This window comes from Antechinus flavipes, chromosome 1, assembly GCF_016432865.1.
Source record: "Antechinus flavipes isolate AdamAnt ecotype Samford, QLD, Australia chromosome 1, AdamAnt_v2, whole genome shotgun sequence".
NCBI lineage: Eukaryota > Metazoa > Chordata > Mammalia > Dasyuromorphia > Dasyuridae > Antechinus > Antechinus flavipes.
The window spans coordinates 233,297,949-233,442,127 of NC_067398.1; the positions used below are offsets into that span (position 1 = coordinate 233,297,949).

At 34.2% G+C, this 144,179-nt stretch overlaps 1 protein-coding gene across 2 annotated transcripts; it reads left to right on the forward strand.

Moving 5' to 3' along the window:
• Window positions 1-480: 480 nt before the first annotated feature.
• Window positions 481-82,187, forward strand: LOC127562302 (zinc finger protein 474-like). 2 transcript variants are annotated; one of them, XM_051997913.1, is made up of 7 exons: window positions 481-598; window positions 9,416-9,572; window positions 35,826-35,956; window positions 39,573-40,761; window positions 58,824-58,892; window positions 78,348-78,528; window positions 82,016-82,187. In XM_051997913.1, the coding sequence occupies exons 4-7, from the start codon at window positions 39,763-39,765 to the stop codon at window positions 82,165-82,167; spliced, it is 1,401 nt and encodes a 466-aa protein (XP_051853873.1). In that variant the 5' UTR covers window positions 481-598; window positions 9,416-9,572; window positions 35,826-35,956; window positions 39,573-39,762; the 3' UTR covers window positions 82,168-82,187. The 2 variants fall into 2 exon arrangements, with proteins under 2 accessions (XP_051853873.1, XP_051853876.1); XM_051997916.1 differs by lacking the exon at window positions 82,016-82,187 and adding an exon at window positions 70,516-70,694 and having other exon boundaries at window positions 78,348-78,512.
• Window positions 82,188-144,179: the final 61,992 nt, after the last annotated feature.

Consider the following 144,179-nt stretch of genomic DNA (forward strand, 5'->3'; position numbering starts at 1 on the left):
AAAAGGAAAAAAAACAATGAACTTATGTATCACTTTGTGGATATTTTTAAAAATATTCTTTTGCTTAACAGATTCAGATTTATAATTAAAATATACATTTTCAAAAACCCTCTATTTTGGTGTGACAAGTTCTTGACAAAGGAGAATTTTTAATGATTTTTTTCTAGAGATAAGGAGATTCAGTAAACAATAGAAACAACACAAAAGAAATCAATTGATTAAAGGAGCATGGCCTATCTGTTCTTTTCCCCCACTAAATAAAGAGCCTCTAGTATTTTATTTTCCTTCTATTCCTTTTGGGCAGAAAATTGCTGCCTCTACCTATTTTCACTGCCTGTTGGTGAGTTTCTTCATTTTTGTTTTAAACCTGTCCAATCAGCTACTGCAAAACCCAGTCACCTTCTGTTTGTTGCCAGGTTGCCAGGTTACATCCAGAGGACAAAGAGCTTAAATTCCTGTTACTCAGGCAGTATCAAATGCTAATATTCTAAAATCTTTAGGGAGAGGAGACTTCAACCTGGGTAGTTTTGTTCCTATCTCTCACCAACTCTACCCAGGGCTTGGTGTGTATATTATGGCAAAGGGCTAAAACTAAAAGGTAAGAGAGAGAATGCCACAAGCCAAAATTGTCAGAATGTTATTTTTGTGTAGTTTTTTTTTTTTTTTTCAGTCTTAATTTTTCCTTTTAACTTAAAGAGAGACTAGTTTTCTTTCTAGTCAAGGCTTGGACCTCATCTTGTCATTTGATAACAATTAATCTTCAATATTCTTTGCTATAGTCAAGAAAACCAAAGTAAAGTAATAAACTATATAAGATGATATTTTAAAATTCCAATAACTTCATTGTTTGAAGCTGGTAATGTGAGCCATTATTAAATTACACTAATGCATAAAATGGAAAATCAATTTTTATGTTGAAAGAGAAATTTTTATCATGTTCCTGGGCTGGGGGAAGATTGTAAATTGAGAATGTTTTTGACAGATGTTTATAAATTGTTATCTGTAAAAGAAAAAGGACTATTAGGGCAAAATGTACTTATTTAAAAATTTTTTAGATGATTTGATAGTCTTCATTTATGAATTTTCAATAATTTATATCATTGTTTTTAGTATTTATATCTGGGATAAGCATTAAAAACAGATGTATAGAATGATACCTCTTTTTATTCTGTTCTTGTGGAGCTGTAAAGGACTAAATCAGGCAGTACAGATTTTCTCCACATATTGCGTACTTACATTTACTTTTCCCTGTATTCTGATGCCAAAAAGATTCTGGGGTTAGCCAGAGTCAAAGACATAAAAGGTTTAAAATTTTCTTTCAAGCAAGATAATATTATAATAGAGAATTATTTTCAAATATGCTATATATGATCAAGTTAAGACCTCAAATTTGTTAGACAAGAGATGTTTTATATGCAGCATATATATGTGAATATACATTTTATGTATGAACATGCATGTATAGTGTTGCTTATTAACAAGTTAGTTTCTCTAAATAAGAACAAATAAATAAATCCTTTTTTAAAAAAATTGGAGGAAAATAAAATATATCATATTTTTACAGCCAATTTACAAATCAACAAAAAATTGAAACTTTTGCTAACCTGTTATTATAATAAAGCAACATATTTCTTTATATTTCATAAGTTTAAGAAAATAGTCTTATATTTCTATAGTATTCTACACCAAAATGCTTGTAGTATTTCATTTTATCCTACCACAAACCTATGAGGTAAGGAAATAGATTTTACTGTACTATACAATATTGTTTCTATGAATCATATTTTCTAACTTCTTGATAGAAAGTATGACTCTTCCAGAATGTCTTTCTGAGGGACTGACTATTGAAATCACCTCTCTGAAAGTTTTTTTTAAAGCTATATATTCATGAAAATACATTAAAAAGCATTTTCTCAATCATACACAAATAGAAATTCAAAAGTGTGTGTATATATACACATATATATATATATAAATACAAACATTTTATTGTAAAATTTATATCTTTGTACATATTGGTAAATGAATTAAGTTGATATTTAATGGAATACAAATCAAATTTTTTTTTCCAGAGGACTTTCTCTCCTAAAGTACATTAAAAAAGCAACTTCAGAGTGAGCAGTCATACAGTCTCAAACAACTTTCCTGTCTGGATACAATTCCTTTCACAAGTTCTGTAATTCCACTATTTTATTAATCCCTAAAATTTCAGTAAATTACACAAGCTGTTAGAAAAAGTTGAGTTGCTTCTTCATAAGAGAAGGGATAACAATAGCTATTTTGCAGTATGGCCAAATCATCCATGTCATAGAACCCAGCTTCAAAGGAAGATTATGTTACAAATAGTGAAAGAAAGTTTAAGAGTGATACAGGAAAAAGCTCTAAAAATTGTTTGATTCTCAGTTTTGATGTTTGAAAATACATATGGAGCTTAATCAAAGACTTGGGCCATTTAATATGAAATAGTTAGTTTTACCATTTTTATACATGACAAAAAGGCTCTTTGGTTTAATTATGGAAAGCAGAGTCATTGAAGGAAGAATACCAGGGCAGTGTTTATACTCCAACCTAGGGCATCATCCAAGATGTCCAATAAAACCATGAAGTTGCCAAAATCTTTGAACCATGATAGAAGAGGACAATAGGGATACTGCCAGAACTTTGATCATAATGGTCTTCAGGCAATATAGGAGGAGAAAGTCCATCATTGTCCAGTAAAAGACTGACCTCTTTTAGTATAATTAGTATAATTTAGTATAAATAATTTTAGTATAATTACCACAAACTATAACTATTTTACTTAGATTTATTATACTTAACAAAAGTGAGGTAATGCTCTGAAAACACCATCTTCTCTTTTCCTCCTCGTCTCACATTACTTCTCACATCTTCTCTCACTAGCTCTTTTCCTCTATTCCTTTTTTGAATGAAGAGAGGTACTCTTTCTCCTTAACAAGACAAATCTCTCTGCATTCACTCATTATCCCATTCCCTAACATATCCATCAGATTACCTCCACTCTTCAATATTTTTTGAAATATCTTCAAATATTTTTTCAAATATTTGAATATTATTCAAATATTCAAAATATCTTCAATATTTTCTTCTCTGTTGTCTTCTCTGTTTCTTACAAACACATCATGTCTCATCTATCCTTAATAAAACTTTCTCTTTATCACAATTAGTTTCCATTTTCTATCTCTCTTCTTCTAGCAAAAATTACATAAAGTCATCTATATCTGGTGACTTCTTCCTCCCTCACTCAGTTCTAAACTCTCTGAAAGCTAGATTCCAACCTTATTCAACTGACAAGACTCTCTCCAAATTTACCATAAAGTCTCTTATTTCTCTAATGGTCTTTTCTTAATTCTCTTTCTTGACTCTCAGTAGCCTTCCACCATTCTTTCCCCTCTAGGTTTCTATGCCTCTGCTCTCTCTCCTGCTGCTTCCATCTGTTGTTCCTTCTCAGGATTCTTATAAATTCTGTTCTTTTCCCTGCATATCTCTCAATTCTAATTTCATTATATTAAAGCGTTTGCTTCATTTTAATCACTCTTAGAGATTGTACTATAAAGTCATTTTTCTTTTCCTTTGAGAGATTGCTTCTTATATCTCCTCAACTTCTTTCAACACATGGAAATTCTTGCTTATTCATATTTTCAACTTCAATACTTGTAGTTTGACTTTTACAACAGGTCTAGTGTCTGATACTTTAGGATTTGATCCTGCTCCCATGTACTCTTGATATGCCATCTGCCTTGTTCCCTTTATTCTGACTCAATATCCTGATGGCACAATACAGATGCTGACCTCAGCCCATCTCTTTCTCTTTCCCAATCCCCCAATAACTAGCTGGTTCTATCCACTGCTCTTCCACTAAAAAGTCCTAATTAGTAGTTGAATATTGCACTGATCCCTGATCTCTTGTAAACAACATTCTCCTTCCCTAATAAAATAACATATGAGTGATGAAAAATTGAATTGGTCCCACTATGACTCCCATTGCTCCAAGGAGTGCATAGGAAGGCCCTATCTCCCTGAACAGTGATTTTTGGGGACAATTTTTATCTTCCACTCATGTTTTAACAAGCCAATGCTGGAATCTGGTTTCAGATCTCAATGTACATATAACAAGTACAACAATATCAAGGAAAAACCATAAAAAATGGAATTCAGTCCAAGGGAATAGTCCCCAAAGAAGAGATTTGGGTATTCATCACTTTATATATTTATATACACATATATAAACATATATGTTTATATTTAGATATGCATACATATATATATAGAGAGAGAGAGAGAGAGACAGAGAGACAGAGGAGAGAGAGAGAGAGGAAGAGAGAGGAGAGAGAGGAGAAGCTCAAACTGACTTTTGGCCCCTTCCAGTCCTGATCCTGAGCAAGTTCTTTTTTAGAAGGCCTGCTGATTTCAGTACTTTTTTGCAGTTTTCTGCTAAATAACCCAACACAGAAAGAGAGAGGAACATTATTATCAATTTCATAGGAAGCTATAGTTATTATTCACAAATACTCAGGAAAGGAAGTGTCTGATTATATCTAAAGTTTCTGGGTGAGCTGAAAGGATTCTGTTCAACAATGGGATGGATAAGATTAAAATAAATACAATTAAAAATTTATGGGAAAGATACCATGATGCCCAAATGTTTGTTTCTTTAACTATTTCTCTAAATAGATATCATATTTTGATAATGCTTATGAATATTCATAACTACTTTAAAAATAATAAAGTAGAAAAGCAGGTCAATAAAGTTCTTAATCATTACAAATGACTTTTCATTCTGTTTAGCTATATACATTACATTACAGTTTAATAATCTAGGCTTTAGCAGAGAATCCAAAGAAATTATGAATTTCTCAAGCACTAAGTCTGTAAAACCTAACTTTACAAAGTGATAGCAGTGTTACAGAGAAACTCTTCTAAATTAAGAGAGTAAAATAAGTGCAGGAGGGAATTATATAGTAGATAGATTTCATTTAGTACCAAAAAAACCATAACTGAGGAGAAGCTCCAAAAGAAGCATGAAGGGGAAATCATTGAAGACTTCAGAATAACGATAACACTGACTATTCTCCCATACTTGGAATATTTCCACCTTTTTCTCCATCTCTCAGAATCCTTTGTTTCCTTTAAGGAGCAATTTTTTGAAATTGAAAGAAAAAAGAAAGCCATTTTTTAAAACTTTACAAAATCTGAGACAATAAACTAAAGACCTAAAGACCCACAGGTGGTATTTTCATCACTACTAACCCATCAGATATTAAAAAGATTTTAAAAAGAAAGACAGATTTGTTGTGTTCAAAGTGTTGATGAATTTTAAGAATGAGATTTAGATTTCTAGACTTTTACAGCATAGGAATAAATGACTCCTGACTATGAATGAAGTGCATCTACTCCTGCCTGATAAGAATATATTTTCCTGGATTCTTGCAAATATAATTAGAAAGATTTTAACTGAAAAGGGCAAAGGACAAACTGTCTAGAAGTTGAAAAAATAGCAATTAAGAAATCCAGAGATTCATATAAGACAAAATGATACTAATTTTACTAATGATACTAATGATAAAATTAATGGCGTTAAATGCACAAAGTCTGAGTAACAAAGAAAACAGAGATAATAAGAAAACACCTACCAAATAATAAATCCTTAATCAGTTTCCTTCTCTAATCATTGTGAATAAAGTTGTGTATAATCCAATAATCCAATTCAACAATTAATTACTCTTGGTATTACTTAAATAAAGTTGGGTGATCTCTTATTTTACTGAAATGTTGCAGGACATCCACTATGAATGTCTTCATCATCTTTTCTCCATACATAAATTTTCCATACATTTGGCTTTACCGATTTTTTACTTTCTTTTTTTTTTTTTTTTTTTTGCTTAAAGTAGAAATGCCTCTCCTTTCCAGGGTTAATTTCTACTATTTTATCCTTGATTCTATCCCATCTCCTAAGAATTCAGCTCCATAAATCATTTTCTCTTAAAAATCCAGATATAATTGTTCTCTACTGACTCTTTCCTCTCCAAGAGCAAAAATGCTCTGATCTTCTCTAATCTCAACTTTCTATCTTAATCTAGGTATTGTTTTATTTCAGGTCCTTCCATTTACCACCAAATTTCTAGCAAGATAAGTCTAAACTAGATGGCATACTACCCATTCAGTAAATTAACTAAGTTGAGCAACAATTAAAAGTACGTATTTATTAAATGTGTACTATATATCAGAAATTCTGCTTGTTGTTTTCTATACAAATACTAAAATGAGACATTCCATTTAAGAATCTTTTAAAAAATTTTTTATCCATTTTAAACTTTAAATACAAAATGAGAAAATAAAAAAGAGAATATTTCCATGTATACAATAAAACATAGAAGATTCAACATAAAAGCCACAAATTTCTATTTAAGACGATGTTTTTTGAAAAACTATGTAATTAGTACTATACATTGTTTTCAAAGCTATCAAGCTTCTTTGTGCTTTCTTCTATGCTTTATTTTCTGATGTGCAGTTTTTTTTTCTCTTATCCCACCTCAGGCTAATATTAAACACATACACACATATTTATGTATTTACATAAATTTACATACTTCTATATGTACACACATACACACATGCACACACATACATATATATGTGTGTGTGTGTGTGTGTGTGTGTGTATATATAAAAAACCATATGATATATACTTCTATTTATTAGTTCTTTGTCAGGAGATGTGTAATATTTTCTTAGGTTCCAAGTCTTTCCATGTTTTTGTAAAATCCACTAGCTTATCATTTCTTATAAGCAGTTCTATCACAAATTCCATCACAATTTGTTTAGCTATTCTTCAATTAAAAGGCATTTATCATTTTAACCAATAGGATAAGTGTAAAATGATATCTCATTGTTGTTTTCATTAGCATTTCTCTCATAAATAATAATTTAGAGCATTTTTTTTCATATAACCAAATATAATTTTGATTTCTTCATTGAAAACTGCTTGTTCATATCCTTGACTATTTATCAATTTGGGGGAATAACTCACATTTTTATAAATTTGACAAAGTTCTTTATAATTTGAGAAATGAGACCTCTATTTGAGAGACTATGAAAATTTTCCCCCTAATTTTCTGCTTTCTTTCTAATATTGATTACATTGGTTTTATTTGTTCAAGAATAATACATTTTGCTCTAGTCCTTTATTTTGATTCTGTGTGTATCTCTCATTTTTAATTGTGGGGTCTTGTAAACAACATACCATCAGGTTCTGATTTTTAACTCATTCTGCTATCCATTTCCATTTTGTGGTTAAATTCATCCCATTCACGTTCAAAATTATAATTACTATTACTATATTACCTTCCATCCTATTTTCCCCCACTTTTCTTCTTACCCTATTTATCCAATCCCTCCTCATATATCTAAGTTACTTATTACCTGTACCCTTCTATTCCTTAATCTATCAATCCTTCTAAGAGTTCTTTTCTTGTCTTTTCCTCTGAAACTCCTAAGTTTTAATCTACATGCATTTCTATAAGTCTATTCTTATAAATTTAGAAAACTTCTATACCTTTCTAGCTGTATATGTTGTTTCCTCTTTAACCCAGTATTGATGAGGGTAAGGTTCCAGCATTACTAGTTCTATCCCAACTTGCTTCTTCTGTATCATCTTCCTTTCAAGCCTCATTTGTATGAGATAATTGCTTCTTTACCACTCCCTACTCAGTTTTATTAATTTTTTTTAGGATCAACCTATTATACTTAGCTTGGGCCCAAAGCTTTCTTTCAAACTACCCAAGTAATAATGATAGTCATAAGATTTTATTAAGATTTATAATAATTTATGTGTTATATGACATAGCATAATATAATTTATAAAAATATAATAAAATAAATATTTTATTATTAAAATAATTTCACATATTAAAAGTAAACAGTTTGACCTTATTTAGTCACTTATTATTTGTCTTTAATGTTTACCTTATGTTTCTCCTGAATCTTATATGTTGAATTTTTCCACTGAGTTCTGGGGTGGGCTTTTTTGGTTTGTTTTGAATTTTTTTGGTTACAAATAGTTGAAAGTCTTTCATTTCATTAAAAATATATTTTCCCATTTATAATCAACTTTGCTAGGTAAGAGCTCTTTTGCTCTTTGAAGTATTATGTTCCAAGATCTTTGGTTTTTGATGCTGCTAGGTGTTGTGTGATCCTGATTTTACTCCACACCATTTAAATTGTAGCTTTTGTAGTATTTTTATTTTCTTGTAGCTTTTGTAGTATTTTCACCTTAAATCTTGGGAGCTTTGAAACTTGACTATGATAATCCTATAATTTTCAATCCTGGGATCACTTTCAGGTGATAACTGGTAGATTTTTTCTATTACTACTTTACCTTCTCATTCTCAATCTTCAGGGCAATTTTCCTGAAAAAAATTTTGCAATATTTTATCAAGATTTTTTTGATCTTAACTTTCAGATAGAACAACAATTTTTAATGCATATAATATCATATATATATATTTGTATACATAAGTATTTATATTTTCTCCTCAATCTGTTAATTTTCCAGATAAGTTCTTTTTCTAATTTATTTTTCTAATAAGATGTTTCACATTTTATATTCTATTTTTTTCATTATTTTATTTAATTTTATTTATGTGTGTGTATATTCTCTTCTCAATCTGTTAATTTTCCAAATGTTATTTTTCTAATAAGATATTTCACATTTTCTTCTATTTTTTCTTTATTATTTTTTGGTGTTTTATAACATTAGCTTCCCCTTGCCCAATTTTAATTTTCAAAGTGTATTTTCTTGTTTTTGGATTTTTTCCAGTTGGTTGATTTTTTTCATATTTTCTTGACTTCTTGTATTGCTCCTCCCTCCCCAATTTTTCCTCAGTTTCTCTTATTTGATTTTTCATTCCTCTTTTTGGGCTTGTGACAATTTGATATTTCTTTTTGGATTGGGAGTGGCTTTAAAAAAAAATTACTATTTCACTCTTAAATGTGAATCCAGATTTCTATCCCCACAGTACCTATTTATGGTTTGATTCTTTTCAATTAGCTTACTCATTCTTACTTTTGTTTTGTTTTTTAGTAATTTATTTTTGTTATCAAATCTAGTCCCAGGATATGGGAAAGGGTGCCCCAGATTTTAGGGCATTCTTTAGTGTTATTTTCTGAGTTCTGTCCAGGGGAACCCATCTTGGCTCTCCACCCCCAAGCAGCAACTAGGGGCCCCAGCCAATGCCATTCAGTATAGATCTTCCACCACTGCCAACCTGCCTCCTGTGACCAACTGACTTCTGGAAATGAAACCAGGACCTTCACTCTCCTACAAATGCCCACAGCTAGTAGGGTCCCTGCTCCTTTTCTATAACCACACGTTGTAATCTTTTGTTCTCTCCCACAGCTGCAGTCCTGGGACCATGTTTGGTCAACGCAGCTGAGCCTGGTGTCCTATGACAGTGGAGGACCCTTCAATCTTTGCCTGCTCTGTTGTCTGACCATCACACTGTCCCGGAAGTAGAAGTACCCGAGAAGCTGTTTTCCATCTCAGCTGGCAACAGGTTTTTGTTTGTTTATTCTACAAAATAGTGTTTGCACTTCATGCAGGCAGAATCTCTGCCCCTGGAAAATAGATCTTTCTTGAGGTCCTCTCAAGTTGTCTTAAAAGAACAACTGATTTACTTTCACTTTCATGTTTCCTGCGATTTTGCATTTAGTTTGTTTTTTTAGGGGGGAATTTGAAGAGTCTGGAATTTTTTGATCTACTCTTCCATCTTCCCAGAATCCTCACACCCTAAAAAATCTTACATTTTGCCTATTAGAAGCAACATAATTTAGAGAGCTGGATTTGTATTCTCAGAACCCCGTGTTCAAATATTGCTTTTCACTTAATTTGTCGTGATCCCAGGCAAATCACTTCCATTTCTACATATCTTTCACGTCTCTCAGTATACTCCTTTGCAAAATGAGGATTGCAAAATTTATTTCATAAGTAGGATCAGATATTTAGAGTTGGAAGGGACCTTAGTTAAACTGCCTTATTTTATAGGTAGCATAAGGCATGGTGCTATCTTATCTCCCTTTTCCTAACTTTTTCTCTCTTTCTCTTGGGGGTCAGACCCATTTATTTCACATATGCTCATTCTGGTCAAAGTTAGTTTCCCTGATGGGGTTATAACACATTGCTACAACTCACTTTTAGAGTTTTAAGGGTAACACTGTTGTAATGAGGGAGGAACAATGCATCTCTAACTCATAAGTATAGATTCTAAACCTGAACCAGTGTTTTTTACATTTAAAAAAAAGTAGTCATTATGACACTTTCAACTCTCTTTTGTTTGTTTATTTGAGGCAAATGGGGTTAAGTGACTTGTCAGGGTCTCACAGCTAGTAAGAGTTAAGTGTCTGAGGCTGTATTTGAACTCAGGTCTACTTGACTTCAGCACCAATACTCTTATCTAGTACACCATCTAGTTGCTCTAACACCTAAATTAAGAAATTACTTGATAAACCAAAGGCAAAAATATTAATCATAACATGTCAAGTCATAAACTTGGGTCCTACTCTTCTATTGATGTATGGGAGATGTATGGAATAAGCACAAACATGCATACATCCAGAGTAGGTAAGGTACATGAATTTAAAAAAAAATCTGCCTGCAGTAACACTTATACCTTAATATCTTATTTCCTTAGAGAATAGTCTGTATTATGTGTCACCTCATGATCTGTGAGACTGATCCTTTTTTTAGGATCTTATTTCCTCTCTTGCTGGACAAAACACTTTCTCTGCCAGGAGCTAATATTGGGACACCCAAATCATTATGCTTTTACTCTCTTAAAATAAGAGATTCAAAACAGAACTATTGGAGTCTGTTCCTTTGCTTGGGAAACAGAAACAGTTTTCCTAAGTCTGGAATTTGGAGAGTTAATTAAGTCAGTTCATTGGAATTGGGGAGGGAGGATTCTCCATCTTAAGCTTTGACAGTAAAGGTAACCAAACCTCTGAGGGATTTCCACCTTTCAAACTGCAGGTAGCAGTAAAGAGTAAAGTCATGCCTTTCCTTTCTCCAACCAGCTCTTCACACAATAGAGGATTCTCCTAATCAGCTTTTTCAAATAGCATGGTTTTTGTCCAATCAGATTAGATCCTGGAGGCATCCAGAAGTGTCCTATCTTTTTTAAATCTCATAATAGCAATAATAACTTGAATCTATATGACATTTTAAAGTTTGCAAATTGTTTTGCAAATATTTCATTTTTCCCCTTATAGTAATCTTTACATGCTGCTATTATACCCATTTTACAGATGAGGAAACAGAGGTCTTGTAGTTAAATGACTTGTGTTGAATCACAAGGCTATTAAATGTCTAAAATCAGGAGCTTCAAAAATTGTCTTCTTCAGTTCAACAGATCTCAGCTGGGTTTGGGTTAAACTTTTCAGGAAAACTCCCTGGTATTAAGTGACTCACTTCTATCTCAGAATGAGAAAAAAAATAACAATTCTATCAGAAACCACAAAATAGGCCATATACAATTTTCACAGTGATTACAAAGATCCTAGGGTTTTTCCTAGCCTAGGTTATGTTAGCTTCCTCAAAATTCTTTATAGTTATGTAAATTTGCTGCTCATACTTAGGCCATCTGTGCTGAAAAGTAAATGTTTCCTTCTGAGGAGCTATCAAGTACCCATTTATCTGAGTTGTTACTTTCTTTCAGCTCTAACCGTTGTAACAATTGCTTTTCTGCTTATTTCTCAAATGTACCTTTTCCTTTCACCTTTTCAATAAAAAAAAATGTCCAAATGAAGATGATGCACTTCTCATACAGAGAAGAAAATCCATGGTTTATGTAGCTAAAGTGATGTGCTAGATCTGGAAATTTGAATGCTTTTTTTCTCTAATTTCAAATCCAATCTCCTTTCCATGTTGTTTTGTGAAAATCAAGAATATTTTAAAAGTTGTTCAAAGATATTATGCCTGTGTTTGTCGAATTGAATTTTGAGGAATGGGGAGAATCTAGCTGCTGTAGTTCCTGCCCTTCTTTGAAAGCTACTCTTTTTTATGATTATCAGTTTATGGGTATATATCAATTCATTGCTTGAGGCAATTGTTAAATTTTCACTGTGAGAATTTATACCTCAAAAGTCAGCAAATGCTATAAATCAGATCTTAATATGTTGATGGTCTAGATTTAAGAAGACAATATAGTGTTAATAGTGCAGATGAAACTTAAAAGTGAGTCAGATAATACTTTTTTTCCCCAGAGTGCCTCAGAAACTTAACTTGCTGTGTGATTACTGTCTAAACAACAACAAAATGGCCTGCTCCTGGTCTTCACCATTTTCGATCTTTCTATTATTTTTGGTGATAAACCACCTCTTTCTCCTTGATAACCTTCTCCTATTTTGGCTTGCATGATAAGATACTCTTCCTAATTCACTTTCATAGTGGTCAATTAGCTCCTTATCTACTTTATTTGTTCACCTTCATCTATGGATTCCATAAATGTTGGCATTCTATTTGCCTGGTTGGGTTATGAATGTCAGTGGGCTAATGACAAGAAATAGCACAAATAGGAACTCTGCTTTCTTTGTTTGGCAGGAATATTTATTCAATAATATAATGGAAAGATATACATTTCTTTTAAGAACATTCTATACCATAGTTCATTTAGGTTTATGTGATACATACTAAAAGTTAATTTATATCTCAAGTAAATGTATTGTCTCAAAAGACAACAAAAAAGTGTAACACAACTGGATAAATTAATTTTAGGATAATTTTAGTGCTCACTTCTTGGTGACTCTTATATGTGAACATGAAATTTCATTTAGCTTAAAGTAAAAATAAAGTTGTCAATAAATAGTTTTCTTTAAAAGTGCAGTTACTAGAGTATAATTCTCAGGTAAAATTGCAAGATGATAGGGAGATTCCAGATAAAAGTTTCTTCTAGAGATTCCTGGAATAATTTATCATACTGACAAATGGGAAATGGATCCCAATCTTTCTAAAAGTTTTTGGAGTGACCCCAACCCTTGTTTTCCTATATGAAATTAATTTATTAGTGATTCATTAATGATGAAATAATATTTAATAAAAATTTAATAAAATATTTAATAAAATTTAATAAAAATAAAATCAACTTTATTGCATCCTTAGTTTTTTCATTTAAACTGGCACCTTTAATTTATTATGACATTTGAGATTCATAAATCTTTTGATTTATCTATCCAGGCAAAACCTTGAAGATTTTATATGTCCAGAATGGATTGATCTTAGGTATATGTATTTTAAAAGCATATTGATTGCACAGTGTCTAGAGAGATTTCTTCCTGTCCTGTATACTTTTTCCATACAATCATAAAACTTAATAAAATCCTGGTATTTGAAGAATTATAAATAAGACTTGGAACAAGATGGTGTAAACAAATAAATGAAAACCAGTTCCCAATACTTAAAAGGAAGTTAAAAGAAAACTGGAAGGAAGATCAGTAACTAATGGAAAGTAACAAATTGTGAAATCACCAAAGTACAGCGAGAGCAAATAAGAACTTGATTTCTTATATATCATCCGTGGTTTCCCACACTGTGGAATGCTATAAATCTTGATCTCAAGAGGATACCCAAATTGACCCAAACAGACTTCTTCTTTTTCTTCCCTGAGGCAATGGGGTTAAGTGACTTGCCTAGGGTCATACAGCTACGAAGTGTTAAGTGTCTGAGACCATATTTTGAACTCGGGTCCTCCTGACTTCAGTGCTGGTGCTCTATCCACTGCACCACCTAGCTACCCCTATACTGACAAAATTCTAAATATTTGAAGTCTGAATGTCTCTTGAACTGTGTTAGTCTTACCTATAAGAGACTGCATATTCTCCAAGGTCCTTTCTAGATGTAAGACTCTATGCTGTCTAATAAGCTATAAACAAGCTAGGTGAATTTTTCAGAGAAGAAATTAAAAGTCAGAGAAAATAATAATAGGATTTATATAGTGCCTTAATGTTTACAAAATGCTTTGCTTATATTTTCTAATTTAATTCTCACATCCCTATGAGGTAGATATTATTGTCCCCACTTTATAGAAAAGAAAATTAAAACTGAAAGAAATTAAATTCTACTTAATTTCTACTAAGAATGAGGCAAGATTAAAACTCCAATTGTCCTGACATGAGATCTAATATCCCATTTACTATAACACTCAGTTGCTTTTTTTGCTGATGAGATTTGAAATAGACTCATCTAAGAGTAGGATTGTTATCTTTGTTGATAAAATTTCTAGACTTAGATAAATTGAAAAAGAGAAAGGAATAAAAAGAAGAGAGAAAATTAATAAAATATATTTCTGGAATCTCCTCTACCTTAAGTTTTATGGAACTCCATAGTAAAAAAAAATCTAGGAACTCCTTTTATTCAAAGACCAGAAAAACAGGAGGAGCTCCTAAAGAAATCTTAGGACAGAACCTGATTGTACAACATTGGAATTCCATTCTAGACATAAGAGATTGAGGTGCAGGTCATTTGACATAAACTGGAAAATGGCAAAGCCTTAAAATTAGCTGGGCCTAGGGACATCAGTATATAGGACAGTGGGTAGAACTGAGGTGGCTATTAGTAAAACCATCAGAAGTGATCCTCATGACTTGGATTCCATACTTCTTTCACCAAACTATTACATAATTCTTCTTCTTCTTCTAGAATCAGTTTAGCTGTGTTTAAGAGGTTTATCACTTGGTTAATTACAGGATACCAAATAAAGATTATCTACTCAATTATAGAGAGGAGGTTTTCACCTGTAGTGGAGAGGATACACAAACTGACAAAATTCTAAATATTTGAAGACTTCTAAATGTCTCTTGACTCGTCTTACCTATAAGGGACTGGATTTCTCTAACATCCTATGTAGCCCTTAGGACTCTATGATACCTAGGCAACCATACAACAACCAAATGTGCCCTAGATATTTTTTAAATGAATTCCTGCTTAAGCCAGAGTCTGGTAAACCCAACATCAGAGAGTGACACTTTTAGGCTCACAGAAATTCCAGTGATGTCTTGCAAAATTGCTACTAGGCAAAACCTATCTTTTTTTCTATGGCACTCTCCCATTTACTGTTGTCATCCATTTCATTCCTCCATTTTATTCTATTCAACACTAAATTCTCCAGATCTAGTCTTGTAACCCAAGCTCATGAATCTCTGCTAAATTATCATGATAATTTAGATGATAATAATAATCCAGCATTTATATATTGCTTTAGGGGCAGCTAGATTGATTGCTAGGCTTGGAGTAAGGAGGACTCAATCTTCCTGAATTCAGATCTGACTTACTATGTGATCTTTAGCAAGCCTCTTAACCCTGTTTCCCTCAATTTCCTCACCTGTAAAATAAGCTAGAGAAGGAAATGGCAAACTATTCCAATATCTTTGCAAAGAAAACCCCAAATGGGGTCCCATAGGATTAGACAAGACTGAAAAGTGATTGAACAATAAATGTATTGCTTTAAGTTTTAATAAGTGCTTTAAACATATTACCAAGTTTGATCTTGGCAGCAACCCTATTTTCCCTGTTTTAGAGATGAGGAGACCATAGGATTAAAATCCTTGTCCAGTGATATACAGCTAGGAAAAGTCTAAGGCACTTTTTGACACCCTAATCCAACTCTCCATCTATTGTCACATAGCTACCCCAAAGTACTAGCATTTTTTCCTGAAAGTTAATTTAATTTCATTTTAAAATTAATTTTTAATCAACAAATTCTGCCTATCCTCTCATCCACCATCCTTCCCTATTAATTTGAGAAGGAAAGTAAAACAAAATTCCTCTTACAAACTTGTTCATATTTCTACATTAATTATATCTTTCTGCACCCTGACTCTTCACCTCTCAACAGGTGCCTTCTAAGTATAACTTTTGGGAAAAAATTGTAGTAGAAATATTAATCATGCTTCATATTTTTAATAGATTTCATTTGAAAATCCATATGCTCCATTATTTTATGGTCCCCTTCCCTTTGTCAATTTATTTATGGCTTACTGATTTTTCTTCAAGATTGAGTTAAGATACTTATTTTTTGTTAGATTGAGTGCCTTATATTTTTATAGATACTTGAACTACTTCTTAGAATTTTGTTTTACCTATGTATAAAGTAAAAAGGAAAGGCAAAGTAGTTTCATATTATCATTTTATTTTTCAATTGCTCTGAACTCACTTTATTTATTTTTATAATTGAGTTTTCCTCTTTTTCTTTACCTGAGTTTCCTAATAGTTTGTTTTATTATTCTTTTAAAAATCTCTTAATTTTGCTTATCAGTCTGTTAAGTCAGTATTTTCAAGTTTCTCTATTTCTACTCTAATTTGGAGACATCTGTACATTTTTTAAGATCGATAGTTTATATTTCTCAATCTTCTTGCATCCTCAACATAATTTTCATTGTTTTAATTTTGTTCTTTGTCTCATTTATTCATGATGTTGTTATTTTGTTTCCATTTAAGTCTATATCTATTGCAAATATTTCATCTATTAATTGTAATTTTGTATTATAGTCTGAAAATAATGTTCATTTTCTCTTTTAAAGTTTTTTCATGATTTATCTCTTATAACTTGATTTTTTTGTAAAAGAACCATAATATATTAACAATTAATTGTATTCTTTGATTTTTCCCATTCAGAAGTCTCTAATTTAATCTGTTAAATTTGTTTTCTGACATTTTCTTTAGCTCTATACTACTTTTCTTCATCATCTTTCTTAGATCTTTCCAGCTTTGAGAACATCTTTTTCTATTATTAATGTTATTATTGTAATTCATTTTCTTTTAAGAATAATATTATCACTTTATATATATGCCACAATTTTTAAAAGTTATTTCATGTGCAATGGGCATCTACTTTGTTTCTAATTCTTTGTTATTTTTATGATAGGTTCTTTCACTTTTTCTCTTCTAGTCATCATTGTTTTTTTCCATTTGGGTGTTTTTCTATTTGATTTGGTGTGGTGAAGGGGAAAAGGATTTCCAAGTACAGTCAGTTCTGTTATGTGTTTCAAAAATGTGAATTCATTCAAACATGATTGATGTATTAAGCAACAATTTGATCATATTTCAAGTTTGCTTCTGCTCAATTTCTTTCTCAAAAACAAGAGCATTCAGAAAACTGCTCCACTACATAATAAGTCACAAACTTCAACTCAAACACTCATTCCCACATATGCAGTCTTTATGTCTTTGTCAAGATGTGTGTTATAGTTATTGTATATTTTTGGTGCAGTCAGAAGTGTGAGCAGAGGATGACTAGTACACCCTATTTCCTTTATTACATCTACAACCCATATTTGCAGCAGACTACCCGATTTGCTTGAGAAGCCAAGGGTATATACTGGGAAATATCAGAGGCCACTATTTATTATGCTATTTATGTATTTCTTAACCATTTAACATATATAAAACTGTTACTGATTTTATTAGGTTCCTATCTTTTTTATGTGTCTGACAAAGTTCTTGAGTGTTGTACCCCTAACGCTCAAAAGCTCTTTATTTTTACCGTGCAGTTTTGTGTAGAAGGTGGTTTGGGGGAATGATTATGTCTCATAACAGAATGCTTGGAAGTTTCTAGCCTGCAATAGAATTCAGTAAGAAGGCATCAAAAGAAAATAAGTTGACCAGAGTAGTGTTAGAAGAAAAATTTAATATGGAAGTTGGGAGGGTGAGGGTTAATGATAGGAGAAATCATGATTTATAGAGAACTGCTTTTAAATTGAATGCTTTCAGTGGAAGGTTACAGTCTTCAAATCTTATGAATGTTTTAAAATAAAAATATTGAATTGCTTTCTTGTTTACCAAAAGCAAAAATGAAAAGGGCAGCTGATAATACTCTTCTTATTTGTTGCCTCAAATTCACAGATGTTCTTTTTTTTGATAGCTAAGGGCATACCAAGAATTTTCAATAAACATTTAACAACCACAAAATTTTGGCTAGAAATAGTCAGGGTTAAGAGGTTACAAAGAGCTGTCACCATGGTTCACATTTTGTCTGGGGGACACTAAGAACCAACATGTTCCTTCTAGTTGGCAGGAGACCAACACTATTCTTTTATGACTCTACAAGATAAACACTTAGATTAATTTTTGCATCACAGGATTTTCTAAAAGGGATCTTGAAAAAAAATGAAAAGACTGTATGATAGAAGCTTCAGAATTGTCAGCCAATTTCAACTTTTAGCCAATGAAAAAATATCCTTTTGCATAGGATTCCAAAGTATCAGAGCAACAATAACTTTTTGAGGAGTTATTTACTTAGGAGGACCCAGAAAAATGGAAAGATATAAAGACTCTTTGTTCAGGAAAAAAATTGGATTAATTAGGAAGGTATGCTTCCAATGCACCAGCAAAGAAGTCATGATGAACATGCCAAAACAATTAGCATCAATTAAAGGAAGGTCTAAAACATATATATTAGCACCACACCTATGGGTTCTACTCTATTTGAACCTCCCTCTTAGCATTATGCTGGTGAAACAGCTTAGGGTAGAAAGTGTTATTAAGAGTGTTAATATCATTGCAATAAATTGTGATGAAGATCCATTGAAACCATTTCCAGGCTCCAGGTGGCCTTGACATAAGTAAAAAGCTCAAAAAGACTTTGGGACCAATATACCATGGAGTTGGTAGTAATTCAAAATGCACTCCCAGTGTACAGAGGCTCCTTTTCTGCTGTGCCAGTCCAGCCTTGGCAACACAATCCTTCTGAGACATGTGTGTTAACCACTGTGTTCCATTTGCTATAACCTGGCCTCTCCCCTTCTCCTGATTTTAGATCTCTGTCTGCCAGGCTGTGGTTTAGAAATTAATACTGTTATATATCACTATTGTGGTAAGATAAGCAGTAACAGCTAGGATTCTAGACAGTGAGAGCTTAACGGATGTATATCATGAAACTGGACCTATTTAAAAAAAAAAACCCTCATTCAGCTGAATTTTTTCCAATTTAAGAAAAATACATCAGTGGGTTGCAATGGGACTATTTTTTAAAGTGCTTTTCATCATAATAAATGAATTCTAGGAACTCAATTCATATTCAATATTTTATCCAAGGTTGAAAGAGGGTTGCTGAACCATTCCTATATATTTTTATTTCTTCCTGATTTATAGGCATTGTCCAACAAAACATTCTACTTGGCAGGAAGAAAAGCCAACCAAGTAGTGTAATTCCCAAAAGGAGAGATAATTCTGTTATGAAGTATTTCCAGCCACAATCTTGGAAATCTAACAATAGACTATATTGTTAATAGATTGCTTAAGGGTTCTTTTATTGACTGATTCATTCTTTCAACTAATAGCTTGAGTCACCCAACATTCTGCATGTGGAGAATCAGTGACTGTTTAATGAAAAATCAAGTTCCATTTAGCAGAAGGGAAGGATAGCATTAGGTAAATTAGCAACTAATTTATAATGGGAATACCTTCAAAAGGTTCACGAAGCTATTTCCCACCCTGCCCTCTGCTTCATCTAGTCATCTTTTTATACTTTGTCATCTACTTCTATTGAAATATGTCCCATTTCTGATATCCTCCAATATAAAGGTGATTAACCTGGAATGTGCTAGATATATATATGCATACATATATATATATATATATATATATATATACATACACACACACATCAAGTGAAATAGTTATACAAATACCTACATATATATGTTGGTATAATGAGGCTATATATATATATTTTATAGACACACATACATACATTTTAATGTAGATTTGGATGTAGTAGAACTTTAGAGCATAGTCAGATTATCTAACATAGAGGAAGCCTTAAAATATAGGTAGCCTCCTTTGATTGATTGCATAGCCAGAACAAGCTGTGTTTTTAAAAACTTCCAGATTTGAATAGTCTGTCTTCCTGCACATTCTTTCTTGCTATGTCCACAAAATGAAAAATCACATTTTGTCACTGTACAGGTGTCATAAACTGAACCAGCAAAAGAGGAAGAACTTCCTTTCTCTGCTTTCCCTTTTAGTGATTGGCTCTGACAAATGGATCTAGGATTTCTTTTTCTGTTCTGTATTGTTTTCTTCAGTTTCAGGGATTGGTGGCAATTCCCACTGGACTGTGGAGTTCAACTCGTAGTGAACTTAGAGCCAGGATTCCAGGAGAAATATCTCAGCCAATAAGTCTAACAGGGAAAGATAAATAACACAGAAAATACTCAGAACTTCAGGCCCATTTCTTTGAACCAAGCAATAAAAAAGAGAGCAAGGGAAAAAAGTTCTTTCCCTCTCATCATGCCTTCTATTCCACTCATATAAGAGATCTTCACAGCCCTGAGTCATATTACAATGAAGGTCAGGCAAGTTAAGACTGCTAGTGTCAGGAAAACTCCTAGAATATTTATATCCTAGTTTAGGATTTCTAAGGGACACCCATTGACTTCACCAGACTACTAAAGGGGCATTAAAAAGGTTTAAGAATTCTTAATGGCTATCTTAATGGTTGGTGGAGATTCTTTCTAATGAGTCTATCTTTTTTCCTTTGCCTCTCCCTACCCTAGAACTAGACTAGCTGATATATCTTTATCTTTTTCTACTTGCTTCACTAGATTAGCATTGTTGACAGAATGTTAATGAGAAAGGTCCTCATCAATCAATCACCAGTTACAGGCAATTATTTCGAAGAGGGTAGAGAGGAGAACCTGAAAGGGAAATGAAAGAAGTTGTGACTTGGGGAGAATATCTCTTTAATTGTTTGTTACTCTGCTCAGTCAAATTTGATTCTCTATGACCCCATGGACCATAACATGCCAGACCCTTTTATCCTCTACAGTCTCTTGAAGTCTATCCAAGTTCATATGTACTATTTCCTTGATACTATCTAACCATCTGATCCTCTTCATCCCATTCTCCTTTTGCCTTCAATCTTTCCCAACATCAGGTCTTTTCCAATGAGTTCCATTTTCTCATCATGTGGCCAAAATATTTAAGCTTCAGCTCCAGTATTTAACCTTCCAGTACACAAACTGAATTAATTTCTTTAAGCATTAACTGTTTTAACCACCTTGTTGTCCAAAGGACTCTTAAAAGTTTTCTCTAGCATTACAATTTGAAAGTATTGATTCTGAGGTATTCAGCTTTCCTAATAGTATAATTCTTACAGCTCTATATTGCTCTGGAAAAAAAACAAAACAAAACAAAACAAAACATGGTTTTGACTATATGGACCTTTTATTGGCAAGGTAATGTTTCTTCTTTTTGGTATTCTGTCCAGATTTGCCATAGCTTTCCTTCTAAGGAGCAAGCTCCAGTCACCATCTATAGTGCTTTGAATCCAACAATATAAAATCTGACACTACTTCCATTTCTTCTTCCTCTATTTGCCGGGAAGTAAAGAGACCTGTTGACAAGATCTTAGTTACTCTAAATTCACTTTTTTTATTAAAGGTTTTTAATTTTCAAAAGATATGAATGGACAGTTTTTCAACATTAACCCTTTTAAAACCTTGTGTTCATATTTCCCCTTTTCTTCCCCCACCCCTTTTCTTCCCCCAACCCCTCCCCTAAGTAGCAAGTGATCCAATATATGTTAAAACATGGTAAAATATATATGTTAAATCCAACATATGCATACATATTTATACAATTATCTTGCTGCACTAGAAAAATCAAAAAGAAAACAAAATAAGAAAACAAAGTGTAAACAACAACAAAATGAGTGAAAATGCTATGTTGTGATCCACACTCAGTTCCCACAGTCCTTTCTCTGAGTGTAGATGGCTTTCTTCATCACAAGATCATTGGAACTGGCTTCAATCATCTCATTTTTTGAAAATAGCAAGATGGGGCCTCACACAATCCCCTTTCAATATGCCTATACTTTTACTCTAACATCATTGCTTTGTTTTTGAAATATCACCTGTTCTTCCGTTCCACCTTAGGAATAGCAGGTGCTGAGCTCTGAATCATTACCTTTCTATTTTTCCAAGCCTAATATAGAGAGAACTATTTACTCTTATCATGACACAAGTGTGTGAGAGGGGAGAGAGGCAGAGAGCCTAATAATATACTTTCAATAAAGATCTCTTTGAGTCCTTTAAAAAGCCCTTAAACAATGAAACAGGTCATTTAGAATGAGGCCATTTCTAATATTTTGTTGGTGGATTGTGAACTGACCCAGTCATTCTGGAGAGCAGTTTGGAACTATGCCCAAAGAGTTTTAAAATTGTGCCTACCCTTTGATCCAGCAGTGTGTCTATTGGGTGGTCTATATCACAAAGAGATCTTAAAAAAGGGAAAAACCACTTGTGCAAAAATGTTTGTAGCAGGCCTTTTTTGTAATGGTAATGAATTAGAAACTGAATGAAAGCCTATTAGGTGAAGAATGGCTGAATAAATTATGGTAGATGAATGTTCTATAAGAAATGATGGACAGGCTGATTTCAGAAAAGCCTGGAAAGACTTATATGAACTGATACTAAGTGAAGTGAGTAGAACCAAGAAAACATTGTACACAGCAACAAGATTATGTGATGATCAATTATGATGAACTTTGCTCTTTTCAACAATGAGGTGATTCAAGGCAATTCTAATAGATTTGTAATGAAAAGAGCCATTTGCTTTCAGGGAGAAAACTATGAAGACTGAATGTGGATCATAACATAGTACTTTCATTTTTTTTTCTTGCTATTTGTTTCTTTTTGGGGACAAAAAAGCATGAAAACCAAAATTATGAAAGGTCAATAGAGCTCTCTCATGCCTTCTCTTCCACTCATATAAGAGATCTTCATAGCCCTGAGTCATATTACAATGAAGGTCAGGCAAGTAAGACTGCTAGTGTCAGAAAACTCCTAGAATATTTACTTCCTAGTTTAGAATTTGAGTTGTAATTGTAATTCCTTTCCTTTGATTTCCTCTCTGAAAATAGCAACACTCTGGCTTGGTTATGTGTAGGCAGAAAATAGCATGTGTGATTTACTAAGTTTATAAATAACTACACAAAATTATAGCATTCCCTCCATGATTTAATTTAGTTAGTGGGTAAAGGAAAGAAGTTATAGTTCTTAGAGTTTGCCTCAAGTGTAAAAAATAATTGATTATGAATATCAGTGATGAAGAGCAAAACTTCAACTATATTGGGGCTTTTGTAGGACACTGGCCAATTTAGAAATGCATAGGTCCCAGTTGAATTTTAACTTTTCCCATCACCCCCAAACTATGGTATCAGAGGAAGGCCCCTAAGTCATCATCTAAAGATTATAAGAATTAAATATTGGTTTCTGACATTTTAGTTGGATTCGTATGTCCTGATGATGGATTTTTTATTAGTGGTGATCAACACTGTCCTTAATCCAGGAGAAAGAGAAAAAGAAAAGGAACATATCTAGTATTTCTGTGACCCTTGTTTTACTGGCTAGTATAACTGTTAATCAATGTCCTAAAACTGCTGTTGACTGAATAATTAACAAGTCACAGCTAACTAATAACATTGGTAAGAAAAACGTGGTCCTAAATTTATAGTTTCGTAAAATTTCATGTGTGAAAAGACCTTTGAAAGGATAATTTAACGCATAAAAGAAGCTAAAACAGAGAAATGAGATTTGGCCAAGATAACACAGATAGTAAGTAAAATAGATAGTAGTCTTTTTCTAGTTATATTTTCATATAACCCATAAGTATGGGGCTCTGGTAGTACAATTCCACATACACACACAGTTTTACTATGGATTTTTTGTCCTTTGAATATTATTTTTCCAAAATACACATAAAAACAATTTTTAACATTTGTTTTTTAAAACTTTATATTCTAAATTCTTTTCTTCCCTTCCTCTTTTTCCCTTTCCCTGAAACATAAAGCAATTTAATATATGTTATACACGAGCAGTCATGCAAAAAATCTTTCCATTAGTCATTTTATGAAAGAAGAAACAGGCAAAAAAATTAAAAAGTAAAAAACAGTATGTTTCAATCTGCTTTTAGCCTCTTGTCAATTCTTTCTCAGGAAGTGGATGGTATTTTTCTTCATGAGTCCTTTGAAATTGTATTTGATCGTTTTATCACTAAGAAAAGCTAAAAAATTCTCATCCGATAATCCTACAGTATTGCTGTATATAATATGTTCCTGGTTCTGAACTTAGTATCAATTCATTTAAGTATTTTCAGATTTTTTTTTTCCTGGAATCATCCTGCTTGTCATTTCTTATGGCACAATAGATAGAATTCCATCACAATCACATACCTCAGTTTGTTTAATCATTCCACAACTGATGGATATTCCCTCAATTTCCAATTCTCTGCCTTCACAAAAAGAGATGCTATAAATATTTGTGTACAAATATATCCTTTCCTCCTTTTGGGAGGGCACTATAATGGCCACTTAATTGAGTTAGAAAACATAAACACACAAATGCACACCAACCACACAGTTATCACCTTTCATATTGGGGTCCTCCCAAATTTTACATTTTAATAATTAAATCCCATTTTTATTGTTAAATCAATTCTGTGTTGTAAGGTCATAGGACTACCCATCAGTTATTACTATAGCATGATTAATCTTTTAATTCATTTTCCTAAATTTCAGTCTTTTCAATAAATAAATTGGGACATCAGCCTACCCATCAGCATTTGATATTTTTTCACTTGTTTAGATCTGACATTGCTCATGATACTACTCCTGCTTTTTTTTTTTTTAATGTCAATTAAAGTATAATAAATTCTGTTTCAGTCTCTTATCTTTAATTTCTCTATCTGGCTCTGCTTCATATTTGTCTGTTGTAAACAATACATTGTAGGAGTCTGAATTTTAATCCATTCTGTTAATTACTTCCATTTTATGGATGAGTTCATCCTATTCACATTCACAAGTATGATTACTGTATATTTCCCTTCTTTCTCTTTCCTCCTTTTTTTACCTTTCTCCCTCTCTTTTTCCTTTAACTCCCTTCTTCTCAAGTGCTTTGTTTCTGACCCTTCTTTGCCCCAATTTTTTCTCCCTTCTATCACTCCACTCCTTTCTCTAATTCACTTCCCCTCCTACTTTCCTAGAGAATAGAATTTTTATATATAATTGAATACACTATGCATATTATTTCCTCTTTAAACAAATTCTTATAAAAGTAAACTCACTACCTCCTCCTTCATCCCCTTCACTGTAAATCTTTTTCTTGCATCTTTTATGTGAGATCATTTCCAACTTTCTCTTTCGCTTTCTCCCAGTATACTCAGTATACATTAGTGTTAATTTTATTTTTTAAAAAATATCCTTTCATATTCAACTCACATCTGTGTTATCTGTCAATACATACTCTTCCTAACTGCCCTAATAAGAAGAAAGTTCTTATGAGTTACAAATATTATTTTCCGGTGTGGGAATGTTTAACCTAAAGTTCTTTATGATCTCCCTTTCCTGTTTATCTTTTTATGATTCTCTTGAGTCTTGTATTTGGAGGTCAATTTTCTGTTCAACTCTAATCTTTTCACCAAAAATGCTTAAATGTCCTCCATTTCATTGAATATTCATTTTTCGCTGAAAAGAGTATTATACACAGTTTTGCTGGATAGTTGAGTTTTCATTGTAATTCTACCAGAATGTTAGATCTTTTTGTACAAGCCCTTGGATATTTTTGTACAAGCTGCTAAATTCTACGTTTTCCTGAATGATTCCATGATATTTTTTTTCTGGGTCTTTGCAATATTTTCTCCTTGATTTTGGAGCTCTGGAATTTGGCTGTGATATTCCTGGAAGTTTTCTTTTTGGATTTCTTTCAGGAGGTGATTGGTAATTTTTTTCAATTTCTATTTTATCATCTGATTCTAGAATATCAGAACAGTTTTTCTTTTCTTTTTTTTCCTTTCTTTTTTTTAATATTTTATTTTATTTTATAATAACTCTATATTGACAGAATCCATGTCAGGGTAATTTTTTTACAACATTATCCCTTGCACTCGCTTCTGTTCCGATTTTTCCCCTCCCTCCCTCCACCCCCTCCCCTAGATGGCAAGCAGTCCTATATATGTTAGATATGTTGCAGTATAACCTAGATACAATATATGTTTGCAGAACTGAACAGTTCTCTTGTTGCACAGGGAGAATTGGATTCAGAAGGTAAAAATAACAAACAAAAAAAACAAAAAAACAAAAATGCAAATAGTTCACATTCATTCCCAGTGTTCTTTCTTTGGGTGTAGTGCTTCTGTCCATCATTTATCAATTGAAACTGAGTTAGGTCTCTTTGTCAAAGAAATCCACTTCCTCATACAATATCGTTGTCGAAGTGTATAATGATTTCCTGGTTCTGCTCATTTCACTTAGCATCAGTTCATGTAAGTCTCTCCAAGCCTCTCTGTATTCATCCTGCTGGTCATCAGAACAGTTTTTCTTGATAATTTTCTAAAAGATGATGTCCACGATCTTTTTTTAATCATAACTGGATGCAGATGACTCTTTCCATCACGAGTTTATTGTGATGAAAAAAAAAAATTGCTGTCTACAATCTTCTCTTTGTTCTACTCATTTTACTTAACATCGCTTCATGTAAATCTTTTCAGGCTTTTCTAAAATCTCTCTGTCCCTTATTTCTTGTAAAATAATAATATTCTATTATATTCATATACCATAACTTATTCAGCTATTACCCACCTATGAGTATCCACTCAATTTCCAGTTCCCTGCCACTACATAAAAGGATGCTATAAACATCTTTGTATATATTGGTTCTTTTCTTTATTTTTAATGATCTCTTTGGGAATATAGACCCAGTAGAGTGACTGCTAGATCAAAGGGTGTGTACAATTTGATAGCCCTTTGAGCATAGTTCCAAATTACTCTTCAAAATGGTTGAATTGGTTCACAACTCCACCAAAAATGCATTAATGTTCCAACTTTCCCACATCTCCTCCAACATTTATTGTCTTTTCCAGTCATGTTAGCCAATCTGAGCAGTGTGTAGTGGTACCTCAGAGTTGTCTTAATTTGCATTTTTCCAATTAATAGTGATTTAGAGTATTTTTTCAATTGACTAGAAATGGCTTTAATTTAATCATCTGAAAATTGTCTATTCATATTTTTTTACCTTTTAGCAATTGGGAGAATGGCTTATATTCTTATAAATTTGAATTCTTCATATTTTTTAGAAACGAGGCCTTTATCAGAAATACTGGATGTAAAATTTGTCCCAACTTATTTCCCTTCTAATTTTGGCTGTATTGGTTTTGTTTGTCTAAAAATTTTTAAATTCAATGTCATCAAAATTTTTGAATTTGCATTTCATAATGTCTCTAGTTCATCTTTAACCATAAATTCCTTCCTTCCCCACAGATTTGAGAGGTAGATTATTATCCCTTATTCTCCTAATTTGCTTTATAGTATTATTTTTTATGTCTAAATAATGAACTCATTTTGACCTTATCTTGGTATAAGGTGTTAAATGTTGGTCACTGCCTAGTTTCTTACATCCTGCTTTCCATTTTCCCAGACATTTTTGTCAGTGAGTTGTCTCAGAAGTTGGAGTCTTTGTATCAAACACTAGATTTGCTATTGTCATTGATTATTGTGTCTTGTGAACCTAGCCTATCCCACTGATCCACTACTTTATTTCTTAGTCAGTACCACATGGTTTTGATGATCATTGTTTTTCATAATAGTTTTAGATCTGGTACAGCTAGGCCGCCTAGCTTTGCATTTTTTTTTTCATTAATTCCCTTGAAATTCTTAAACTTTTGTTCTTCCAAATGAATTTTGTCATTATTTTTTTCTGGTTGTATAAAGTAATTTTCTTGGCTGTTTGTTTGGTATGGTACTGAATAAATAGATTAATTTAGGTAGAACTGTCATTTTTATTATATTAGCTTGACCTACCCATGAGCACTTGAAATATTTGCAGTTATTTAGATCTTATTTGTGTGAAAAGTGTTTTGTAATTGTGTTCATATAGTTTCTGGCTTTCTCTTGGCAAGTAGACTCCCAAATATTTTATATTAAATTAAATTAAATGAAATTTCTCCTTCTATCTCTTATTGTGGGACTTCATTGGTAACATTTAGAAATGCCAATGTGAGTTTACTTTATATCCTGCCACTGCTAAAGTTAATTATTTTTAAATGTTTTCATTGGTTCCTTAGGATTCTCTTAAGTATATCATCATGTCATCTGCAAAGAGTGATAATTTTGTTTCCCTGTCACATACTGTAATTCCTTCAATTTCTTTTTCTTCTCTTATTGCTAAAACTAACATTTCTAGTACAATATTGAATAGTAGTGGTATAATGGGCAAACTTATTACATTCCTGATCTCACTGGGAATGCTTCTAATTTATCTCTGTTATATATAATGCTTGATGATGGTTTTGGATAGATGCTACTTATTATTTTAAGGAAAACTTCATTTTCCTTTAATAATCTTTAGTGATTATTAATAGGAATTGGTGTTGTATTTTGTCAAATTCTTTTTCTGCATTTGTTGAGATAACTATATGATTTTTACTAGTTTGGTTATTGATATTGTCAAGTATGCTGGTAGTTTTCCTGATGTTGAACCAGTCTTGTATTCCTGATATTAAGTCTATTTAGTAATAGTGTATTATCCTGGAGATAAGCTGCTATAATCTCTTTGCTAATATTTTATTTAAGAGTTTTACATACAATTCATTAGGGAAGTTGGTCTATAACCAGCCTTGTATTCCTGATATTAAGTCTATTTAGTAATAGTGTATTATCCTAGAGATAAGCTGCTATAATCTCTTTGCTAATATTTTATTTGAGTTTTACATACAATTCATTAGGGAAGTTGGTCTATAATTTTCTCTGTTTTGGATTTTGCTAGTTTAGGTATCATCACCATATACTGTGTCATTAAAGGCATTTAGTGTAGGACTCTTTCTCCTATTTTTTTGAATAGTTTATATAATATTGGAATTAATTGTTCTTTAAATGTTTGGTTGAATTCATTTGTAAGGTGATCTGACCCTGAAGAGCTTTTCTTAGAAAGTTCACTGAGGGTTTGTTCAATTTCTTTTTCAAAAATGGGACAATTTAAGTAATTTATTTCTTCATCTGTTAATCTGAGCAATCTATATTTTTGTAAGTATTCATCCATTTCAGTTAGACTGTCAGATTTATTGGCATAAAATTGTGTAAAATAGTTACTAATTATTGCTTTAATTAATTAATTATGGGAGAGTTCATCCCATCTAATTCACAGTTAAGATGACTAATTCTGTATTTCCCATCATCCTATTTTTTAAGTTATATTTTTCTCTCTCCTTTTACCTTTTCTCTTCTTATTTCTGTATTAATTATGACCTTCACCTCTGTCAATCTATCCATCTTTTTTTCAGCCCTCCTTTCTTATCCCTTTCCCCTTTTACTTTTGCTCTTCCTTCTATTAGCTTCCCTCTTTTCTTTCCCCTTTCCTTTCTTATCACCTTACAGAGTAAAATAAATTTCTATACCAAACAACATAATTTCCTTTTTGAGCCAAATCTAATAAGATTAAAATTCAAATAATGCTCATTCCCCTCCCTTCTTTCCCTCAATTATATAATAAGTTCTTCATGCCTCTTCACGTGGCTTAATTTACCCCATTTTACCTCCACTTCTCTTTTCTCCCAGTACAATCCCTTTTCCATGCCTATTTTTTTTTAATATCATCACATTTAAGTCAACTTATAGCTATATCTTCTTAAGTATACCCATTCTAACTGCCCTGACAAAGATACAGTTCTCAAGAGCTATATGTATCTTCTCATATAGGGATGTAAACATTTTAACCTTAATTTTTTTTTCCATTTATCTTTTAGTGCTTCTTTTGAGTGTTGTATTTGGAAATCAAATTTTCTGTTCAGCTCTGGTCTTTTCATCAGAAATGATTGAAAATGCTCTATTTCATTGAATGCCCATCTTTTCCCCTGAAAGATAATGCATAATTTTACTGAGTTGTTGATTCTTTATAGTCCAAGCTTTTTTAACTTCTGGAATATCATATTATAAGCCTTCAAGTCCTTTAATGTAGAAGCTGTTAAATCTTGTGTTATTCTGACTGTGGCTCCACTATATTTGAATTGTTTCTTTCCAAATGCTTTGTGTTTTTTCCTTGACCTGGGAGATCTGGAATTTGGCTGGAATAAATTCCTGGAATTTATCATTTTGGGATCTCTTTTTGGGAGATGATTGGTGGATACTTTCAATCTCTATTTTACTCTCTGATTCTTGAATATTAGGATAGTTTTCCTTGACAATTTCTTGAAAGATAATGTCCAGGATCTTTTTTTTGATCATGACTTCAGATAGGCCAGTAATTTTAAAATGATCTCTCCTGAATCTATTTTCTAGGTCAGTTATTTTTCCAGTGAGGCATTTTCCAGTGAGCAAATACTTGCTTTACCAGTATTTTCTCATAAGGTCATTAGCTTCCATTTGCTCAATTCTAATTTTTTAGGGATTATTTTTCTCAGTAAGCCTTTGTACTTCCTTTCTCAATTGGCTAATTTTGCCTTTTAAGGCAATCTTTTCCTCATTAGCTTTTTGTATTTCTTTTTTGCACCACTCTCAATTCTTTTCCTAATTTTTCTTCTATCTCTTTTGCTTGATTTTCAAAATCCCAAAATCAAAATAAGCTCTTCCATAGCCTGAGATCAATTTATATTTTTCTTGGAGGCTTTGGATGCAGAAGCTTTGACTTTATCTTCTGAGTGTGTGGTTTGATCTTCCTTGTCACAATAGTAACTATGATCAGAAACTTTTTTCTGTTTTCTGCTCATTTTCCTAGCCTATTACTCAGTTTTTAATTCTTTGTTAAAGTATAGCTTTATTTCCAGATTGGAGGATGCACTGTCCCAAGATTCAGGTTTTGTGCATTTGTTTTCAAAGAGTCTTCTAAGGGCCTAACCACAAGCACTCTTTAATGCCTTGGAGTTGTTAGGAGTGTTTCCCCACTTTTTCCCCTCCTCCCCCCATAGCTGTATATTCTAATGTACTAATGCAACAGAGTCCTGCTTTACTGGTACTGGTGCTGGTGCTGAACCTGAGGTTGAGGCTGTGCTGGCTTGGCCTGCACTGGGATTGCATGATAGACTCCCACCCTAGTTCCACAACCTTTTCTGCTTATCTTTTAAGTCCTTTTTGGTATATCTAGGTTGAGAAGTCTAGAAACCACTAGTACTGATTCACAAGTCCTTAGACCCTTTCTTGCTTTACCGGTATGGAGCCAGGACTGGGACCCAGGCCAGGACTGTGCTGGCACAACATGCACCAAAATGACATGCTGGACTCCCACACTGGTGTCACAGATTTTTCCTGCTTACCTTCTTAGTTGCTTTTGATGAAAAATGTTCTACTTCTTCTTTTGGGGTATTTCTGATAGTTTAAAAAATTTAGAGTCATTATTTAAAGGAACTTGGAGCTGTTTGGGGGACAGGTTGGGCCTTTACTCTGCTCTTCTTGTCTCCACCTCCCTATTCTATTTTTAAGGTGTTATTTTCTTCAGTATTTTTTTTTGTAGCTCCTTTACCAAGTTGTTGACTTTTTTCATGATTTTCTTGTACCCCTCTCATTTGTCTTCCCAAGTTTTCTAATACTTCTCTTTCTTGATAATCAAAACCCTTTGAGATTTTTGATAGCCTGAGACAAATTCATATTTTTATTTGAGGCTCTAGATGCAGGTGTTTTGACTTTGTTGTCTTCTTCTGTGTAGTTTTTTAATCTTCCTTGTCACCATAGTAACTTTCTATAGTCAGAATTTTCTGTTGTTTTATCATTTTCTCAGCCTATTTCTTGACTTTGCTAAAGTAGGGATCTGCTTTTAAGGTATACTGTCCCAAGATTTAGGGGTTTTGTGTAGCTGTTTTTAGAGATACTTTTTAGAGATTTGTAAGTTTTCAGTTCTTCCAAGTAGTATGATCTAAGGAAAGATCTAAAATAACATAATCTCCTGGACTATATACTCTGGCCTGTGAGTGACCACAAATACTATTTTCTGCCCTGGAACTTTGAGGAGGAATTAGCTCCACTGTGGCTACAAGCTCTGGTGTGTGAATATTCCTCCTTGCCCTGGGACTGACACTTAGGACTGCAACCTGAATCTAAGCAGGGGCAGAGCAACAAGGTTCAGCCCCTAGTGCCAGCAATGAGATCCCTGTAATATCCTTTTGACCACTTGTTCAATGCCTTTAACACCTGTGGCCCTTGAACTCCAGAAGCAGCCTCTGCCAATGCTGATTTAGTAATTTCCAAGGCCAACTCAAAGTTTGCTGAGATATAGTCTACATTAATGTGGCATGCACTAGACTGTGATCCACTCTCTCCATAGTGAGACAAACTTTTTTCCCTGACCTTCTATCTTATCTTGAACTCTATCCTTTTGTGGGTTCTGCTGCTCTAGAATTTGCTTTAAGACATCATTTTTAAAAATTTTTGGAAGGGTCATGGGAGAGCTCAGGTGATTTCCCTGCCTCTTCTCTGCCATTTTGGCCTCTTTCCTACCCCACTCCCCCCACCACACACAAACACTTTATTTTTGAATTGTTTTCTTTAGCGAATTTTTGTACATCTTTTCCCCTTTTGTAGTGCTTCTTTTACCAAATTTTGTTGATTCTTTTATCATGATTCTCTTGCATCACTCTAGTTTCTTTTTCCAATTTTCTCCTTACTTCTCATTGATTTTTAAAATCTGTTTTGAACTTTTCCAGGAGTTTTTTTTGGCCTGAGACCAATTCACATTTTTCTCTGAGGCTTATCTTATAGCCATTTTGATGACAGTGTTTGTCCTCTTCTCAGTTTGTGTTTTGAACTTAACTGTCATCATTGTAAATTTCTATGGTCAAATGGTGATGGTTGTTGCTCATTTTCCAGACTACTTTGTGACTTTTTAACTTTGTGTTAAAGTTGGTCTGTTCCTTGGGTAGAAGAGACACTGTCCCTAGCTTATTGCTCTGTGAGTGCAGGATCTCTCTGCTGGCATCCTTTTACAGCTGCAGGGTTTTATTATTTGCCTGTCCTGGGCTTGGAACTTGCTGTTGGCCTATCTCATGGAATAGGACCTCACTGCTGATTTGTTGGGCATGGCCTATTGCTGGCTTACCCAGATGCTGTCTGTTCTAAATTGTTTTCCTCTTTTACTCTAGTGAGAAAGAGCTTTCCTATCAACCTTCTAAGTTGTCTTGGGCTGGAAAATTTTTTCACCTCATCCTGTTATTGGTTCTGCAACTTCAGAATTCATTTTGAAATATTATTTTACAGATATTTGGAGGTGAATTTGGTAAAGTTCAGATGAATTCCTGCCTTATTCCACCATCTTGGCTTTATCCTCAAGCATCTTTACTGTATTTTTATTGAAATAATACCCATTTTATATTTACTTTCCAGGACTCTGATACAACTTTTGTTTCAAAATTTATTTTAATAGATATAACATAGATTTTAATTTCTTATAATCTAAGTGATGCACAAGCTCTTAAGGAAACAAAATACCAAAAGCCAATGAATGACTACCAAAAAAACCCAACTTTCCTCAGCATCATGTGAGGAAAAACACCACATAATTTTATTTTAAAATAAAACATGTCATTTCATTACCTCTGGTAGAGAAATTCATTTTTTTTCATACTTTGGGAGTCTATATATTTTCAAATTTTTTATTTGCAAAACAAAAAGATTACTAAGATTTCCTATTCTGTACTAATTCAAACTTTATAAGTTCTGAGAACTTTTCATAGAAAGATGGTTAGTAAGAGCCAATGGTAGAAACAAATCTAAATTTCACCACACTCCATCTACAGATGACCTTCCAGAAGTCAACCTCATCATCATCATCATCTTCTTCTCCTTGCCCTTGTCCTTGCCCTCCTCCTCCTTCTTCCTATTGTTCCTCCCTCCTTTTCCCTCCTCTTCCTCCTTCATATTCTTCTTCGTCATTATCTTCAGTTTCTTGTCTTTTGTCTCCTTTGTCTCCTTTATCTTCTCCTCTCCCTCCTTCTCCTCCTTCCTCTCCTTTGCCTCCTCTTCCTCCTTCCCCTCCTCCCCTTCCTCTTCTTCCTTCCCCTCCTTTCCCTCCTTCCCCTCCTTCCCCTCCTCTTCCTCTCCTCCTCCTCCTCCTCCTTCTTCCTTTGCACTGCTGAGATTTTTTCTTCCATTCCACTTCAATTTTCTTCTTTCTTTTAGGTTACTTTACAGACAAAAAGTGTCAAGACTGATATGATTTAGCTCATCCAGCATTCTTTGGTTATTGTAATTCTAAATTACATTTAGAATACCAATAGTCAAATTAAAATTGGTTGATGGTTTAAAATTGTTGATTTTTGGATCGGTTTTCCTCTTTACCACTTTTCTCATGATCCCTGTAGAAGTGGAAGAGGTGGTTATAGGGTCAAAAATAATTTTGTATTTTTCTTTGTGTCATATGTTGCCATGGTCAATACATTCATCACCAGTCAGCCTAGTGGTGGTGAACCTTTCCATACTTAGTTGGGCTGGTCTTTAAAAAATAGACTGTCTGTTCCCAGGGCCTTACTTTTGAAGACTTTCTAGTAAAGTAGAATCTTTCAGAGTTTATACTATACTGGTATAGATTTTGAGTACTCAGAGTGATTTCTGTGTCACAATGAGGCATCAAGTATGATTTTGTGGAGAATTTTTAAATTATCCAGAACCAAAATTCATGCTGATTATTTAATATAAATATTAGCTAACTAGCTAGATATGAAACTCTACCAAAGTAGCTTTTATGGATTAGAAATTTACTCTTTAAATAATAAAGCTTAAAATTCTAGACTATATAGAGGTACTTACAGTAAGGATTTTGTTGGATTAGTATGTATTGAATTCAGTCTGCAGAGACTTACCCTAGTCCTTTATAGCCTTTTTCTAGTGATGAGTGTGAAATCTATTAATTATAGCCAACTCAACAGTCACCATGAACTTCTCTAATCTCTAGATTATTCCTAGAAGAGAGATAAAGACCAAAAAAACTTCTAGAAATCAGTGATCCAAGTAGAAAAAGAAATTCTTAGCTATTTTCCCCTTCTTGTGCTTACCACCTTTTCTGAGGCAGTGAGATGCCAAATTCAAGAGAGACCATTGAAAGTCACAACTCTCATTATCCCTGAGTCTCAATAGTTCTCAAATGTCACCAACCCTTCCAGAGTGCTACCCAGCATGATTTTGAGTCAATTTTATTTGCCTGTGTTTATCCTCTAGCTTCTAAAAGTTTCAGAGAGAACTTGCACTTTCTATATTAGAAGCCAAACCTGGTAATCAGCATCTTTATGGTGTGCTATTACTTAGGGAAATAGCTAATTGAGAATAATAGATCTTTGATCCCTATAAACACCCCTAACTATGTACATCCTTTTCTTAGAAATTATATTCTGACAGAAGCTGGTCCTTAAGGTCCTCATTAAACAGCTAATATAAAGTGATAAAATTAGTTAAAAGTCAGCAGGCTTTTTAAAGAGAAAATTTCTGGAAAGGGAAAAGAATAAAGTCAAACATCTTTTATTCATTTTACTTATGGTTAGTTCTGACCCTTTTCTTTAATTTGTATTGTCATTTGTAGGCATATTTATCCTCTATCTGCTGATATGTATCAACATATTATTAGTATTTGTACTAATGAGATATGATTTGTAGGCATATTTATCCTCTATCTGCTGATATGTATCAACATATTATTAGTATTTGTACTAATGAGATATGATTAGTATTTCTAATACTATATGTATAATGCTAATACATATATTTTTTATTTACTAGTAGAAAGTATTTTTGAAGTATTAAATCAATATTTAATTTGTTTCTTCTCCATTCCCCAATCCCACTTCACCTTTACAGAGCTATTATTTATTAACAACATGCAGTCTGGATTTATACATCCCTTCCATCTGTGGATACATGAAGTTTTCTCCCCAGTCCCAGGAAAAGAAGAATTTGGGAATATGGTGTCACATGGATTCAAAAATAAGGTATTTCAAAGGCATTTTTGAAAAGTCCTATTTGTAGAAATATCCAAAATGAACCATTTTAGCCCAAAGGAGTTTGTGTCTATGTATCCTTGATCAGAGCATGGATATATTTATATCTCTTTAAATGCTAACCTAATTGCTTTTATTGACATGTTTGGGTAATAGGCCATGGTAAGCCTTTTAAGTGCATGAATTTGATACTTTCTAACATAGTCACTTAATTTAAGTTGTCTTAACCTTTTTTCAAATCAAACTTTATTCTTATTTTCTAACATTAAACTCCAGCAGCATACAAAGTACTGAATAGATTATCTTTAGCTACCAATCAAGCAGATTTCAATTCAAGGTGAGGAAAGTCAAAGTGAAATGGTTACCAAAGGTGATAGTGGGTTTCCTGATCACTGCAGGTCTTCACACAAGGGCAACCTGACAAGTTGTTTGCACTTTTATATAGGAGTTGAAGACCTTAGAAGCAGTTGGAGCTCTCAGATGTTCCTTCCAACTCTTTATTCTTTAGGTTTTTGAGAGCATGGAACTTAAGATAGCATTCTTTGCAGGTAGGTGGTACAGTGCATAGAGCACAGGACCTGAAGTCAGAAGACCTGAATTCAAATCCAGTCTCAAACACTTAATAACACTGAGGCCCCAGAGTAATACTTAACTTCTGTTGTCTTCATTTTTCCTCATTTGTAAAATGGGAATAATGATTTCCATGGTAGTTTTTGGCTAAGACCTAATTCTTCTCTGTCCCATTCATTACCACCCTTACTATACATTAGCATTAAGAGGATCAAAGGAGTACAACACTTAAGTTAGGCCTACAGCTTTGTGCATCTTAGGGCTAGATTAAACAGAAGTTTTCATAATTTCTCTAGTACTTCATCTTTAGCTATTGAAAGCTATGCTTCAAACTGACAGTGTAGGACATACAAACAGCATGAGATGGTGGATAAAAAGTTAGCTTTGGATTTAAGGGGACCTGAGTTCATGCCCTAACTATGATATTTAGAAACTTTATGACCATGGATAAATCACTTAATTTTTCAGCGCCCCCAGAATACCTATTGTCTGTGAGTAGCGATCTGTTTTGGTGGGGAGAGTTACAATTTTAGGAATTCCTCACACTGATAGAATCACAATCAGGAATCTTATCTTACCATCAAGAAAATAAATAGAATAAAATGATGCAGGATATTTGTTTGACTGGAAGGTTTTTTAGCTGCCGAATCAAAAATGTATCTACTCTTTATGATCGTGCCTCCAATTTTTTTTCTTTCTTAATGGTTCGTGATAAAGTGAAGGGATCAAGATAAATTATTAGTGTTGGCCCAAAACCTGAGCTGACTTTGTGAAATGTTAAGGGAAAAGGCTTTTGAAAAGAACATGCTTAATTTCAATACTAAACAGAGAGGGGAGATCATTGAAAAGAAAGTTGTGGCCCATTCACAATAGGAGCTTGTCAGGAGAAAATGTAAATTGGAGAGAGAATTGGATTAAAAGCTTCAGAAGGCCAAAGATGTATTCTTACTCAGGAATAATAGAGATGGAAAGGAGACAGATTGATGAGGAGAAAGAATACTGATTTTGTGAAAACCCAAGTAGGAAGGCAGCCTGAATTAAGATGACACCTTGACTTACTGAAATATGCAATTATCCCATCCACATATATAAATTTCCCCAATACTGGCTTCAATATATCGCAAGTCAGCATAAGAAATTATATGGGAATTTTGAGGGAACTTTGCAGAAGTCACAGATGACACATGAAAGCCAGCAGATGATACAGAAATTATTTAGAAACTCAGAAATATATTATATATTTATTTATGTGTGTGTATAGTATTGTGTAATATCAATGTATTTTATCTTTTAATACCATGATAATTCAGACTTCTCTGGTATAGAGAGCCAAAAATTTTTACATAACTTTTCCATATCATGGGGATGCCATGCCTCTAATTCTGATGATGTGAAAAGGATAAATAACTGTACATGCAAGGAAATCTTTTTTGTAATCTATCTAATTCTATACAGACTTTCTGAATCAGTGTCCATAAGAGACCATTAATTCTTACCCACATACAAATCATGGTTCCCTCTACAATATTCCAATTTTCTTAAACAGATCCCTTGTCTCTACCATTCTATTATTTTCTTCTATTTCTTATCATTGCTCATGTAAGAAAATCTCTCTTTACTATTTTCTGGAATTCTGAATCCAGTTGGATATACCTTTCCTTTTTTGCTTTTTTCCCCAGCTGCTTGTAAAGCCTCATCAGATAGACATTTTGCTTTCTTGCTTTTCTTTTCCTTTGCAAAATTGGCTCCTTTACAATATTATAAACTTCTATCCATAGTAAATCAGGCACTCTATCTATAAGATCTCCTTTAAATATAATCTTCAACTCCACTTCATATTCATATGACATGTTATTGAGGTCATACTAATATGGCCCGGCGAATTTGACCCTATATGTATCTACATCTTTACAGAATTAAGCAACTTTGGCCCCTTTAGCACCAGTGGTTGAAGCACAGACTATGATGCTGAATACTTTTCCATGTATTCAAAGAGATATTTTTCTGCCATTTTTGAAATGATAGCCTCTTTTCTTACCCTCTTATTGACTATGAGTGATACTCTATTTCTTCTAAGGGATTCTTGCCTACAGTAGTAAATGCAATGATCACCTGAATTAAAATCACCCATTCCCATCTATTTAAATTTGCTTATACCCAAAATATTATTGTATAATCTTCCTATCTCCTGTTTGACCACATTCAGCTTATCTTGTTCCATAGATTTTAAATTCTAGATTCCTATACATTATTCATCTTTCTTTATAGCATTGTATTTTCCTTTCATCATCAGATATATCCACATATGAGCTGCTTTAAGCTTTAGCCCAGGATCCTCATTCTTTCTAAGGATATTTGTAGTTATTCTCTGCTCTTTCTCAGTAATATGTGCAACCTTCCTACTTAAGAGGTTTATCTTCTGATGTCATATCTTTTATTGTTTTAAAACTTGCCTTTGGGTTTTCTTGACAGAGCCACTAGAGTGGCTTACTATTTCTTTCTTCAGTGCATCACCTTTTGTCAGAACTTCCTACTATGATCTGTCTTGGGTAACTCTGCATATCATTTTTCATAGTTTCTTTGAGCTATGTAAGCCCTTCTACCATTGTCTAGGAGGATTCAGACTATATAGCATTTAACAAAAGGGAATGTTTGCTTAACAATATCATGGAAACTATATTCAGAAAGGATAACATTTCAGATGACTACAGCTTCCCACCTCCAAATTTGTACTGTATGTAAGTAGGATATGTCTAACTTGAAGATCCCCCAAATTCTCATGAGCTGAGCTTTTATTCTTAGGAAGCCAGGAAATTATGACAATAGGTTGAAGATTTCAATTTTTTTTTTAAGGGAAGAACTAGTCTTACCTACATGAAGTAGATATATATTTTTTTAACCACAGGTAGTGGTAATATTTTAGTCTTTGTTTTTTCTTCAAGAGTTCAAAGCTCTGAAAAGCCATATATTTCCCTAGAGCTGAAGTTTTGCTGTTTTGCTATATAATTATAAACATTTGGTCTATATTTTCTTTTAGGTCTCAAAGACTTCTGAGGGTTTAATGGAAACTTTACAATACTCCAGACTGCTTCCTTGCAATGAAGATTTGGATACTAGATTTTTGGGACCACAGTATTTGCAACAACATGGGGCTTCAGGAAAACCAGCATCATACTAAGAAACCACCCATCTTAAGCCCTGCCTTATGGGAAGAAAGATCATCCTGAATGGAAAAATCAAAGAAGAAAAAGAATACCAGTAGCTTACCCCACAGTATAAATAGCTCATCAGGGTCGAAACAGGGAACATTTTCTAGTGATTCCAGCTTTGATTGCACTTCACTAGAAACAGAATGGCTTAATCCTAAAATCATAAAAAAAAAACCTCAGTTAAAGAGCCCAAGTATTGTCACCCTACTGAAAAGATCCAATAGGGGAAGCATGTCTGATGGTCCAACCCATTCCCCTATAATACCACCTAGAAGACCAAAACTTAGATTGTGCTACATTTGTGGAAGAGAATTTGGTTCTCAATCCATTTCCATTCACGAACCCCAGTGCTTACAGAAGTGGCATATTGAAAACAACAAGTTACCCAGAAATCTCAGAAGTCCAGAGCCTCAGAAACCAAAACCTCTCAGTGATTCAAGTAGTTCTTATGATTCGCAATCGAGCGACAGGGCTCCCTTCGGGGGTGCTCAAGTCCAACAGTTGCCTTGTGAATACTGTGGTGGGACTTTTCTACCTGACCATCTTATTGTTCACCTAAGAAGCTGCAATCCAAAATCTAACTTCTCTGAGAGTCTCCTTGGCAAGAAGAAAACACTTGGTGGATTTGTGTCTCCTCCAACAACTCTCCTCTGTTATATCTGTGGCAAAGAGTTTGCCGGCCAGGCCCTTTCTGCCCATGAATCTGAGTGCCTGGAGAAATGGAAAGTAGAAAATGAGAGACTCCCCAAAGTACACCGCCAGGTACCCCCTCAAAAGCCAAAGCATTATTCAGCCAAGCCACCCAAGCCTGAGAAGCAACAAACTTCGACCGACAGTCATGAGGGTCAGGGTCAGGGCCAGCTCATGGTTTGCCCCAAGTGTAACAAGACCTTTAGAGCAGATCGTCTTCAAACGCATCAAAAGATCTGCCAAGTTCAAGTCTTTGGAAATGGTGGGAGGGAGTTAGTCAAAGTGCAGCAACAAAAGAGCAAGGCAGGACCCTCAAGATCTGAAAAGGTAATCTCTTGCACAAAAGATTTACTACAAGGGCCATGACTCTAAAAGAAACTTTTCTCCTGAACAGTTTCTTTAAGTGTCTAACTTCTTTCTTTGGGAACCCATGATGAATCCTGAGGGGAGGTGAACCTTTTTTTATATCAAAGAAACAAGATTTGTCCTATTGTTTTCTTCATTCTCTGAATCTTTGCTATCCAAAGGGAAGAAAAAGATGGACATACTATTCTTTGGTTCCTATGGGTTTTATCTTTGGGAGGGGCTGTTACTTGCAAATGAGTCATTAATGCTGTGTCTGTGTTTCAGTGTTATAACTCTCATTTCAATAGCCTGTATTCATTGTGGTTTATTTCACTCATCTGCATTAGGAATTTGTTTCTGGCAATACTGAGTTATGCTGAGTTTATTTGACTGAAATAGAATCTGTGTCAAAAATCCCACATGACTAAAGCAGTACACATTAGAGTACTTTTTGGTAACTCACAGACCTCCTATTGCAAACTTTTTCTTTAAAAAAAAAAAAAAATCAATGGATAGCTAATAAGATGAAAAAAATACCCTGACAGCTGTTATCCCACTTTGAAAGGGGAACAAAATAAACATCTAAATGATCCTATGTGCCAGATACTGTATGCTATATTTAATATTATCTCATTTAATCCTCACAATAACCTTTTGAGGTTTCATTATAAACTGAGGCAGATAGAAGTTAAGTGTCTGCCCAGAGTCCCCCAGCTAATAAGATTCTGTGGTTGGTTTGGAACTCAGGTCTTCCTTATTCTAGACCCAGCACACTATCCAGTTTGCCACTGGCTTCCAGGATAATAAATAAGCATTTCTTAAGCACATTCTGTGTTAGCTAAGTGCTATTCTTTGCTTTGACATGGCAATGTCCTCCATCTGTACTGAATCCCATAGAAATAGCCATTGGCTTAGGGCTCCCCTGGATACCATGTCTGGGGCTTATTATATCCTTTCATCACTAACTTTTGGGAGCTACTATGCTTTTTAACCAAAAGCTTTTATGATTGACTGGGGTACAAAATTAGATTGTTAGAATAGTAGGGGTGAAAAACAGAAAGACTCTGCCCTTATTTAATGTGAGAGGTGAGCCTAGATCAATATATGCCTCCTTCTCAGGCTTGCTTTCTGAAATTCTGATTAATCAAACAAATAGGACTGGTTTGAGTGATTGGGGAATCTTGCAATGTACAAGTTATTTTTCAGGACAAAATAGGAATGATTTATGATTTGTTCATTTGTGATTTCTGTTTTCCTTTACTAGTTTTTTTTTTTTTTTTGGGACAAATGTATTCCTTTTCTTTCATTTTTTTCTTGTTTAACATGTATATATGTATATGCATATATATACTTATATATCTATGTATATATGTGTGTATACATATATGTTGTATATATACATAAATATATATGTGTGTATGCATGTATGTGTATTTGAATTTTAAAATACCCAAAGAATTACATTGAAACACCAGAAAAATTACTATATTGGGTAATTTCACAGTGAATATTTACAAAAGAACTCAAGAGACAACAAGGTGATAAAATGGATAGTGTTGGGCCCCATATCAAGAAGTTCTCAGTTTAAATCTAGCCTCAAATACCAGCTATGTGATCTTGGGCAAGTTACTTCACCTGTTTGCCTCAGTCTCTTCATCTATAAAATAAGGATAATTATAGCATCTATTTTTTAAAGTTGTGAGGATCAAATGGGATAATAAGCACAGTGTCTGCCACACATTTGTGCTATATAAATATTAGCTAAGTTGTTATTATTAATTTTCTCATATAATGAAAATTCCAAATTTTTAAGTGTGGAACAAAAAGGGGCACTATATTAGTCTAAAAAGTTTTTTCCCCGCCTTTAAAAATTTCTTTAAAATCATCCAAGATAATCTGAATTAATTGAGAGAAAGAGACAGAGAGAAGAGGAAGAAAGATCAAGAAACCAAGAAACAGTGAAGAGAGAGAAAGAGAGAAAGAGAGAGAGCGAGAGAGAGAGAGGAGGGAGGAGAGATAGAAGAGAAGATTCCTCGTAAGGATATTCTCTGTATTTGTGTCCCCAGTATCTAGTCGAGTGCCTAGCATAGAATAAGCATTTAGAAAATATTTTTTCATTGATTGAATGTGTGTTTGTGTGTGTGCCATAAATTGGATTCCTTGGTATTCTGACTTAAAACATTGTTTCTTAATTGGATGCATTTCCCCCCAGACATTTTTAGTACAGATCATGTATATGGAACACTTTGTTTAGGATTTTTTAACTTTCTTCTATGCTCCCAAGAATGGAGCCAAAAAGCAAGATGCTGCATATACACCTATGTAGACAAACTTGCTAAAACAAGTACTTTAGATGGATGTTTTAAAATATTTTGTTGATTTAGGCTGAAGGCAAATAAGCCCTAATTTAGGTCCATTTATGGCACACACCTCCACTAAGCTTGAAGGAATCCCAAGAACCAAACCAGAACTTTTCAGAAGATGCTATAATTTGTGTATGTCAGGGTACAAGTGTCACAACTCCCATCCTGGAGTAAGTATGTCAACAGGAAACTGGTATTGCTCTCCAGCATGTTCTTACTCTTCCTAGGACTGCTCATATTTTCAGATAGACTATAGAAAAGCCATCCAAGATGCATCCCTTAGCTGCATGATTAAAAAAAAAAAACTTTTAAGAGAATTATTTCTAAAGCAATTCAGTCTTTAACTACACTGTTTTTCGTTGCAATAAAATTCTTCAGCCTTTTCCCTTTCATTTCCTCTTTGATGCAATCTATTGAATTTCCTTCCTTTTTTCTTTCTTTCTTTCTTCTTCTTCTTTTTCTTCTTCTTCTTCTTCTTCTTCTTCTTCTTCTTCTTCTTCTTCTTCTTCTCTTCTTCTTCTTCTTTTTGGTCATTCTGTTACCTACTAACTCTTAGTCTCTGCTCAAACTCTCCTATTCTTCTTTCTAAACAATGAGGCCATCAGTTATACTTTTAAATACTCTTTACTTTCTCAATATTATTCTAGCAAAGCATTCTAGTATGGCAAATTCTAGCATAGTATTCTAGAATGATAAAGTCACCCATTTCACAGTTTGAATCCCCAAATTGGTAACTACTCTTGGGATCTAGGACTTAATATGAAGGTGCTGCTGTATAACACTGTAGCTCAAGAGCCCTCACTGATATATATCCCATTAATAAAAAGTCAATAGACTCAGCTTTTAGCAAATTATTTTCCTAAGTTGGCATTATAAAAACAATAATTGCAATCCCTTCCAAAATAAACATATGCATACACACACATACACATTTACAAAAGCTTCAGGTATATTCTCCAAAAAATACACATGGAATTCATGAGAAGATTAAGTTAAGTTCACATTTAGAATATAGTGGAAAATATGGCTCATATGTAAAAAATATCATGCTAAAGATACCATGATTCCTCACATTGGAAGTTCTTTCTCTCTTTGTAAAATCCATATATAATTACTTTGGAGTATGATATCAGTGCCAGATAAATGCTTAGCTATTAGTTTGGATTGACTATAAAAATTTGAAACTTTCCTGAATCGTTATTCAATACTTCTCTCTGTTATATGAAGTCCCATTACTTGAAGCTATTTTCTCCCTCTTTCTCTATCTATCCTCAGCATGTGTCTCTGCTCTCAGATGGATGTATTGTCTCTTATTGCCAGTTTCTCTGATGACATAGTCAGTGAGACTAGTGACTATGTCACTTTTCCTCTCTCCTTGTTGCTATTTTATATAAAAGTAAGGATCTGATATCATAAAGTGCTTTTAATCCTAGAAGCTTCTACTGGCTAACCTGGCTAAACTCATAAAATTCATTTCCTGTTTTTAAACATAGGCCAAAAGGGGGGTGAATTTTTTTTAGCCAATAAAATTGCTTTCTTTCTTGTCTCTCTTAAAGAGATGTTTGCACATAAGAAAGGAATCAAGACATAGAAAATTGGGCTTATATATTAAAAATCTGCATTGTTATTGTATTATGAAATTTTAGGAAAATTCCCCCAAACCTAATACTTTTGTGATTAGATTCAGTTGATTAATTCATTAATTTATTCATTTGAAGTGCTTAGGCCTTTTGTAGTTACATGAGTTAAAGTAGGATTGGAATATTTCTCTATGTTCCCTTAGTAAACATTTGATGTTTCCAACGAATCAACCAGAATGCTTCGGCAAAATATGTGTTCACAAATTTTGGACTTGGGAAATTCACTCTCCATTTGCTAGTGACTTGGGAACATTTAAATGTGTTATCCTTCCCTAATACTTTATACTAAAAGAGTACTGAAATATATATTGTCATGGTTCACAAACAAATGTAGAAATTATCATTTTGTCATATTTCCAAATACGTAAAGACATAATTTTGCTAATAAATACTATTTTATAAAGTTCTTGTAGATTATCACCAATCTTAGTGCTTACAAAGGTCTTCCCCCAAAGACAATAAAGAAAAGAAAAAGAGAAAGTCAAATATGTTCTCTCTTAGAGGAAAAATCTTACCTCTCTACAGAAATATTAAAATATGTTGAGCCCTATGAATAGGAAATGGACCTCAGGTTTAACGAAAGTCAATCTCTAATCCTTCAGATGAGAAATTAAAGCACTTTGATTTGGTGTTTGGATAATAGCTCTGGGCCTGGCATATTTACTATTTTCTTTCCCATTGAGGTCACTCTCTGCATTGGGTTCATTTAGGTATCAAGTGCCATAATAAACTGGCATAGGTCCTGGGCGGGTGTGTACCACTTATTCTCTAAGTAATCACCCCTAAATCTTTTTCCCTTCTTTTTAAGGGGCCTCTCTGTTCTGGCCCCCTACATACAGCCTGGATTTAATCCTGTGAAATTCATCTGGGTCTGATCATAAGCCATCAAAAATTTCTCTAGAGATCCTTAAAGCATATGGGGGGAATCTAACCTGAAGGTCTAGACAAAATATTTCCAGGTGTCTTATCACATATAAAGCACAGCAAAATGTCTAAGGATTTTTTTATAAGGCAATCCCACTAGAGATTTCAGATATAAATTATCTCTTGAGTTTCTGTACCATGCATCATCCAAAATTTCTCCAGAAATCCCTGAAATTCATAGGCTCCAAATTCACCCTTTACTAGGCAAGTAGAATAATTTGAAGAGAAAGAAGGCAAACTAGAAAACTTTTAAAGTGTTTTTTTTTTGGGGGGGGGGTCCTCAAAGGGCTGATTATTTTTTAGAAAAGGGCTAATAAGGATTTCTAGTTTAGAAAGCATATTTTATTCCTAGTAATCCATAATGTGGTATTTAAAAAGGTAAAGAGATATAATTTCTGGGTAATTTAATCATTTTATTAATAATGCCACTAGTGTGACACTCTTGAATGCCAAAGATCATTATGGCAATGGACTCAGGGCTTATATATAAAGGCCCTTGGAAGAGAGGTATTACTGAGAGTGGCAATAACCCTTATTAGTTAGCAATAAATGAAAGAATGAATATTACAGATAAGTGAGGTCATTCACATAAGAAGCTGAGAATGGCCAGAAGGATAACCCTATTTCTAGACTACTCCCAGCCTTGGGCAATCTTGACAAGAATCTACACTCCCCCTCCCAAGTTTGAAATAGTTGATGAAGTAATACCTATAAGAAGAAAAATGTTAGTCTTATCATCCATCAATATTGTCCTTGTGGAAATTGGACCAGGAAAAAAACCTTGGGTCTCCCCAAATTTAATAATTGTCTATTAATATGAAAGAGGATTCAATACACAAATATTAAAACAAAAAAGTTATCTCAAAGGAATTGGTTTTACTTGTAAAGAAAATACACTGGAAAAGTGACTGTCCAACTATAATCTAAAACAAAATGGAGAATAAATTGTTTTTCTTCATTAAATCTTGGCAGATTTTAGTACATAGAGTCCTGGATGGAGACTCTCTCCAGTAGTTCTCTTCTGTTGTAGCAATAGAGAGAGAAAGGGAAGGACTTGTATTTGAATTTCATATTTGAATTTCATAGAATTAAACCCAGGGAATAGGAAGCCCCCTTAAACAGAGAGGGAATGAACTTAAGGGTGATTATTCACATAGAACAGAAGTGCTCCAGTGACCAATGCCCAATTTGTTAAAGCACCCATATCCAAATTTATATTTCCTGAGCAAGGCTCCACAGAAATATTCATTCAACTTGTACAATTATATTACAATCTCTAGCAGGTCAACTGTTAATGGGATAACTTTGTGGAGTTTTACTCTTAACAGTATAGTTCTCAATACCCCCCACCTATGTGCTTCCTATTAAAAATTAGATAATTAGCATTTAGCAAAGGCATTTGCACTGATGATATGGTAAAAACAATTTCTACAAAATAGTTTCTTCCAAAGTCTGGAAAATACTTTCCCACAAATACATAGTGTCATTGGGAAAATTAGGCTCACATGTACCCAAAAGGAAATTCAAAATCCCTAGTTCTGAAAGTCCTGAAAGTCCCTTCTGATCCTCATATTTGTACTATACAAGTTTCCCAATTACTAGGCTGAATTGGTTACCAGGAGTTGTTCTTTTCTTGGATCCATAGCTAGAATTGTCTTTAAATTGATGCCTCCATAATTTTCTCTATAACACAATGATGATTTTCTCTATGACACACTTCCTTTCCAGATGGTTCTTAACATCTGTGCCCCTCTGCTCCCAAATGGATGTATTATCTCCTATAGACTCTCCAATGGCAATGGTCACTGTTAGATGGAGAAGTAGGAAACATCTTTTATGGACTCAGTCCCCTTTCCATGTACCTCCCTCCCTTGCTGGACTCTAGTACAGGTACTAGGATCTATATCAATAGAGTTCATGAGCCATTGGAATCTTAGATCATTGGAGTAGTTGAACTGGAATAATTTGCTGTTTTTATACATAAGCCCAATGGTTTAAGAAATTGTCTCAGCCAATCATGTTGCTTTCTTGACCTCAAGAGAGAGAATTTTGTATTGGTTCAAGGAATCAGAACTTAGATGAATCTTGTTTTTACACTAAAATCTAATCCTGTATTATTTTATTACTGTGAGGTTGTAGGAAAATTCCTTAATACTCACTACTCTTTGATTATATTCTGGGATTAACTGCTTCAACTAGGTATCTAGTCCTGTGTTTCTAATTAATTGAAGTATGTTGGGGAGAAGGGATAAATGGAGGAGTGAAACAAAATCCCCTTACACGAGATTACACAATTTGAGACCATACTGGAACCTTAGAATACAAGATCAGATTTGCCAGGCATCCTTAGCCCATAATCAATCATAACTGAGGAACATATTTTCCAGAACTCTGACCCGCTTATTCCTTTAAAATGAATCATAATATGTTCCCTTACTAATGCATCAATTCCTTTCTCTTCCATTGACTCATGTAGAATCCAGTGATTCAATGTAGAGTCAAGAAGCTTCTGTTACCTTTACCCAAGTCAAAAGGACTCCTTGAAAACTTTATAGGAGTCATATTGTAGCTTGATTTTGGCCATGAATCAATCGTGTTGGAGCAAGTTACACTGGGCTTTTGTTTCTGCATTTGTAAGACAACTTTGAAATAATCTGTTATAAAAATGCTGTTAATTTTTATATGGGGGGAGGGGAAGGAGAAGTCAATACCTTCTTACAAAGAATTAAATCTTCGAAGTCACTTTTACTCCTCCTACTCTTCTACCCCCACTCCAAAAAAAGAACAAGACATAGGAGCATAACATGCAAGCCAGATTATCTTCTTAATTATAAATATTCTCCATACTAAAACAGTATCTTTAATATGTTTTTAGAAGAATAAAATAATTTTAAATAGAATAAAACTTGTTCAAATATTTTAATTTTCACCCTTAGAATTGTCTGTTAAATTCTTATGTAGATAATCCAGATGGAAATCCATTTATTTAGTGCTAGCAATTTAATTTCTGGCAAAGTCTTTGTCCTTTCTTGAAAGGGGCTGATTTTTTTTTTTATTCTGCTGGCTTTATGCTCTTTTAGACCATTTGGAGCAAAGATAAAGTTAATAACATTTAACAAGAAAGCCTTTGTTTAACTTTTAATAATTACATGCTATTTGGATAATTATATTATTGTATGATGTAATATAATGTGAAACATTCTTTCTAATATCTTTTAAGAAAAAATCTTTTACATTTTTATATTAGACATTGAATATAATTTTATGACTGATTTTGGAAGATGTAATGCATTTAATTCTAAAACCTTGTCACACATATTTTTAGCATCTGGTGCTGCCATCTGGTGTTTTTCTCCTAATGTAACTTTCTTTTACAGCTTTTTTTTTTTTTTACTCCTTTCTCATTGTTATTTTACAAGTATAATCTCCATTAAAGGATCACTTTTTATGAACTCTCAAATTTACAAATAGATATACCTATGTCAAAAAAAGTTTGTAGATTTTATCAAAGCATTTCACAGATACTAACATACTATTCTTATGGAAAAGATATGAGCTAAAAGTGAGTCTAGAAAACCTCTTCACATGAATACTACAGCCAAACGGGACTATTCACTATTCCCTTCTCTCTCCTTCATACTTATGAAGTCTTTCACATCTGGAATGGACTTCCTCACATTTCTACCCTTTCCTTCAAGGCTCAATTCAGATGCCAATTTTTTCCAGAAAGTATTTCCTTGATCTTTTTAGCTAAAAGTGATTCCTTCCTCTTCAGATTTTTTAGGCATTTAAATCTATATGTAGACATGGATTTTAATTATTTGTGTATCTATTTCATCCCTGTGTGTGCACACACACACATATACACAGATTATAAACTCCCTATTGATAAGATTGTTTTTCATCTTTGAATCTCCAGCCCATAACACAGTGCCTTATACATAACAGATGTCTAATAAGTGATTATTGAATAAATCAGTGATCTGAGAGTAGGAAGCAATCAGAAGTTATAAAAGATGTCTAGAGATCTTTGAGTCCATTTGCCCTTGTCCAGAACAGACAATACCAGAATTATTTTATGTAACTAAGTGGTAACTGTTCTTAAGCAATTTTCTCAAGATTTCCCCCTATTAAACATATTCAAATGTGTTTTGCTAGAGAGGCAGTCTAGGAAGCCCTTATTATAAATTAACCATTCATTTAGCAAAGAATTAAGTAAAATTCTGCAAAAAAATTTAGGTCTATAGAATGTCTGTCTAATGTATGTCTATGTCTAAAGTAATGGGGATTTGAAACATGTGTAGAACACCTGGAATGAGATTTTTTTCACCTCAAAAACCTGGAAAGCCTTGTTTTTAGGACAGCTCTAATCACATACAAAGGAGGTAGCTTGGAGAGACAGACTGTGGAAGAAGTGAAGACATTTCTTTAACTAATTCCAGGTGGCTAGCCACATATTGGAGAGGAGGCTTGAGGCATCCAAAAAGGTTTATCAGCTTTCAGCTACCATCTCTCTGCCTTAATGATCCTTAATGCTCTGTGCCTAGTGAAAAAAAAACTTAGAACTCTGAGTTCAAAAGATGCAGAGGGTTCCTTGACCTCCCATAATTTCAGTCAGGATTTTCAGCCAGTGAAACATTGATGCCTCATGGAACAAGGAGTGATCTTTTATACCTTAGCCCAGTGAGCCCAGACTTCACTGATCCTTGATGACACCTCCGAACATGAACTTGGTGAGACTAATATTTTTTAGGAATTAAAATGAGCCTACTATCTCCAGACACTAAGATGATGTAGGAAAGAATATAACTTTGAGTTATGGATAAGAGAAATGTTTGTACTTTGTCTTCTCTCTGTCTTTGAAGTAAATATTACTTTGTAAAAAACTACGTTAAGGGATTAATGGAACTGGGAATCTAGTTACAGCTCCCCAACAAATTGGGGGAACAAAGCTGGTGGAGACTTGAGACAATGATACTAAAAGAGAAACAGCCTCCTTGGAATAGTCTGAAAACATGAAAACGAGATCTAGCTTGCTTTGCTCTGAGATCAAGGGGACTAGCGCACTGGATACATTTATAATGCACTGTAAGGTTTATGTAACACTTCAAAATATCTCCTATGAAGTAGACAGTACAAATAAAATGATCTCCATTTGCAGATGAAAAAAATTTGAGGGGTGAGATGACTTTCTGATATCATACAGTAAATATTGATAGAACCATTATTCAAACACATATCCTCAGATACCAAGACCATTGTTCTTTCCACTGCCCTCAAATTTAATTCATGGCCTCCCAACCCTCACTGTCTTTAAAAATTGATGGCAACTGCTCTTATAGACATGTATTGAGTTGACATTCTTGGGACATCCAATTAAATGCTTTATATATGTCCATGGATGTTCATAATTCATCACCTTCAAAGGATGATAGTTATTGTCTGAAAAATAAGATTTTCTAGCATAGTGACATATCTAGGCAAGAATGGAAATTTCTTAACAATCTCTGAAATGTCTGCACTAATACTTTTAGTTCACCTGTCCTGCCTCAATTGTTGTTCTATGATCTTTTCTACCTGTATATGATCTTGCAGAGGGCAGCAACTTGATTGAAGGCAGTCTGGATCACTGACATTCATATATTAATACCAAACAATAAGAAATGTCTCCAGACTCAGTATCTGCAAAGAAAAGTTATTGGAGCCAAAAGGAAGGTTGAGAAAAAGTTTAATCAAAGCCATTCCCTGACCCCTCCCTCTACTTTACCACTGCCAACCAATATCCTGCTAGGGGATGAATCAACTGAGCAACTCTTTTTTTTTTTTTAAAAGGAAAAAAAGAAGTGAAACTTTAGAACATCTTATAGACTGTGTTCCTTCAGCAACATGGATTTTTAATTTAGAAATTGTACTTGGACATGCATTTTTTTAAAAGCTTGTCTCTCAGTGTGAGCTGTTAGAATGATTAAAGTCATTGTCACATACATTTAAATGCCAATAGATATTATTTTCAGATATAGAGATGTTTTCAAGTGAATGACATTTCCAATTAATGGGCAAAAACATGGGCTTTCCTGTTAAGTCTCTCTCAAAAAGAGCAAAACAAAACACCAAGCAATAACAGTCTAGTTACTGTCCAATAAGCAGTCTGAATTGGAAAATTCCTTTACATGGAATCCAGTGATTTCCAAAAATAATTTAATTTTGAACAATGATCCTTCCAGATGTGACATTTGGGTAGAATAGTTAGTGAATGCCAGAAACAAATGTTAAATTCTAGTGGTGTCTATAATATTGAGGAACCTCTACTGTCCTTGAGATTTTCAAACTTAAGAATCTGATTTATTTTACTCTTTATATGAAAATGTTTTTGTATTTATTGTGTGAACATATATAAGCACATGGAAAGATGGGAGGGGAGGACAGAATTGCTAAGTGTATTTTCAAGCTATGTATTTTATTTCAATTGTGTTACTTAAACACTTTCTCTTTTTTTTTCCTTCTCCCATGGAAACTCATGGTTTTTCATTCTGATAACCGGGAACATAGGTGGGTGACTAGAACAAATTAAATAGAGATCTTTGATCTTCTGAACATATTCACAAGTAGAATACAATTAGGACCAGGTGACCAAAACTTTGCCTCCAAGGTGCTGACATCTGGAAAACCATGCTCACTCCCCAGAGTGGTCCTCTTGACCTATTATCTTTTTCCCTTGTGTTCCATATCATATGACACAACTATATTCACTACAGGATACGACCATTATGGAACCCTTTGAGGAACCTTTTTTTTTTTTCCTTATCATGTCTTGTCTGACAGAGAACTCCCTCTTCCTCCTTCCTGCTAGGCATACAAAAACTGTAGATACAAGTTAAAGTGCCTTGGGAGGGACACATTGCTTTCTTTCCCAGTGTGACTACACTGGACATTGGTGGACTGTCCTCTATGCCATTCCAATTCCCTAATTGAAGTGCTCCATGTCCAATAATTTCTTTATGTCTTTGTCCAGGAGAGGTAAAGTTAAATGAATCGTAGTTGGCTATTATCAGAATTTGGAAATACCCAGTAACAACAATAAGCCAGACATTTAAGGGAAAGGACTTTTATGAAGTCCTATCAGGTCTGCTTAATTTGAAAAGTTCTAAGGCCAACCTTAGTGTAACTTGCTGTAAAAGTAAAATTTTGGATTTAGAGTCCAAAGACTAGTTCCCTATCCCAGCTCTACCATTTTCTGAGTCATTTAATTTCACTGGGCTTTAGCTATAAAATAAGGAAACTGGACTAGATTATCATTAAAATACTTGTAGCTTCAAATCTGAAGAGCATCATCTCAGAACATTGGATCTGTAGTCAGAGGTCTAGGTTCAAATGTTTCCTCTAATGTTTACTATTTTGTAACTTTGGTCAAATCATTTAATTATAGTGTCCTTAGGTTTCCTCATACATAAAAGTATTAGAATAGGTGGTCTCTGAAGTGCCTTGCAGATCTATATCTATGATTTCATTCTCGCTTTATCACTTACCTGTCTTATAATCCTATGATTTTGAGGGTTTATTGATCTGGAATTCAGACTTTCATATCACTCAAAAATTATATAACTTGAGAGATCCATCTCAGCTCCCACTCAATTCTACAATCTTAATAAGTAGTCATTACACTTCAAGTGATGAACTCACAACCTCACAAAGCAGCTCATTACAGTTCTTTTGAGGTAAATATAAGATGCGGAAGCTTTTCCATATAGTGAGAACAGCCCTATTTCCTTGGAACTTCAGACTAACTGTAGAACTGAGCAGTAGAAAAAATATTGAATCTGGATTCAGGAGTCTCAAATTTGAATTATGAATTGTAAACTATCTAGTTCAAGTCCTTACACATTTACCAACATTGTAACTTTGAACAAGATTTTTTACTCCCTTTCTCAAGGAAAACCCTTTATACCTTTAAATAAGTTGTAAACAAGAGTAGTAGTGGGATTGGTGATTCCATTCTTAAGTTTTAGTTTTGGTACCTAGAACAATAATTTCTAATCTAATTTCTCTAATGTTTCATAGTCTTTTAAGTATTTGAAGATATGACCTGTTTAAATCCAAAAGTGAACTTTATGAATTAATCAATAGTCATTTAATAAGCATCTATTTGTGATAAGCAATGAAGAGTATCTTATGAATTTTGAATTTGTAAGATATCCTTGGCCACTCACATGAAGTTCTCAAATTGAAGATTAATAGCAATTCAATTTATGTTTACAGATAATCTAAAAAGAATGATTCCTAATACTCTTTGCCACCCCTCTCCCATTATCACTATTTAAGCAGAAAGATACAACACGAAGTTGAAGCCATTTTATATTCTTTGTTGCACTGATTGCCATGACCACAGAACTGATTACCTAGTAACTAGCACAGATAAGCCTTTGAACTAAATTGTTTCTCAGGCAAAATAAAATATATAGTCTCTTGATTAGACTATGTTTTAGAAGCCTTAGAATCACAAGAACTTGCATCCTCTTGACATAGCCTTCAAAAATGCAGAGCCAGCTTTATGCCATGATGATCCAATTGCATCATTAAGTAGTCAGTTAATAAACATTTGTAGTTTTTTTTTTTTTAATTTAAAAAAAGATAGGAAAAAAAGACAGAAAAGGAAAACAGAACAGAACATTTTCATATGCCTAGCAGATCAAGGAGGATTCAAAATATATAACAAGAAATCTCCAGATTTCAAGAAAGGATATGTAATAGTAGAATGATTTATATTCAAGAGTCCATCTTTGCTTTCTTGCATATTGCTTTGTTCTCTTCTGTATAGTTTTTTTGTTACTCTCTCCCATTCATTCCCCCCTACTTTCCTTAAGCAGGCTATAGTTAAGCACAGACATATTTTCATATACATATATAGATATATACATACATACACATATATGTATACATTCACACTCATCCACAGACCTACACACATATACATATATCTATATCGATATACAGAGCAATATACATACATATCTACACACAAATTTTGTGTATGTATATATGTACATATATGCATTTATCCATATGTAAACATGCCACATGATTGATATATAATGTTGATTTTTCTCTTGATTGAATCTTAAGTTGTTCTTTGTAAGAGATCCTTGGCCATTTTGTCATACCTCCTACTCATTAAACTCCAATGGTTCCTTGTCATCTCCAGGATAAAATAAATTCTCTTTTTGGTGTTCAAAGACTTTTACAACTTACCTTTCCTTACACACTGCTTTCTGGTCATCTTCCATTTTCATTCCCAATACTTTAATAGCTGCAAGTTCATTGAATGTCCATTATTTTTCATTCAGTATTATGGATAATTTTGCTGGATGTGATATTTTTGGCAGCAGTCCTAGTTCTTTTGATTGTTGGTAAATACGATTCCAAGACTTGTGGTCTTTTATTGTAACTGCTATTAAGTCCTTAGAATTCTACTTGTAGCTCCAGCATATTTGAATTGTTTTTTGTTCTATTTTGTTTTGTTTCTTGCAAAATTTTCTCTTTGATCTGGGGTTTTTGAAATTTGGCAATAATTTTAAGTGTTTTCCACAAAGAATCTCAATGAGATGATGATTGGTGAACTTAATTTTCTACTTTCCCCTCATGTTCTATCACTCCAGGACAACGTTCTTGGATTGTTTCTTGAATTATTGTGTCAAGGTTCTTTTTTTGGTCATGGCTTTCAAGTAGTCCAATTATTCTTATATTTTCTCTTGATCTGTTCTCCAGATCTGTTGTTTCTTATAAGATATTTCACATTCCATTTTTTCATTTTTTATATTGTTTTGTTATTTCTTGATCTCTTATAGCTTCACTGGTTTCTTTTTGCACAATTCTAATTTTCAAAGTAAATTTCATCTTTATGACACTGCATTTTCTTTCCCAGTTGATTGGGTTTTTTCCACAATCTTCTTGTTTTTCTTGAATGATTTTTATTTAGTTAGTTTTTCCTCAATGTGTTTCATTTGATTTTTAAATTTTTTTTCTAAAAATTTTTTCTATAAATTCTTTCTAGTCAGGAAACTATTTAACATTATTACTCTTTGGGGTTAGAAGAAGCTTTCTTTTTTTACTTCAGTAGTGTCTTCTGAATTGAACTTTGGTCTTTCCTATTCCCATGGTAAGATTCTATGGTTGAGTTGTTTCCCATAGTAAGTTTCTGTGGTTGAGTTATTTCTTCTTTGCCTGTTCATTTTTTTTTTTTTGAAATGAGGAGTATTAGTGTAAGCACCTCTAATCATGAGGGTGGAAGATATCTATCTCTAGTTTCATTTCAGTTCTCCCCTCTGACTTGGAATCCCAAAGCAAGAGCTCCCCTCTCCTGCAAATATCTACAGCCAGCAACTTCCTTGCCCCAATGTTTCTACACTCACTAGGGATGCTGGTTCCTTCTCACCCAGGGCTGCATCTCTGCAGCAGAGCTGGGCCTGGTTATCCTAATCAGCAGAGATTTCTTTCATCTACCTAGACTCAGACCCCTGACTTCAATCTTCAATCAGGGAGGTGAAAGTTTCTGTGACTACTGCTAAGGTTACAGCCAAATTCAGTTCTCCCTAGGGTATCCCCACAAAGTGTTTCTGAAGAGCTAGCCTGAAGTTATTCTCACTTCATACTGGTTAGGGCTCTTTCTTCAGAGGGTTGTGCCAGGAGGATCCCTCTTCTGCCCCAAGTCTTTTTGATTTTTCAGCAGTTTGTTTTCTCTGAGGAGAAAATTTGTTCTGTTTGTGGAGAAATCTAGAGAGCTTGAAATTTACCAACCTACTCTCCTCTATCTTTGCAGAATCCCCCTGATAAGTATTTATTAAGTTCCTATTGTATGCCAAATATTGTGTTAAGCTCTGGGAATATAGAGAAATATTGAAAATAGTTACTAAACTCAGGTTGATCACAATATAAACAACTGTGTACAAACAAATCTATGTATAAGATAAATAGGAAATAAGTAACAGAGAAAATACATTAGAATTAAAAGGGATTAGGAAAGACTTCCTATAGAAGATGGGATTTTAAGGAAACAAGGAAATTAAAAGGCAGAAAGGAAGGAGAACTTTTCAAACATGGGAGACAAGCCAGTAAAAGTGTCTGCAGCTGAGAGCCATTGTATCTTGTTTGTAGAACAGCAAGAAAGCTATTATCTGAGCACAACCAGGAGATCATTATACACTTTGACAACGATATTGTATGAGGATATATTCTGATGGAAGTGGATTTCTTTGACAAAGAGACCTAACTGAGTTTCAATTGATAAATGATAGACAGAAAAGAAAGAACACTTGGGAAACGCATGTGAACTATCTGCATTTTTGTTTTTCTTCCCGGGTTATTTTTACCTTCTGAATCCAGTTCTCCCTGTACAACAAGAGAACTGTTCAGTTCTGCAAACATATATTGTATCTAGGAGATACTGCAACATATCTAACATATATAAGACTGCTTGCCATCTAGGGGAGGGGGTGAAGGGAGGAAGGAGAAAAATCGGAATAGAAACGAGTGCAAGGGATAATGTTGTTTAAAAAAATTACCCTGGCATAGATTCTGTCAATATAAAGTTATTATAAAATAAAATATATAAAAAAAAGAAAGCTATTATCACCAGATTGAAAAGTACAAAGGATGAAAAATGGAAGAATGAAAAGGAGTATGGGAGGAAGGGGTAGATTGTAAAAGACTTTTAGCACTAAGAAAAGAATTTATCTTGGAGATGACAGGGAACTCTTGGAGACAGGTGGGATGAGACAACAGTGAGAAGAGGCAGCAATAAAAGGCTACAGAGAGTCAAGAAGGATGAGGTTTAAGAAAAGGCAATTGGATTTGGCAACTGAGAGATAAGTGGTTGCCTTATGTTTCATTCAGAAGCCAGATTATAGAATTAAAAAAAAAAGATGGGGAGAAGAAATGGAGACACCTATTGTACATTGAGTCAGTGGAAATGGCACTTATATAGACTAAATTGTGAAGAAAATATCTTGTACAAAAGAAATTTATACTGAAAGTAATATAAACTTGCAAAGATTGAGAGATTAGTTTTCTAGATAGCTGAAAGAGTGGAAAATATTAAATAATTTGAAAAAACCACAGATAATTGTGTTACTGTGAAAAGGTGTGACCAAGATGGCATTGGTTAAAACCCAAATGCCTACTTTCTCATCTCTATTAAAATATTCATAGGAATGCTTTATTACACACAAAGGACATCTGAATAAATGTAAAATGCTTTTTTAAAAAGAAAAATAGCAGACCAAATAGTCATTGTCACAAAATTGAAGGAAATATATCAAAGATATACACTATCTCTTATATTTTTGTTAATTATAAAATAGTATTTTACTTGACGAAATAAAAATGTATGATTAATTCTCTTCTAAAAAGTTGTCTCCCTAAATTATCTAAGCTAGGATGTCTTACCCTTGGTTTGCTGGTCAAAGAGATCACTAAGTACATAGCTTTATAAGCTCCTTTTATCCTATAACTTTTATAGAGAACTCTCAAAGGCAAAAAGAAACTGGGAATTTCTCTGTTCTCCTGAGACTATGAAACTGTCACTTCAGGTCACCTGGATTAGCTCCCCATGTGGCTGGCTGTCAGCCTTAAGGCTAGGCAATTCCTCTGTAGTATGCTGAGAGTGCGGAGAGGAGAAAGAGTGAGGGAAGTTGATTAGAGGAGAGAGATTCTCCCCTGAAAACCCAATAGAAAGATATAGGGTGTTTTGGAAGTTTTCCACCCTTTCTCTTATAGGGAGAGGCAAGAGATTAGATGACCACTATATCCAAATGGGCTAACACGTTTACAAGTGTTTTCTTTCCCTATTGAAATGTAATAAGAGACAATGTCAAATCTTTTTATTGCCAACTCAACCTAAAAAAGTGCAAAAAGCAGGGGAAGCAGGAAAATGCCAGGCACTTGTGCTATAAGTATTTTACAAATATTATGTCATAGTATATACTTAATAAGTATTTGTTAAATGAATAGATGAATATATTTTATCTATTGGAATTCTTATTAAAATGCAAATATTCTTGGTACTAATAATAGCTGACATTTATATGGCAATTTTACAAGTATTGTCTCATTTAATTTTCATAAGGACCCTGGGAGGAAAGATACTATAAATATTATCATCGTCATACAAGGGAAGAATCCGAAGAAAAAAGAGGTAGGTAAAGTCCCCCACTTAAACTATTAAGTTTACAGAATATATTAAGTATATAACTATTAAGTATAAGACGTGGGATTCAAACTTAGATTTTTTTCTGACTTCAGGCCTAATGCTTTCTTCACAATACTATTCTGCCTCTTCTAAAAGTAAATTTTTTTTTTGTTCATCCATGTCTTTATTGAATTAGGAAGTTCCCAGGGCAAAGATTCTCTGTAAATTATAATGGTAGAGGATTGCCTGGGGCACAGAAGAGTAAAAAGGATTGCAATGGGTCAAAGGACCAATATGTGTTAAAAATAGAGATTTTAAAATACCAGGAATCTGGTCTTCCTGATTCCAAGGCCAGCTCTCCATCCACTATGCCATGGTGCATATTATCAGTTTTAATATGGTGTTAGTTTATCAATAGTAGTCCACTGACCTCAAAATGGGCCATAGGACAAGTAGACAAGGGAGTTAGGAAAAGGAGTCTATGCTGCCAGAGCATAGAACTGCTTAAGAGAAAAGGAATCTAGTCTCTTGTCAAGTCAAGCTCAGAGAAATAAGAGTCCCTCTGCATCTAAGGGAACTTGAAGACTTGGAAAGGATGAATAGCAGGATATTAGGGACAAACACAATCCAAATCATAATTTTGTCTTGGTCTGATCCATATGCAAAATATTTTTATTTCCTGATATTTGAAAAAAATGCCATTAACAGTGACTCATTTACACATTTAGTTTTTGGGTTCATCCCTTCTTATTTCCTGATATTTGAAAAAAATGCCATTAATAGTAACTCATTTACACATTTAGTTTTTGGGTTCATCCCTTCTTATTTCCTGATATTTGAAAAAATGCCATTAATAGTAACTCATTTATACATTTAGTTTTTGGGTTCATCCCTTCTTATTTCCTGATATTTAAAAAAATGCCATTAATAGTGATTCATTTGCACACTTAGGTTTTGGGTTCATCCCTCGCCTTTTGGCGGATACATGAATAATAGATAAATGCAGCAAGATATCTGGGAATTTTACTATTTAAGCATTTTGAAGTTCTGGGGGGAGAGGAAGGAATGGTCCTAGTTTCTAGAGGATTCCAAAGATTTCCCCTCCAGCCAGAGCTCGAATAAGGCACTCCTCCACTTGGCAACAGGTTTTCAAGTCTCTATTTCCTACTCCCCTTTAACTTCTCAATTCCACTCTTAGTTTGAATTGTCCAACCATCTTAATTTCCCCTTTCCCTGCTCAAGGACTCTGTTTCATGTAATCCAGACAGATATATGGCAATTTTATTCAATGGTCCAGTAAAGGAGCTTTAAAAAAATGAATTGGTCAGACTCAAGGCAAAAGAATAGAGGCAGCAATTCAGCTGAACTCTTCCAAGATTCCCTTCAAAAAACTTTAAAATAATATCTCAAATTGGATTCTGGCCTGCAAAGTCAACAAAACATCAGAGTAAGAAATTTTTCCAGTTGAAGACAATTTAGGAGATTGACCAGATAGATCTGTGACACCAAAGTGGTAGTTGGTCTGGAGTGCAGTCCATGTCATGACAAAACACCAGCAACAGCCTTTAGAAGCAGCAGCAACAATGGCAGCATCATATTTGGGGCTTCTCAGCCCAAAGACAGTTAAGAGGTCAGACAAATGGTCAGAAATAGATTACAGGGGACCATTTGTTAGTACTGGATGCAAGACTTTAATAAAATTATTTATAAGGAATTTCAAAGAGTAGTTCTAGGTGAAAAGAAGGCCCTAATCATAGTTTCAGGGCAGAGAAAGACTTATGGTCCTTTGCAAGGGAATAGGCCCCTTGACTTCAGTTTAAAAGTTAAAAAACAAACAAAAACAATAGTGCTTAGAGTCACAGGAGAGTTGGGGTCCAAGTTACAGTAGCAAAGGCAAAAGGAGATAGCATTTGTGACTATAGGAGACCTGATCACAATTCCAGACCAAAATGGAACACTGATACTTGTAGTTGTGGGGGGAACAAGGACTCTTCCTAAGTGAAGACTACAGCACAGGTCAGGAGAGAAGTGACCACACCTCTTCTTTTTATTATGCTATATTGGAAGCACCAAAAACTTCAAAACTCACAGAACCAACTCTAAAAATAGCATGAAAAACCTAAAGCTTAGGACAGTGTTGCCTGTACACCAAGAGAAGAGCCTAACTTTAACATAAAGTTAAAAGTCAAATAGTCTTGAAAAATAAGCAAACAAAAACCTGACTATAAAAAGCTACTACTGTGGCAAAGATAGAGAAACAAACTCATAAGAAGACAAGATTAAAACAGCCATAAGTGAAGTCTCAAAGAAAAAATGTGACCCAAACACAAGTCTAATAAGAATTACTAGAAGAGTTCAAAAAGGATTTTAAAAACTAAATTCACAGTTTTAATTTTTTAAAAATAATAAAATGGGTAAACCAATTTTTTAAACATTGATTAATTACTAAAAGAAAGGGGAAAAAAAACAAATTACCAGTATTAAAAATGCAAAGGATGAATGTACCACCAATGAAGACAAAATTAAAGTATTTGTTAGAAGCTATTTTTTCCAAATATATAACAATTAAATTGGCAAACTAAGTGAAATAGATGTATATTTACAAAACATAAATTATGAAGATTAACAGAAGAGGAAACAGAATACTTTAAAGAAGACCATCTTAAAAAAGGAAATGGAATTAGCCATATGTGAATTGCCCTAAGGAAAAAAAAACACCCAGGATTCATAAGTGAATTATACCAAACATTTAAACAATTATTTTAACACTATAGAAACTATTTGGAAAAAATAGAGGAGGAGTTCTATCAAATTCCTTTGACAACACAAATGTAGTACTGATACCTATGAAAACATTTCTCTAATGAATATTAATGCGAAAATTTTAAGTGAAATATTAGGAGATTTGTTACAATATGCCACAAAGATCATACATTATGACCCAGTGGGGTTTATACCAGGAATGCAGGGTTGGTTCAATATGAGAGAAATTATCAACATTAATAGACTATATCAATATTAAAATAATCAAAAATCATATGATTTTCAAGCAATATCTATCTAAAACCATATGCAACTATTATTTGTAATGGGGATGAACTACAAGTTTTTCAGATAAAATTAGGGTGAAGCAAGTATACCCATTATCATCATTATTTAATAATATATTAGAAATGCTAGCTATAGTAATAAGGGAAGAAAAATAAAGGAATCAGAATAGGCAAAGAAGAAGCAATTTTCATTCTTTGAAGTTGATATAATGACAATACTTTCTAATTTTGGCTGCATTGCTTTTGTTTGTGCAAACAATTTTCACTCTTTGAAGATGCTATAATGACATACTTAGAAAATCAATTAAACATCTAGTTAAAACACTGATTTTAGCAAAATTGCAGGATATTAAATAAACCCACATAAAATCATTTTTATATACCACCACCAATTTCCAACAGAGAAAGAAAAATTCTATTTAAAATAACTGCAGACAATATAAAATACACAATTACAAAATATTTTCCACACAAATACAGATCTTAAAACCTGGAGAAATATTCATTGCTGAGCTAATGTAATAAAAAATATACCTAAGTTAATTTACTTCTTCAGTTCCCTATCAGACTACCAAAATATTTTATAGAGCCAGAAAAAAAATTATAACAAAATTCATGTGGACAAATAAAAGGTCAAAAATATCAAAGGAATTAATGAGAAAAAAAATTGAAAGTATATGGCCTAGCAATATCTAATCTCAAAATGTATTAAAAAACAGTGATCTTTAAAAAAAAATTCTGGTACTGGCTAAGAAGAGTGGAGTATCAAGTAGGTATATAACACTCAGTAAATTAGGTATATAACACTCAGTAAATTACCAAGTATTCTAATGTTTAAGAAACCTAAAGAACAGATCCTTTGGGGACAAGAACACACTATTTGACAAAAATTGCTGGGCAAACTGGAAAGTTTGGAAAATATTAGGTACTGATCAACATATCTTATAGGATATACCAAGAAAACATTACAAATGAGTACATAAGTTAGACATAAAAGGTGATATCAGCAAATTGGGGGAGCATGGACAATTTTATCTATGGATTAAGGGGAAAATTTATTGAGGAAACAATAAAGAAAATCACAGGAAGTAAAACGGACAGTTTTGATTAAGTTAAAAAAAGGTTTGCACTAACAAAAACAATGCAGCCAAAATTAGAAAACAGGAAATTGAGGGAAAATTTGCATCATTTCTCAAATATTGAGGGAACTGAGTCAAATTTGTAAAAATACAAATCATTATTCAAGTGATATGTGATCAGAGGATCTGAAACAGGCTATTTTCAGAAGAAAAATAAAAGTTATGTTAAAAAAGCTCTGAATCACTATTGATTATGCAAATTAAAACAATTCTGAGATACACTTCATATGTATCACATTGACTAATATCACAGAAAAGGAAAAATGACAAATGTTGGGAGCAAGGAGATGTGAAAAAATTGGGACACTAATGCACTATTAGTGAAATTTTGAGCTGATCCAACCATACTGGAGAACAATTTGGAACTATACCCAGAGGGCAATATTGTAAATACTCTTTAACCCACCAATACCACTACTAAGTCTATAGCCAAAGAAATCAAAAGAAAAAAAAAAAAGGACCTATATGAACAAGATTACAGCAGCCTTTTCTGGTGGCAAAGAATTTGGAATCAAATGGTTGAACAAGTAGTTGTATATGATTGTGGTGTAATAATATTGTGCTATGATAATCAGGATGGTTTCAGAAAAACCTGGGAAAACAATATGAACTCATGCAAAGTGAAGTGAACAGAATCTGAATAGTGTGTACAGTAATAGCCATGTTGAATATCCATGGAATGACTAAACTAATTCCAATTAATGATCCAAAATAATTCCAAAGGACTTTGATGATAAATGCTATCAGGGAACAAAATAATAGAGCCTGAATGTGAATTGAAGCTTTTTTTTTCATTTTATATTATTTATTGCAACATGATTAATATGGAATTTTTTTACATTATTTCAAATATAATTTATATTATATTACTTGCTGTCACAGTGGTTGGGGGATATAAGAGGAGGAGAATTCAAAACCAAAAAAAAAAAAAAATTGTAGTGAATGCTAAAAAGAAATAAATAATGAATTAAAGAAAAAAAATTAAATTCAGCCTAAGGAAAATAAAAATAATAATTTTTTATTTAGAAAAACTAGATAGCATTGATATTGGGGCAGGCAGATGGCATAGTGGATGCTGTGATAGGAGGGAAGTCAGGAAGACCTGAGTTCAAATTCAACTTCAGACACTAATTGCATGACCTTGGGCAAGTCACTTAATGTTATTTGCCTCAATTTTCTCATCTGTAAAATTTGCTGAAGAAGGCAATAGCAAACCACTCCAGTATCATTGCAAGGGGATCACAGAAAGTCAGATAAGGCTGAAACAACTAAACAACAAAATATAATTTTAAAAGCCCTTGAAGTAGCCATAAAACAGATTTAACCATCTTATATGCACATATATGTACTATTTATAGACAAATACATACACAGATGCTACAGTCAAAAGTATGACAACTATGATGATTTTCTTCGGTGCCTGAGGATATGACCTGGCATTTAAGAATAGAGGGGGATGCACCCTCTTTAAGGCGTTTGCCAGCCAACAAATAAGTATTGTTTTCCCCAGAAGTCTACTTTCAGGTGCTCATTGTTCATACTGTCTTTTAGGATTTTTATTCCTTTCCTCCCAACTATCAATAAGAGATATAAGTTGAACTTTGGCGTATGGGCTTCCCAAATTATTACCATACCACTTCCCTCCTTGCCTTTACTGAATTGTCTTAGGCACAAAAGTTTCTAGTTACAAAAATTTTGAGTACTACTGTTTTCCTTGCTCTACTTCATCCCATATCCCTTCAATCACTCATCCAGCTCAATATCCCTTGCTTTAAAGCTGTTCTGTCTGATTTAATCCCCACCCCTTTTTAATGTAGTCCTCTTATTAATCAGCTTCCCTCAGACAAGGGTCTACCTTAGTCCTGCCCTACCTTTCCTAAATACCGTCCTTTTTGATATATCTGCCCTCAGGCCTACTAAAAAGCTTTCATAGTCATAATCTATTTCTATAGAGCCTTTCATTGAAATTTTGTTTTGAATTATCTTATTCCATAAAGGCTAAAGTCTCTTTTATGCCTTCTAAAGTAAAAATTATTTAATCTGATTGATCATCTCCATTATACTATTGTAATGGGAAGGAAAGGGCCTTACTCTGTTTACTAGTTTAATATTCATTATCAACTTTTTCTTTACCTCAGGAATGGTGGGAATTTTAAATCTGAGAAAAGAGAAAGGAGAAAGGATGTTGAGGAAAACTCTAAATAAAGGCTTCCCACAAATAGCCTAAATTAATCAGTAAACATTTATTAAACAATGCCTATATGCCCTCTAGGCAATATAGGGATACAGAAAAGTCAAAAAATAATCCCTTCCTTGCAGGAGTTTACAATCCAAAGGGAAAGAAAACATTAAAAAAATGGACAAAACAAGTTACATACAGAATAAATTGGAAATAATTAACAGTAGGAATGCACTGGAATTATGAGGGATTGGGAAAGACTTCCTGTAAAAGTTGGGATTTTAGTTGAGATTTAAGCTAAGGCAGGAGAATATTCCAAATAAAAACTTTTTAAAACTGTATGCATATATGTTACATGGATATACATGTATACATAATGTTAAAAAATTATAAGCCATAACCAGGAATAGCTGAGCTTGGGGGGAGGGGGATAGGGTGATATAGAGAAGTAGGGTAGGAAGTACAAATTACAAACTGACTAATACTATTATTTTAGGGAAGATAGAATTTTGTGGTAACCTTCAAATGACAATAGATGGGCCTACTTTACCTAAGCTATGAGTGTACAATACATGTATAAACATATAAGCATTATGATATCAGCATATTTCTTATCTGGAAGTTAAGTTGTTTACAAAAGAATGATTGCTACTTGGTTGTGTGGGGGTATATCTGAGAAGGCTGATATCAGTGATTCAGTCTTCTCACTAAACATCTACACATGAAGGAGCTTTCTTTGGGTCCTTGGCTACAAGAAGTTATTTACCATTCTCTTACTCTTTGGTAATTTCTTCCTAGCCTCAAAATCATCCTGAAGCTCCCCTGACATCACAACATGACTGAAAGCTATATATCCCAGACTGGACTCCCATTGCTCTTTTGCAATAGGACACAGCTGTAGTTCATTGTCTGAAGATGTGCTTTTCCCATGCCCTCCTTGTTGTGGCTGCCTTACTTACTCCTCATGTGGAAGCTGCTTAAATATACTGCTGTCATCTATTCCCCACATGTATTCCACCCAAGAAAATTATGTTTGGGACAAGCATTTTTCAGTGCTGGTAAGGCCAATTCCATTATGGAGCTTGATTTTTCATAATTCTGGCTCACCATTTATTTAATAATTAGATTCAGAAGTGATGTGCACAAGTACAAACATGCACTTGAGACAAAAAGGTGATGTACATTGTTACCATGCTTCTCTTTAGAGGCATAAGTTTTATAAGCCTATATTATATTTTTAAAATTTTCTTTAATTTGTTAAATGCCTCTTCTACCAGGTAGCATGTAATTCTTTGTAGTATATATTAAAATTAAAAATTCTGCATAGAAAGGTTATATGCTATTTTCAGGGAATAATGACTTAAGAGCTATTGTTACTGTACCATCTCTTGGGTGGTAGGGAGCCCAGGAAGTTAAGGGAAATGGTGGCACAAAATATCCTTAAGAAATCTAATTCCAAGAGACTCATGATGGAAAATGCTGACCATATCCAGAGAAAGAACTATGGATTCTGAATGCAGATTGTTTTTTTTTTCTTTCTCGTGGCTTTTCCCTTTTGATCTGAGTCTTTTTTCACACTATATTTACCATGACTATACATGTATAACCTATATCATATTTCTTGCTCTCTTGGAGAAGGGGGAGGAGGCAAGGGAGAGAGGGAAAAAAATTTGAAACTTCAAAAACTTACAAAGATGAATGTTGAAAACTATTTTTATGTGTAATTGGAAAAAAATACTATTAAGTAAAAAAAAAAGAAGAAGAAGAAAAGAAATGTCATCAAAGCAAGTTCTGAGGCTTGTTGGTAGAATAAGAGTGATATTCCCTGGGGCCTCACCATTGAACTATCTTTGGTGTTTAAGCAATGGCTTGTTTCCATAGTGATTTTTAGCAGACAGTGAAGTAAAGTGGATAGAGTTCTAGACTTGAAGTCAGGAAGACAACATTAACTATGTGACTGTTAGCAGATCATTTAATGTTTTTTCAGCTTCAGTTGCCTCATCTGTATACAAAGAAAGATAATAATGGCACCTATTTCCCAGGGTGATTTTGTATCTCAAACAACATATTCTAATGTTTTGCAAAATTTAAAAATCTATGTAAATGTCAGTTATTATTAGTGTTACTATACAGTGCTTTAGTTTATTCAACCCAAAATATGGGGAGTTAACAATGAGTGTTTTGGGGGTAGCAGAGATAGTCAAACTGGATAATTCAGTACAAACTAAATTTGCTAGAAAATTACTGAATGTCCTCTTTGTTTTACATTGCACAGCCCTTATAAAAGAGAGTGAATTCCAGCATTTCTTAGCAGTATAAAACAGGACAACTAACAGCAAGAAAAATATTGTTTAGATAATATATATGATAAATATTAGCAGTGGCTAAAGAATTAAAACCATATGAAAAATGGGTCCAAGTTTATAGCAGTACATATATGTATATACATATGTATATATAACTATATATACATATATACACATATATGTATATGTGTGTATGTGTATATATATGTATATGTGTATATATATGTATATATATATATATATATATATATATATATATATATATATACTCGTCCTAGAATTTTTAGGTCCCTCTTTTCATATTCTGGCTAACCAGGACAATACCTAGTAGTTAGTAGAAGAAAAAAGAAACTGTGAGCGTAATAGACTTCTTTTTTTAAGGGGGATCATGTTTCATCTATTGGACCTGTGATGAAGGAAATTAAGTTTATATATATATATATATATATATATATATATTGGAATAATGATATTTTCAGTCATTCTTATCCCTGTCATAAAAGCTGCATACAGCTTCTTAAATGAAATCTGCAATTTTGACAATTTCAATCTAATCCTTTGCTCTGCAGTAATGTTACATTAGCTAAATTAAAACCTTCCCTTCCACCTTCTTTGGATTGTACTTTCTATGCCTTGGCAAGCTATGGCCAAAGCACAGTAAAGACCTATTCCCTTGTTCTTATCAACTTCTGCCACATCCCAAACTTTCATTTCCCTTGGGCCCTATTTGTGATGATATATCCCAAAGAATCAGGAGACTGCATATTAGAAGAAAAAGGCTTGATGTGGTTTTCTGGCTAGAGTTTCAATCTCTCCCAGGCTTCCCTTGTTCCCTGTTCATACACATCCATGTGTTTTTGAAAGTACTGGAGGGACAGGCTAGAGATAAAACCCTGACATCTGGCAAAGTCACAATAGCCCCAAATTAAAAATGGCTGAGCCTTCTGCCTGACAGTGGTGAAGTTGATGAGAAATCCAAAGTGCTCTTACCTTAGTTCAGACTGGATGGGTTGTGTTCTCTACAGTAGTTGGGAATGAATTCCATATAGTTCCCTAGAGCATGAATTAGGAGTTAGGGTGTTCAGAGCTCAAAAATATGGGACAGGTTCCAAGTTCAACTGCAGTTCAACTAATATAATGCATGGATCTAGGCTTGGAAAATTTAACATAGAACACATTAGCCTTTTATGTTATTACTTTTCTTTCACATCCACTTTTATTTTTCTGTATAAGTTTTCTGGGCACTGTGCTTATTCTCTTTTTTTAACTTTTTCTAACAAAGCATCTTTTACAATATGGCATAAATGTTATTTTTATTCTCCAAAAAGAAAGTTGCTTCTTCATTTTAAGGGACTTTTCTATACCTAAATAATCTTGCAAGCAAATTAACACGTAAAAAATTGTAAGATTATTGTTACAAAAAATAATTTTTAAAGAATAAAAACTTTTAACATTTTCTCTCTTTGGGTCTTAGTTTTACAATTCTTTTCCTTTTACCCCACTCCTGTTTTCACAATTTTTATCACTGGATTTTTAATTTTTTTTCAAATTCATTTTTGGAAGACCTAAATCTGCAGGGGGAAAGGAAGGTGGGAGAGTGGATAGTTTTCCAATTTGGTTTCTGTATTGAAATAATTAAGTAGGGATTTTTTTCCCATTCAATTTTTTCCTACAATATGTGACAATTAATTTTGCTCTCCATTTGACTTGGCCTGCTTTGACATGTAAGCATATCAAAAAGTCAAAAGCTATGGTGATTCTGCTTGGGTGAGCAGAGGTTATACACTGTTAATTGTTGCCTCTGTAATTGACCTTGTACAGCAGTAATATCAATCTCTTTAAGACTCTGTATCTCCTTTTCCAGTTGACTAACTTTTTTTCCCCCCATAATCTTCCTGTTTTTCTCGGATGGTTTTTATTTTTTATTTTTTCCTCAATCTCTCTCACTTGATTTTTAAAGTCTTCTGAATTCTTCTATAAATTCTTTCTGGGCAGGTAGCCATTTAACGTTACTCTTTGGGGTAGAAGAGGCTTTTTTTACTTCACTCTGAAGATGAGCCCCGGTCTCCTCTGTTCCCATTGTAAGTTTCTATGGTTGGGTGGGTTCTTCTTTACCTGTTATTAATTTTTTAAATTTTTAATTTTTTTTCAAATTCATTTTTGGAAGACCTAAATCTGCAGGGGGAAAGGAAGGTGGGAGAGTGGATAGTTTTCCAATTTGGTTTCTGTATTGAAATAATTAAGTAGGGATTTTTTTCCCATTCAATTTTTTCCTACAATATGTGACAATTAATTTTGCTCTCCATTTGACTTGGCCTGCTTTGACATGTAAGCATATCAAAAAGTCAAAAGCTATGGTGATTCTGCTTGGGTGAGCAGAGGTTATACACTGTTAATTGTTGCCTCTGTAATTGACCTTGTACAGCAGTAATATCAATCTCTTTAAGACTCTGTATCTCCTTTTCCAGTTGACTAACTTTTTTTCCCCCCATAATCTTCCTGTTTTTCTCGGATGGTTTTTATTTTTTATTTTTTCCTCAATCTCTCTCACTTGATTTTTAAAGTCTTCTGAATTCTTCTATAAATTCTTTCTGGGCAGGTAGCCATTTAACGTTACTCTTTGGGGTAGAAGAGGCTTTTTTTACTTCACTCTGAAGATGAGCCCCGGTCTCCTCTGTTCCCATTGTAAGTTTCTATGGTTGGGTGGGTTCTTCTTTACCTGTTATTAATTTTTTAAATTTTTAAATTTTTAAATTTTTTTAATTTTTTAAAAAATAAGAACCATTAGTGTAAGTACCTCTAATCCTGGGTCGGGAGGGATGATGCCTCTAGCTTCACTTCAGCTCTCCCCTCTGTCCTGGAACCCCAAACTAAAAGCTCCACCCTCCACAACCAGCACTGTCCCTGCCCCACTGCTTCTGCACTCACTGGGTGTGCTGGTTCCTTCTCGCCCAGGGCCGCAACTCTGCACCACAACTGGGCCTGATGTTTCTACCCACCAGAGGTGTCCACAGACCCCTGACTCCTCACGTTGTCTGGGAGATGAAAATTTCGGTGGTTCCTGCTGAGGCTCCAACCAAAACCAGCTAGTCCTAGGGGTCCCCTCAAGCTGTTTCCGTGGAGCTAGCCTGGAGGTATTTACACTTCACACTGGTTAATCCCATCCTGAGGTCTTTCTTCTATTGTCCTAGGAGGACCCCTGTTCTGCCCCAAATCTTCTTTATTTTCCAATAGTCTATGTTCACCCTGAGGCAAATTTTGTTCTGTTATTGAGGGAAATCTGGAGAACTTGAAATTTTCTAACCTCCTCCACAGTCCTCCCAGAATCCTCCCAGTAGTATCTATCTCAAAAAAGAAATGGGGGTCACTAATCTGTATGTAAAGATCCTTGCAGCTTAGTTTTAAAATGCAATATTAGCTATGTTTTAGTGTATATTTTTATTTATTTCATAAGACATTTCCCAATTACATTTTAATCTGATTCAGGAATAGGCTGCACATGTCTATTGTAAAAGTCTCTATTCCAGATATCACCTGGAATTTGGAATTCCAAGCAAGGTCAGCTTGACAGAATAGCAATTAGCCAGATAATTTAGATGAAATTATTCTACCTTTCTCTAGCCCATTTTTTTTTGTTGGTGTTACACAGGTCTTTATTATCTAAATTATTCAAGCTGATTCAAATCCCCCAGATAACCTTTGCTTATATTGTGTTCTTTGTTTACCTTCAAAGAAACCACAAATATAAATGATTTGAGAGACAGATTCTATATATTTATTCTTGGTGTTGAATTGTCTATTGCCTTTTATAGTAAAAAAGAAAAGAAAACTTAGCTTTTTTTAATCTCTGGGAACTCTTTTGCCAACTTTCTTCTACTGAAAGAGAATGAAATTTAATCTGTTTATTAACTTCTACGGATTAGTTTATTAAACATTTTCTTATGTTAAATTTTAACATATCCCAAAGTTTTACTTAATTCATAAAACCTTGGCTCTGTACTTCCATGCTCCTTGGTTTTAAATGGTTTTTATGCATATATATGTAACAAACTCACTAATATAAAACATTGATGCCATACCTAAAATAGCTATGTCCATCTCTAATCCCTATTCTCCTCTGCCTGCTCCCTAAATCTTCACCCTTATTTCCTCCCACATTCTATGGTTAGCAAAATACTCTTTGTCTGAAGTCTCTTTCTCTTATATTCCTGCCATCTTATGGTACAAACTAAAATCTGCCACTTTTCAAGAGATGTAACATTCCATCATTATCCATTGCAATGCTGTCCATTCCTCTGCTCATGACTCTAAATCAATCCATAAGAACAGGCAAGCTTTCCTTTTTACGTATCACTTTACCTCATAATCACTCATTAGTGTATCCTCTTCCCTGATTATCAGATGACATCATTTAGCCTGCCAGACCTAAATAGCTTTTTAAAATAGGTATTTATTAGGAGAGCACAATTTGTACAGTATATGTAAAATGTCCCCCCAAAAGTCTGTGATGCATTCTTCTACTAGTAATTAATTACTTCAGGGGAAAGTGGGCTCCAACTTAGAACACATATGTATCTGATCCTGGAATTCCTTTTGCTGAAGTCTTCAAGATATTTCCCTTAGGGACGCTACAACTTTTCTCCTGGATTCTTTAGAGAGTTTTTTAGAAATGAATCTTCTCATTTTATAAAGTCGTCTCATGTGGATGGAGACACTGACATTCATTATTTAGGACACCAATAGGAACTTTAAATTCCAAAACTCTCTGGACTATTTGAAACTCACAAGATATCCTCCTCCAGCTAAAATCAAATGTGGTAACAGATTTTCACCTTGCCCTAAATCTCCTAAGCAATTCCTTCTTAGAGGGTTGGCTGGAAGCCTCCTGTGATAGACTCCCAAGTATTTTGAGTTCCAAACTATTTTTCTGTCTTTTAGACAAAAGCTGCTTAAACTGTGGATTGCAACCCCATATAGGGTCACATAACTGAACATAGGAGTCACAAAAAATTGGCAATAATAAAAGGTTTCTGAATCCAATGACCAAAAATTTATTCAGAATCAAATTAGTAATGAATTTGAGGTGTTTTCACAGCACATGCCCATGTTGCATAGCATGACTTCATTGCAGCCTTGGTTCTGAACATACAATATGTGCAATTTCCATTGCAAATGCATGAATACTGGCAGAAACACCTCGGCCCAGATTCAAGACCAAGGTCATATAAAAATTTTCTCAGGTGAAAAGGAGTCATGAGTGGAAATAGTTTAAGAAGCCTTGTTTAGACAATCACAAAGAATGATGAACTTTGTTTTATCCGTACAATACTTTCTACACAATATACCTTTAGTTCATCCAATAGCTTTCAAAATCATCTAAATTGGTCAAGATTTTCCCCACTTAGACAATGACTGATAGACCATGGAAATGACTCTATGAATCTTCATTTTAAGATAGAGATCCAGGTCAATCATGTCTTCATTATAGCTCAGGGTGCATCTCCATAGATTTTTCTTTACCATAAAAATATAAGCTCTTCACCCTGGAAGTTCACTTCATCCCTAGATTTCTTCTAATATCGAAAGTACAGTCAATTTCGCTATAATATTTGTGTTGAAAATTCCAAATTTGTTCCAATACAACTGATACATTAGGAAACAATTGCAACATAATGCAAATTTTGAATCTGTTGATATTGGCTTATGTTCAATTTCTTTCTTGAGAAACAATGAGAATAAAGAAAACTGCCCCAATTCACAATTGCTCACAAGCTGCAACCTTTCTGATGTCCACTTCTACAAATGAACTTTGGATCTTTTTAAAAGTTATATTTATTGCATATCTTTTGGTACATCAAATATCTATAGGCTGAAGGCGGCTAATTCAAACCACATACACACATACACACACATACACACACGCACGCACACACACACACACACACACACACACACACACACACCCTTCTACCTGGCCTTTGAGGCTCAGAGTTTTCAGCCTGTTCCACTTGAACGTAGATATTTCCAACCTGGGTCCTGTGGGAACCAGAACTCAGGCTTAGGCACTAGAAGAAGGTGATAGAGGCAACCACTACTTCTTGTAGTATTTATGTATTTGCCACTATTTATAGTAGTGTTTATGTATTTAACCATACAACATGTATAAAACTGTGCTATCATTTTATTAGATTTCAATATTTTTTAACATGTCATTGATGAAGTTTTTGAGTGTTGTGCCTCTAGTCCTATATTCACCATAAATAATTCCTGTGGTTTTAATTGACCTTGTTGGTATAGCACAGTTCTTTTAGAGAACATATATCTTGTTATAGCAGAACTGACTGCATTCTCCATCCATTAGTCTCTCCCTCTAATCAGATGATTACTTCCAATACCTCAATTTAAAGGAAGAGGTCAAAACCAACCATAATTTCATTCCTTTCTAGACTGCATGTCCAATTCATCTCCACAGGATATTCTCTATCATCTCTACCCTAACCTGGTACCTTCATTCTTCCTCACATCAATTTTCAGCTTCCATTATGTCCTATCTTCCCCATTAGAATTAAAGCTCCTTCATGGAAGAAAATGTCTTTTTTTCTGTTGGTATTTATATATTTAGCACTTAGCACAATACCTGGCACATAGCAATTCTTTAATAAATACTTGGGGACTAAGATTGTGGTTTCAGTGACTAACTGGTCTCATTTGGGTAAGATCTTAGAGGATAACATATTAATATTATACTCATTCCCTAGTTATCCCATTTACTGTCCTCTGAAAAGCTGCTGGAGTATTGCCAAATATGCAATTCCAAATTAGAGAGAATTTAGGCAGTTCTTCATTTTTTTTGCATGCTTTCCCTAGTGATTTCTACTAAAGAGTCTTGGGAAAAGTGTATGATACAATTTGTAATCAAATTCAATAATTAATATCCTTCCATACTTCTAAATATTTGGTGACAGTTTAACAAACAATTAGTTCTAATAGGTCATAGACAGAAAAAAAAAAAAGGAAGGAAAATGAAACTTCCCTTCTCAGAGGGAATGCTTGATCACTTCAAAATTCTCTGGCCAGGAAAGTCTATCTTCACAAGGATTAGAGAACTGTCATCAACTGAAAGTTGCTCCCTCACTATATGAGTGAGAAATCAAACTGTCCTGAGGGGAAAAAAACTCTTCCATGATTTTCTCAGCATAAAATCATTCAACCAGCAACTGAATAAATTTTTTACATGATCTTTTGAGAGGCATACCCAAAGTTCTCCAGATGTCTCTATGTCATTGTCTTGGAGATCCAGACCAATTTCTTTTGGATCCTTACATGAAAGGGCACCTGAAAGTTTGTTTCCCCAAAGTACTCTTGCCTATTCAAGAATAAGCCAAGTAAAAATTTAAACCTCTTATTGGTACAAACAAGCTAACTTTAAAAATTGTCAGGAAAATCTTCACAGAGGTATTGGGACTCTTCCCAGGACTCTGCACACTTCGAGTTGCTAATTCAAAATTTTTGTCCTATGGATCTATAAAAATAAAAAATTAACCTTTTGAACTTACTGCCACTGTGGTAGAATTATCAATGTTTGGAATTTCTTCTGAGTTTAATCTTAGAGAGGAGCATTGCCCATAATCTTTATTGAGGAGAGAATATTTCTGCCTGCATTATGGAGCCAGGCAACTAGAACTCCCATGTTAGAATATCTGCCCAAATTGGTCCAAGGCAACCCCATCATTGGCAATTAAAAATTTAGGCAGGCCTCTAATGAGCAGTTCTCTACTTTATTCTACCTATTTTTCCTCCTATTTTATTCCTATGACTGTCAATGCTTGGATGAAATGACTAGGGAATCCAAACAAAAAACACAGGCCATCTCATTTCTGACATTGCCAACAATGAAAAGCCCACTATAGTCAGCTGGCCCAATTACATAGGATTAATAATCTTTTGACTATCCATGAATACTCCCCAATTGTCAGTCCCTTTTCTGATATTCTAGTCTATCATTTACTTAGTATGAATAAGCTCTGTCTTTAAAAAAAACTCATATTTTCATGAAGAAGTGATATTTTGTAAACATCCCTTTAAGGGTGATTATAAATTGGAAAAGCTATTAAACATTATGTTCCACTAGAGAAAGGAAAAGGATTTGTCAAGCTGAAGAGTGATAAGAGGCCAATAACCAAGTCTTGAGCAGAGAAAGTTTTGTGCAGTGCAGATGTTCTTAAATGGACAAATAGCATCAAAGCCTGCAGCCTAAAGTAATGAGCTTCCCTGAGCATATGGGTTTTTCTCCTACATATGCTTCCTTACAGGTTCCTGTATAACCCCATTCTTTACCATCAATGTTGAATTCATTGATGGGAAAATATGATCCAGGTCTGTCTGTTAATATTGTATTATATTTTTATTTATGCATTGATTTTACATATTATCTATGATGATGCCTTTTTGTTAAGCAAATGGTTAAGTTCTAAAAGTATCATTATTGTGAATGGCTGGTTGCATAAATACCACCAATGAGATGATACAAAGTACCACATTACACTTACATACAAGTCTTACAAGCTCTGTGGAGCTATAAATAAAAATTATTTCCCTTGAATTGAGGATTAAGAGATACAGTATGAAAAATAGTGGAGAACTCCACAGAGAACAGTCTTAACTACTGGGGAAGTTCCAGAGTGAAGGAAGCAAATTCCCATTAGAAACCTACTTATGCTTATTCTTGGAGAAAGGAGGAAAGATGGGTACCTGGCAAAAAGATGCCTGACAGAGCTTAAAGTATGGATTTAGGAGAAGTAGGATGGAGCTGCTTAGTGCCAGCCAATGGAGTACTGTAAAACATGGAAAACTCTCCATAAAATCTCCATGAAGAACAGATAGAGATAAAGGTTTTCTCACCCACTATTATATAGCATCAGAGGCTCTATAATAAGACTCTAATTACACTTTCTCTTTCTTCTCAATTAAATCATGACTCTTTGAGGATAGGGATGAGGCCATTTTTTAATATTTGTATCATTGAATCAATGAACCCAGTTCAGTGCCCGCTGAATAATAACACTTCAATATTCTAATCTATGATTTCATCAATATGAGTGTTCTTTGAAAACAGGCAATCACAAAGGGTGATATCATAATCAAATTAGGAGAGAAAGTAATAGTTTCCCTGTCAAATCTATTAAGAAGTTAAATATTTATGACCAAACAAGAAATAAAGAGCATTATGAAATGTAAAATAAATAATTTGATAATATAAAATTAAAAATTATTTTACAGAAATGAAATCAATGCAACTAAGATTAGAAGAAAAACAGAAAATTGGGAAACAATTTTTACAGCAAGTGTTTCTGATAAAGGCCTCATTGCTCAAATATATAGAAAACTGAGTCAAATATACATTACCTAATTTATAAATGGTTAAAAGATATAAACAGGCAATTTTCAGATAAAGAAACCAAAACCATATGAAATATGTCTTAAATCACTATTGTATAGAGAAATGCAAATTGAAACTATTCTGAGGTATCACCTCACATCTATAAGATTGGCTTATATCAGGGCAAAAGGAAATGATAGATGTTGAAAGAGAAATTTGGGACATTAATGTACTATTGGTAGAGTTATGAACTGATTCAACCATTCTGAAGAGCAATTTGACATTATGTCCAAAAGGCAATCAAATTGTGCATATCTTTTGATCCAGCAATACCAATACTAGTTCAATATCCCAAAGAGATTTTTTTTAAAAAGGAAAAAGTATTTGTACAAAAATATGTATAGCTGATCTTTTTGTGTTAGCAAAGAATTGGAATTTGAGAGGGAGGGGATGCCCATCAATTAGAGAATAGCTAAATGAGTTGGTATATGATAATAATGAAATGATACTATAAATACTAGTGTTAAAAGATTTACATGAATTAATGCAAAGTGAAGTGAGCAGAACCAGGAGAACAGTATACAGAGTAACAGCAATATTATACAATAATCAACTGTGAATGATTTAGCTATTCTCAGTAATACAATGACCCAAGACAATTCCAAAGGATTTATGATGGAAAATGCTATTCACATACATAGAAAGAACTGATTGAATTTGAATGCATATCAAAGCATACCATTTTTTCACTTTATTTTTTTCTTTTTGGTCTACTTCTTTTGCAACATGACTAATATAGAAATACGTTTCGCATGATTGCACATATATAACCTATATCACATTGTTTATTATCTTATGAAGAAGGGAAGTAAGAAAGATAAAAAGGAAAATTTGGAACTCAAAATTTAAAAAGAATGAATGTCAAAAATTGTCTTTAAATGTAATTGGGAAAAAAAAAATTTTAAACTATGCAGTCACAATCAATCCATGCCCTTTCACACTGTGGAATTTTTGTCTTGCATTTAACAAATATTTACTCAAGTGAATTTAACTGAATGTATTCACAACTATTCAGTTTTTTAATCAAATTGTTTTTGTCCGAAGCAGGGTGCTTCAAACTAAATTGGTCACTGCCATAAATGAAAACATCCTTTTGAAGCAGTGTTTTTTCATCACTCAATTCAATTCAATGTGACTTGAAATTTCACAGTCTGAATATTTTATCTGAGAAATCCAACTGAGATCACAGAACTTATATTCTGTTAGGTTAGCACTTAGAATAGCTTAAAGAAAAGTGCTAAATAATCTACTTGGCCACGGTAAGGCAAAACATTAAAAAAAAAAATTACAACAAGTAAATGTATTTCAAAACCTGAATTGCAATTATAACAAGTTTCTATTCTTGCAGCCCTTAGTGATAAGACGACCACCAACAATTATTTGCTACATTTGTGGTCGTGAATATGGAACTATGTCCATCAGTATCCATGAGCCACAGTGTCTGAAAAAATGGCATAACGAAAACAATTTGTTGCCTAAAGAGTTTCGGAGACCTGAACCCAAAAAGCCAGAAGTCAGAAACATCGCAGGTAAGCTACTAGAGAAAACAAGAATGAAATTATATGGAAAACAGAGTTCTTTCTATCTTTCCTAAAATGTGAGAATGCTATTTATTCATATGTTCCTTTTATTTGTACATAATTCTAAAATCTAAAAAAATATATTTTAAATCTTGGATGCTGCTAAATGGAAAAACTGTCAAATTGCAATTTCAGAAAAAGTTTGTCTTAAAAAAAAAATAGACATATTTTTCCTCAAGGCTAAAATGAGAAGCAGGATATCTATCATCTAATCTACATGACCTTAATTAAGAATCATCTTTCATACAGCATTTAGAAGTGGCATCTAAAATATCAATCATCTTTAACTCAGACCCTAACTATGCAACCTCTCTAACCTAGAGTTCCTCATCTGAAAAAATGGAAAAAAAAAACTTTTTCTATGTCCCCAATAATATTATTATGAGAATAATAATACTTTACAAACCTTGAAGTATTATACAAATATTTTTTATTATGGTACTATATGGCAATCTTCAAACATGAAGATATACCTTAGTGCTCACCAAGAGACTCGCATTTATTTACGATAGTTAAGAACATATTTCTCTAGTATAAGTACAGAATTGTCTCATAACACTTCTGTAATGATATCATTGTCTGACTTTTAGTTTGATGCAGGGACTAGACTAATTCCTCAAACTCCTTCCAGGAATGGTGCAGAGAATTTTGTATCCTCTGTGGAACTGAGTATTGGCTGTCATGATAGGATTATAGACATTTCCAGAAAGAATTATGTAATAGTCCTTTCTTAGAGGACAAACATATACATATACATACACACACACACACACACACACACACACACATATATGTGTGTGTGTGTGTATATTGTATATATACATACACATTGTTGAGTCTTTTCAGTCACATCTGACTATGACCCCTTTTTGGGATTTCCTTGGCAAAGATAGTTGGAATTGTTTGCCATATCCTCCCCTGTGTCATTTTACAGATGGGCAACTGAGGCAAACAGGATTAAGTGATTTGCCTTGAGTCCCACATCTAGTAAGTGTCTGAGGACAGATTTGAATTCAAGATGAGACTTCCTGATTCCAAGCCCAGTGTTCTGTCCACTGCGCCATGTAGTTGTCCAGGTGTATGTGTATAAAAGGAGCTAAAAAGAGCAAAAGCCAATAATAGTACACATGGAAACTGTTTAGACTACTGATCCACCATTACACTTAGTAGCCTAATTTCCTAAGTCTTGTTTCTTTCTCTCTGCTTAACATTATATCTCCTTCTCCGCATGAGCAAAACTTTCATGTTTATGGGAACTGGGATGGAAATAATTTACCCAGTCTGTATTACTGTGAAAGCATTTGCATGCTGGTTGGACAGGATTATATTAATTTGATACAGTTGGAACAACTAGTCTTAGAATATCTATTATTAATACATCTGTGTTTTCTCCTTCATTTCTCTTTAGACTAAATTCTGAATATCTATCAATAACTGTTGTCACACATATGTAGCCTTAACAAAATAAGTTCTGAGAAAAGAACCAAGTCTGTCATAGTTGATCACCATACAATCAATCTTGCTATTTCCGTGTACATTTTTTTTTTAGTTCTGCTTGTTTCATTTAGCATTAGTTCATGTAAATCTTTCCAGGCCTTTTTACAATCAGCCTGTTCATCATTTTTATAGAATAATAATATTCTATTACTTTTGTGTACCATGATTTATTCAGCCATTCTCCAATTAATGGGCATCTACTCATTTTCCAACTCTTTGCCACCACAAAAAGAGCTATTACAAACATTTTTGTACAAGTGGGTCCTTTTCCCTCTTTTATGATTTCTTTGGGATACAGACCCAAGAGTGGCATTGCTGTATCAAAAGGGTATGCACAGTTTTATAGCTCTTTGGGCATAGTTCCAAATTTCTCTTCAGAATGGTTAGACCATTTTACAACTCTATCAATAATGCATTAGTGTCCCAGATTTACCACATCCCCTCCAACATATTTATTATATTTTCCTGTCATCTTAAACAATCTAAGAAATGTGAGGGTGGTACCTCAGAGTTTTTTTCATTTGCATTTCTCTAATCAACAGTGATTTAGAGTATTTTTTCACCTGACTATAGACATCTCTTTTTAATCAAAGAATCTTCACACTATAAACTCCCACCACTTTGACTTTAGTCTTAAAGTTGATGTAATTTCCTCATCCAGCCCCAATCACACACATAGTCCTAGTCTATTAAATCTATTCAAAGCCTTTTCCAAAATTATGTAAAACCTATTCAGTGATGCTTCTGCATAGTTTCACTGGACAGAACTGATTGTGCTGTTACAGGATGCTCTGTGTTTAGCATAAAACTGATCTGAGCAAAAAGAAAGTTAAACTCATTTTTTTTCCAAGAGGCTTTTCAAAGTACTCAGAAAACATATTCATTTTCTGCTTATAGCAAAGGCGATAAGAGAAAACCTGTGTTGTGCTGAAAGTTATTTGCTTATTGGGAACAGAGATATTAAGAAATCAAAAGCTTGTTATATATTCACATGAATTATTACATATGATTTATTTTTGAATTATCTGAAGCCATAATAAAGAAACATATGATGTATATGAGACAAAAAAACTATATGATATATGTGTGCATATATACATACATATATGTAGATAGATAGATAGATAGATATATGTTCCACATTAAAAATTTGTTTAAAATCATGCCATTTGTTTACCATTCCAGATTTCTCTTTTTTAAGGTTCTTTTGCTGAGGCAGATCCTATGCTGTTTCTCTAAAATAAAACTTTTTTATATTTTTTACCAATGAAGATTATATAATTTAGATACTATGTGTTGATGTGCATTTAAGGAAAGCTTCTATTTTAATAGCTTAACTATTCTGCTTAGAATGCTTCCACATTAATTTTTAGGAAAACTCACTTTCAAGGTAAAAGGGACTATGATTTTAGAGTGAAAACCAGTTTGAAACTAACTCTCAGTTGGAAATGCTGGTTTCCTCAAAATGTTAAGTAATATAATAGTAATATAATAGGGGAATAATCTGATGAGGAACTATGTTCCTTTCCTTTGGTAAGTTCATAAGAGCTTAGTAAGTATCTCCTGAAAGTAGGAATAAAACAGTATTTCCATGATTATGATGATGGTGGTGGTGGTGGTGGTGGTGGTGGTGTGTGTGTATGTGTGTGTGTGTGTGTGTGTGTGTGTGTGTGTGTGTAAAAAGAGAAAAAGAGTGAGAAAGAGAGGTGAGAGAAAAGGGAAAGAAAGAGAGAGAAATAGGTTCCCCCTTTAAGGCAGTTGAGTAATTGCTCTGTTCCACAACTTTACTCAGCCTTTGGGACATTTTGCAGAAGCAATATGATTTGGTTAAAAAGACCCAGTCAACAGGTATTTCCTGAAAATATTTTCCATAAAGTGTTGAATATGATTCTCCAGAATGAAAACTAATCCTGTTTTCTCCCCTTTTTTTATTTTTCAGCCAAAGGCTACTATGACCTCGATGGTATAAATGAAACTGACTGGACAAGTGCCCAGAGCCAGTTGGTTCCATGTGATAACTGTGGGCGTACCTTCCTGCCAGACAGACTAGCGGTCCACCAGCGGTCCTGTAAACCCAAACAAGCCAAGTAAAGCCCTCTCTCTGAATCAAAGTGTTACAAAATTTAATCTCATTTGAAAGTGATGGTAAGAAGGGGGAGGTAAATAAGAGATAAAATAAGTGGAATAACAGGTTCAGAGGCTGATAAAATAAGAGAGAATTGGGAGTGGTAAAGGAGAGTCAAGACTGAAGCCCATCAAGGCATAGCTCTATTCGTTAATGATTTTTATCAAGTTACCATGAATACTCTTTTTAGCTCTTAATTGATTACTTACATTTCCCTGACAATCCCTGATACAGGGATATTTGGGTTCTATATTTGTCATTCAATATTAGAAAAGTGCTGCTGTTCAGCAATAGAGCTGGCCTTAGCTTCCACAGGAAACATAGGAATCGAGACCTGTCATTTCTTTCATTGACTTTTTCATGAACAAAACTTTACATCATGAGTAAAGGCCATTATTCAGCTAAAAAGAGCTGTGTGGACACTAGTAGGGTTCCAGCACTCCTAGAGGCTGTTTCTCAGTCCCAGTGAAACTTGGATCCCTTCCTCTCCTAATCTCTCTTATTTCCCTGAATTCTGCTACTTTTCCTTTTTTGGGTCCAAGAACAAACGTTAATTGAACAGAAGAGGTATTCAGATGGGGCTGTGAATTCAAAGTATTGTATCCAATTTTCACTCAGCTTCTGTCCAACAAGTCAGCTGGGGAGAACACTTACTTAAGGTGTCTTCCGCCAAGGAAAGTCACAAAGAAATCATAGAACAAGTACCTCCCTCAAAGTTTAGGAGATTATCCAATATCCCTATGTCAGAAAAGGGTGGAGATTCTTCCTTTTAATAGAAATCGACCTCATCAGAGCTTTCAACTCCCTCATTATGGTTTATAGGTATTTAGTTACTGAGCTCCAATGGCTCTTCCAGAAAGCAGTATGCCTCTCCAGAGTTTTACACAAACTGCAAATTGTGAAGCTATCATAACTTCTGGAATCACGTGTGCATGGACGTGTACACACACACACACACACATATACCCCTTATCTTGGGAAGGGTCCAGGTCCTGCTAGGAGGTCACAGGAAAGCCTGCTACCCAGACAGCTTTACCACTCTCCAGCTGCAGGCTTTTTGCCCTGTGCCTTTGTTCATTGTATGTCTCCCTTCCAAGGCCACCCTAGATCAACTGATGTCCAGTACATCCCACATTCATGCTTTTCCATAGCATATACAATTCCATCGTAGAAAAAGCTGCAGCTATCTTGCCATTCTCACCCACATTTCTTTCTTCTAATGTGAAGCAAGCCAGGAGAATTAGGCCAACCATTCTAGTTAGATTCACTAATAAAAAGCAGGACAAAATAATTTTTTGTTTCTTACTATATCCTAGCAAGAAACATCCCTTTCAGAAAGAATGTTTAGAAATCAAAGTTCAATACTTGCTTCTGACACCTAGGCAGATGTGTCTGATCCTGGCCAAGTCAATTAACCTCTCAATGTTCTAGGCAACTCTGGAAGTTTATAAGTTGCAGATATCCTATTGATCTGTATTGTTAGAGGGAGTTCCTGAACCCGTATGTTCCCTAAAGTATGAAATCACAGGTCTATTCTCTATCCCTTCTTTACCTTATCTCTGTATGCTTATCTTATTCTTTTTGTATCATAGAACTCTAGTGACATCCTGAATCCCAGATTAAGATGTCTTTGGAAAGCCACAAAGTTGATTGTAAACAACATTTTCATTTGTATTTTGGGAGAGAGGGAGATAGTAAGTAGATTGATGTATGTTAATCACTTATGTGCTTTTAAAGCACAGCATCAGTAGATTTGACAAATGAAATAGCTAAAGACATTGACAAATACTAAAAGTTTACATAAAATATTTAGTAATTATATCAAATAAGGATTTTAATCATCAAATCCTTACTATTTAATTCTTGTGTGACCTTGGACACATCACTTAATTCTGGACCTCACTTTCCTTATCTGTAAAATAAGAATGTTACCTTAGATAACTCATAAACTCTCTTCTAATACTGTGAGAGTGTGTGGATCCTGAATCTGCCACTAATTAGTTGTGACTTTGGGCACATCAGTTAATTCTGGGTCTCAGTTTCCTCATTTGTGAAATTAAGGGAAAGGATTAGATGATAGTGAAGATTCCTCAGACCTCCAATGAATTAACTGCATGTGTGTTGCTGGTCATTTTGAAAGATTCATTTACCATGAAGTGAATGTACATAGGACTAGACTATGTTGTTTAATATTTCAAAGGTTTATGATGCGTGCTGCTAGGGCAAAGAAGCCAAAAGCAGCAACAAAAAACATCTGCTCTAGCTCAATGTATTTACTGCACTTGGTATAAGGGAAAGAATCTAAGGCACTTTGCTCCCAACAAATATTCAAACACAATTCTTAATTCTAACGTGTGAGAATTCTTGAAACAGCTGAAAGGTGTGAGTTTTATATGAATTTTTACAGAAAACCTTCAGCCTTGCTGAGTTTTGATGGCCCCTGTGGCACAGCTCAACCTGGGGTTTCTGCTGTGTGCCAGTGGCTTTAAGGAAGGGAGTCTCCAAGTTTATTATGTATTGAAATCTGGAACCAAGCAACCAATTATAATGACATCAATGTACAATTGTTGGCAGGGTATCAAAACAATACAATAGCATTTTATTAAGAGGAAACATATTTGCCTGTACCACCTCCTCCCAATTAATTGAGGGGGACAGAGAAAGGAAGAGAGAAAGAATGGAGGGAAATAGAAAGAGGGAGACTAAAAAGAAAAGGGAGACAGAGAGAGAAAAGGTGAGGAAAGACAAAGATGAGGGAGGTGTGAGAGAGAGAGAGCACCAAACAGAGAAGATGGATCTCATCTGAAGAGAACTTCTCACACAGTGGATGGTATCTCCAGGAGTTAGGAAGGCAAATCAGATCATCTGAGAAAAGAGCAGTAATAGTTTTGAAGATTACTTCCCATTGATAATACAAAACAGACTGAGGTTGAAATACTTGGCACTTCAGGACTGAGTTAAACTGTTACTGGCACTGAGTTTATTGTCATTATTATTATTGTTGGTACAGACCTGTGATTTCATCTGTTTGAGGGTACTTCTGCTGTGGAAAACAGCTGTAGAGTTGTTTAGGAAAATTGAGAAATTAAAGAATCTGTCCATAATCACATGACTAAAATGTGTCAAAGGAGGCACTTGAACTCAGATTCTCCTGACTCCACTCCACATTCTAGCCACTGTGCCCTGCTACCTCTCAGTAGTATTTTAGGTATCTAAAAACATCATAGCCCTGTAATCCCTATTAATTTGTGCTCAGCAAATTTGTAATTCCCCTTTCTAGTGTATGTAGTTGTTGGATTGGCACACATTACAGGATCTCTGATAATATCTACTTGAGTTGTCATCAAACAGGACAACTATTTAATGAGAAGGAATGATGGGGATTGGATGTAATTACTGTATAAGTTTGTTAGTTCTAATGAGAGAGAAACTTCTTTCTGTTTGGGAAGAAAGACAATCCACCCTCTGGTTTGACATGCATTTTTCTTAGAAATAGGTCATGTGAGCTCATCTGGCAATTTGGTAACAGCCACAGGAACCTCAGACTTGCAAATGGATATAAGCTGGCTATGGGGCAGAGGGAGCTGAATGTGAACTAAGAATATGGAGGTCAATGCAAATTCAAAGCCTCGAAGCTTTTAGAAGTGGCTGTGTAGGGGTGAGAAACTGGAGGGTAGGAGACAGTCGTTATCTCAGGAATATATTCTTATGAATATATCATGGCTGGGACCTTCTGCCTTCTGGGAAGAGCTGTTGAGCTGGCTATTTCTAGCACATAGGATGCTTTCTGAGACAGAAGGAAGAATGAGCCCTAGGGGCTCTGGGAATGAAATCAGATCATGATGTCTCTAAGTTTGACTCATTCTGGTGTGGAACCACTTCATGCCCTTTCATTCACCCCGCTTTATTATTTTTTTCCTTTGGCCTCATAGCCAGACAAGGAAAGGGAGAGAAACTTAAACCTTTTCTTTTACCTGTGCTCAAGGGGTACATTCTTTCCCTTGGCAACTATTTACTTTTCCTTATCAAAATGACTCATTGCCTAGATCACATAAATGGCTTTACCTGTTTCTGCTGGCACAGTACACTCCCTATGAATACAACAGAGAGAATTGAAAAATGTTTTCCTGAATTTGGTAAAAAAAAAAACAAAATTCACTGGAATGCTCATAGATTTGTAACATTTTAGAGCCATGAGAAAGAACCAATCCATTTTACAAATGAGAATATTGAGGTCCAGAAAAATGACAATACTTTCTGAACGTTAAACTAAGTAATAGCAGAAATGGAATTGGAAATAGGTTTCTTATGCTCATCCCACCATATGATGCTTTAATTGCTGATAGTTACTCAAAGAAGGGAACTATCTGGGGAAGTGGTGAGAAGGAAATAGAGCTATATCATCAAGGAAAACTGCAGTCTATTGTTAGGAGACCTGAGCGCTAGTCTTGCTTTTCCAACTAACTAGTTAAAATCCCTTTCAATCCAAAATACTCTTAAGATCTTTGGCAAGGGGAATCTATAGGTGGCTAAGTAGATAGAGCACCGGCCCTGAAGTCAGGAGGACCTGAGTTCAAATGTGATCTCAGACACTTAATATTTTCTAGCTGTGTGTGACCCTGGGCACAGGGTTTTGCCTCAGAAAAAAAAAAAAAAGAAAGAAAAAGAAAAAGAAAAAGAAAAGAAAAAATAGATCTTGGGCAAGAAAATCTTTAGATTTCAAGATCATCTGTAGATCATCTGTAGAATGAGGACTTGGAATTAAATTAATAGATTAGACCTTCAAATTCTATTTTATGTACATGAATGTGTACCCTAAAACATAACCCATGTTAAGCTCCCATTTTAAAATCCCATTGAAATTCAAGTTAATAAATTTATAAACTTTTAAGTCTTACAATTTACCAATCACTCTGGTAAATATGGGGGGAAACAAATACAAACTTAACAAATACAAACAGACTAAGGAATTTACATTCTAATGGGAGAAAACTTTTTAAGAGTAGGAACTGAAAAGACTTTTTGGGAGGGAGAAAGAAGATATTCATGTTGACACATGGTAGAAAAAATGGAATCCGCAAAGGAATGAAGACTCAACTGAACTGAACATTTGTCCTAAAATGGAAGTTCCAGAAAGAACCAGCTAATCAAAGGAAGAGGAACTGTTATGGATAGTACTACCAAGATGAGAAATCCAGAATGAAGTGAACTTCAGAAGTGAAGCCTTTTGTGAGAAAGTGTCAAGAATGGAGTTCAGAAAGGAAAGATTAATTTGAATAAGTCATAAGTTACTAGGGATTAAAGCTAGACAAGATCCTTAGAAATTAACTTGTACAATCCCTTTTTTTTTTAACAAATGATGAAACAAATTCAGAAATTGAATCAGAGGTAGTAAATCATAGAGTTGGGATCCCTGTGTAGATTCTAACAATTGCCCATTTCAAGCACTCAAAGAAGGGATTCAGAAGTCCTTGGACATCTACAGATTTTTAGTTTCATCTGATAATATCATTTACAAAACATTTATGGAATTATTAAATTCAAGTGAATGTGAGCAAGTGAAGATGTGCTAAAAGATGCTTGAGTAGGTCCCAAGAGGCACATTTCTACAGTAAATTGTGCTAGATTAGCCACTTCATAAAAGTGAATAGCATCTGTGTAAGTTGGAAGCACTGACTATATAAAACCCTTTACAATTTTATAAAAATGGCTTTCAAATACATACAGCAGGTGAACCATATGAGAAAAATCTCAGTATTCAGTTCTCCGGTAAAAGTACAATCACTAAGGCAGATTGGGTTTTAGCTATTAGGATCATAGTCTTTAGAGCAGGAAAGATCCTTCAAAATCATTTAGTTGAACACCTTCATTTTATAAATTAGATTATAAAATAAATTATAGAGAAGCAAAACAATTTAAGGTCATAAAGCTAGTATTATGAGAGAGCTAGGTCTTCAAATTCAGTATCATATTAGGATATACCAAAAGGCACTTAGACATTAAATATTGCTTTAGTTTCAATCAAGCAGATAACCATGATCTTGAACTGTATATACACTGTATAGAACAGACAAACTTTGGAGGTGATCTCTTTATGGATAAGAGCATTATTAAAAAAAATAAATCTCACTATTGAATTTGTCATGTGCTTTTTTTCTTCAAAAATAAAATGGATAAATAAAATTAAGACTACTTGGTGATTTTCTTTAGGCACAAATGATCCCCTTCTTCCTCCAACCCTGTCCTATAAAGACTAAGTCTTTAGTCACACTTTTTTAGGGAGTTGCTAAAAGGATTTAATTGTTTAATCTGAAATGTTAGATGGCTTAATTGTTTAAACAATCTACAAATAAGTCTTTAGTTGCAGTGTTTTGAGAGCCTTTGTCCTTGTACCTATAAATATATATTGTATAAAGCTCAAAACTCTTGTGAAGGTGATTTAGGGGTCAGATCCAGATATATAAAAAAAGAGAGGACAATGTCACTGATAAATATTCATTGGTTAAAACTAATGGTTGGATAAAAATAATTGGAAATAGGACTCAACCCCACTAAAATGACAAAATCTGTAGTTTCTTTGTTATTATCAGCCTACATTTTTGGTATCTTTTTCCTTCCTAAGGAACTCAGCTCCCAGGGTTCCAGTGGTATCATGCCCTCATCTGCCTCTCCAAAACATTGTACTACATCATCCTGCCCAAGTCTGTTGGCCCCAGGCAGTGTATAGGCTCCAAACCTTACACTCCTTCCCACCATGGAAATTTGCCTGTTCTGTGCCAAATTCTCAGAGTTCTATAATCAGCTATTCCACTGAGAAACACAAAAAAAAAAAAACACATTCATGATAAGGTTTTTATGATTTAGTGTATTGCGTCTCAAGGTTATTTTAATTTTTAACAAACACTGAAGGCAAAATGTCATGATCCAAAGGAATTTTAAACTCAAATCTAGAAGTTCAAGCCCTGTGACAGGGAAATATGAATAGAGACATTCCTACTGTGTTCTCAAATAAACTTCAGCCTTATTACCTCTGTTTATTCTCAGAATGTTAGTACCATTTCAGCCTCTAACTTACCCATTTCAACTTTCAAAAATCACAATCTATTTCACATCTGTAAAATGGAAGAATGAAATTAGATCTCTAAGATCCCTTCCAGATCTAAGGTCCTATATGATAACTAATTTGTAACATGGGTGAATTGGCTGATAGAGACCATTTCTTAGAGAGTGTTCAGATATCCCTTACTTGGTTGCAACAACCATGTGGAAACTTAGAGGGAAATTGTGTCCAGGCATGTGAGGATCCATTGCAGAAAAAAAGTTTTGGCATTTTAATGTGATGTAAGACACCCCAAACAATCTCTTGTTCCTCATCCCAAACTGTGACAGCAGTGAGGGGGCATCTATATAAAAGAAAAAAGTTTCTGGCTGTTGCTCTCTTGACACCACTCTCTAGGGAAAAAGATGTGACTATTGAGTAGTGGAAGGATATAATGACATAATGGCATGTAGCAGCTAATATGGACTTAGCAAGGTACTAAGTAGCCTTGTGATGCCTTTAGTTCCTTCTTTGTGATTGATCTTGAGTGATTTTAGGTAAATGAATACTCCAAGGTGGATGGACTCATGATCTTTGCTGATTGTAGGTAAATGAATACTCCAAAATGCATGGATTCATGCTTGTAATTAATCTTGTAAATTCATCTAGAGGTCTGTGATTAGCATGATGGTAGCAATAGTGTCCACTAGAGTAGATCATTACAAAAGAGAAGTCCTTATTCCACCACTAGAAGAAGGTTCAAGCCTGACTCTTTACCAGCTGAAGTAAAATTTAAAATGGCCATTTAGCAACCTGTTCCAATGTAGTTTAGCAACCAGCCTTTCAGAAAATAAGTTATACTGGATTCTGTTTAACTCATTCTGTTAATAAACACGCTGCATTTTTCTCTATGCAGAAATAAACTATATCTCTATATGGGATTAATGTTTGTACATTGAGTATCTTTATTACTACTCTGATGAAATTCAGACATGAATCTTCACCTAAGTCATGAGTAAAAAAGTTCCGTGGATCCCTGGGATTGAAGTTTGTCATATACCAATGAGAAGAACCTAATCTTGCTAATTAGAGGCCACATTTCCTCATAACTGAACTCAGACCCATCCTGTAATGACTGGTTATATTACAGAGAGTAAGTAGTCTAGGATTCCAGACCTTCTGGGCCCAGCTTCAGTGCTTTTGTGGTAGGTAAAATTACTGTTTAGTTCCACTGTCATTGCTGACTTCTTTAAGAAAGCAAAAAGACATATTACTCCTCTGTACTCCTCATCACCAATTAAAAATCAGACATCTATAGTATTGTATTATACAATGTTAAGCCGTATAAGGGGCAGATAAAACTCTCCTTCCTCCAGAAGTTTATCAATCAAAAATACAAAACTTTATGATTATTTTGGATAATGAACACCTGAACTAACCATTTATCATAAGCTATTGAGAGGTTGAGGCCCAACAAACTGATAATTGTCTTGTGTTATGACTAAATTTGTACTTACTCTAATATCTATGATTCAGAGTTGCTTTCTCCAGGCATAATCCTTGCACACTACTGCTACACCCACACTTTTCTATGCTATTACCATTCAATAATCTGTCTTCCTTTTAAAATTCACTGTTTTGATGAAATCATCTAAGATCCTTCTTGATGTAGTTCACTAGCTTTTTAGTGACTTTCCTAAAGAATTCAGGACTCAGCTTATAATCTTTGTTTACTCATATCCCCTATATTTAGAAGATTTTTATATATTTACTGATGTCCAATCACACCTAGGGCTCCTAATTGTTCCCATGGTTTGTATTGTCACTTTGACTCAGTCCCTCTTGGAGATAGTCATACCTTAAATCTCCTAACTCAACATTGTCTTACCTCCATGATTTTGAACTCTGAAATTCTCCTTTTGGATAAAAATCTCCCTTACCAACATTCATTTTTGCCCTTTTCATTCATCTATATTGTAACAGAAATCACATTGCTATATGTGTTCAGTGTAATGTTCAAATTATGCCCTCATCTGCTATATTCTCCACCATAGAAAACCAAAAATTCAGTAGCAGTGTATTTATTTAGGATGTAATATCAAATTAATGACACAATCAAAAAGCAAGAAATGGAGTCAGTTTCAGCACCTCATCTTCTCCAAGCCATTCTTTCCCATCCCTCCCAATTAAGTGCAATCAATCTTTAATAATTTCACGCACTTCAGGAAAGGAATTACCTGGAACCTCCACTAAGAAAAGGAAAGGTTTGTGGAGAACCGTTTGTCTTATGAGATAATGTGGTGTAATGAAGAAAAAGCTGCCTTCAAATCCAGAATGCCCTGGATTCAAAAACTGCCTTCGACACATACTGGTGCATAATCCTGGGAAAGTCATTTAAGTTCTTGGAGCTAGAGACATCTCTCTAAATGTTACAGAAAAGAGGGTGTCAATATGACAGGGTTCTTCACCCCCCCCCATTCCTCTATACCAATAAATCATAATGCCTATCCTACATGCCAAAAATGATACTTAGAATATTTATCCTGCTTATATCCACTTACAGTAATTGAATTTAGGTGCTACTTTTTTCAATGAATCTTTCCCTTATTCTTCCAATTGTTAGTATGGCTTTATTTCTCAGTTTACCTTGTACTATATTAATGTGAATGTAATAACACCTGGAAAAGGAAATGGCACACTGCCCCAATATCTTTCTAAGAAAAACCCAAATGGGGCCATGAAGAGTTGGACACAATTTAATCACTAAACAACAATGACACTTTGAATGACACTTATTCTCTGTCCCCTATACTTCCATCCCCTATACCTATTGAGAACTTTTATTGAGGATCCTTCTTTTTTTCTAGCCCACAAAAAGTTGGAAGGAAAATCTTTAGATGGAGGTACTAAACAGTGAGAGATTATGAAATCTCATTGAAAACTAAAACAAAGATGCTGAACAACACCCAGCAGGTGTGAAAATCAATGAGAAGAGACAGACATCCTATGGGAGAGTCAACTTAAATAAGGGTGAGGGCTCCTAGGTTCCACCAAAGTGGTTTGCATCATTTACTGCAGAACTTGTGATATTATTAATGTAGAAATTACCTTCAGTGTCAACATTTCATCCTCACCTGAGACACTAAAAAGTTTCCTGGGGACACTGACGAATTGGGATTTGCCTGTGGTTACTCAGTATGTTCTGAAATGAGGACTTAAATCTAAATTATCCTGACTGTAAGACTGACCCTCTATGTATGAAAATATATATTATGCCAATATTTATATTATGTAATTACTTGTGTTAATATTTAGGGACATTATGCAAATTGATATGCATTGTCAGAAAGAAACAAAATAAAATTCAGGAAGTCAGTTAACTTTTGGAGGCTTCAAATTCTTAAATTGGAAAATGAGGAATTAAGATTGAGGATCTTTTCCTATTCCAGTATTCTATGATATGATTCTAAACTTAAGGAAAAGAATAATAGCTAACATTTATATACTATACCTACTATGTGCCAGATACTATGCTAAGTGCTTTACAAATATTTAATCTGCACAACCACTATGGGAGGTTAAGTACTTTTATTATCTGCATTATTATTACTTACATTTGAGGAAATTGAAGTTCACAAAGGTTAGAGTCCAGTTTTAAACTCAGGTCTTCCTAACTCAAGGCTTACATCACTATCAACTGTGCCACTAGTTTTACTTTTTATATTTTCCTCTTTTATTTTTATAGAACTCTCTTATTTGCCTTTTTATTCTTTTCCTCTCTTATGAACTCCTCTCCCCACATTTCCCCTCCATATTCCATGTTTCCCATAGCTAATATAGATTAGAGTGTTCTACTCAGAAAAGAAGGTATCTGAAAGAAATAAACATTAAAAAGGCATACAGAAAATAGAAATCAGATTTTTCAAGATTTCCCAAGTCTCATTTACTTTGCCAGAAAAATGTAAGATGAAATATACATTGAATTCTGAGATTGTTTTTCGAGACCAAAGATTGGATGGAGGAGAAAATATAAGCTCATTTTCAACTTTTAGCTTTAATAAGCCAATAAAAATGGAGCATTTAAAAATTAAATTGTCAAATACATTTGAGATACATTATGATCACCCTAGCACAGCAATAAATATATATTTTATCTAGTTTTCCCCTGGAAAATTTAATTGGAGGCAAAACAATTACACAGTACTATCAAGGAACAAAAGTCTAAGTCACAGTGGGCGTTTTGTTTGTTATAACAATCTTACTTGTACACTTGGTATAAAATGTGTTTTCTGTCATTTCAAAATAACAATGCATAATGGAAACTCAAGAATTTAGCATAATGTTTAACACATAGTAAACACTTAAATGTTCAAATGCTTGAATGGTTTATAATATTGTGAGAGGAAAAATAATAATTTCATTTAAAAGTGTCAAGCCACAAAGATTTAAAACCCACACAGTCTGATTAGAAGTTTCTGGAACTTTAACACAAATTATCGTCATATAGTAGGTTTCATTTCCTTGTTTTTGTGCACCAAAAGAAAACTAATTAAAAATAAAATTAACAGTAAAGGTAATGAAAGTCAAGAATAATGTATGAAACTGAGCAATTAAACTCTTCATTAATTCCTTCTTAATTCTGGAAAATACATCTTTAATATGCTTCAGGTAATAATGATCTCAACAATGTTACTTAAGCAAACAATGTAATTATATAGTACCATTTTTTAATTTCAAAAAAATCTTGCTTTTAATTATCCCAGATTAGGTTGATCATTCATATTATATTACATGTTTGGGTAAAATCTCATTTTCAATATATAAACATTTGGAACCAAGATTTAACTATCTTAATATTCCAAGGATTCATGATCTCATGATTATGGTCTTATCACTGATGCATAGCATAACCCATCCATACTTATATGCATCTCTTTTCCAAGTCCTCCCAGATATTCCCCTCTGAATTAGGGTCATTCAGAATTAGAATTAGAATAAAGAATCAATTAGAATAAAGAGTTTCTGCATAAGTATGAGAAGTTTTAAAATGAGAAGAGGTGATCAGTTTCTTCTCCCCATTTCAATTCCCAAATTTGACAGCAGTTGCATCCCCAAGTCATTAATTATATGGTAAAACAACATGTGTACTACAAATAAAAAAGGAGAAAACCTATGTGCAGAACTTATGTATGCAAAAGAGAGTTTAGAGTAAACCACAGGAAGATGCTTTGTCTTCCATAACTCAATCAATCAACCAATACAAAATTTTTTTTAAGAACTTACAACATACCAGGCACTATGCTAAATACAAAAAGAAGACAGTGTCTGCCCTTAAGGAGTTTACAAACTAATGATACAGTCAAATATCTGCATCTAAATTGGAGTAATGTGATGGTTTGAAAATTTCTTTTCTGGACAGGAAATGTCTCATATCTGCCATATGTTACATGGTCAATATCCTTCCTTTGGGGGAGATGAGAGTATGGTAATAGAATGTTCCCAAATTACTGAAAGCTGGCTAACCAAGGGGATGGAGAGAATTTTTTATTTGATCCTAGATACTGTAGAGTTACTTGAGCCTGGATGGACACATCCATCAAGTAGAATTGGTTTTAAAGATAAAAACAAAGGAAGCAATAAACAATTATAAGTACATAGGTAGATGATGAATATGGGCATAGAATTTCTTGTGAAATTATCTGGCTAGTGCCAGGAGAATAATCCTGGATTATCCTCACATATTTATTGAAATGCTGCTTATGGCTTTCTCCCTAGAGATTCTACATATGAATGCTATCTCAGGTCCCATAGGTCAGAATAAATTTTCAATACATAAGGATCTTAACAAGGGGAGAAGGGCCTCGGTTCACATAATTATGTATAAATGTACATGTGCATATTGCTCTAGCATCAAAATCAATTTGTTTCTGTTTCTTAGAGGAAGGGTGAACTTACAGAGAATTTTAAGAAGCAAATATACATATATATATATATATATACATATATATATATATATATATAATATATATATAATTTGAAGCCCCATCAAAAACAAAGAAAACTACAACAAAAGGCAGTTTGAATGAATCATGGCAGTCAAATTGTAAGGGCCTCTCCAATGGACCCACATACAGATCTCTCTCATTTTTTCCTGAAATTGAAATGTTATATAGGCATATATACCTGGCACATGGGCCATTCATCAAGCTATTCCTTGCTTTCACTATTCTATTTCACTATTCTATGCTTTCACATAGTTTCTTTTTAAATCATGCATTTCTGTAATGACATCCTTTGAGCCATTGAAGTCAAACTCAAATAGAAAAGGAGCCACTAAACTTTACATGGGCATCTGGGGGTATAGTGGATGGAGAGCCAGGCCTGGAATCAAGAAGACAATTTCTTGAGTTCAGTGGTAGCCTTAGACACTTACAAGATGTTTGACCCTGGACAAGTCCTTCAATCTCATTTTCCTTCAGTTTCTTCATTTGCAAAATTAGCTAGAAAAGGAAATGACAAATCACTCCAGTATCTTTGCCAAGAAAATTCCAAATAGGGTCACAAAGAATCTGACATGACTGAAAAGGATGGCATGATGACAAACACTTTACATAAGAATACAAAATATTGACAAATATTGACTTCAAAAACCATATATTATTGTTATCTTTGTAATATTGAATTTTTATCTATTTTATTAAAATTTCCTAATTATATTTTAATGTGGTCAGATGCCTGCCTTTGTTTGACCTTTCTGCTTTAAGTTACTTCAGCAGTCCAATTTTGTTTATAAAGTGGTTCAACAACTAAATGTCCGCATGTTCCTTTTCACTGTTCTTTAGAAATCCTCAACTACAGTTCTTCAGAAGCTGTAGTTTTCCTCAACTTGCAACCATGTAAAATCATCACAAGAATATTTGTATTCAATAGATGTATCTTTGTGTCGTGGAATAGTTTCAAGTCTCTAAAAGAACTTATCTTTTTCCAAAAGGTAATTCACCCTGCTCCCCTTCTCTTCTTGGTCAGTTCTAGGCCTGATTCTGTTCCTTTAGCAGTGTCTCTAAAAGATTTATGTATTTAGTATCACACTTAGCACATAGTAGGTACTTAACAAATATTGATTGATGAATGGATGGATAGATAGGTAGATAGGTGATGGATAGCTATCTTACTCTACTATTTCACTATTCACTATTTATAAAAAGTGTCTCTGGCTTCTTGAAAACTCTGCCAGGAAAAATTAAGATCTGACATTGTAGGAAAGGCTTCAAACAATTGGGATAACAGATGACATCTGTTTTCAGAGGATTAGCCAGTAGTATTCTCATAAATGTGCAACAATATACTTTTAAGTTTAATCTACATTATTAACATTTTTCCTTCACTTCATCACAAGTTTAGACAATCAGCAAAACAATATATCCAGCCCTAATTTATAGTTTGCAGATTTTCCAGGTATAAATGCTCACACTCAAAATTTAACAGTGAACTCTTGCAAACTGATTCAAGCAGCATACCTCTGGGGCCAGCCCAACTACATACAAAGATCACTACAATAGATTCGCCATTTAGGGCTCAATTTTTTGACCATGGCAAACTATGAAAAATGTGAAGTTAATCAGCTTCCTTTATAATGTCCCCAAACTTATAGCAAGTCTATATTAGCAAAAGACAGACTGTGTGTATTTGGCATTCATTCAGCATTGCAGTAGACAGGATAACTAAAAAAAAAAATTCATTTGTATTCTTCATGTCATATCTACCAAAAAATTTGACTTAAGTTGGAAGAGGAAGTGTGGTTAATATTTATGATTAAATAATAGCAATACTGAACTCTATTGGCCAGTTCATCCCAAAGATTTTTAATCTATCTCAATCTCTCTACATCCTGGTTTACCCCTGTAAAAAAATCAAAAGACCATTAAAAAAAGAATATTAAAAGATAATCCTAAAGAGGTAAGAAGTGCAGCCAATTTAATATAATATTGATGTATAAGTGATAGAAACAATTTGCTTTTAAAGTTTTCTATTATGATATTTCTGCCCATCCTTTTAAATCTAGAATTGTTATCTGTATCTTTTCCTCTTTCCATAACCTTAAAATTGTTGAAGGATTATAAAAAGAAATTTTGAAGAATTATGAAAGAAATTTTGGATGTTATGGACTCTTGCCTTAAATATGATATCTATGTCACCATCTCCATTTTTAGGTAGTTAAAATCTGGAGTATGAAATCTAGATGTGAAGTATCAATCAATATTACAATTCAAACTGGAACAAAGCCCATTTTAATCCTCATATTTGAAAGTGAGTGGCAGTTTATCTTCAACAATGAGAGGATCCAAATCAGTTCCAATTGATCAGTAATGACAGAACCAGCTACCCAGCGAAAGAACACTGGGAAAAGAGTGTGGACCACAACATAGCATTTATACTCTTTCTGTTATTATTTGCTTGAATTTTTGTTTTTCTTCCTTTTTTAACCTTATTTCTAAATCCAATTTTTCTTGTGTAGCAAGACAACTGTATAAATATATTGTATTTAATATATACTTTAACACATTTAACATGTATGGAACTACCTGCCATCTAGGGGAAGGGGTAGAGGGAAGGAGGGGAAAAATTGGAACAGAAGTTTTTGCAAGGGTCAATGTTGAAAAATTACCCATGCATATGTTTTGTCAACAAATAGCTATAATTAAAAAAATAAAAAAATAATCTCTTTGAACCGAAAGGAAGGAAGGAAGGAAGGAAGGAAGGAAGGAAGGAAGGAAGGAAGGAAGGAAGGAAGGAAGGAAGGAAGGAAGGAAAAAAGAAAGAAAGAAAGAAAATGAGTGGCAGTAATGTGTTGTGACTGACTCAAGGGATTTGTAAAATCAGATTATTAAATTTTCAGTGTGAGCATTTATATCTTGGATGTTGCATATTAGATCTCAATTAATTGTTTTGTGAATCATCTAGACTTAATAAAGTGATGGAAAAACTGTTAATAATTCAGATTGAACTTAAAAGTGTATTGTATATACATTTTTCCTAAGAAACTATTTGTTTTTTTATTAAAGCTTTTTATTTTCAAAACATATGCATAAATAATTTTCAACATTCACTCTTGCAAAACCTTGTATTCCAAATTCTTTCTCTCCCTTCCCCTAACCCTCTCTCTTAGATAATAAGTAATCCAATATATGTTAAACATGTACAATTCTTCTATACATATTTCCACAAACATCATGCTGTACCAAAAAAATCAGATCAAAATGGGGGGGGGGGAATGAAAAAGAAAAAAAGCAAGCAAATAACAACAAAAAAGTGAAAATACTATGTTGTGATCCATATTCAGTCCCCACAGCCCTCTCTCAGATGCATTGGAACTGGCCTGAATCACCTAGCTGTTGAAAAGAGCCATGTCCAATAGAATTGATCACTGTATAATCTTGCTGTTGCTGTGTACAGTATTCTCCTTGTTCTACTCATTGCACTTAGCATCAGCATCTGAGAGACTAATTGTTAAAACATTGATCATGTCGCTGCTGTTAAAGAGTATCACAATGGAAAAGAAACAATAAACAAATGTTTGTAAAGCAATTTGCAAACAATTTATCTCAAAAACAATCCTTCATATCTATCCACTTCTCCCTTTCTGAAATCCACCAAGGCATATGATTAAAAACATTCTAATAAGAAGTGCATTTTGGGAAGTGGTCTTTCTTAGAATCTGATGAAAAACACATTGGGAGTGAGCTGAGGGCCATGGAGGAACACTTAGCTATTCCAATAGCTTTTTGTTTGTAGAACAGCTCAAACTTTAAAAAGTGCTAGTTGCTGGTTATAGAAGTAACTCCCAAAGGTTAAAGTTTTATTTTTTATTCACTATAATAATTCCATCCAACCCCAATAAGGAAACTGATCACTCTAAAGGTGTTTTTAATTCCAGAGAGGCGAGTTGCAAGTAGACACGATATAAATACATAGAGTCCAGCAGGTGGCGATATAAGCATTTCTCTCTTGCTTTATCTTCACTGAATTACTTGAATTACATCTGAATTTGCTAAATTTTTTTGAAAGCAAATAAATATTTTTTCAATTATCTCCTGTAACCTTTTTGTCATGAGAAGTAGGCAAGAGGTTGCAGGGATGAATCTGGAATAAAGGCATAAGAAAAGTCTGATTCGTAAAAAACAAAATTTGTTTGCTGGGAATGTGTGTGTTCATGGCTTCTATATATATATTCCCATTAAAAGTATATTTCATTAAGTTAGAAAGAAAGGTTAAATTTTATTTTTAAAAATGAAAGCTTTTTAGTTTCAAAATAAATACAAAGCTACTTTTCAATATTCACCCTTGAAAATCTTGTGTTCCAAATTTTTCTCCCTTCCTTCTCCATTCCCTCCTCTAGACAGCAAGTTATCCAATATATGTTAAACTTGTGCAATTCTTCTATACATATTTCCACATTTATCATGCTGCACAAGAAAAAATCAGATAAAAAAAGAAAAAAATGAGAAAAAAAACAAAAAATAAGCAAACATCAACAAAAAAGGTGAAAATACTATATTGTGATCTACATTCAGTCTCCATAGCTCTCTTTCTGGATACAGATGGCTCTGTCCATAACAAGTCTATTTAAATTGGCCTGAATCACTCAATGTTGGGAAAAAAAACCCATCCATCAGAATTGATCATTTTATAATCTTGTTATTATATATAACATTATCTTGTTTCAAATCACTTCACTTAGTGTCAGTTCATGTCAGTCTCTCCAGGCCTTTCTGAAATCATCTTGCTGATCATTTCTTATAGAACAGTAATATTTCATTACATTCATATATCATAATTTATTCAGCCATTCTCTAACTGATGGGCATCCACTCAGTTTCCATTCCTTGTCATTACATAAAAGGGCTGCTACAAACATTTTTGCACATGTGGGTCTTCCCTTTTTTGTGATCTCTTTAGGATACAGATCCATTAGAAACACTACTGTATCAAAGGGTATGCACAGTTTGATAGCTCTTTAGACATAATTCCAAATTGCTCTCCAGAATGGAGACCAGAACTCCACCAATTATGTATTAGTGTCCCATTTTTCCCACATTGCCTCCAAATTTAGCATTGTTTTTTTCCTGTGGTCTTAATCAATCTGAAAGAGGTAAGGCTAAGGTAATGGTAAGGTTAAATTTTAATAACCCATAGCTAAATTTAGTTTTTTTCCCCCTGAAGCTAACTTATGAGTAAATTATTTAATAAGTTTATTTTGTCTTCCTCAAACCACATATGGAGTCTTGGATTCAAGTCCAGACACATTTTTTAGGGGGATATTGAGAATCTAGAGAGTGTCCAAAATAGGGCAATCAGGATACAGAAGGATCATATGAAGACATGAGGATCAGGTTAAAAAAAAACAACTAGAGAAAGGAAAACTTAGTTGGAACATGATAGTTCACTTGTATGTAAAATTATTTATATTGTAACATAGCATACTAAAAAACAGAGACATTACCTTCTCAACAAAAGTCTGTGTAATCTAAGCTGTGGTTTTTCCAGTAACAATCTATGCTTGTGAGATTTGGATTATAAGGAAAGCTGAGCTCCTCACAATTAATGCTCTGAAATTGTGGTGTTAGAGAAGATTCTTTAGAGTCCTTTGGACAGCAAGGAGAACGATAAGCCAATACTTGAAGAAATTCAGGCTACTCACTGGAAGGTCAGATACTTAAGTTGAAGATTAAATACTTTGACTACATGATGAAAAAATGAGATTCATTAGAAAAGAGCCTGATGTTGACAAAGATTTGAAGGCAAAAGAAGAAGAGGATAGCAGAAGATGAGCTGGATGGATAATGTCTTGGAAACAAATTAATTGGGACAAACGTTAAGAAATAGACATGACAAAATGACTAGACAACAACAATGCAGAATAATATACAAAATACCATAGTATAGCATGTTATTGAGTTATTTCAGTCGTGTCCAATTCTCCATAATCCTATTTGGGGTTTTCTTGGCAAATATACTATAGTGGTTTGCCATATCCTTATTTAGCAGCAGCTTATTTAACAGATGAGGAATTGATTTAAACAGAGTTCAGCAATTTGCCCAGCCTCACACTGCTAGTGAATATCTGAGGCCAGATTTGAACTTAAGTCCTCTTTCTCTATATATAGGATAGGATAGGATAGCACAATGTATAATTTATATAGTATAACATAGCAAAGCATAGTATAGTATAGTATAATATACTAAAGTTGGGTATATAAAAGACTGTCTTTGAAATAGTGTTCTGATTGGCCATAGGCTATAGAATTAGAAGAAGGGAAAAGTTGAAATTTAGGCTTGATATAAACAAAAATAATAATGATAATAACAAACAGAGTTATCTTAAAATACGATAGCCTAACTTGAGAGGTAATAAGAAATTCCTCACTGAAGGCCTTAAAGCCAAAATAAGATGACCATTTTTCTATGATATAGAAGATTCTTGTTCATTTAAAATGAGGTGGACTATATAGCCTGTGAAGTCTCTTCCAACTTAGAATCATAATATTTTATATAGCGTCAAAAGCAGCTGAAATCCTTGGATTATGAGAGGGGCAGAAGGGAGAGACAGAGAGAAAAAAAAGAGGATACATTCCTGAGAGTTTTCACTTTAGTAGTAGCATGAAAAAAAAAAAAAGAAAGAAAGAAATTGGTCACCAGCAAGGGTGGTTTGACCTGCGGAAAAAGGAAGGAATGGGGAACAGTTAAATGAATCAGGGTATGTGAATGACATAGAATACAATAATATCAATAAGTCAATATTGTAAAAATGAACAATTCTGAAAGACTCAAACAGCCTGATCAGTGGAATGATCAACATAAATCCAGAGGACTGACAATGATGCCCACTTCATAACTAGACTAATATTCAGAATAAGAAACACATTTTCTGCCATGACCAATGTGGGCATTTATTTTGCTAGACTCTGTTTATACAATACAAAGGTTTTGTGTTTCCTTCCCTCTCCTCATATTCCCAGTCTCCCAGACTCATTCTTAACACTTTACTGTCTCTCACCCATCATATCCAATCTGTTGCCAAGGCCTGTCAATTTTACCTTTGTAATATATCACCACTTTGGTATGGACCCTTATCACCTCACTCCTCAACTATTGCAAGAGCTTACTGGTGTGTTTGCTTGCATTAAGTCTCTCCTCACCCCAATCTATCTTCCATTCAGCTACTAAAGTGATTTTCCTAAAGTGCAAGTCTGATCATGTCATCTCCTCATCTCCAGCATGTCACCTTCAACCCCTATTCAATAAACTCTCGTGCTTCTCTATCACATCCAGGACAAAATACAAAATTCAGTTTGGTTTTCAGAATCCTTTATAGCCTAGCCCTCTCCTACTTTTCCATTTTTCTGAAATTTCTCTTCCTTATTTCACATAACTCCATCTCCACTCCAGTCATTTTCTCTAGCTATTCACTATGCCTAGAATGCTTTCCCTTCTCAACTCTGTCTACCAACTTCCATGTATCCCCTTAAGTCTCAATTAAAATCCCATCTTTTATAGGAAGGCTTTACTTATTTTTTATTAATTTTGTTTTATTTGTACAGATTTGCTTGTTTTCTTATCTTCCCTATTAAATTGGATAGTACCTGACACATAATAGGCACTTAATAAATATTTCTTTAATAACTTTGAGGATGATAATAACAACTGTCCTTTTCCATAATTCTTCCTAGTTCAAAAGACCTTTTTCTTAGTAAGGCACTCCCCCTTGCCTTAAAGTGACCAGCCCCACTTCAGTCTGTTCCACTTCCAATATTACTTTGGGGATCTTACACAGCTAAGCGACTAAGAACAAAAGTTTGATAGCAGGATGTGACTTATGAGTTTGCTGGCTTCTTCATATGCAAATGAAATATTTAAGCCTCTGATTATTTCTAGGGTGAGTAATGTTTGGCATTGTTCAATTCTTCAGTAGTATCCAACTCCTTGTAAACCCATAGATATTCCAGATATTCCAGACTCTTCTAATCTTTATTATATCGTGAAGTCTATTCAAAGTTCATGTTCATTGGCTCCCTGACATTATCTATCCATCTCATTTTCTGCCCACCCCTTTTCTTTTGCCTTCAATCTCTCCCGATATCTTCACTTTTTTAGAGTCCCATCCTCTCATTATGTGGCCAAAGTATTTAAGCTTCAACTTCAGTATTTGACTTTCTGTGAAAAGCCTGAAATAATTTCTAAGTATTGACTGATTTGATCTTTTTGCTTATCAAAGGATTCTCAAATGTCTTCTCTAGCATCAAAATTTCAAAAGTGTAGATTCTGCAGTGCATATTTTTTGTTTGTCTGTTTGTTTTTAACAATCCAACTCTCACAGCCACTGGAAAAACCATAGCTTTGACTATGTGAACTTTGTGGGTAAGAAGACATCCCTACTTTTTGGTATACTGTCCAAATTTGCCATAGCTTTTCTTCCAAAGAGCTATCATCTTTTAATTTCATAGCTGCAGTCAGTGTCTATAGTGATCTTTGAGCCAAAGAATATAAAACCTGATGCTACTTCAATTTCTCTTCCGTCTATTTGTTAGGAAGTGATGGGACCAGTTGTCAAGATCTTAGTTTTTTTGGTGTTGTTTCAAGTCAGCTTTTACACTCTTTTACCCTTATCACCCTTCTTAATTCCTCTTCACTTTCTGTCATCAGAATAGTATCATCTGCATATCTAAGTTTGTTTTTATTTCTCCTGAAAATCTTAATTCAAGCTTTCGATTCATCCAGCCTGGCTTTCACACAATTTATTCTGCATATAAGTTAAATAAGGTGACAATATATATTTCAGACTTCCTTCTTGGTATGATATGTCAAAGATTGCACTGCATTGTCTTCAGATACCAGAGTCATCTTTATACCATAAAGAGACATCAGAGAAAGATATTAATGGAGCTCATTCAAACTTAAGATAACTCTATTTGTCATTGTTTCCTTAAATTAAAACCAAATCTATCTCTCCAACTTCTACTCATTTCTCTGAATCAAAATTTAGAGGATCTTCTACTTGTCAGTCCTTTATATACTTTTTTAAAGTATATGAAGGTTCTCTTCTCCGGGCTAAACCCCTTAGTTTCTTCTAATCATTCTTTTGTGGTATGGTTTCCAGTCCCTTTACTATTCTGGACATACTTCCTAAAATATGGCACCAGAATTGAAAACTCTCATGAAGATATTAGGAAAACAGGGCAAGGAATAGAGGGATTATAATTTCCTTAATTCTACCTACTACTCTTCTTTAATACAGTTCAAACTTGCATTAGCTTTTAGGGTTGCTAAGTCTGATTATTGACTCCTCTTAAGTTTACTGACCATTAAAATCACAAGCTTTTCCCCCAACATGAATGGTGATCTAGTTATATCTTTTCCATCTTGTATTTTTTGAGCAGTATATTTTTTAATTCAAGTATAGAATTTTACCTTTATCTTTACTAACTGAATTAAATTTGTTCTTTTATTCTGCCTTATATAAAGATCTTTTTAATGACTAATTCTGTGATCTAGAATGTTAGGAATCCCTCCTAACTTAATGTAATTTATAAATTGATTAGGATGTGACCTGTAACCCAGTGGTCTTCAACAAGGAAAGAGGCTCTGTCAATGCCTATAAGACCGGGATTAGTACTCTCTCTATCTGTCTCTGTCTCTGTCTCTTTCTCTTTTTCTGTCTGTCTGTCTGTCTGTCTCTGTCTCTGTGTCTGTCTGTCCATCTCTCTCACTCTCTCCTCTGCTTTTCTGTCCCTCTATCTCGGTCTTTCTCTTTGTGTCTCTCTTGGTCTCTGTCTATCTGTCTCACTTTCTGGCTCTGGCTCTCTGTCTATCTGTCTCTCTCTCACTTGATTCAAGCCTTTCCTCTAAATCTCCATGAATACTCATATTAGTCATACAAAGATAAAAAAGCATTTTTTATTATAGCTTTTTACTTACAAAACATATGCATAGGTAATTTTTCAGCATTGACCCTTGCAAAACCTTCTGTTCCAAATTTTCCCCTCCTTCTTCCCACTCCCTCCCCTAGATGGCAGGTAGTCCAATACATGTTAAATATATTAAAATATATGTCAAATTCAATATATATATATATATATATATATATATATATATATATATATATATATATATATATATATATTTACATAGTTATCTTGTTGCACAAGAAAAATCAGATCAAGAAGGGAAAAAACCCTGAGTAAGAAAACAAAATGCAAGGAAACAATAACAGAAAGAGTGAAAATGCTATATGGTGGTCCACATCATTTCCCGTAGTCCTCTCTCTGGGTGTAAATGACTCTCTTCATTACTGAACAGGTGGAACTGGTTTGAATAATCTCATTGTTGAAGAAAGCCATGTCCATCAGAATTGATCGCCATATAGTCTTGTTGTTGCTGTGTATAATGATTTCCTGGTTTTGCTCATTTCACTCAGCATCAGTTCACGTAAGTCTCTCCAAGCCTCTCTGTATTCATCCTGTTGGTTGTTTCTTACAGAACAATAATATTCCATAACATTCATATACCACAATTTATTCAGCCATTCTCCAATTGATGAGCATTCATTCAGTTTCCAGTTTCTAGCCACTAAGAAAAGGGCTGCCACAAACATTTTAGTACATGTGGGTCCCTTTCCCTCCTTTAAGATCTCTTTGGGATATAAGCCCAGTAGTAACACTGCTGGGTCAAAGAGTATGCACCGTTTGATAACCTTTTGAGCATAGTTCCAAATTGTTCTCCAAAATAGTTGGATTCATTCACAGCTCCACCAACAATGTATTGTGGTGCTCTTCTTTTGTACAATATATAATGGTTCTCTCTGGGAGCAGGTTTTTTGGGGAGGTTTTCTGGAGGCAGCCTTAGTATCAGTTCAGATCAGCAACCAGGTGTTAAAAGTTCAGATCTTTTATTGCTTCCTCCAAAATAGCCCGGTTAGTTTTCTTGGTGACCTATCTCTCTGCTTAGTTCCAAGGGTTCCCTCCTAATGTCTCCAAATCCAAAGGTTTGTCTTTCAGCCTCCAGCCAGCGCAAAAGTGGAAAATGGAATGAATCTGTCTCCACCTCCCAGAGTGGGCTTCTTCTGAATTTACCCTGACTGGCTCATTGAAGCTCTATTTATGCTGGGTGTAAAAGGTTGACTTCTCCTCCGAGGGAGGGATTAAGGGAGGTGTGAATTCACAAAGTTACTAAGTTAACAATGGTTTGATTTCTTATAAATTTGAGTTAATTCTCTATATATTTTGGAAATAAGGCCTTCAGCAGAACCTTTGAATGTCAAAATGTTTCCCCAGTTTATTGCTTCCCTTGTAATCTTGTGTGCATTAGTTTTATTTGTACAAAAACTTTTTAACTTAATACAATAAAAATTATTTATTTTGTGATCAATAATGATCTCTAGTTCTTCTTTGGTCACAAATTCCTTCCTCCTCCACAGGTCTGAGAGGTAAACTATCTTATGTTCTTCTAACGTATTTATAATATTATTCTTTATGTCTAGACCATGAACCCATTTCAACTTTATCTTGGTATATGGTGTTAAGTGTGGGTCAATACCTAGCTTCTGTCATACTGGTTTCCATTTTTCCCAGCAGTTTTGGTCAAACAGTGAATTCTTAATCCAAAAGCTGGGGTCTTTGGGTTTGTCAAACACTAGATTGCTATATTATTGACGATTTTGTTCTGTAAATCTAACCTTTTTCTTAGCCAGTACCAAATGGTTTTGATGATTGCTGCTTTATAATATAGTTTTAGATCAGGTACAGCTAGGCCACCTTCATTTGAGTTTTTTGTTTTTTTTTTTTTTCCATTAGTTCCCTCCAAATTCTTGACCTTTTGTTCTTCCAGATGAATTTTGTTGTTGTTTTTTTTTTTTTTTCCCCTCGATCAGTAAAATAGTTTCTTGGAAATTTGATTAGTATAGCACTAAATAAATAGATTAGTTTAGGTAGTATTGCTATCTTCATTATATTAGCTCAACCTATTCAAGAGCACTTGATATTTTTCCAATTGTTTAGATCTGACTTTATTTGTGTGTTTTGTAGTTTTGCTCATATAGTTCCTGTCTCTCTTTGGCAGATAGATTTCCAAATATTTTATTCTCTCCATAGTTATTTTAAATGGAATTTATCTTTGTATCTCTTGCTGTGGGATTTTATTGATGCTGTATAAAAATGCTGAGGATTTATATGGGTTTATTTTGTATCCTGCAACTTTGCTAAATTTGTGGATTATTTCTAATAACTTTTCAGTAGCATCTCTGGGATTCACTAAGTATAGCATCATATCATCTGCAAAGAGTGATAATTTGGTTTCCTCATTACCTACTCTAATTCCTTTAATCTCTTTTTCATCTCTTATTGCCAAAGCTAGCATGTCTAATGCGATATTGAATAGTAATGGTGATAGTGTTTCACTCCTGCTCTTAATGGGAATGGTTCCAATTTATCACCATTACATATGATGCTTACTGGTGGTTTTAAATAGATGCTACTGACTATTTTAAGGCAAAGTCCATATATCCCTATACTCTCTAGTGTTTTTTTTTTTAAACTAGGAATGGGTTTTGGATTTTATAAAATACTTTTTCTGCATCTATTGAGATAATCATATGGTTTTTGGTAATTTGGTTATTGATATAGTCAGTTATGTTAATAGTTTTCCTAATACTGAACCAGCCCTGCATTCCTGGTATAAATCCTACTTGGTCATGGTATGTTATTCTGGAGATGATTTTCTGTAATCTTTTTTGCTAATATTTTATTTAAGATTTTTGCATCAATGTTAATTAGGGAGATTGTTCTATAATTTTCTTTCTCTGTTTTTGATCTGCTTGGATTAGGTATCAGTACTATGTCTGTGTCATAAAAGGAATTTGGTAAGACTCCTTCAATCCCTATTTTTTCAAATTGCATTGTAGTTAATTGTTCTTTAAATGCTTGGTAGAATTCACATGTAAATTCTTCTGGTCCTGGGGATTTTTTCTTAGCAAGTTGATTAGTAGCTTGTTCTATTTCTTTTTCTAAAATGGGGCTGTTTAACCAATTTACTTCTTCCTTTGTTAATCTGGGAAATCTATATTTTTTAATACCTTCAAATAAGTTATCAATTTTATTGGCATAAAGTTGGGCAAAGTAACTCCTAATTATTGCTCTAATTTCCTCTTCCTTAGTGGCAAGTTCTCCCTTTTCATTTTTAAGAGTAACAATTTGATTTCACTCTTTCCTTTTTCTAATCAAATTTACCAAGGGCTTATCTATTTTGTTGGGTTTTTTTCATAGAACCAACTCTTAGTTTTATTTATTAATTCAATAGTTTTTTTTTTTTTACTTTCAATCTTTTATTTTTAGAATTTCAAGCTTAGTATTTGACTGGCGGTTTTTAATTTGCTCTTTTTTCTAGCTTTTTTAGTTGCAAGCCTAGTTCATTGCTTTTTCTCTTTGTCTCTTTTATGCAAGTAGGCCTCTAGAGATATAAAATTTCCCCTTATTACCACTTTGGCTGTATCCCACACATTTTGGCATATTGTCTCATTATTGTCATTCTCTTAGGTAAAATTAATTTTGACTATGATTTGCTGCTTCTCCCAATCATTCTTTAGGATGAGATTATTAGTTTTCAATTACTTTTTGTTCTATTTTCCCCTGGCTTTTTATTTGTTGTAATTCTTATTGCATTGTGATCTGAAAAAGGATGCATTTACTCTTTCTGGCTTTCTGCTTTGAATTTGAGGTCTTCATGTCCTAATATATGGTCAGTTTTTGTATAGGTTCCATGAACTGCTGAGAAGAAAGTGTAGTCCTTTCTGTCTCCAAAGTCCTTTCTTTTTTCCAAAGATCTACCATACCTAACTTTTCTAGTATTCTATTTACCTCTTTAACTTCTTTCTTATTTATTTTGTGAGTTGTTTTATCTAATTCTGAGAATGCAAGGTTGAGATCTCCCACTATTATAGTTTTGCTATCTATTTCTTCTTGCATTTCTCTTAACTTCTTTAAGAATTTAGATGCTACACCACTTGGTGCATATATGTTTAATATTGATATCACTTCATTATCTATGTTACCTTTAGCAAGATATAGTGCCTTTCCTTATCTCTTTTAATTAGATCAATTTTTGCTTTTGCTTGATCTGAGATCAGAATGGCTAGCCCTGCTTTTTTTTATTTCACTTGAAGCATAGTAGATTCTGCTCCAGCCTTTTACCTTTATTCTATATGTATTGCCCTTCTTCAAATGTGTTTCCTGTAAACAACATATTGTAGGATTCTGACTTTTAATCCAGTTTGCTATCCACCTCCACTTTATGGGGGAGTTTTCCCCATTTACATTTATAATTAAAATTATTAATTCTGTATTTCCTGCCATTTTGTTAACCCCATATTATGCTTTTCTCTTTTCTTTCCCCTTTACCCCCCTTCCACAGTATTAAATTTGTGAGCACCACTTGTCTCATGCAGCCCTCCCTGTTTAGGATCCCTCTCCCCACCTTACAGTTCCTCTCCTTTTCTTAAACTATTTCCTTACAATTCCTGGGCTTAGGTGGGAGAAGTTTCTCTGTAAATCAAATATGTCTAATATTTTTCTCTTTGAGCCAATTCTGATGAGAGTAAGATACACACTGTGTTTATCCCCCTCCCTTCTTTCCCTCAGATATAATGGGTTTCCTTTGCCTTTTTGTGAGATGTGGTACCTCCACTTTTCTTTTTTTCTGGTACAATTTCCTTTCCACCTCTAGCTTTTTTTTCATATTATAACAGTAAAACCAAATTATACATGTATTCTCTATGTATACACATAACAGAAATATAGTTCCCAAGATTTCTTTTTACCTTTTTATGTTTCTCTTGAGTCCTATATTTGAAGGTCAAACTTTTTGTTTAGTTCCAGTTTTTTCATCATAAATACATGAAACTCAACTATTTCATTGAAAGTCCATTTTCTTCCCTGGAAAAAACTGCTCATTTTGATTGGGTAAGTTATTCTTGGCCGCATACCAAATTCCTTAGCCTTTCAGAATATCAGATTCCAGGGCCTTTGATCCTTCAATGTGGACACTGCTAGATCCTGTGTAATCCTTATTTGGCTTCTCTGTATTTGAACTGTTTTTTTCTTAGCTGTTTGTAGTATTTTTTCTTTGGTCTGATACTTCTGGAATTTAGCCACGATATTTCTTGGAGTTTTGATTTTGGGATCTCTTTCAGTAGGTGATTAATGAATTCTTTCAATGTCTATTTTACCCTTTGTTTCTATAACACTGGGCAGTTCTTTTTGATGATTTCTTGAAAAAGAGTGTCAGGCTCTTTTTTTTCATCATCATTTTCAGGAAGTCCAATAATCCTCAGCTTATCTCTCCTAGATCTATTTTCCAGATCTATTGTTTTCCCAAGTAGGTATTTAACATTTTTTCCTATTTTTTTTCTTTTTTTCTTTTTTTTAGTTTTGCTTGACTGATCCTTGATGTTTCCTCAAGTCATTCATTTCCATTTGTTCAATTCTGATTTTTAAATTAATTATTTTTTTCCTTTACTTTTTTAAAAAATTCTTTTTGTTGTCCAATTGAGCATTTAAATGAGTTGTTTTGTTCTATGGAATTTTTTTCCATTTCACCAATTTTATTTTTTAGAGAGCTATTTTCTTTTTCCAAATCACTAATTCTGTTTTTCAGGAAATTGATTTCTTTATCCACTCTATCTTTAAATGAGTAACATGACTTATCCCGACCTTCTTGCCAAGCTTCCCTTTGCTTTGCCCATTTTACTTCTAGCTCTCTTGTAAGAGGTTTTTAAATTTCTTCTATGAGAGCCTTGTGTGGTGGGGATCAGATCATATCCCCCTTTGGTGATTCATCTGGACACAGTCTGTTTTTAGTCTCCTCAGGGTTTGAACTCTGCTCTCTAGCCATATAGAAGCTATCTATAATTAGAGTCTGCTTTAACTTTTTACTCATTTTGACCAAAAAAAAAAACAAAAACAAAAACAAATTGTATTCTGTTTTTAGGGCAGTGTGGTGTTACCAAGCTTCCTCTACAGACAGCAGGAAGTAGCAGTGAAGTAGCAGTGCAGTAGCAATGGCTGTGCTGTGTCTGCACTTTGAGACTCTGAGAGCGTGCTGAGTTACTGGGTGGGTTGGCCAGGTCCTGAGAGACTCTAGCATTTTGGAGTTATAGTCTTTATTCTCTGTGTTTATAGCTTCTCTGCTGATCTACTGGCTTGCTGCCAGAGGAGAGCAGCTGACACTGTGGTAAAGTTCTCCTTGAAAATTTTCCTCCAGCAGAGACCACACCCCACCCCCTCAGGTCTGCTCAGCATGAGCTGCTTTCCGTGCTCTCACTACCTACTTGCCTGATGCTGCACCTGGCCTAACCATCCTGCCTGTGAGCAAAAACAGACATTTTCTGGTGAATTTCCAGATTATCTTCTGTTGGTAATGTGTTGTATTCCCAACATTCGTGGTTTTTTCAATCCAGCACTAATTCCGAGGCCTTATCATGAAAAAAGTAGTCTGAGGGTAAGGAAAAGCTTAGATAGATGGTGTGTCCTCTCTGCCATTTTGGCTCTGCCCCATCCCTTCCACATACTTTCATTACTGTCATTGCTGAAAGGAGAACTAAATTTTCTCCTCCTCCCTACTATTCTCTACTTCTCATAGACACTACTCAGGCAGAAAGCCCAAAGGAGAAAAGGGGTTTTGTGTGTGTGTGTGTGTGTGTGTGTGTGTGTGTCTGTGTGTCTGTGTGAGAAGGGGTGGAGTGAACTCAGAGCTTTTTAATCTTTAAACCTTTATAAACTATTAAAGAGAGAGGTTCCTTCACAAGCTCTGCCTGGACCAATCATCATTCATACAGTACCCACTCCAAAGAACTCACAAGGACAATTAATAGTTTCTGTAACAACCCAGTAAGAGGTAGGTATGTCTGCAAGGAGCTAGAGTTCATATGTAATTTCATGGAAATTGCTGCAATCAAACATTTAACATTTCATATTACTATATATTGGAGAAATTTGTCTATGAAATTTCTTTCTATGGTTTAGATATTTGAAACTACATTTATCTCTTTTAAATAATGTGGTAGGGTTATTTTATCTCATTTTTGCAAATGAAACTTAAGCATTCAAGGCATGAAGATAACATGAAATGACCTGGGTGAGGGGAAGGATTGCCTTGTATTCCTTCTCTCCCTTTTAGACACTAAGAGTTATTTTTTTGTGGGCGTTTTTTTTTTTTTCTTTTTTTCTTTTTTTTAGTTTTGCTTGACTGATCCTTGATGTTTCCTCAAGTCATTCATTTCCATTTGTTCAATTCTGATTTTTAATGAATTATTTTTTTTCCTTTACTTTTTTAAAAAATTCTTTTTGTTGTCCAATTGAGCGTTTAAATGAGTTGTTTTGTTCTATGGAATTTTTTTCCATTTCACCAATTTTATTTTTTAGAGAACTATTTTCTTTTTCCAAATCACTAATTCTGTTTTTCAGGAAATTGATTTCTTTATCCACTCTATCTTTAAATGAGTAACATGACTTATCCCGACCTTCTTGCCAAGCTTCCCTTTGCTTTGCCCATTTTACTTCTAGCTCTCTTGTAAGAGGTTTTTAAATTTCTTCTATGAGAGCCTTGTGTGGTGGGGATCAGATCATATCCCCCCCTTTGGTGATTCATCTGGACACAGTCTGTTTTTAGTCTCCTCAGGGTTTGAACTCTGCTCTCTAGCCATATAGAAGCTATCTATAATTAGAGTCTGCTTTAACTTTTTACTCATTTTGACCAAAAAAAAAAAAACAAAAAACAAATTGTATTCTGTTTTTAGGGCAGTGTGGTGTTACCAAGCTTCCTCTACAGACAACAGGAAGTAGCAGTGAAGTAGCAGTGCAGTAGCAATGGCTGTGCTGTGTCTGCACTTTGAGACTCTGAGAGCGTGCTGAGTTACTGGGTGGGTTGGCCAGGTCCTGAGAGACTCTAGCATTTTGGAGTTATAGTCTTTATTCTCTGTGTTTATAGCTTCTCTGCTGATCTACTGGCTTGCTGCCAGAGGAGAGCAGCTGACACTGTGGCAAAGTTCTCCTTGAAAATTTTCCTCCAGCAGAGACCACACCCCACCCCCTCAGGTCTGCTCAGCATGAGCTGCTTTCCGTGCTCTCACTACCTACTTGCCTGATGCTACACCTGGCCTAACCATCCTGCCTGTGAGCAAAAACAGACATTTTCTGGTGAATTTCCAGATTATCTTCTGTTGGTAATGTGTTGTATTCCCAACATTCGTGGTTTTTTCAATCAAGCACTAATTCCGAGGCCTTATCATGAAAAAAGTAGTCTGAGGGTAAGGAAAAGCTTAGATAGATGGTGTGTCCTCTCTGCCATTTTGGCTCTGCCCCATCCCTTCCACATACTTTCATTACTGTCATTGCTGAAAGGAGAACTAAATTTTCTCCTCCTCCCTACTATTCTCTACTTCTCATAGACACTACTCAGGCAGAAAGCCCAAAGGAGAAAAGGGGTTGTGTGTGTGTGTGTGTGTGTGTGTGTGTGTATGTATGTATGTGTGTGTCTGTGTGTCTGTGTGAGAAGGGGTGGAGTGAACTCAGAGCTTTTTAATCTTTAAACCTTTATAAACTATTAAAGAGAGAGGTTCCTTCACAAGCTCTGCCTGGACCAATCATCATTCATACAGTACCCACTCCAAAGAACTCACAAGGACAATTAATAGTTTCTGTAACAACCCAGTAAGAGGTAGGTATGTCTGCAAGGAGCTAGAGTTCATATGTAATTTCATGGAAATTGCTGCAATCAAACATTTAACATTTCATATTACTATATATTGGAGAAATTTGTCTATGAAATTTCTTTCTATGGTTTAGATATTTGAAACTACATTTATCTCTTTTAAATAATGTGGTAGGGTTATTTTATCTCATTTTTGCAAATGAAACTTAAGCATTCAAGGCATGAAGATAACATGAAATGACCTGGGTGAGGGGAAGGATTGCCTTGTATTCCTTCTCTCCCTTTTAGACACTAAGAGTTATTTTTTTGTGGGCGGTTTTTTTTTTTTTTCTCTTTTTCCTTTGTCCTTTTCAAATCTAAGTGCAGACAGTGAAATCTCCATACCCAGACTTGAGCCATGGTAACCTTGGAGGCTGAATTCCAGGATCAATCTTACAGCCAGCCCAGCAGGGAATCCCTAAGAAACTAGAGTGTTCAGGACCAAACATTAGGGCTTTCGATTAGGAATTTGGAATGATTTCTATAGGAACTGATCTACAGATTCCAGAGACTGAGGAGGTTTAGAAAGATGTTATATCCCCAAATTTTTGAGAGGTGTTTATATGTTCTTATTATATCTTTGAAATAAACATTCTTGAAAGACTTAAAACAATAAACAAATAGCACAATTTCAGGAAAAAAAATTTTAAAATTTATAAACTCCCAAAGCAAAAAAAAAAAAAAAAAATTCAAGATTAACTGGATTTATAAACTACTTCATTCAAACATTCAAAGAACAAATAATCAATTTTGTTTATCTCTAATTTTTTAGAATTTCTACTTTTGTGGTTAGCAAGGCTATGAAATAGTTTTTAAGTTTGCTTGCATCCTCAACTGATCTGTTTCATCTTTTTTTTTTTAAATTGATGAGAATATTTTCCCATTAATGCTTTAAATACATTTCAGGTTTTGGTATGTTGCTTCATTGTTGTCATTTTCTATGATGATACCTATTGTTTTTGACCACACTGATTCTTTAGAATTATTTAATCTCCATTTAAGTTAGAATTACTTTGTTAAATACCGTTTAATGATTATAATTTTTTTAATCATATTGTTAAAGGAAAAAAGTTTGTAATCATCCAGTGCAGCTATCCATCTCCAATAAATAGCATCTAATTTAACTATAGTTAGATTATAAATCAATGGATTATTGTCAATTCACCTATCTGAAATTTAACACCATACCATGAATTTTACTATTACATTCTAATTTAAAGCTAAGAAGTCCAGGTTATATATAGTGCAGTCATTAAATTCTCTGATGTAATCAATTTCTATTAACTGTTATTCTTTTGATTTAATATGACTTCTAGATTTTCTAAACCAACATTCACAAAATAAAAGGTTCTTCTGTATTTGTATAAGCCAACATTGGTGAATGTGTTAGACAACTGAGCAAATTTTTAATATCTTGTTCACACGTATCTGTTCAACCATCTGCAAAAAAAAAAAATTATGATTTTTAGAGTATATCACTCTTTTGTTTTTGTCCTTTTCGGGTATATATCTGTGAGCAAAATTACTCAGTGACATTAACTAAAATATTTTTCCACACAGATTTGAGATAGTAATCTCTACATCTTGAAGAAAAAATTTTAAAAATAGATTTTGTTTAACTTTTACATTGTCTGCTTTCCTCCCTGTACTTTTTCCCATCAACCTCTGAGTCATTTTCTAGTAACAAATAAATTTGTTTTGAACTGTGAAATATTCATTTTATTAGGAGAGCCTGGGTTTATTTCTTTTTTTTCAAGTTAATAGCTTTTTTTTATAACAATAGCTTTCTATTTTTTAAATACATGCAAAGATAGTTTTCACCATTCAATCTTTCAAAGCCTTGTGCTCCAAAATTTTCTCCCTCCCTTTTTCTTACCCTCTCTCCAGAATGCAAACAATCCAATATATGTTAAACATGTGCAATTCTTCTATATATATTTTTCCCATTTATCATACTGCACAAGAAAAATCAGATCAAAAAGGAAAAAAATGAGAAAAAAATTAAGCAAACAACAACAAAGATGGTGAAAATACTATGTTATGATCCACATTCAGTCCCTGTTGTTCTCGCTCTAAATGTTGATGGCTCTCTTCATCCCAAGTCCATTGGAACTTGTTATGAGTTCAAATGTTGGAGTTCTTGTTCTTCTCAAGGCAAAGCCGGTTTAGAGGCTTGGAGCCCTTCAGATGTCTCCAAATCCAAAGGTTCTGTCCTTTAGCCTCTGCCTCTGCTTTCTTCTGCCTCCAACCAAGACAGAGATGGAAGGTCTCTCTTATCTCCTTCTGGGGAGCCCAGCCACCAACTTGCCGCGGAGAGAGGGCTTCTGGCATAGCTCCACTGAAATCCGTCAAAGTGTTCTCTGCACCAGAGTCGTTCCTCTCGAGTCCAGCGCGATCAGCCAGCCAAGAGGAAAAAATGTATTCTGGAATGGCTGTCTCGCCTTATATGTGAACCTTCTGAGAGAATGGGATTATGGGTTTTCTCCCATAGTGCTCTCTGGCCCAAAGAGCTTGAAGGTGTGGACTCCCTTGAAGTTAGAAAGTGTACTTTGTGAAGCTAGCATACTTGTGGACTCCAATGAGTAAAGGTGTGAACACAAGCCTTGTATTAATTAGTTGTACTTAGTACCTTGTTTCAGGTTCTGGCCAAAACATCTTGTAAGATTAGATCAACTGTAATTAGTTAGCAGTTAGTAAGGATTCCAACAGGAACTGGCCTGAATTACCTCATTGTTGAAAAGATCCACATCCATCAGCATTGATCATTATATAAGCTTGTTGCTCTGTACAATATTTTCTTGGTTCTACTGACTTCATTTAGCATTTATTCATGTAAGTCTCTCCAGGCCTTTCTGAATTCATCCTATTATTTCTTATAGAACAATAATATTCCATAACATACATATACCACAACTTATTCATCCAACCTCCAGCTAGTGAGCATCCATTCAGTTTCCATTCCTTGCCACTACAAAAAGGACTGCTACAAATATCAAATAAATATTTTTAAAGAGGAGGAAAGAGAAAACGTTTTCCAATATCCATCAGCCCTAGAAAAGTTCTTTAATCTTATAGATTTTTTGAGTTTTTTTTTTTTTTTAACAAATGCTTCTATTATTTCTAGGTCAAGACTCACTTCTTGCTATTATAAGATCTCCATACTTAACAAAATGTATTCAAAACTATTACTTGTTAATTGACAGTTTCAGACCAGCTCTCCCTAGTCAATCTAATGCATTCAAAAGTTCCTCCACATCTTTTCCATGCCTTCAAAAAGCAATGCAGTCATCACCAATACTTCATACTCCAATAACTTTTTCCATCAGCTGTTGAAAATAGGTCACCTCAAATATTTTGAGGTATGTGCTCAAACTTCTAAAATCCAGCTGGATAAATGAAAACTGTCTTTTCCTTGTCTTTCTCTGCCATGGAGATCTGAGATCAACTACTGATTATAGCTGGTAGAACAGTGATTAGTAACTGAATTTGGAGTCAGACAAATTCAAATTCAAAGGCAGTCTCAGACATTCAACCTCTGTTTGCCTCAGTTTCATCACCTGCAAAATGGAGATAAGATTTGTAATGCATTTAGCACAGTGCTTGGTACGTAATAGTGGTTATATAAATAGTTGTTGTGTTTTTCTTCCTCTGTATAAATTCTCTTCACTGCCTAAATGTAATACCGAAAACAATTGTCTGCCCTAACAGATAATCTAAGGCATTTTGAATTCTTGCATTATATACTGGTCAACTTAAGTTCTTTTGTTCAGAGTTCAATAGTACATTTAAATTTGTCTGTCTATTTTTCTTACATACTAGAATTCCTGGTGAGAAGTGCAGACTATTAGACTCTATGATGATACCTAATACTTTGAAATGATTTCTATAATCACAGATAAAGAAGTCTTTCTGAATCATTCTAAAAATAGTTGAAAATCATGAAGATGTATTTTGAACTATTTCTCAGACATATTCTACATCCCACTTATTCAATGGGAAAGCATCTATTAACTTTTTGAGTTCCAATTTAAATGACTCATGCTTTCTTTTGGAATAAGAGAGTCAGTTAAAAAAAATATTAGACCTCTTTGTGACAAATACTGAACTAAGTTCTGGGAATAAAAAAATGGCAATAGATAATTTCATAACTTCAAAAAGCTTACAATCTAATGGGGAGACAGCAAGAAAACAAATATGTTCGAACTATATATGTGTATATATATATATGTGTGTGTGTGTGTTGTGTGTGTGTGTGTGTGTGCATATATATATATATATATATATATATATATATATATATATATCAGAAAGATTAGAAAGGAGTGGGAAAGGCTTGCTGTAGTAAATAGGATTTTAGTTAGGACTCAGAGTAAAACAAGGAAACCAAGAGGTAAAGATGGGGTGGAAGAACATTCCAATCCTGAAAAATAACCAGAAAAAATATCCAGAGCAAAGGCATAAAATGTCTTGTTGGTAGAATATCAAAGAGATCAGTAAAACTGAACCAAATTACACACTGTGGAGAGGTGTAAGAAGAATGGAAAAGTAATAGGGAACTGGATTCTAAATGGCTTTGAAAGTCAGAGAATTTTGTATTTGATTCTGGAAGTGATAGAGCCAGTGGAATTTATTAAGTAGGAGTCGGGTTGACATGCTGCAGAGGGATACCATAATCAGATATTCACTTTAGAAAAATCAAAAATCACTGGTAGCTAAATGAAAGGAAGGCTTGGAATGGAGAGAAATTTGAGTCAGGCAGATATAACATTAGGCTATTGCAATAGTCCAGGAATGAAAAAGAGGAGTCAAAATGGTAGAGAAAATGCAGGGATTTGGGTCAGTAATGAGTCTCAGCCTCATGACCAGGAGCAGCAAAAAGGAAAAGGGCTTACATGTTCAAAAAAATTCGAGGTCATTTTAGTGGTGGCAAAGTATTGGAAATTGAGGGATGTCCATCAATTAGGGAATGGCTAAACAAGCTGTTGGTTATGATAGAATATCTAGAATAGAATTTTATTGCATGTTAAATGTATGAGCAGGATATTTTCCAAAGAAAGTAGAAAGACTTAAATAATCTGATGCAAAATGAAAACGAGCAGAACCAAAAGAACATTGTACACAACAATAGCAACCTTATATGATGATGTGCTGTGAATAGCTATCAGCAATAAAATGATTCAAGACAATTTTGAAGGACTTGATGAAAGGTGCTATTTTTTTCCAGAGAAAGAACTGGTGGAGTCTGAATGCTCTTTATCTCTTTATTTCTAATGCTTTTCTTCATTTTTCTTGAAGTTTTTCTTTTGTCTGTTTTCTTTCATAGTAAGATTTACATGAAAATGTGTTTTGTATGACTACATATATATGATCTATGTCAAAATGCTTGCCTTCTTAATGAGGGGGGAAAAGGGAGGCAGGGAGTGAATCTGGAACTCAAGATTGGGAAAAAATGTTAAAATTGTTTTTACATGCAATTGGGAAAAATGAAATATCAAATTTTAAAAATAGTACACAACTGAGGGGATAAGTGATGACAATGTGAGAGGAGAAATGGAGACTCATTCAAAAGATATTTCAAAGGTAAAATTCAAAGGTAAAAGTCATGGTAATAGATTGGATATGGAAATGAGAAATAGCAAAGAGTTGAAAATAACACCCAGGTTTTGAGCCTGGGGGATTGAGAGAGTGATATTGCTCTTTACAGTAAGAAGGAAGGTAAGAGGTAAGGAGGGATTGAGGGGGAAGGTAATTAGGTTGGTTTTGGACATATTGAATTTAAGGTGCCTACTGTACATCTAGTCAAGTCTGAAAGGCACGTGGAGATGTGACACTAGTGGTCCAACTGAAAGGTTAGGGCAGAATAAGTAGATTTGAAAATCATTAGCATAAAGGTGGCAGTTAAATCTATGGAAGTTGATGCTTACCAGATAAAGAAACATAGAAGGAGAAAAAAAGAGGACCCAAGGCAGAAACCTTTTAGACTGACACCTATTATTAGAGACATGATCTGGACAACAAAGGAGATTGAGGAGAAAAGGTGCTATGGGTAGGAGAAATCAGAAGAGTCACTAAAATCTAACTTATTAGTATCAAATTCTGAGTTTGAAATGCCAACATTTTCATGATATTGATTGGTGCTATGTGTTTCTGTTTCTTTAAGACTCTATTATTCACATTATTCAGATAGGGAGCCTTAGTTTTTTGTTTACATTATTCTGCCAATACTTAAAGTAAAGTGGAATTAGTAATTTTTAACAACAAATGACTTCTCTTTACTTATGAAAACAGTTTCACCCATCATTGTTTACTAAGGATAACAAATAATATTTCTTTGTAAGAAAAGTCTTCATCTTCAAAATACAAAACAATAATTTTGTAAATGAAGACAGCTCTATATTCTTTGTCTATTTTCTCTCTACTTGCCTGTACACGTAACAGGAAAATAAAGTATTCAACTTCCCTTTAGCTCTTAATAGGCTTTCTCCAAATTCAATCGTCCTAATAAAATTCTCTTCTCAAAATAACAAGTTGATAGTTACAGCAAAATTGAAGTTTCTCCTCACTTTCTTTTATTCTGTTTTCACCAAATCCTCATAAAGTTAAGCTCATACACAGTCTCCCTTATTCCATAGGAAGAAACACTTTAGAAAATGACAGTTATAGATGTGGGTGTCCGTGTTCTTAAGAGATAGTGAGCTTCTACAGTCTTTATAAGCAAATAGGTGATGCAGTGAATAGAGTACAGGGCTCTGGAAGTCATTTTCCTCAGGAAGTCAGGAGGACATTTTTCTCTGTAATCTGGCCCCAGACACTAGCTGTGCAAACTTGGGCAAGTGACTTAAATCCAGTTTGCTTCAGTTTCCTTTTCTGAAAAGTGAAATGGAGAAGGAAATTGCAAGAAAACTCTAAATAGGGCCACGAAAATTCTGAAATGACTGAAAAATAAGAATATAGTTTTTGTAGCAGATACTTTTGAAACAAGTGTTCCAAATGAATTCAACTACATTTTTCAAACTGGTTTCTGTGTTTAGACACACACAAAAAATCTGTAGTCACCTTTTTTTAACATGGCATTTATACTTTTTACAAGAAAACTTTTTTCAAACTTAAACTAAGCACAAAATGAGGTCAAAATTCTATTTACAAAACAGATCAGCTTTATCATAAGCATGGCTGTAAAGTTTTAAAATGTTCTTACTGTGTGATGAATAATTTTCAAATATTGTACTTATTGGTTTTATTTTCTGACATTTCAATACAATACTGGTTCTCCTATTCTGATTTAATTTCTTCCTCAGGTATATTTCACTTCATGAATTAAATGTGTTCTTAAAAAGTGGGACATATGAGTCATGAGTTTAGGATTTGGATCACATATTTGTCGTGATCCTAGGTTCATCCATTAAAATGAGCAAGTCACCTGATTTCTTGTTGCTGCTTGCTACCTTGTCTATTATTTGTGCATTATCCTAATCCTGATTTCTTTAGGTAATCATTTAAATAGTGATATTTTTACAAAGAGGTTGGGGAGAGGGCCAGGGTAAGATTCAAGTCTGTTTTGGATCATCCATTTCTTTAGCATTTGGCAAACATACACTTGGAAGTGTGAGGGCAGCCTCCATGTTAGCCTTGGCACTTCTCCAACAAACAATAAGGACCAATATTTAAAAGAAAAAAAAAAGAAACCACAAGTTATCTGCTACAGAAATGACTAGAGAAATCATAAAGGCTGGTGATAATGAGATGAAGTTTCTCCTTTTAAGTCTTACCAGTGAGATTTGATTGAAAGAAATGAAGGCTTAATTATCAAAACAATGATGACTTTCATTTCTCTTTTTAATTTATGTATGAAAACTAAATGTCTGCAAATAGGAAAGGCTCAGATAAAAACAGAATAAAAAGATAATTTAAATTGCCTGCTTTTTTTTTTTAATTCTAGCTTGAAGCTGGGGGTGGGGGTGGGGGGCAGGGGAGGGAATCATTTGGCAGGCATAAGATAAATAAAAGCAAGCTTCCAGCGTTTGTCTTTGCCTTAAGTGGTGAAATACAAGATAAAGACAAAACTATAGAAGTCTGAGTTGATAAATACAGGAGGCAATTATTCTCCTTATTTATTGGGTTCTAAAGCTCATCTTACTTGTTAGTAAATGCCGATATGTAGAAAAACAGAATGTTATTTTCAACACTCCAATACAGTAGTATCATGCAAAGAGATTCACTTTTAATTGAACTTAGCAAATGAAGTCATTGGTAGATAGGACTGTTTGTATAAGTAGGCAGTTTTACCAAGTAAGGAGTTAGGAATTTGAAATGAATGCTCTGCTCAAAGTCCCAGTGGTAGCGATAATTAGTTACTGAGTGAGTAAAACCTGCAATCTGGAACTTCAAAATGAATTAGGCCATTTCTCATAGAACTATGTGGAGGTGGTTGGAGGGAAAAGTGAAGGAAGAAGAGGAGAAACCTCTCAGAGATAGAAGTAGCCTTAAAGTTAAATGGGCTAATTGAGTTGATGAAACCAATCACATTAATTTAGTGGGAGATCTAAATTATAGTTTTCTGCTTTACTGAGATAAGTCAAATTATGTGTTTTTTTTTCTTTTCCCTAAATGGTAGCCTTCAGTGGTTCTCAACCCATCTGCTCCCAATAGACACATGGATATTCTAAATACCTTTAAAAATTGTCTCCAGAATATGTTATTAAACCAGTTTATTGGATTTCACATCATTACTAAGAAACATTAAATGAAAGGGAGAGATTACTTTTTTTTTTATCTTGCTATTTTAGGACTAAAATTAGTAACAACCTTGAATTTAAGTTAGTCCAAGTTTGGAATGGAATTCTCATAACCTTTCCACCACTTTTCCCATTCAATTTAATCTGATAGCCCCTAAAATAAATACTTAAAGCCTAGTAAGGTGTTAGGGAGAAAGAAAAATAAAGGAAAAAGAATACTTTAAAAAATTATAAGTCAAGACTAAGCAGCTGATTATATGATATGATTTGAGGCATGTTTAATAAAAGGTCATTCCTCAATTGGGACCCAAGGAAAGAATATAGATTGAAGAGATGAGGAAGAGATTTTCCCCAAATCACTTTTTTGTTCATGATTCACTCAGTTTCCCCTGGGAATATAGTTCATGTCTAGGTCATCACAGATGTGAGTTAAATGTGATCTGCTTCCATACAAGCACACGAGCCAAAAATATATATTATTTGTTTCACCTCATGGAAAAGTGCAAAAATAGAAAGGACTAATGGGAATTTCTATACAGCCATAATAATTCTTCTACTATTTTGTCTCTCTTTATCACCTCTCCTCCAAGGACCTATATAGCTTACTAGAATTATGAGATTGTGACACCCTCAGAAAGGAATCATATTTGAGAGATTAACCAGTGGCCCCACTTTTTTTCCTAGGGGCTTAGGTCACAGTCCTCCAAATTTAAAGTGTGACTCTAAAAGCTATGGTTCCCTCAAAGGAACTTTTGTATTTGAGGTTGCTAGAGAATCAAAACCTCACCTTCTGGTGAACTCTGTGTCTTCCCTAGGGAACCATTAGTCCTTCAGATTTATTATGTTATTCTTATGTTTGGAGCCTCTCCCACCCACCCCCCGGAAAGAAGAGAATATTGTTTTGGGGATTGCTAAAATTAAGCCTTCTTCCCAGTCCCCTTCCTGCAGAGAGTGTAAGAAACTACTATCATCACTCATGATAATTATTGGAGTAAAAGGTCCAGGTTTGTTCCTTCATATCATGACTCTTACTTGCTCTTCCTCCAGTTCCAAGAGCACAAATTTGCTCTTTTTGGTCTTTAACAGTTAAAGTTGGGGCAGCTAGATGGCATAGTGGATAAAGCACCAACCTTGAAGTCAGGAAGAACTGAATTCAAATCCAGTCTCAGACACTTAATATGTCCTAACTATGACCCTGGGCAAGTCACTTAATCCCAATTGCCTCAGTGAAAAAAAAAAAAAAAAAGTCTGTGTTGAAAAAATTAAGGTAGAATTTTTTCCTTTTTTCTCCAGTATGCTGGGTCCAGGAACTCAGCATGGATTAAGACAATCTCCTTTCACATGCATCAAAATTCTCTCAAGCTTATTATACTGCATCTCTCAACTTCTGACTCCTTCATCTTTAGTAAATTTGTCTGTTCTTTTTTTATAGTCCAGTACCAAGAAAATAATTCTTGATTCAATCAAACATCATTGAACTGCCTATAGATCAACAAGTACTCAGGGCAAATGAAATCCTTTCATACTATCAAGGACTTGTTTCTAATTATCTCAATGTATTTATAGGGATGTCCACACCTTCCAGAGAGATAAGAAACCTTTTATATCTACTTACAAAGTCATGGAAAGTCTTATCTTTTAACATCATCCATCACATCTGCTCATATGCACAAAGAAGGAAACACAAAAAACTATTTTAATGACCTAGAAAAAATAACAACAAAGTTCATATGAAAAAATAAGAGGTCAAGAATTTCAAGGGAACGAATGAAAAAAAAAATCAAATGAAGGTGGCCTAGCTGTACCAGATCTAAAATTATATTATAAAGCAGTGGTTACCAAAACCATTTGGTATTGGCTAAGAAATAGACTAGTTGATTAATGGAATAGGTTAGGTTCAAAGGACAAAACAGTCAATAACTTTAATAATCTAGTGTCTGACAAATCCAAAGACCCCAGGTTTGGGGATAAGAACTCATTGTTTGACAAAAATTGCTGGGAAAATTAGAAATTAGTATGGCAGAAACTAGGCATTGAGCCATACTTAACACTGTACAACAAGATAAGGTCAAAATGGGTTCATGATCTAGGCATAAAGAATCAGATTATAAATAAATTAGAAGAAGATAGTATAATTTACCTCTCAGACCTGTGGAAGAGGAAGGAATTTATGACCAAAGAAGAACTAGAGATCATTATTGACCACAAAATAGAAAATTTTGATTATATCAAATTGAAAAGTTTTTGTACAAACAAAACTAATGCAGACAAGATTAGAAAGGAAGCAATAAACTGGGAAAATATTTTTATAGTCAAAGGTTCTGGTAAAGGCCTCATTTCCAAAATATAAAGAGAATTGACTCTAATTTATAAGAAATCAAGCCATTCTCCAATTGATAAATGGTCAAAAGATATGAACAGACAATTCTCAAAGAAATTGAAACTATTTCTAGTCATATGAAAAGGTGCTCCAAGTCATTATTAATTAGAGAAATGCAAGTTAAGACAACTCTGAGATACCACTACACACCTGTCAGATTGGCAAGAATGACAGGGAAAGATAATGCGGAATGTTGGAGGGGATGTGGGAAAACTGGGACACTGATACATTGTTGGTGGATTTGTGAATACATCCATTCATTCTGGAGAGCAATTTGGAACTATGCTCAAAAAGTTATCAAACTGTGCATACCCTTTGATCCAGTAGTGCTACTACTGGGCTTATACCCAAAAGAGATCTTAAAGAAGGGAAAGGGACCTGTATGTACACGAATGTTTGTGGCAGCCCTGTTTGTAGTGGCCAGAAATTGGAAACTGAGTGGATGCCCATCAATTGGAGAATGGCTGAATAAATTGTGGTATATGAATATTATGGAATATTATTTTTCTGTAAGAAATGACCAGCAGGATGATTTCAGAGAGGCCTGGAGAGACTTACACGAACTGATGCTGAGTGAAATGAACAGGACCAGGAGATCATTATATACTTCAACAACAATACTATATGATGATCAATTCTGATGGACATGGCCATCTTCAACAATGAGATGAACCAAATCAGTTCCAGTAGAGCAGTAATGAACTGAACCAGCTCCTCCCAGGGAAAGAACTCTGGGAGATGAGTATGAACCACTACATAAAATTCCCAATCCCTCTATTTTTGTCCGCCTGGCATTTCACCACTTTTCCATGAGGTGAAACAAATAATATATATTTTTGGCTCGTGTGTTTGTATGGAAACTATTTGCCCAGGGTCACATAGTTAGGAAATATTAAGTGTCTGAGATTGGATTTGAATTCAGTTCTTCCTGACTTCAAGGCTGGTGCTTTATCCACTATGCCATCTCGCTGCCCCAACTTTAACTGTTAAAGACCAAAAAGAGCAAATTTGTGTTCTTGGAACTGGAGGAAGAGCAAGTAAGAGTCATGATATGAAGGAACAAATCTGGACCTTTTACTCCAATAATTATCATGAGTGATGATAGCAGTTTCTTACACTCTCTGCAGGAAGGGGACTGGGAAGAAGGCTTAATTTTAGCAATCCCCTTCACAGGTTAATTGAACATTATTTCTTTTTGTACAGCAAAATAACTGTATGGACACGTATCATATATTGTATTTAACTTATACTTTAACATATTTTACATGTATTGGTCAACCTGTCATCTGGGGGAGGGGGTGGAGAGAAGGAGGGGAAAAATTGGAACAAAATATTTTGCAATTATCAATGCTGAAAAACTAACCATGTATATATCTTCTAAATAAAAAGCTATTTAAAAAAAGAAGAAGAAGAAGGGGACAGCCTGAGTTTGGAAAATAAAAACCTGAGAAAGAGTTAAAAGATGGAGGAATTGACAAAATTTGTTTATTCCACAATTTGGCCTAGAGGCACCTATTGTTGGCTTCATCTGATGATAAACAGAGTCAAAAATAGCAAGGGAAAGATGTGGAAGGAAAATGATAATTTCTTTTGAAACCAATCACAGACTCTTTAGGACTAAAGGCTGAAGCTGTGTTTACAAGAAAATATCTTGGCAACTTAGTCAATTTGGTGAAAAAGTAAGTTGATTTAGTGAAAGAAAAATAGTTAAACCTATTGCTTGACATCAGGTAAACAAAATAACTTATGGATAACATTTTCCCATAAAAAATGAAAGGAAGGAAGGAAAGGAGATAGACAAAGATCATTTTAAAGGAATTTTAAAGGAAAGTTGCTTACTATCTTCAAGAATGTCCTAAAGTGTATACTTTAAGTGAATAGAAATCATATCCCTATACTTTGAAAAATAATCATAAATTAAATTATGTAAGTTAAATCATTCAGAAAGAGGCACAAATGTACTCCTTCTTTATAAACAGATTCTAGGTACAAACGAGTTTTAGTGGCTTTATTGTCTTGATTGAATTCTCCATTAAGAAAAGGGAGTTTCGCAAACATCAAGTTTTCCAGATTTTCACATTCACATATGCAACAAATATCTGTTGATATTACAGACATGAGAGACATTATGACACAGTGGATAGAGAAGCAGCCTTGTAGACAAAGCAAACTGGAATTAAATCCTGTCTCTGACATATACTAGCTGAGTGATCTAAGCAAGTCAACCTCTCTGCAGACCTGGCAAATCTTAAAGATTCTAAGTTGTGGAAAGGGACTAATTTGTAATCAGGACAAAAATCTTGCAAGAAGAAATAGGAAAGCTCAAGAACAGAGCAAATTGAATTTGGGTGCCAACCTTTAATATAATGTGTTAGCCTGGTAATTGGTTAACAACCACCCTTGGGCTGAAGCCACAAGGGTGGACAAACATCACCAGTCTGTCCTTTCCTACCTCTACATCCCTTGCTCAGGACTTAACTACAATAAGAGAACGATGCTTTAATACAACTTCTCAGATTCCTGAGGAAAAATTTTATTTTTTGGTTCTAGTTTAAATGGTTCTCTCAAGATAGGGAGGAAGTAAAAATATTACCTGGAATATAAGTCTAGTCAAGTAAGGAACAAGAAGTTTTAGTCCCACACAGAAATGGAACACTAAATAAAATAGAGACATGGGATGATTACAATCAGATGAGAGGCTAGGACACAAACTTCACTGGATGTTTGCAAGAGAGCTGCTCATTAGCTATTTTATATATTACCTCCACTGAGTACAGCTTGATGAAGACAAGCAGGCTCTTTTTTTTTTCCAGTGGTTTCTTTCTTTGTGGGTGGCCTCTGCTTCACGCACTGTTCTAATGCCCAGGAAGAGGGAAGAAACCAGTTGCCTTTAGAGATCTCACAAGGGTCTGTTCTGAAGGAAACAAGTCCCAAATGGGAGGCTGCCCCACCCCAGACAGAGGTTTGCTTAGGAGGCTATGTTGTTCATACACCTGCTGGCCAACAAGGAAAAACTTGTGGAGTGGGGATTATCTCTTTATTATATCCACTGAGTTTTAGGCCAGCAACCAATTAAAAAAGGATCTGTACCTAATCTGAAATGAGGGTGGGGAGAAAGGCCTCTCCATCATTTATCCCCAAAGGGATGCTACAATAGAATGAAATTTACTTATTCAAGTGAAAGCCAAGATGCCTAAATAGCTAAAGATTCCAGAGTAGTTTTGTTTACTCAAAATTCTTTCAAGTATAGCCTCAATGATAAAACATCAAAGATTTTCACTGAAGTTTATGACATTCCCAAATAGCACGTGTAATAACTCCTTCCATGGAAAACCAAACCAACTCTTTGGGGATTCGTTAAACTAATATTTTATTAGACAACATTTTTGTCTGTGACTCTATGAGCATGAACTATAAACACTCTGAAGATAATAGTATACAATTATTTCTAAAGTAAATCAGCCAAGTTAATTTAGCCTGTTTATAAAGAGGTTGGAAGAGAAAAAAGGTAATAAAATGAGATTCACTATTGTGCTTTTATTTATAGATTATATTATCATTATTACATGAAATAATATTCAGCCCATGGGAGTTAAAAAACTTTATTGAAATAAACAGAAGTACTACAAGCTGAACAAAGAAATCTTATATTATCTAATACGACTCCCACTGTCTTTAACAACTGTATAGTCCAAGAATGATAAGGAGATTAATAAAGATAGGATATAAACTTTATGTCTGAATTGTACAGAACTGAATTCAAATATATGATACCATAAGTAAAAGCAAGTAACTGCAATAATTGGACTTCCCCTCTCAGAACCCTCCCAGTGGGCCAGTGTCCTAAAAAATTACAGTATACATTAATCACACAATAAATATAAAGGTTTGGAGAAGGCACTCACAGCTATCTCTCTGGTACAGCAGTACCAAATCAGTAAATCATAAGTATAGACTAAAATAAGTGGAAAACCTTGGTATATATCAGCCTAACTTGGTGTGACTCCAAGCCCATTATTACAAGAGTCATGGAAGAAATCATATATAATTTTTGCAAATTAAACCAAAAAGTGACAATTCTGTCACTGAAATCATAGCCTGACTACTCATTCTAGCTTTTAGTGCCCACATCAATCCCAGAGCCACTATGATATATTTTCCTACTCTAAGAATTTTGCTGAAGGTAAAAGGTTTATGTTTTCAGTTAATTTCATCCAATGCTAATGAAGTATTCCACAGCTGAACACTCTCTAAAGAAACCTTTCTGGAATCGTTTGTGTTTTTTTCCTGGAGGGTGAGGGGAGGAGGCTGGAAGGGTGATCTTTTAAAGGAGCTTTTCACTCCAAACATAAACAAAAAAAAGAAAAGGAAAAAAAAGAAATATTCACTCTTCTAATCCCAAGGGACTCTACTAACCTGTTGTTTACACTCACTTTGCGAATCCTGAGTAAGCATGAATTTAAAACCCATAAATAATCTTCTATTGATACTGCCATCAGCTTCATCTTTAAGGCATCATCTCCTTGGGGTCTGTCTCCCTTTCTCTAATCCTCAGATTCAATGTTGATTATGTCAGTCAGTCACTTTTCCGAAAGAAAGGCAAGAAGCCAAACACACTCATAAAAATAGAGACTGATCCTTTGAAAATTTGGCCAGAAATGCTAGTGAAATTATTGTTTTCATCAAGCTGCAAAGACTACAGAATGAGATTTGTGGGAGCAATAAGGATGGTATTACTGTTGGTACTCTGGAGTCATTTAGATGTAAGATGATGTCACTCAGTACTGTGTCTGCTGGTAAGATTTTCCATAATAGAGATTAAAAAGTTGAAGAAAATCATGCTTCAGGTGTATAAAATGAATACACTTTGCTTTACTGCTGTATTATAAATAGCAACTATCTGTATTGACAACCAAGAACAAGAAGTCTCTTTGTTCGGTCAAGGGGAATTTTGCTCTAGGAACGAATGTCCCTGAGTGCTTTCAAAGGCTTGAAAGATTTTTCCCCACCCCACCTCAACAATATTGGCAACTGAAGGACATTGATAACTCCCTGTGACTGAGCTCTGGCCTGGGTTTTTTTTTTTTTTTAATGCTGTTTCATTTCTATTCTACACCCAGTCTTTATATAAAAACAGAGGATCTGATTGTGCTGGAGGGTTTTGTTTGTTTGTTTGTTCGTTTGTTTTTACAGGATCACTAACAAAGCCATGTTTACATTTCTGAGAAACCAATTATCCCCTTTTTCATTTCTCTGATATTATAATAATAGCTAACATTTATATAGCACTTCCTGTATGTCAACCACTGTGCTAAATGCTCTATAAACATCTCATTTTGTCTTCACAATAACTCTGAGAGGTGAGTGTTATTATTATTTTCATTTTACAGAGGAAAAAACAGAAGTCAAATGACTCCCCAAAAGTCACACAGTTAGTAACTATCTAAAGCTAGGTTTGAACTTAGTTCTTCTAGACTCCAGATCTATTTCCCTATCCACTGAGTCACCCAGCTTCCTGCTATGACACCTAGCTGATGAAACACAGACTCAATAGCTATTTGATTCAGGATTTGAACACAGATCTTCCTGACTCCAAATCTAACATATGGCCTCTATGCCAACCTAATGCTTTAAAAAAAAAATTAATGAATAGTTCTTCTATACTCAGGAAATTTGAGTTGACTTTTACAACAAATTGAAAAAGTATTTTAAAACTGTTTCTATATTTTTCATGTTGTTAAGGGAGAAAATGATTTCAAGATACTCCCCCAAAGGAAACTTTCCACTGGTATAGTATTTTAAATTTTGAGATTTCAATATGGCCCAGTAATTTTAGTATAAGTATCCCTGCAGATACTACTGTTTCCAGATGACAAGTTAATTATGTTAAATTGTTAAGACACTAGAATGCTTCCTGGAAGAAATCTTTAATGATTCAGGAGTTTGGTCTGTCCATTCAAATAATAAACACCAAGTGGATGTAAGATGTTTGGATTGCTTGGATTTCAGCATGCATTTGGATTGGCACTGTATAGAGCTGGTGACTCACAAAGGTTCGGGATTCTTATACCTGTGAGATTATTGGAAAAACCCCCAAAATAGAGTTTCTGAATAATAATCAGTTTATCAATCAATAAGTTGATGGCCAGTGGTTTCTCTCAATAATCAAATATCCCCTTCAAAGGAGACCTTGCAAGCCTTATATACCTTTCAAAAAGGGAATGTCCCTGACAAGTGAACATCAGTTATGATTGATGGACGTTTAATGAGGAAGTAAACTAGAAGTCTTCAGCTACTCTTACATAGCAAGTGGCTTGATCATGAAACTTAATTTCTTCTATTATTATGGATAGGGAAACCCTTCTGACTGGTTTTCTCCTTAATGAGCTGAATCACCTTAAATTCTAATGGAGGAATACAAGGTCAGGGACACCTTTTCACCAAAGTAAGGAGTGGTATAGCCTGGATTCTATTTATAATCTAAATAGAAATTAGGTCACTTAATTGGGTAGGGTTAGGTCCAAATTCAGAGATCATATTTCTTGAGGGTTGGGAGTAATGTCAACCCCTCAGAGACTGGTTTCAATAAGAACTGGGTCTTAATGAGAAAATATCAGGAGAAAATTTTGGATTCTAATCTAATAATTGTTAATTATTATTATTAATTAATTATTGTTTTATAATAATTAATTATATTAATATGTTAATTAATATAATAATATTTCTATTATCTGATTAATCTCAATTCAAGTTCACTATTTGTTTTTAATTCTTTTGTTGGGAGGGAAAAACAAACCTTTAATAGTAATTGTGAAACAATTATGATTTTAAAATATTAAACAGATTCTCTGGCTTGTTCTTCTGCTTTCCAAGTCTGAGCTCAGTTCATCTGTACTGTTTGAGAGATACAAAGTGTTAGACAAGTTCTATACAGTGTCAAACCAAATGCATCCTGAAATCTAAGTAATGGACAACTTTCATCCACTTGGTCTTTATTATTTGAATGGATCAAACTCCTTTGAGTCACTACAGATTTCTTCCAGGAAGCTTTCCAATGTCTGAACTGTTTAACATAATCAACTTGTCATCTGGAAACAGAAGCATCTGCAGGGATACTTGTACTAAAATTACTGCACCAGATTAAAATCTCAAATTTTAAAACACTACCAGTTGAAAGTTTCCTTTGTCTGGGGAAGTATCTTGAAACTGCTTTCTCCCTTAGCAATATGAAAAATATGGAAATAGTTTTTGTCAAGTACTTTTTCTATATCTATTGAGATAATCATATGATTTATTGATATAGTTAGTTATGCTATTAATTTTCCTACTAGTGAACCAGCCCTGAATTCCTGATATAAATCCTACTTGGTCATGGTATATTATCCTGAAAATGACTTGCTATATTCTCTTTGCTAATATTTTATTTAAGATTTTTGCATCAATATTCATTAGGGAAATTGATGTATAATTTTTTTCTCTATTTTGACCCTATTTGGTATAGGTATCAGCACCATATCTGTGTCATGAAAGGATTTTGGTAGGACTCATTCTTTCATTACTTTTCCAAATATTTTGCATAACATTGGAATGAATTGTTCATTAAATGTTTGTCACAATACATCTGTAAATCCATCTGGCCCTGGAGATTTTTTCTTAGGGAGTTGAATAATAGCTTGTTCAATTTCTTTTTCTAAAATAGGACTGTGTGAGTAATTTATTTCCTCCTCTATTAATCTGGGCAATCTAAATTTTTGTAAAAATTCATCCAAGATATAGTTTTAAAATACTGTTTTTGCAATTTATTGTAAAAGTCAACTCCTATTTCCTGAATAGGGAAAAAAAAACATTCATTTTTTAAAAACTTTTTTGCTGAGGCAATTGGGGTTAAGTGACTTGCCCAGGATCACACAGCCAGGAAGTGTTAAATATCTGAAGGCAGATTTGAACTCATGTCTCCCTGACTTCAGCTCTATCCACTACATCAACTAGCTGCCTCTAATATGCATTAATTAAAAAAAAAAAAAAAAGGATTAGGTGGGCATAGAGGCCAAATGCTAGACCTGGAGTCAGGAAGACCTATGTCCAAATCTTGAAATCACATAGCTCTTGACTCCGTGACTTTTAGCGAATCATTTAAGTTCTCTAACCCTCAGTTTTCTCAATGAAAAATGGGGACAATTAAAGTTCCTAACTCATAAGATAGGTTGTTATGAGGATCCATGCTACCCTTTAGCAAGATATAGTGTCCTTCCTTATCTCTTTTAATTAGATCAATTTTTGCTTTAGCTTGATCTGAGATCAGGATGGCTACCCCTACTTTTTTGACTTCACCTGAAGCATAGTAGATTTTGCTCCAACCTTTTACCTTTAACCTGCATGTATCTCCCCACTTCAGGTGTGTTTCCTGTAAACAACATATTGTAGGATTCTGGCTTTTAATCCATTCTGCTAACCGCTTCCTCTTTATGGGGGAGTTTACCCCATTCACATTTATGGTTAGAATGACCAATTCTGTATTACTTGCCATCTTGTTAACCCCGGTTTATGCTTTTCTCCCTTCTTTCCCCCTTACCCCCCTTCCCAGTATTAAGCTTGTGAGCACCACTTACTTCTCACAGCCCTCCCTTTTTAGTATCTCTCCCCCCGCCTTAGAGTTCCTCCTCCTATCTTACCCCTTTCCCTCCCAGTTTCCGTATTCTCTTCCTCTTAGCTTATTCCTTCCCTTTTCACTTTTCCCTTCTCACTTTTCAATGAGGTGGGAGAAGTTTCACCATAGATTGAATATGTCTTAAGATTTTTCACTTAAAGCCAATTCTGAAGGCAGTAAGATACCCACTATATTCATCCCCCTCCATTCTTTCTCTCAGATATAATAGGTTTCCTATGCCTTTTCATGAGATGTACTATCCCCACTTTACCCTTTTTCTGGTACAATGTCCTTTCCACATCAATTTCTAGAACAAGGTATACATGTATTCTTTATACATCTATATAGTCAAAATATAGTTCCCAAGATTAATCTTTACCTTTTTAGATTTCTCTTGAGTTCTATATTTGTAGATCAAACTTTTTGTTAAGTTCTGGCTTTTTCATCAGAAGTAGATGAAATTCGCTTACTTCGTTGAATGTCCATCTTCTTCCCTGGAAAAAGATGCTCATTCTCGCTGGGTAAGTTATTTTTGGTTGCATACCAAGTTCCTTAGCCTTTTGGAATATCATATTCCAGGCCCTTCGATCTTTTAATGTGGATGCTGCCAGATCCTGGGTGATCCTTATTGTGGCTCCTTATTACTTGAATTGGGTTTTTCTAGCCGCTTGCAATATTTTTTCCTTCGTCTGAGGGTTCTGGCATTTGGCCACTATATTCCTTGGTGTTTTGATTTTACGATCCCTTTCAGTGGGGGATCGATGAATCCTTTCAATGTTTATTTTTTCCTCTGTTCCTATGACTTCTGGGCAGTTTTCTTTGATAATTTCCTGGAAAATAGCGTCCAGGCTCTTTTTTTCATCATACTTTTCTGAGAGTCCGATGATTCTCAGATTGTCTCTCCTGGATCTGTTTTCCAGGTCTGTTGTCTTCCCCAGAAGGTATTTCACATTCTTTTCCATTGTTTGATTTTTTTGGATTTGCTTGACTGATTCTTCTTGTCTCCTCGAGTCATTCAATTCCAATTGTTCAATTATGATTTTCAGTGAAGTATTTTCTTCACTCACTTTTTAAAAATCTTTTTCTAATTGTCCCATTGAGTTCTTTTGTTCTGTGGAATTTTTTTCCATTTCGCCAATTTTGTTTTCCAGTTCACCAATCCTATTTTTCAAGGATTTTACTTCTTTATCCACTCTCTCTTTAATTGACTTCTCCAGGCTCTTTTGCCAAGCCTCCCTCTCCTTTTCCCAAGCTTCCCTCTCCTTTTGCCAAGCCTCCCTCTCCTTTTCCCAAGCTTCCCTCTCCTTTTGCCAAGCCTCCCTCTCCTTTTCCCATTTTTCTTCTAGCTCCCTTGTGAGAGCCTTTTTAATTACTTCTATGAGGTTCATCTGTGCTGAGGAACAGATGATCTCCTCCTTTGGGGATTCACCTGGGGACTGTCTGTTTTTAGTCTCCTCAGGATTTAGAGTCTGCTCTCTATCTGTATAGAAGCTGTCAAGGGTTAAAGTCCTCTTCAGTTTCTTGCTCATTCTGTCTAATAATCAAAGACAAACTAGCAAAGAAAAACAGAAAAAACTGGAGTCTTTCTTTGGGGGAGGGGCTGGGTGTGTTACCGAGCTTCCTCTACAGTCTGCGGGTGGCAGCAGTGAGGCACTAGCAGAACTGTGCTGCGCCTGCGCTCTGAGATCGCAGAGCGTGCTGAGTCACTGTGGGGGGGGCAGCCAGGTCCCAAGAGACTCCAGCTGTTTGGGGTTGTATTCTTCAGCCCCGGTGTTTTTAGCTTCTCTACTGGGCTGCTGACTTGCTGCCAGAGCAAAGTATCTAATCCTGTAGCGAAGCTCTCCCCGCAGAGACAGCTGCGATCACTCCCCACCCCCTCTCCAGTCTGCTCCCGTGCTCTCACTGCCGCTGCCCTCAGCCTGCACCCGATCTAAAACCGTCCCAGCCCTCCAGTAAAGACAGACCTGTCTTGGCGAATCTCAAGGATGGCTTCTCTTGGTAACTATTTGTGGGGTTTTTTTCAGTCAAGCATTAATTCAGAGGCTTGTAGTGAAATGGATAGTGAGAGAAAGCGTGGAGCTACACAGCTGTGAGCCTCCTCTCCGCCATCTTAACCGGAAGTCGACCGAGATTAACCTGTTTTGAGGATCATATGAAACAGCTATCAGTGAAGAGGACCAGGTAATTGGATAGTGACTCCACTTAGAGAATAGTTAAGTACCAGTATTCCCCTCCCCCAATTTCAGAGGTTAGACTCTCCACCTAAAGTCTGAGTGTGTATGTGTGGAAAATGCAAAATAACTATGTTTTCACAAAGCTGGCAAACTCTAGCTCCTGACTTCAGCCCTTTTATGGGTAACTAAGATCCTCACAGTCTAGGGGTATGATGTATTTATATATTTATCAGATCACACTGTTAGTCTGTACTCAAGAGGATGCTTTCTTCTTTTAAGTTTCAAAGACACATAAATATAACAAATATAACATATAACACTCAACACAAACATGTCTTATCTGTAAACAATTATTTGTACATAACCAAAGAAGGAAGAAAAACAAATAAGAAAAACACATACAGACATATACATCTATAACATATCATGTATATTTGTATGTGTTATACATTCATATTATATGGATATATATACTGAATATATATGTATAAATATATGCAGATGCACATATATTTTATATGTATATCTGTGTATGTTTGTGTTTGTGTGTGTGCATGAATGTATGTGTTCAACTACCATTAGAACTTGTTCTTTTTCCCAACCCATCTAGTTCTAAACCAGATGTAACCAATGTTACATTCAAATCATAGATGTTTTGCAAATCTATAATTGTAATGAAAGTTTCTTAGTCTCTTAAGAAAAGAACATAATTTCATATGTATTTTTATTACATCTTTGACAAAGTAAAAAAATCATTGATTCAAATTAAATAGAGGTCCATTTGAAATAAGAAACTTAAACTAAACTTAAGTTTCTAACTTAAAAAAAAAGAAGAAATGTAGTCTCAGTTTATGTTGTTGTTCAGTCACATCCAATATTTTGTTGGATCTCATAAACAATATGATACCAATACTGATTTCTTGGCAAAGATTCAGGAGTGCTTTGCCATTTCCTTCTTTAATGGATTAAGGCAAACAGGTTAAGTTAAGACAGACCCAGTCACACAGCTGTAAGTATCTAAGGCTGGATTTTAACCAAGATCTACCTGACATTTAGCCCACTCTAGGTAGCACTGAGCTATCTAGTCATCTAGCTACCTCCAAGTTTATATAATAATCCAAATTAATAAGTATTTTCAAAATTGGTTGAACTAGTTTATCAATAGAAATTAATTATTTATATGATTAGTATATTAATTTTAATATTTCTAGAGTACTAGACAAATTTGTTTTCTTAAGGACTTTAACAATACTATTTACATTATTACCTTATTTAGCAACTCTTACGTACTCCTACTATATATACCCAGTCTCCTCCTTTTCCCCCAAAGACAATGAAAAACTATGAATTTTGGAATAGCTTCTGTGATTGATCAGATAGTTAAGAAGGAAATAAACCAACACATTTATTTTGTATAAAACAGTATTTTTACATTTTTAAAAAACTTTGAGTTCCAGATTCTCTCCCTTCCTCCTTCCCCACTTCCCTTGCCATTGAAAAGGTACAAGAGAAGATAAGCATAACATTTCTATAAAAGTCACATTGAGAAAGAAAACAGATTTCTACCTCACTCCTCATGAAAAAATAAAGTTTACTGGACCTATATCCCAAAAAGATCTTAAAGGAGAGAAAAGGACCCACATGTGCAAAAATGTTTGTGGCAGCCCTTTTCGTAGTGGCAAGAAAGTGGAAACTGAATGGATGCCCATCAGCTGGAGAATAACTAAATAAGTTATGATATATGACTGTTATGGAATATTATTTGTTGGAATCCTTACAAACTGCTAACTAATTAGAGTTGATCTAATCTTACAAGAAGATGTTTTGGGCAGAACCTGAAATGAGGTACTAAGTAGGACTAATTAATACAAGGCTTGTGTTTACACCTTTACTCATTGGAGTTCACAAGTATGCTAGCTTCACAAAGTAAACTTTGTACCTTTATGAGTTCACACCTCCCTTGAAGCTCTTTGGGCCAGAGAGCACTATGGGAGAAAACCCATAATCCCTTTCTCTCGTATCCCACAATTCCTCCCTCTTGGATAAAAGAAACAGACAGAGGCTCTCGGTGAGATTTCACCGGAAAGACATGAAGAGTGGAGCTGGCTGAAGAAAGCAGAGGCAGAGGCTGAAGGACCAGACCTTTGGATTTGGTGACATTCGGAGAGAGCTCTTGGAACCAAGCAGAGAGATAGGCCTCTAAGCTAACCGGGCTATATTGGAGATAATAAAAGATCTGAACTTTTATCACCTGGCTGCGTTTTGAGAAGAAAAAGCTCAACACATTTTGGCGCCGAACAGGGACCGACAAAATCCTGATTCCAGGGAAGGCACCCAGAGAGAACCTTTATAATATTTTAAAGAAGAACACTTGAACCACAACAATTATTGTTCTGTAAGAAATGACCAGCAGGATGAATACAGAGAGGCTTGGAGAGACTTACATGAACTGATGCTAAATGAAATGAGCAGGACCAGGAGATCAGTAAACATGGCAACAACATTCTGATGGATGTGGCTCTCTTCAACAATGAGATGATTCGATCCAGTTCCAATTGTTCAGTGATGAAAAGAGCTATTTACATCCAGAGAGAGGACTGTGGGAACTGAAGGTGGTTCACAACATAGCATTTTCACTCTTTTTATTGTTATTTGCTTACATTTTATTTTGCATCTCCTTTTTTTTTTAAACTGGTTTGATTGGATTTTTCTTGTGTGGCACAATAATTGTATAAATATGTATGCATATATTGGATTTAACATATTTCTACCATGTTTAACATGTATTGGGCTACTATCCATCTAGGGGAGGGTGTGGAGGAAGCGAGGTGGGAATTGGAACACAAGGTTTTGCAAGGGCTAATGTTGAAGAATTGCCCACACAAATATTTTTTAAAATAAAAAGCTTTAATAATAAAAAAAGAAAAAAGAAGAAAAAGAAAAAGAAAGTTTTAAAAAATATGCTTCAATCTGTATTCAGATACAATCATTCTTTCCCTAGGTATGGATAGCATTATTCATCATATGCCTTTCAGAGTAGTCTTGTATCATTGTATTGCAGGGAACAGCAAAATCATTCACAGATGATCATATCTTTGTATATAGTACATTTTACTTTGCATGGGCTCATGGAGGACTTTCCAGGTTTCTCTGAGAAAATCTTACTCATTATTTCTTTTTTTTTTCTAATTTCTATTTTTTTATTGAAGTTTTTTTTAATTTTCAAAACATATGCAAATTTTTTAACACTGACCTTTGTAAAACCTTGTGTTCCAATTTCTTCCCTCCCTCCCAACCCCTCCCCTAGATGACAAGCAATCCAGTATATGTTAAACATAGTAAAAACATATGTAAATCAAATATAGGCATATATATTTATACAAGTATCTTGCTGCACAAGGAAAATCAGATCAAAAAGGAAGAAAAATGAGAAAGAAAAATAAAATTCAAGCAAACAACAAAAGAAGTGAAAATGCTACATTGTGATCCACACTCATTTCCCAGTTTTCTCTCTAAGTGTAGATGGCTCTCATCATCACAAGATCATTGGAATTGGCTTGAGTCATCTCATTGTTGAGAAACACCATGTCCATCATAATTGATCATCATATAATCTTGCTGTTGCTATGTATAATGATCTCTTGGTTCTGCTTATTTCACTTAGCATCAGTTCCTGTAAACATCCTATTGATCATTTATTACAGAATAATATCCCATAACATTTATATACTATAACTTACTCAGCCATTCTCCAACTGATGGGCATCCACTCAGTTTCCAGTTTCTTGCCCCTATGAAAAGAGCTGCCACAAACATTTTTGCACATGTGGGTCCCTTTCTCTCCTTTAAGATCTCTTTGGGATATAAGCCCAGTAGAAACACTGTTGGATCAAAGGGTATGCACATTTTGGTAGCCCTTTGAGCATAGTTCCAAATTGTTCTCCAGAATAGTTGGATCAGTTCACAATTCCACCAGTATCCCAATTTTTCCACATCCCCTCCAACATTCATCATTATTTTTTCCTATCATCTTAGCTAATCTGAGAAGTGTATATGGTGGTACCCCAGAGCTGTCTTAGTTTGCTTTTCTCTGATCAATAATGATTTAGAGCACTTTTTCATATGACTAAAGATAGTTTTAATTTCTCCATCTGAAAATTGTCTGTTTATATTCTTTGATGGTTTATCAATTGGAGAATGTCTTGAATTCTTATAAATTTGAGTCAGTTCTCTATATATTTTAGAAATGAGGCCTTTATCATTATCCTTGAATGTAAAATGTTTTCCCAATTTAATGCTTCCCTTCTAATTTTGTTTGTATTAGTTTTGTTTGTACAAAAACTTTTTAACTTAATAAAATCAAAATGATCTATTTAGTGTTCAATAATAAGCTCTGGTTCTTCTTTTGTCACAAATTCCTTCCTTCTCCACAAATCTGAGAGGTAAAGTATCCTATGTTCTTCTAATTTGCTTATTATATCACTCTTTATGTCTAAATCATGAACCTATTTAGACCTTATCTTGGTATATGGTGTTAGGTATGGGTCAATGCCTAATTTCTGCCATACTAATTTATAATTTTCTCAGTGGTTTTTGTCAAATAGTGAATTCTTTTTTTTTTAATTTTATTTTATTTAATAATAACTTTGTATTGACAGAATCCATGCCAGGATAATTTTTATACAACATTATCCCTTGCAATCGCTTATGTTTCGCTTTTTCCCCTCCCTCCCTTCACCCCCCCTCCCAAGATGGCAAGCAGTCCTATATATGTTAAATATGTTGCAGTATATCCTAGATACAATACATATTTGCAGAACCGAACAGTTCTCCTGCTGCACAGAGAGAATTGGATTCAGAAGGTAAAAATAACTCGGGAAGAAAATCAAAAATGCAAATAGTTCACATTCATTTCCCAGTATTCCTTCTTTGGGTGTAGCTGTTTCTGTCCATCATTTATCCATTGAAACTCAGTTAAGTCTCTTTGTCATAGAAATCCACTTCCATCAGAATACATCCTCATACAATATCGTTGTCGAAGTGTATAATGATCTCCTGGTTCTGCTCATCTCACTTAGCATCAGTCCATGTAGGTCTCTCCAAGCCTCTCTGTATTCATCCTGCTGGTCATTCCTTACAGAGCAATAATATTCCATAACATTCATATACCACAATTTACCCAGCCATTCTCCAATTGATGGGCATCCATTCATTTTCCAGTTTCTAGCCACTACAAACAGGGCTGCTACAAACATTTTGGCACATACAGGTCCCTTTCCCTTTTTTAGTATCTCTTTGGGGTATAAGCCCAATAGAAACACTGCTGGATCAAAGGGTATGCACAGTTTGATAACTTTTTGGGCATAATTCCAGATTGCTCTCCAGAATGGCTGGATTCGTTCACAACTCCACCAACAATGCATCAGTGTCCCCGTTTTCCCGCATCCCCTCCAACATTCATCATTATTTTTTCCTGTCATCTTAGCCAATCTGACAGGTGTGTAGTGATATCTCAGAGTTGTCTTAATTTGCATTTCTCTGATCAATAGTGATTTGGAACACTCTTTCATGTGAGTGGTAATAGTTTCAATTTCTTCATCTGAAAATTGTCTGTTCATATCCTTTGACCATTTATCAATTGGAGAATGGCTTGATTTTTTATAAATTTGAGTCAGTTCTCTATATATTTTGGAAATGAGGCCTTTATCAGAACCTTTAATTGTAAAGATGCTTTCCCAGTTTGTTGCTTCCCTACTAATCTTGTTTGCATTCGTTCTGTTTGTACAAAGGCTTTTTAATTTGATATAATCAAAATTTTCTATTTTGTGATCGGTAATGGTCTCTAGTTCATCTTTGGTCACAAATTTCTTTCTCCTCCACAAGTCTGAGAGATAAACTATCCTATGTTCCTCTAATTTATTTATAATCTCGTTCTTTATGCCTAGGTCATGGACCCATTTTGATCTTATCTTGGTATGTGGTGTTAAGTGTGGGTCCTTGCCTAATTTCTGCCATGCTAATTTCCAGTTATCCCAGCAATTTTTATCAAATAATGAAATCTTATCCCAAAATTTAGAATCTTTGGGTTTGTCAAACACTATATTGCTATAGTTTACTATTCTGTCTTGTGAATCTAACCTTTTCCACTGATCAACTAATCTATTTCTTAGCCAATACCAAATGGTTTTGGTGACTGCTGCTTTATAATATAATTTTAGATCAGGTACAGCTAGACCACCTTCATTTGATTTTTTTTTAATTAATTCCCTTGAGATTCTCGACTTTTTATTGTTCCATATGAATTTTGTTGTTATTTTTTCTAAATCATTAAAATATTTTCTTGGAAGTCTGATTGGTATAGTACTAAATAAATAGATTAGTTTAGGGAGTATTGTCATCTTTATTATATTCGCTCGGCCTATCCAAGAGCACTTAATATTTTTCCAATTATTTAAGTCTGACTTTATTTGTGTGAAAACTTTTTTGTAATTTTGCTCAAATAATTCCTGACTTTCCTTTGGTAGATAGATTCCCAAATATTTTATGCTATCAACAGTTATTCTGAATGGAATTTCTCTTTGTATCTCTTGCTGTTGGGTTTTGTTGGTGATGTATAAAAATGCTGAGGATTTATGGGGATTTATTTTAGCCAGCTACTTTGCTAAAATTATGAATTATTTCTAATAGCTTTTTAGTAGAATCTCTGGGGTTCTCTAGGTATACCATCATATCATCTGCAAAGAGTGATAGTTTGGTTTCCTCATTGCCTACTCTAATTCCTTTAATATCTTTCTCGACTCTTATTGCCGAGGCTAGTGTTTCTAATGTGATATTAAATAATAATGGTGATAGTGGGCAACCTTGCTTCACTCCAGATCTTACTGGGAAAGGTTCCAGTTTTTCCCCATTGCATATGATGCTTACTGATGGTTTTAAATATATGCTCCTAACTATTTTAAGGAAAACTCCTCTTATTCCTATGCTCTTAAGTGTTTTTATTAGGAATGGGTGTTGGATTTTATCAAATGCTTTTTCTGCATCTATTGAGATGATCATATGGTTTTTGTTTGGTTGGTTGTTGATATAGTCAATTATGTTAATAGTTTTCCTAATATTGAACCAGCCCTGCATTCCTGGTATAAATCCTACTTGGTCATAGTGTATTATCCTGGGGATGATTTTCTGTAATCTTTTTGCTAATATTTTATTTAAGATTTTAGCATCAATATTCATTAGGGAGATTGGTCTATAATTTTCTTTCTCTGTTTTCAGCCTACCTGGTTTAGGTATCAGTACCATATCTGTGTCATAAAAGGAGTTTGGTAGGACTCCTTCAATCCCTACTTCTTCAAATAGTTTATTTAGCATTGGAGTTAATTGATCTTTAAATGTTTGATAGAATTCAGATGTAAATCCATCTGGTCCTGGGGATTTTTTCTTAGGGAGTTGATTGATAGTTTGTTCTATTTCTTTTTCTGAGATAGGAGTGTTTAGGATATTTACTTCTTCCTCTGTTAGTTTAGGCAAGCTATATTTTTGGAGGTATTCTTCTATTTCATTTAAGTTGTCGAATTTATTGGCATAAAGTTGGGCAAAGTAACTCCTAATTATTGCTCTAATTTCCTCTTCGTTAGTGGTGAGTTCTCCCTTTTCATTTTTAAGACTAACAATTTGATTTTCCTCTTTCCTTTTTTTAATCAGATTTACTAAGGGTTTGTCTATTTTGTTGTTTTTTTCATAGAACCAACTCTTAGTTTTATTAATTAATTCAATAGTTTTTTTACTTTCAATTTTATTGATCTCTCCTTTTATTTTTTGAATTTCAAGTTTAGTGTTTGATTGGGGGTTTTTAATTTGTTCCTTTTCTAGCATTTTTAGTTGCAAGCCCAATTCATTGACCTTCTCTTTCTCTATTTTATACAAATAGGCCTCTAGAGATATGAGATTTCCCCTTATTACCGCTTTGGCTGCATCCCATACATTTTGGTATGATGTCTCATTATTATCGTTTCTTGGATGTAGTTATTAATTATGTCTATAATTTGCTGTTTCACCCAATCATTCTCTAGTATGAGATTATTTAGTTTCCAATTATTTTTTGGTCTACTTTCCTGTGGCTTTTTATTGAATGTAATTTTCAATGCATCATGGTCTGAAAAGGATGCATTCACTATTTCTGCCTTACTGCATTTGAGTTTGAGGTTTTTATGT

Bases quoted from the DNA above. Each gene is read 5' to 3' on its own strand.
- LOC127562302 (XM_051997913.1), top strand. From the start codon at position 39,763: ATGGAAAAATCAAAGAAGAAAAAGAATACCAGTAGCTTACCCCACAGT. The intron at 40,762-58,823 runs GTAATCTCTTGC...AATTTTCATAAG, and splicing joins GACCCTCAAGATCTGAAAAG to GACCCTGGGAGGAAAGATAC. The intron at 78,529-82,015 runs GTAAGCTACTAG...TTTATTTTTCAG, and splicing joins AGAAGTCAGAAACATCGCAG to CCAAAGGCTACTATGACCTC.